Below are 144,179 nucleotides of genomic sequence, written 5' to 3' on the forward strand. Positions count from 1 at the left end.
CCTGTTTTTGGTTTTCTTTTTTTTCTTTTTCTTTTTTTATTTGGTTGTCTCCTACATACTTATTATACATACTTATTCTTTCCTACCTTGGAATAAAAATACTATCCTCATTTTCTTTTGTACCCTGACATCAATAACTCTTCTCCCACAAATCAACAAATTCTGCTTAATTCTTGTGTCTGAAAAACTCTCAAAATCCCTTTGCAGTTTTTTGCCCTGACTGTAAGGAATCATAGTGATATTCTCAGGTTTGTCATCCTGGCCATTGCAACAAGTTTCTAATAACCACTTTCCAATATTTCAGTCATCCTTTCAACTGTACAGGTTACTGTTACAAATAAAAAAGTCAGTTATGTCATCTGCTTAAACTCTGGAAAGTCTTCTCTGTATTCAACAGGATCAGCATGATTGAGTTTTTAATGTAACAGATAAAGATGGCCTGACTGCAAATATTGGTTTCTCCACTTAAGAGTGGGTGAATTTAGTCAATAACTTCAACCTCTCTGTGTCTCATCTTTTTTTTTTAATTTCTAAATGCTATTAGTACTGAGCTTCACATAGGCTTACTGAGAGAAAAAAAATGAATTGCTTTCTATAAATCTGTAGCAAAATAACCATTGGCACATGTTCAGTACTTAATAAATACTGCTTATAGTCATCTCAATTTTCTTCTTCAACTTCAATATTATTATCATAATAATCATAGGTACTATGGTCTAAATGTTCCCCCAGTATATTGAAACTTAATCATAAATGTGATATTAATAGGTAAGGCCTTTTAGGAGGTGATTAAGTCATGAGAGCAGAACCCTCCAGAATGGAAATAGGGACTCTATGAACTATGTTGAAGTGAGGATAATTTTGCCTTTTCCTCGTTATTATGGTTTGGATATGAGGTGTCCCCAAAAGCTCGTGAGACAATGCAAGAAAGTTTAGAGGACAAATGTTTGGGTTATGAGAGCCTTAACCCAGTAAGTGAATTAATCACCTTACTGGATTAACTGAAGGCAGGTAGGGTGTGGTTGGAGGAGGTGGGTCATTGGGGGTGTGCCTTTAGGGTATATATTTTATGTCTGGTGAGTGGAGACTCTCTGTGTGCTTCCTGATTATCATGTAGCTCCTTCCCAACACTACACTCTTATTCCATGATGTTCTGCCTCACCTGGAACCCTGAAGAATGGAGCCAGTTGTCCATGGCCTGAGACCTCTGAAACCTCGAATCCTGAATAAACTTTTCCTCTTCTAAAATTTTTCTTGTTGAATCTTTAAGTCACAGTAGTACAAAAGTTGACTAAAACACCCTTCTTGCCATGTGAGCATGCAGCAAAAGTCCTCAGTTTGGAAGCAGAGAAGAGCCCTCACTGGACATTGTATCTGCCAGTTCCTTGCCCTTGGACTTCCCTGCTTCCACAATAGGAGAAAATTAATTTCTGTACTTCATAAGTTTTACAGTCTCAGGTGTTTTGTTATAGCAGTATGCACAGACTGAGATGACAGAAAAAAATAGGAAATGTATGGCATTAAAAAACCTTTCATATCCACCATGTTTGACCTTCTAGATTTTTATCCTGCTATTCCTCCATAAATAAACCCTCCAATAGCTTGCTAATTCCCTCTAACCTATGAAGGCATTTTGCTGTTAACTGGGATGTCTCCTCTCCTGGAGCTCGCCTTATCACACCCTCTCTTTATCAGCCTATAAAAACTGCAGTCTGTGCTCAGACTCAGCTCTGGGAGACATTTTTTTTTTTCATGCACATAAGCAGTTAGGAACTCTCTTTTGTACTCTCACACTATTATATGCATATTTCTAATATTGCCCTCAACATACCATTTTGTTCTTATTTATTACCTTATTTATTCCTAGAAGGCTACAGAGCTTTTGGAAAGTAGGAATTGAACTGAATCTGCATCACCAGTGCTTTATACACAGTCTGGAATATTAGAACTACTTCCAATATTTTTTTAAGTTAAGTTCTACGTTTTGAATTGACTGTTTCAATGAGTATATTTTCACATGAGCAAAGAATCCAGATGGGCTTTGGAGAGAGTCTTGGTTCAATATATACCTTCTTCGATTTCCTCTTTCTTCTGTTATAGTCATGCTCTACCAATTTCTTTCTTTAAAACACACGTTCGTTCAATTATCAAATATGGATTCTGTCTCAAGAAGTGTTTTGAGAATCCAGCCTTTTTTCTCCATCTAAACTTACCAGTTTTATCTAGCTGCTCACATAATGTTTTTTAAAAGAAATCTGACACTGTCCCTTCCCTCCTTAAAGATTATTTAGCACAGGTAAAGAAAGAAAGAAAGAAAGAAAGAAAGAAAGAAAGAAAGAAAGAAAGAAAGAAAGAAAGAAAGAAAGAAAGAAAGAAACCATTTCTTAGATCTACATGCAAAGTTCTTTACAATTCATCTTTAGAAATTTTCTTCCGCTTTATTTTCAATGCTTACCCTAGCCTGTACTCAGCTCTGAATCTCACACTACTGGACAGAAACAGGGAAAACCTTTCATTCTTGTGCATCTTTGCATTCACTTTTACACTTACAAAATAAAATGCCTTTCACTGGTTTACCTGGAACACCAGTTGTGCCTAAATCTCTAGTTATGATAGCACATCTTTCCTTCTTTCATTCACTCACTCATTAAATTCATTCATTGAATGAGAACTGTCTTCAATTCCCTGTGTTCCTGTGCCTTTCTGTTTTTCAACATGTTTGTCGTCTCCATTGCAATACAAGGCTATTCCCACCTTCCTATCTAGGCCCAGTCTATCTAGTAAACCCATTCCTTATTTTCCATCCTTAATTCCTTCCTGTAATTGGTATTTTGGGGTTTATTCTCTCTGCTTCATCATTGACCCTGTTCATCAACTGTATATTTTCTTTCCCAAATTTTGCAGGGGTATTTTTTCCTATTGTATCCTTCTAGGCAGCATAAAGCATATATATATATATATATATATATATATATATATATATATATATATATATATATATATCCATCCCATATTAGGAACACCAAATCTTTCTGGGCTGTCCTATCAAATCACTGTGTCTTCCTGTTATAAACTCTTGGTTTCCTAGTAATGTCTCTATTTCCCTCATTGATCCCCTATTCTTGATTTAATTTTGAGGGCATCTTTTGACTAAAATAACTTTTTTTTTGGTACCATGTTATTAGGGACACTTAACCACTAAGCTACATTCCTGGTCCTTTTTATTTTTTATTTTGAGACAAGAGTCTTACCAGGTTGTTGAGGCTGGCTTTGAACTTGTGATCCCCCTGCCTCAGCTCCCAAGATCCTAGTATTACAGATGTGTACCATCACACCTGTCTGCAATAAATTTTTATGAGAATAACAAAGGCACCTTAACTATAAATAAAATGCTTACTTATTTATCCCTTTTCTTTAAAACCCATTTCTGCTAAACAAAAAACTATCAATTATTCCTTCCTTGAACCATTTTCTCATCTGTTTAACTTCCCAAACACAGGTTTATGACTGCATTTTCATATGCTTTTCTGCATCCTAACTTTTCTCATCTTAATTTACATACTTATCCCATTTCAACTCATCTACATATATAGCTATTTAAGATGATTTGTAAAATATTTTAAAACTTCATCTCCTGCCACAAATTTTTAAATTATCTATTGAAATTTTCTACTTATGTAAATCACATGACTCAGTTTAATATTACTAAAACACAACCCAATATCTTTTTTTCACCCAACCTTGTTCTGTTTCTTGTACTTACTTTGATGATTGACCTCATTTGTAATTCTTCCTCTTAAGAGACAACTTGTATTCACCCTGTGTTCCTTTCAACCTCTGTCCCCGTGTACTGCTAATTCTACTCTATGATATTGGTCATCTCTCCTCTTACCATTTTTGTCCTTTCACCTGAGATTTTGTTCTCATTTTCCTTTTTTGGATGATGCTCAAGGTGCTTTCTTTCATTTATCTGACTCCTGTTTTCTTGTTCTTCATCATTTCTCAGTCTAATGGACAATTCTCTTTCAAAAGCCACTTGATCACTCTTCTGCCAAAAGTTCTCCTACACTGTAGAGGTGTTAGTCAGCTTTTTATCTGTCACAGTGCCCAAAATACCTGATGAGAACAACTTAGAGGGTGAAAAGTTTATTTGGGGGTCTTGGTTTCAGAGATTCAGTCCATGGTAGGCTAGCTCCATTGCTTCCGGCCGGAAGTGAGGAAGAAAATCATGGCAGAAAGGCAAGCTGATCAGTTTATATAGCAGCTGAGAAGAAGAGAGAGAGCAAGGAGCCACTGACAAGATGTAATCCTCCAGGGCACACCCCCAGGGACCTACTTCCTCCAGCCATGACCATCTACCTATGATTACCACATAGTAAGCCATTCAATGATTAATCTACCAAATAGTTTAATCCATTGATGAGGTTACAACTCTGAATAATCTAATCATTTCATCTCTGAATATTACTGCATTGCCAAACACATGGACTTTCTGGGGGACATTAAAGACCCAACCAGAACAATAATCTTTGACTTTTATCTTCTAAAATCACTGCATTAATCTGTTTTCTGTTGTTATAACAAAATACATACGGCAAACTCTATTATAAAGAAAAGAGGTTTATTTTGACTAAAGTTTTGCTTTAGTGAAAGTTCTAGAGGTCTCATTTGGTGATGGTGTTCTGGCTGGTAGATAAGTGACACAGTGTATCCTATGACAAGAGACAAGAAGAGCAGGTTTATATGTGTGTCTGTTTGTTCTCTCTCCTTGTAAAACCACCTGGATTCAATCATGGGGACTCTACCCTAATGACCATAACACTACTAAACACTGCAGTTAGATTAGTGTTCCATCCTCTTTATACATCACAGTGAGAGTTAAATTTTAACACATGAAGCCTTAGGGAACATTCAAACCATGAAAATTATTTTGTCTTAATATTTAGGGGGACAAATGTTTGTCTCCTGCAGCTCTCTGAGTTATCCATTTATCCACTTTTTCTTTTATGTCAATTGCTTCTTTGTGATCTTCCCACAAATGTTCTGGCCCACTGCATCCCTTGGTTCCTCTTTTGTCCTTTTTACTATCAATGACGAGTTCTATGTAGTAGTAGGATAGACTCCAGAAGCGCTGACTCTATAATACCATAGATTGAAGTGAGATTCTTCTGGGTGACACTTGTGGACATTTTAAGAGTCCCTGTGTGTGAATTACTTTTGTTACTATGTTCATTCCTGAATTAGTGAGTGTGCTGGGCTGCTGGGATTATAGACCTGGATTGTATGCTCACTTCGGAAGCATCACTGTTGCTAGGAGAAAGTGACATTATGGGCTTTGCCTAAGGCATTATATCCACCTGCGAAATTCAGGATGGAACACTACTTGGATTGTGGATTGATAAGGCAGAAAAGGTAGTCCCCAAGAGAATGTTAAATCCTAAAACAGTCCTGTCCTTGACTGATCAGGCCCAATACACATTTTCAGCACTTCCCCTGATCGCTGACTCATAGTCTGGTTTAGGAGATCCAAATGTATGCCTCTGTAGCAGCTTACGTTCCTATATGTAACCGATCACTACTTGTTATAGACCATCAAATCCTTGTGGTAGAGAACTATTTATAGTTAGTTTAAAAAATCTCTTTCACATATCCTAGTGTCTGTCATAAATTCATCACTCAATAAATGCCTTGCCTATGGGACTGAATAATAAATGATACCATATTCTAGATCCTGGATGAAGCTTCAAATCAGAAGCCTTCTCTATCTGCTTCAGAGTGAGCTTTTCCATCCTTTATGGGGCTTATCTGTTTGCATATGTGTCACTGGATGGTGCCTTATTAATCTTTGAGCAAATATACTTTGCTCAATAATGTTTGGTGAACAAATGAATGTAAATGTTAATGAGTGAATAAATGCATGATGAATGGAGAATAATTTACTTCCTCAGTCCTCCTGTGCCTCATTAAACCCTATGGAGTCATACAGGAAAGATTAAGCAAAAATTCTATCAGTGTGTAATTGAGAAGCTAGGAGTCCTAGAAAGCCAAATTATATTTGCCATGAAACTTTCTTTGTGACCTTGGGGATGACAGAATAGAATTTAGGTCACCAATTCTTACATGCACAATTCCTTTTGCTGAGTTGCATTTGCCTGAATTCATTTTCAAAGATCTCAGTTTTCACTCAGACACTGGAAACTTTTGACCATTTTATATGAGTTAATCATGATACACAGTTGATATTTGTAAAGGACAGAACATTTAGCACCTAATAAAATTCCCTTTAACTTGACATTTTGTACCTTCACTTTAAAAGTAGAAAGATAATTATATTTTCCAGGTTCTAGGTGGGGCACATTTAAGTTTTAGTTATCAACGTTAAAGTCATATAAAACTTTTTTATATGTTTACTCTACTAGGAGAAAGTAAGCCAAGTGCAGAATTTTTCTTTAAGAAATAGGAAACATAACACAGAAATAACCAGCACTTGTTTCTGATGACATGTTAACACCCAAACCATCTCTCCCCCCCCCAGAAATTTGCACATAGGAAAGAACAATTATTGTTTGTAGTAGTTTACTGGAATGATTCCTGCCATTTAATATTTCTAGTCATTCTAAATTCAAAAGACAGGGCAGCAAATGCATTGACTTGCACATAACAGATACTAAATTTCTAGTCCTGCTTTTCTTTTAACCTCATTTATATCCTTGTCCTTTCAACTTCACTTTTTAACCTATTTTACAAAGCTAGCTTATGACCCTGGGCATGGCATTCAACTGATGAGTTTCAGATTTTCAACCGTTAAATGAAGAGTGTATAGACTGCATAATTCATTGTTTTGAGAATCAGGAATTAGCCATTGATGAGTTACATATCTATATATTGATCCATGGATAAATATGATTATATATTATATTTATTTATATGTTATCTATTTATCTAATCTTTCCCCAAGGAACTTACAAACTATTAAGAGAAACATTAATTATGTTATTCTTTAAATTTAATAAAGTTTAAAGTGAAGTTTTATGTAAATATTTTTTTATAAAGCACAATCTAACCTTTGGGTCAGCTTTTTCTGAGATGTTAGTGAAAGTAATTTACTTTTTCATTTCATCTGGAAATGAATATTATGTTACATTTTATATTGAAGTAGAAGATTCAAGGATTTTAGGTACCTACATGTGTCTGCATTAGATCAACAGAAGCCATTTTTAGCATTTTGTAAAATTAGAACCTGAGAGGTTTCTTTGTGTGTCTCTTCAATGTACATCTTATAACAATTTATATTTGAAATTTTATTCAGTTACCTTTATTGCTGATCTAAGACAGACAGTTGTACACATTACCTAATTTCTGTTAATTTACAATATAATTCCCTGGGAAATATATACTTTTACTTTTATTGAACATACAAAGAAACATCTGTTGCCCTCTCTTTCTTCCATAGGATTTTTACATTTTAATTTTACATAATATATATATATATATATATATATATATATATATATATATATATATATATATATTAAATCCTTGCTTTTGGGATAAACTGCTTTCACAAAATTGTTAAAGTTTTTAAAAATTTCTCTGAAATATTAGGGATGCCAATTCTTTTAATAGTTTTCAGGCTCTAAAATTAGCTGTTCTTTGCTGGGTATGGTGGTGCACAACTGGAATCCCAGCAACTCAGGAGGCGGAGGAAGGAGGATTAAAATTTCAATGCCAACCTCAGTAATTTAATGAGGACTTAAGCAATTTATTGAGACCCTGTTGTACAATTAAAATATAAATAAAAAGGCCAGGGATGTGGCTCAGATTTTTCATTTGTGGTTAAGCATCTCTGGATTCAATCCCTAATACCAAAACAAAATTTAAAAGCTACTTTTGAATTCTGATTCGTAGTCTTTAAAGGAATATATATATATATATATATATATATATATATATATATATATATATATATATATACAGTGTGCCACTGTACCCAGGCAGGATGGTGAACTTTTTAAATGATTTTCTGTGACAAACGTTAAGATCTGTTGATTTTTTACTGTTAAGCTTATTAATATGATGAACTATATGGATTAAAATTTGAATATTAAAGTAATTTTACTTTCCTGGAATATACTTTATTCTGTCATGCTATGTAATTGTTACATATTGCTGAATTTTGTTGGCTAGTACTTTTTTAGGGATATTTGAATCTACATTCATATGGAATATTGGTCTATGGGTTACTTCTCCTTTCTTTTTCATTACTACTTTTACTTTTTTTTTTTCCTGACTATGGTATCAGAACAATAATGACTTTACAAAATGAATTTAAAACGATTTCCTTTTCCATGTTAAGAGATTGAGTGAAATTGGTGTTAATTCTGCTTTCAATATTTCATATAATAATCATGTAGCCCTGGAGATTTTTTATATGATGTATTTTGCAGTACTAGTTTAAAATCACCTAAACTGTCAAATTGTGGGTAGTGTTATTCACAGTATTCTCTTATTTTTTATGCCTGCAGAATTTGTAGTATCTACAGAATCTTTCCAGATATTCTTATTTTGTGTCTTTTTAAATATATATTGTCAATCTTCCTAGAGGTCAAGCAAATTTGTAGATTATTTTTTTAAAGAGATAACTTTGCTTGATTTTTTCAATTATTTTTCTCCTTTTTAATATGCTGATTTCTGCTCTTATATTTATATTTTCATTTCTTTGCTTGATTTTAATTTACTTTGAATCTTCCAGGTTCTTGAGGTAGGAGCCTATATTATTGATTTGAGACATTTCTTCGATAATATAAGCACTTAGTGCTATAAAGTGCCCTCTACTTCTGCTTTAGTTACGTCCAACATATGATATGCTGTTTTCATTTTTGCTTTAGTTCAATGCATTTTGTTATTTATTTGAGAAATTCCTTTTTGACTCTTGGTTTAGTAACTGTTGAATAATTCAATTACAAGTATTTGAAGATTTTCCTCTTGTTTTTCTGTTATTGATTTCTAATTTTATTCACATTTTGTACTTAAGGTACAAAACAGAGGAATGATTCATTTATTTAAAGTATTGTTAAGGTTTACTTTTGGCTCATGATGGTTTATCTTGGTATTCAGGCATTCCATAGGCACCTGAAAAAGAATTATTTTCTGCTGATGTTGAGTGAAGTATTCCATGAATATCTAATAGATTCTGTTGCTTTATGGTGTGTGTGTGTGTGTGTGTGTGTGTGTGTGTGTGTGTGTGTGTAAATATAACTTTGTCAAAGTGTGTTGGTTCAAGTAAAGTATAGAAAACTTTCTATACCCTTTCTACATTTCCTCATTATAATACAATGTATTATCTGTTTATTCTACATATATGAATACTCACATCAGATAGTGTGATAATTCTTGCTTCCACCATTACATATAAATTAGAAAAATCAAGAGAATTAAATGTTTTTTCTTACATTTTTACTGAATTCACTTTTTCTTTTTCCTGATGTTCCATGATCACTTGTTTGATCATTTCTTTCTTTTTAGGAAATTTGCTTTATCTGTTCATTTAGGATTCATTCACTGACTTCAGATTCTCTTGGTTTATCTTTCATCTGAAAATGATTTGATTTCCAGTTTTTACTTGATGGATATTTTAGGTAGATGTATAATTTTGGATTTAACATTATTGTTCTTACAGCATTTGAAACATATTATGTCACTCCTGATCTCCATTATTTCTGGTGTAAAATTTTTTGGTATTTCTCTCTGTTTTCAAGATTTTTATTTTTCTCATTAGTTTTCACACGTTTGCCTACATTGCATTTTAGCATGGATTTTTCTCAATTTAATCTTGTCTAGTTTTCTCAGTTTAATCTTGTCTAATTTGAATGTGTATGGTAAAAATTTAGCCAGAGTCTATGTTCCAGTTTATTCTTTCCTTTGTCTCCTCCATTCTCCTATTGAATCTGTCCCTATGCTATAATTTTCAGTTCTTTTCAATTTTATTATTCTTTACATGTTGCATGCATTTCATTACTGAGAGTTTTTTCATTTGTTTCATGACACAATTGAAATAATATTTCATTCTCAAATAAATGCTTATCAGTATTTATTTAAGAATCTTATGATGTCTGCTTTAAAATACTTTCTAGAAAGTACTAAAATCTCTGAAATCTTGGTGCTGACATATATCGATTGCATTTTATCTTTAAAATTGATATTTTCCTTTTTGTCACTGTGATTTTTTAAAAAAAAAAAATTTAAACCTGAGCACTTGCTGTATTTTATTATGAGACTCTGGTACGTTCTTGTTTAAATTCTATGCTTCCATTGGCTTTCTCTGACTCTGGTCACCAAGAAAGGCATTATTCCACGTTTTTATTGTCAAGTTGGTATGGAAGTCAGCTTCCATTGACAACTGAAGAGAAAGGGTTCCTTGTTATTGCTGAGTGGGAGAATATGGGAGTCACATATTTGGTTTCCATTGGTACTACCATTAAACAACAAATTTATTATCTTGCAGTTCTCGGAGTTAAAAGTCTAGTTTCTAATGTTTCTGAGGATTTTTTTCTTCTGCAATTTTTATTCTTTTGTGTGTGTGTGTGTGTGTGTGTGTGTGTGTGTGTGTGCTGGGGATTGAACCTAAGGCCTTGGACATGCAAGCAAACACCCTACCAACTGAGCTATATCCCCAGCCCTGAGATTTCTATTCTTTACTTGTAGATGGCTTTCTTTTTTCTCTGTGTCCCACTGTGAATGTATACCTTGTCTCTCCCTCTGTGTCCTCGTCTCTTTTTATAAAGACAACAGTTATACTGAATTAGGACATACAATACTGATCTCATTTTAATATATGTTTTCAAATTCAGTAACATTCTGAGGTTTTCAAATGCAGTAACATTCTGAATTTCTGTACATTATAGTTTCAGCATATAATTTTTTGAAACTATAACTCAGCCCATATCCATCCTAGTGTATTTTATGGACTTCTCTTATGGACTCCTGTCTTAAATTTAGAATGTATTGTAAAGACAGAGTCCAGGTTCTCAATTTAGGTTTTGCTGGTGGCACTAGGGTTGGCTTTTTGGTGGTGTTTAACTAGAGTAGATTATTTATTCTTTGGTAGTTTTCTGTCTTGGTTGGCTGACTCCAGGCCCTTTCATTTGAAATCGCAAAGTTCTATGGAAGCACTTATTTTTTTCTATACCTGATGCTTTTGATCACCCAGTTTTCTACCACTAAATCTTGGACACATGTGGCTAACTGAAAACCCTGGAACTCATGGTTAAGTTGTGCCTAGGGTTCTGTAGTTCCCAGTCCCTCTTGCTTCTTCTCTCAAACTTTTAGTCTTCCTATGTTTAAAATATAAGGTCTAGGTGTTTTAGCTATACTTAGTTTGATAACATTGATGAGATTTGTACTCAATCTTTCTCATAGTAGAACTTCAAAATAATCAATTTATAGTGAGCTAAATGATTTTTGTCTATTTTCAAAGTTGTCTTTATTTGCAACTGAATATTCTGCTTTATTATATCTTGATATTGGAACAGCATAGTTATTTTTGTATGTTGATATTTTCTTACTATTTAAAATCAATGTAACTTTTATAAATTGTTTTACTTAATTTTATATTATTGAGTTCAATATTTATGATTATTGATTTTACATAAACCAAAACAACAAATTAAAATAACTATAAAAATTCCAAAAGGACTAATGGGATTTTTTAAAAGATTTACTCATTTATATTTTATATTGTAATTTATAATTTTATTACACAGTAAGTTATCATAAATTTAAGAAGAAAATTCATTGGAGAAATACTATTTGATGTTATGAGAGAAAAAGTAGGATGAAGAATATTTTGCCAGGGCCTAAGCTACATTTACAATGTTTGGCTCCAGTTAATATCTGTCATATCTCATGTTTAAATAGTTGGACTGCTTTTCATGACTATTTGTTTCATAATTATTTCCTGTCCCCACCTTGTACACACATTGCAACAAATACATATAGCATTATATTTTGCCACTGATGAAGCTGATAAAATACCAAACATTCCACTCGGGATAAATCAAAATGACATTAACAACTGTTATGAAGTCAATAATTTACTAAAGAAGGAGAATGAACCGGTCTTTCCTGGACTAAGAATTTTATATATATTATTAAATTCTCAACTCGAAAGTCAACAATGTCTATGTTAGAAACAGAGTATTTGCTTGTGACCTATTTCTGTATTTTTTAGATAGCTTTTGATACTAACCTGAAACCAAGTCTTTCCTACGTGTCTTCCGTCTGTTCGAATGATGGCAGTGTGTTTGTGTCCATGATCCCCTCTCTGATGCACAGCATTTGTACCTAATGTCACAGCTCCGCTTGATTGAGCTTGCAAGGCTGTCTTTGTACAGGTGCTTTTCCTGGATTCCTGGAATTTCTCCTTCCTATTCTTCTTCAAGGCCAAGTATTTTTAGTCATTCCCAATATTGTTAACCCCCGTTTCTTATCGGTTTCCCTTAAGCTTATTCACAACTTTCCATATAGCCCCTTTAATAATATGTTCTCATTACCATATTTGAAATGTCATCTACTTCTAGTTTTAGTTCACTGCAGACAGATTTATCCTATTTGAAATTTTCAGTTTCAATACCATATTACAATTTCAAAAGTGATTTACAATGATTTCTATATTTTATAACTCTATAATAAAATACCTATGAATTTTTTCCCCCCAAATGTTCTGGAAAACATTCTACTTTTCAATCATTGATATAAATAATGTAGTTTCCAAGTGTGGTTCCTACCTCAAACAGCTGCCTTGGCTTAATTTAGAGAATTGCACTTACTTTGAAAATCTGGAATCTAATATTTCCTTATAAATTCACCTTATCAGAGCCAAATCTAGCATGTTAAACTTAACAAAGGCTGATATTTAAATAAACAAAAAAGAACAAAGAATTTGAGCTATAATAATGTATTTTCTCTCTAGTTTAGCTGCTGGCTTTCTCTTCCTTTCTAATAATCAGCCTGTCTGCTTCTAGGAAGAAGGCTGTAATTAATTTATCCACCTGTGTAAAGAGTCTTCATGACATCTTCTGAGCCTTTGTTGTTTAGGCATGGATGGTGTACCCTGCTGCAGTGGTTTTAAGTTGATAACTTTCTGTGTTTGATACTTAGTTGTGTGTAACTTGGCTCGTGGAGACTTTGTGGTTATTATTCCAAAAGTTAATTTGTTTTGCTCTTTCTGTTTTCTAGAAATTCAGTTAGGTTGTAAATTGTGCTTCTGGGTATTCTTAGGGAAGATCTTCTGTTTTTTTGACCAGTTTTATTTCAGTTTCCTACATAGCCAGCTGCTCAAGTATAGTGCCATCATCCATCAACTCCACATGTCCAAACTAACAAAAGTGAATTGCTCTAGGCATTGCTTCCAAACTGGTAGCTGGCTGACATCCAGCTGCTCTTTGTTGGTGATTTTGTATGCTAATATCCCATAGGTAAATGCTGTTTAAACTGGTTAAGAAGAATCTTGTAGTGGAAAGTTGGAAAATTTTGACCTTAAATATTGTTATTTGAGAAATAATCCAAAAATATTTGTTGCTACTTAGAAATTTGATCTTATAGAGAAGAGCTTCAAATTTTCTGCCTGTGGATGAATGATGGAACGAATGACTATGTATTTGCTTTCTGTTGTCTATATGTTTAATGATATGGTTATGATGTCCAGCCTTCTCAGCCTCATAGGTAATCCTGTAGGAAACTCAGAACTTATTATTTCAAAGTTCTTTTCTTCCTGTAATTATTATAGAACTAAACAGGAAACATGATTAATACATTGATGCACAACTGAGAGAGAATATGTAGGTTTGAAATCTTATGAAAATGCAATTGCAATGTCAACTATTTTTTGAGCATGTACGTTTCTACTGAACATATGAAGTATATCCCATAATTTTCTATTTTTATTCATAAAGTAATTACATTTGAATAACCAATGGTTACAAACAGAATTTATCTATCTATCTATCTATCTATCTATATCTATCTATCCTTTAGTAAGAAAATCAACTATTCTTTATTCAGCTTTCAATGTACTAGACATTTTGCCCTTAATAGTAGTAAGTTTATAACCAGACTTAGTCCTAGTTTTAAGTCCAAAGAGATAACAGAGAACTAAGAAAGAATAAATAGTAAAAATATGTTATTGTGAGAAAGTCCTTTGTTGATAACATGGCATCATCACCATCAATTCCTCTTATCTTTCTTAATACTTTGTGGTACAATAATTCATCACAATTATAGAAACAGCTCCTAGAAATTCCTTGACCTTTAAGGTTAATTTCATTGCTCTTAATTGCTGGAAATTTGAGGAACAATTTTGATTCCTTTTGGTAATAAATAACACTCTATTTTGTGTAATAAAATTATAAGGGTTAATAACTTTTAAAACTAAGCTAAAGAAATATGATAATAGCATTGTTGAGATTTTAGCTGTATGCTATAAGAACACAAGTCTTTTCCAGAAACCTTTCTTGATAGGCCAGACGCAGAAACCATCGAGGACTACAGAGCAAGAGGTTTGTACATAAGGTAGAAAAAGTTTGGGTGAACTTCCAATACTTAGAGACTTTACTTTCTTATTTGAAGAGTACTGTATGAAAATGCGTATCATTTTAGTAAAAACTATATGCATCTTCTGATTTCATAACAGATGTTTGTAATTATTGTTCTTACACTTACAAAACCATGAAGAACAAAATTGTGCTGACAGCTAGGAATAGTGAAAAGACCAGTAATTAATTTCTCAATAGGTAAGAAAGGATTAGAAGGGAAATCCTGACTGGGAGTCATGGATAGATATATGGAGATGGATTTTCCATTGGTTTCAAAGTATAAAAGGAAGAACAATTTTTATTAATCATCTTCTATGTTTTAGTACATTGACCTTAGTGGTCATGTGGGCGAATATTAAGCACACTTGCTCCAAGGGAAAAAAGTGTACTTAAACATATTCATATGAATACCCCCATGTGTCTACTGAGATACACTTTCCCACAGAAACACAAATGGTTAGGAACACATGTATTATGTACCATTTGAGATGCTGGAGGAATTCACCTCCTTTTTCCTGAAATTTACAGTCCAGTAACTGAAATAGATAAAGAATCATTGATCAAAGAGACATAGATGTGTTGTTAGTGCTGAGTACCAGGAAGAAAACTAAACAAAGCAGAGGCAGAGAGAATAATTCAACTTTTATTTTATTTTTCAAATGAACAAGAGAAGAACCATCCCTGTGGGGAGGTGACATTGAACAGAACCCTAAATGAGAGAGTGGGTAATGTAGATATTTGGGTGAACAGTACTTCCTGTGAGAGGAGTAACAAGTTCAAAGTCATGGAGTGTGGTTGGTGACTCTGGGAAGAGCAAGAGAAGCAATGTTATGACATCTCAGTTAGCAATAACTGAAGCTGTTATGATGCCAGCATCTGGACCACTATAGGGTTATATAGGTCACACTGAGGACTTACATCCAAGTCAAGTAGGGAAACCAGCTGATGTTGACAGAGGTTTTACAAGAAGTGTTGGCCAGATATGGCAGTCACTCTTCCTGCTGGTGGACAGAGATCATAGAGAAGGAGGATTGAAGCACAGAATCAGTTATAAGGAAATTGCAATATTCTAACCAAGAAATCATCAGGTCTTGGGCTAAACAATCCCTGTGGATTATTGACAACAGAGGTAGCAGATTTTGACAATTCGTATAAAGAGAGGTGAGCATGTTAAAGTTTGTGCAAATCATTTTAAAAGCATTTGGAAAATCTTTATGTCAGTGCAGACTAGTTCTGCCTCTTGATATTAATGTCCTCTTGGGCAGAAAATTTTAACTTTCCTATAATGCAATTTCACAATTGAACTCTCAAGGTTTGAACTAAATTATTACTACGATAACCTTCATCCTTGACCTTCTGCGTTTCTCAGCGGACTAATGTAAAGGATGTATAATGTGACCCATATACCACTATCAGGACACCAACACTGTAAGATGATGTCATATGCTAACCTCTTATTAGGAAGACATTAAGAAACTCCTTTTATGGTATAGAAGAAGAAAGATAGAAGACATTTTTGATAATTTTTAAAAATGAATAATGGATATACAAAATAACTTAGAAAAAAAAATCTATTCCTAGGAGCTTTCTTCTTGATTTTTGTTTGATTGTCTGTAATTATGCAATCCAAAGTCTCCAACTGAATTAAACATCCCATAACCATTTCAATGATTCAGGAAAAAAAGAAAAAATCACAAAGTTTAAATTCTGTTTCAATATGATAACTCTTGAGAATTTTGTTGACCTTGGTGGACCTTTTAGAATTTGAGTTCATTTATAATCAAACTAGAAAAATGTTTTGAAATGCTATTTAGAAGCTCAAAAGAATTATTGGACTCTGAATAGCTTTCATTACATGACATTTTGATAAGGTCATTGTAAATGAGTCAGAAACATGGATTACATTTCTTTTAAAAACACACATCACTTCACAATAGATTTGGTCCAAATTCATCTTGGCTTTTGCTGAATCCCAAGTGTTTTTTCCTTCTATTTTTTTTTCTCTTAAATTCTCCAATAAACTGGCTAAACCCATAAGCTGGGTGAGCTCACCTGCCTCTTCCACTCACTTCCCTATTGAGTTTAGCCTTAGGCTTTTCTTTAATAGCAAGAATCCTTAGAGTAACAGTGTCTTATACAGAGAAGCAGGAGAAACACAGAGTCTAATAAAAGCTTTAGTTTTTTTTCTTAAAAAAAGTGCTCTAAGGGAATGATATTGTTCCAGAGTACTGACTCAAATCTGTTCTGTATTTGAACTCTGTGATTATGAAATTTCAATTAAAGCTATAAAAAGCAGAGCTAACAGACACCAGAGCATGCCAAAGAAAAACAGGATGTTCTTTTTTGATTGGGAAATAATTATCTAAGTTCAATGGCTGGGTCCAGGTAGCTGAGTTTACATTTGCCTCCCCTCATTACAGAAACAGTTGAATTATGGTAAAATTTCCCCAAGCAGCAAAGCTGTCATTCAAAAGGGTGATTTTATTGGGGGTACGAATCCCTTTAGTTATTGCTTCAGTCCATTTTTAAAATGGATTTGAAGCCAGAGGGTAAAGTACAAATTAAGACAGACTTTTCGCTTTCTGCAGTGCACCCAGCCCCTTCTGCCTGTTGCAGAGCCCTGAGTACCTCCAGGGCGCTCATCTACCAGCAGATACCTCTGTTATCTCATTTTTTACAGCAGTGAGATGTGAACACAGCTAGATCCCTTCTTTCTCAAAAATCATTACACTGATTGGATTATGTGCTCAGCACCAGAATGAATCTCCCCACACATTTATTACTTAGTGATTGAAACACGAGGTTCAGATTTTAGGGAAAGTGGAAGCACTCAAGTATTTTAGGAGTACAGATAAGTAGCAACATTGATAATGCCTTTCCACGCCTTCACCCTGAGGACAAAGAAAGGGTAAGGACTTTTTAAAATATGAGACATTAACTGTTTCTTTTTAATTTTTAGAATTAGTCCACTCTTCATAACTGCAGTGTATTGTGAACAATCCTGCTAAAGATATTTTAAGCATTCTTTTAAAATGAACTGAAGAATCGCACCATGATTAAAGTCTAAAATAACTCACAAGGAATATAACAGAATAAAAATATTTACATAAGTGCCATTTGAATTAGAAATACAATGGAAAGGAAAAGCAAAATCATATATGGTTAACCTCTTCTGGGGAGTCACTGTCAATTAATATAATCTCCTTAGGAGAAATGAGGATGGACCCCACACACACCCTGTCATCTTTTTCTCTCTCTCCTTTTTGTCATTAGAGCAATAATATCTGACAATTTATTGTAGAAGTAGATATCTTATTATCAAGAATTTAGGTTTAGTTTACAATTATAATATTCATTAATGAAAATGGAAAAGAATAATTCTAGGTTAAATATGAATTTCAGTAAGGAGACTATATATGCATGTATGTGTGAATGATATATTTATGAATACACATGCACACAAATGAATATCACTTTTAGAATTTCAATGACCTCAGAAGATCATTAATTCTATTTCATTGTTTCATGGTTGCATTAACATAAACAATTTTTAGATATTTAACTTCTTATTATCTTGTGAATATCAAAGAAAGACATTTCAGGATTAGTCTTCATCCCAAACACTGTCCTGAAAAATATTGTTAAAACTAGGTTGGAAGATTTAAATATTTAGGACAAAGGCTGTATTATATGACTTCTTATATATTTTAAAATTTTTATTAGATAATTAACACATAAGAAGCCCTGTAGTACTGAAATCTATTTAATTTTAATTCAAACTAATAAAAAACCCACAAACTTTTTATAAAATTTTGAATTAGTTGAATCAAATTATTTCTTGAACTCAGTTAAAGGGAGTTGAGAAGGTGGATAATTATGCAAAGAAGTAGTAGGTGAGCTTTACTAAACCTAGATCATTAGAATAAAAAAATATTTCTAACAATTTGGGGAAAAAAAAACCCTTCTAGTTTCAGGTTCTATAAAATCCAGAAATCTCAAATTTCAAGATATTAGGGGTTGAATGAATTGCAACCATACTAATTTGAACAAACATTTAAATCAGGTCACATCTATAGATAAAATTTCTTAGAATTTTCCAAAACTTTATCTCCATTTTCTTAATTTTTAAACTATCCCCAACTTTGAAACTTGTTCTGACTCCTTAACAGTCTCTTTCCTGATTTTTTTTTTTTATTAGATGGTTAGCTTTTAAACTTGTTTGTTTGTTGTTCTCATGGAGTTTCATGTTTTTATACCATCTTAATTTTTTTTCACCCTCTTAATTTGTTGTACCCTATTAATTGTTTAGCACCAAATCACTCCATTTTATTTTGACAATGCTTATAGACATTCAGTTCTCTTATAGGTACTCAATTCTCTTAGGGAAAACTATGGTTCTCTGTTCTTATAGCTTGCTTTTCCCAATGTGTGTGTGTGTGTGTGTGTGTGTGTGTGTGTGTGTGTGTGTGTGTGTTTTGGGGGTGGAACAAAGATTTATTTTCCTCAGAGTAATAATTTGGAATGGTATCCACAGTCTTCTACTTTCACAACAATGCTTGGGGCAGGAACAAAGATTTGTTTTCCTCAGAGTAATAGTTTGGAATGGGTATCCACAGTCTTTTACTTACAAATTTTTGGAAAATTTTGGGTCTATTTCTCTTATTGTTTTCTAATTTACTGGTTTTGTAATCATAAAGCATATTCTTCATATTAAAATTATTTAAATTAATAGAGGTTTTTTTTCCCATGGGCAAGAAAATGGCTAGTTTTGGTAAATTTTCTGTTCATAAGGAAAAAAAATTGTACATTTTGCTATTTTGGGGTGAATGTCATCTTAATATCAATGGAGTCAACTGACAGTATTTTTCTGGTATTTCATATCTTTATTAATTTTGTGTCTGTTTTATCAATTATGGAGAGACAAGTTGAAATTTTCAACTTCAATTTTGGATTTCTTTTTACTCATTGTTTGATTAATAATAGTTTAAAGCATACTTGTTAGAATTAAGTTTTCTCCATGAAGAATCAATAAACATTTATCAGAAATTTTCCGTTTCTACTTCCTAAAGCTATGACATTTTCTAAAAAGTAGTTTGTGTGATATTAGTATCAGTACTTTAGCTTTCTTTTGATTATTGTTTGCATATTATACTTTTTTATTTGTTTATTTGTTCTTTTTAGGTATATTTGCCAGTAGAATCTATTTTGATATATTTATACAAGCATGGAATATATCCTATTATAATTAGGATCCCAGTCTTGCCAATGTACATGATGTTGAGATTCACTGTGCTGTATTCATATGTGTACATGGGAACCATATATCAGAATCATTCAACTTTTTTTTCTATTCCTATCCCCCCTCTCTTCTCTTCAATCCCCTTTGTATAATCCATTGAACTTCTATTTTTCTCCATCTCCCCTTGTTGTGTGTTAGCATCCTTCTATCAGAGAGAATATTCAACCCTTGATTTTTTGGAATACTTTAATATATCTTTATCATGATATTTAAATTATGTTTTCTTTTCAGTGAATTTCAAACTTTATCATGCATTTTTATTCAATTTGTCAGTGTCTGCCTATTATCAGAGTATTTAGGCCATTTATATTTAATATATTTGTAATTTTTATACTTTTGGACTTAAAAGTAATATCTTTTTGTTTGTGTTCTATGTGCTATTATTTTATTCAATTCAATTTTTCTCTTTTACTGTGTTCTTTTGGCTTTATGGAGTATTTTAAAATTTCAATTGATTTATTGCATTGTTTTATTTTATTACTTCTGGCTTTACTGCATGGTTTAGGGTTTATAAGGTATATTTTTATATTATCACAATCCATTTTCAAAAGATACAATTTTTATAGATAGTATAATAAGCATGATAATACACTTCCATTTTTTGTTATTTGTTGTACTGTTTTTATATACTTAAGTTCTATGTATATTTTGAACTCCATAGTAACTAGGTGTCATATTTTGCTTTCAACAATTAATACTATTGTGATGAAAAAAGACTGATATATCTTTTATAATCATCCTATAAATAACATTTTTAACATACTTCATTATTTTGAGTGGATCAAAATTTCAATTGTTTTTATTCTTCTTGAAGGACTTTTTATATATTTCTAATATTCTGAAATGCTTAAATGAGTAATATGCATTGTTTTGTTGAAAAAAATTCCCTTTCTTTAAAAATAGTCTTTCATAGGGCATAGTATTCTAGAATAAACTAGTTTTGATTTATTTTGTTTTCCAGTGACATGAAAAGCTGCTCCATTTTCTTTTGAGTCCAAGATTCAGTCAAGAAATTTTCTATAATTATTTTCATTTTCTTGTGTATGTTATGTGTTATTTTCACCCATGTTATAATTTTTCTACTTGTTATTGTTTTAAGTAATAATATTATAATGTGCTTTGTGATCTCTTGTGCTTCTTGCAAATAAATATGTACAGAGAAATATCTGTAAATTAAATAATTAAAAATTTAATCATCAGTTTGTCAATAGTATTTGCATTCCTTTCTCCTCTCATCGCCCGCCCCTAGGAATCAAATTACATGTGTTTTTCACCATTATGTATTGTTCTTATCATCAAGGCTTTCATATTTCTTTTAATACTAATTTGTCTTTCCTCATTTTGGAAATTTTCTAATTCTAAATGCTCAATTTTGTTGATATCTTCTACTTCAGAATGTAATCTGTAATTTGTCTCATACAGTTTGTTTTTCCTTTAAGATATTCTAATCTTCATCTCTAGAAATTTGGTTGAGATCTATTTAGTATCTCCTGTTTTTCTCCTTGACATGATTTGTCCTTTCATGTTATAGAAAGTTAGAAAATTTATATGTTTACATATTATTTAAAATTAAATAGTTTATTCTTTAAATAATAATTTTTTAATTTATAAATTCAAAATTTACTGCCTATTCAAGAACATACAATAGACTAGTGATTCTCAAACTATATAAAAAATATTTTTAAAAACTTGTTATCTGTTGTATCTAATTCATTATTACTTAGTATTATGTAATTATTAGAAAATGAAATTACAAAAAGCAAAAATACCTAAATATATTTTTATCATTTAAAAAATATTAGATACAGTAATATTGCATTCATATTTAATTAGTCATAAAATCTTCTAAAAAGTTTCTACATATTTACTCTTAACTGATGTATGTATCTTATTGTGAAATGTTAGCACTTGATATAGGAACTCAGGTTGACAACTCACATTTTGGGTTGCTATGCTCTAGGTCTCATACATACAACATACACAAAATGAACCAGTGGTATTAAGAGGGTGGGTTGGTTTGTGTGGGAAATATGTTCTTAATTAATATGTAATAGTAATACAAGAATTAACTTAAGTAAATATCTGTCCTGTACACTCCTTTCTTGTGTTTAATTATTCACTTTCTCTCGGAAGATAAGAGAAAGTACATGAATGTTTTTATGAAGTAAAGTAACTAAACCACTTCAAGGTAATCTAATAGATGCTTTCCCTTTGAATCTTGTTTATCTATGGCCTTGACTCTGTCCTACTGATTAATGAGTCAAGTTTTCTAAAGACTTAAGTCATTGCCTGGTGAGCACTTACAACAACACAACAACAACAACTACAAAACAACCAACCAAACAAACAAACAATAAAACCCCAGTACTTTTTAGTTTTCACTTTCAGGCTATTGCAGTTTTTATTAAATAGAACAAAAACTGCTTGAAAATAATTACACTGTTATGATCTGCTTGTTCTTATATTTCACTTAAACTGTTTCACCTCATGAAGAATGAAAATTTTATGTGTTATATTAGTTCTTTTATTAGAAAGTGGATATTTTTCTGAAATCACATTATTGAAAGAGACAAGCATTTAAGCCACAAAATATATCCATTCTTGGCTTCTCTATTTGCCAATTGGTAGAAAATGTAATAGAGCAACATAATTTATAGTCTTTGGCTTATAAAACTGAACACAAAGTACAATTAGAAATGCTCATATTAGAAGAAGAGATAATAGCAGAACATTCTGGTGATATTTTTTACCATTTATATTATAATAAGATGAAAAAAGAATATACTGACATTACATTTTATTGGGCTTTTTGGTAGGATTTCCAGATAAAATACAGGATGCCATGTAAATGTATCAGAAAACTAAAAAACAAAAACAACAAAAAAAACCTTTTAATAAAAGTATGTTCCATAGTGTATTTTTATTTGCTAAATTGGTAAATTTGTTGTTTTTACCTCATTAATTTTTAGGGAATTTTTTACTGACAAAAATCTAATCCTTATGAGACCTATGTCATTGCTAAGAGAGGTATTAAATTTCTTACCAAATAAGGAGGTCATATAAATCTGTTGGAGACTTTATTAGCCTGAATTGACTATCCTTGACTTGCTGGGGGTATAGAGGACAATTGCCTTGTAGAGCAGACAAGAATCACAGTCAACTTTCCATAGGCAAGAAGTAAGCCTTTATTGTATTGAGTTCCTGCTGTTTGGGGATAACTATTACTACTGCATATCCTAGCCTATGCTATCAAAATGAAGCTACCTTGTACATTTTAAGTAGTATTATTGTTAGATAAACTAAAACATAAAAGAAAGACAGAAAGTTATTATTATTATTACTTTTTATTGCCCTACATTATGAGAAGGACAACTTTGACAATTTCTCAGCCTATTTAGTTGTATCACACTACGCTTAAGATATCCTGGAGGCTAGCCAGCCATGGAGAATGATGGCCATTGAATCAACTTTCTCATTGATCACACTTGAAAAATTTACTTTTCTTCTTTAATTTTATCATTTTTCTACTATATATCCAGGCTAACTTTTCTCTGTCACTCTGAAACAGCTTTATATACTAACAGTAATTTTGTATTTAATCCTTCCCCAAAAAGGAATTAACAGATTGACATATTTTGGATATCAAGTATTGCCTCTATGGGGAGACGAGTGGAAATTTGATTTTTCTTTCAAGAGCAGAGAGGTATAAGGATGATTTAAATAACTTTTGAGTTATGAGTGGTGCATGTATTTAAATATTGCCATTCCTTGAAATCATTGAAAAATCACTTATATAAGGGAAATTAATTGTGTGGAATATTTAAAATTTGCCACAGGAAATATTGTATTGAAGAGCAAATATCTTTCAATGAGTAATTCTGGCTAAGGTAAATATAGTGTTCATTGTCATTTCAAAGATGTGTTTATTTAGCATAACATTTTGACCCTAAGTTAAACAGAAGATCGCATATTACTTATTTAGGTATTTATATTCCTTATTTTAACAAACATTAATTTTTTGTATTAATATTATGATTAAACTACATTGATTCTGTTGAAAAAACATTTATATAAACATTAAAGTAATACAAATAGTAAATACTGTCTTCCCTTTTTATACCTTTTCAATATTTATAAGCAGGCTATCAGTGGCAATCTTCATAAATCAAAATCTACCCAAAATATTTAACTAGGGGGTCACCTTTATTTCTAATTGTCAGCAATTTTATATATTAATATACCTAACTCAAAACATTATTTCCCTCAAATAAATTCAACTGCATTACTTGCTATTTCCAGGGTTTGTTACTAAGCCTTTCTAAATTTCTCTTACAATTGTTCTAATTTTAAGACTATTTCATATGCAAAAATTGTCTACTTGTTACTAGAGCCACATGAATACTTGAATAAAATTTGTGCTTGAGGCAACGTTGAATCTGTAATATTTAAGATAAATTGGTTTTATATAATGGAATTCAATGATTTAGTAAATAACTTTTTTATGAATTATGTGTTTCTCATAAAAAAATAGAGTATTTTCCTCTCAGTCTCCACGACAAGACCATAGAAGTATCTAATTTGATTAAACATGTTCATAGTAAATCATTTTAATTTCTAGGTATTAAAAAAACAAAGTAATTTCAGAGTCTGTTTCTAAGCTAACAGCTTTTATACCTTTGCTGTTTCATTAAAATGGACTATTTCATCTTCTTAGCATTGAATAATATAATAGCTTATATGAGTAGTTCTTTGTATATTTACCACTAGTTTTCACTTTTAGTAAACTTGACTTTCAGTGGATAAAGGTAAGTAGAACAGCTTTATTTTATTGTGTTTCTCAAATTTTATTTCAAGTCTCTGAATGTTTTAATAAGATATTTTTAGATATGTTTGCAACATTCAATATTATTTTCATGTTAAGACTATTTTTGGTGATTCTTCAGAGTGTTAATTCATGTTGAGATGTTAATAGAAATGTTTTTTTTTTCTATTTGTCATACAGAATGATATGTCTCTGGTAGGATGGAAGCCCTTCACAGCTTATTTTTACTTCCCTATCTTCCTGGCTATCATACTTGGTAAGCTCCTCAGAAATAAGTATTATAATTTAGAGGTAATATAAATATTTAGTAATCCTTTAAGCCACAGTTAGCTAGACTGCACTTTTTACAAGCCAATTTGTGTTTATTCTAAGATAACATGCTTTACTTAAAAACATAATAAGTTTGCTAGTTATAAAATGTGTGTGTGTGTGTGTGTGTGTGTGTGTGTGTATACTAAATGTAACAAATGAATTTTATAGGTTTATGGAAATACAATAAAATAAATAGTAATCTGAAAGAAAGCTTTTATCTAGTATATATTTCAACCATTCAAGTTTCAATTTGTTAAATTTTTTATATGCACATTCTAATATTACATGTAATATTAGAAGCTATGATTAGAAACAAGCCCAGGGGACTGGATGAATCATGGAGTTGCTAATAGGTTATTAAGTCTTTTACATCTACATAGTCATTTGGTTGAAATCTAGCCAACATTAATAGGACACCATATTATAATCTGCCAAATGAAATGACTATGTTATGAGACCCAGTTCTATCGAATAGAGGGCTACAGAGTTCTTTATACTGACCAGTGCAATCACTGTGAGATAAAAGGTAGCTCATTTTATACCCATTCATGACTATCCATAATTGCTCTCTGAAAGATCGGTAAAGATCCTTAATTAGCAGCTAATGTGAAGAAGAATTATGTCATATTAATATCAGAATAGAAAAAAAATAGACATTTAAATATTCTTTATAATAAGTATATGGTTAGAGACACATTTCTTTAAACATTCTAACTGTAGTATGATAACATACAGTTAAGACTCAAGAAATTAAATGACAAAAAATGAAACTGAAGAGATTATCAACTAACTTGTATATCTGTTTATTTTAAGAATGTGAAAAAATAACAATTACTCAATCTAAAATTAATCGTATGATAAAAAAATAGAAATTTACAGGAGGGTAACAATTGTTGATGTTAGTAGCAATGAATGGCTGATGTTTAGAGATTCGACTTAATATTTCCCACATAATGTATAATTAGAATATTAAATTGATTATATTTCAGATTTTTAAATTTGTTATTTATTCATGTAATCTTGAAATGTAAGAGTTGTTTAACATGCTCCTGACATAAAATACAAAATACATGAAAGATAAACACTTTTGAATGTACATATAGACATTAAGAACACAAGTATTTCTTTGACTCATTAATTTGCTTGTAGTTTTCTTGTGGTGAAGAAATTTGCCAGTGCCTGTGATCTAGGATCATAAACATGGTAAGATGATGAATTTCTTTGAGGAATTCAAGGAAATTAGACTCATTGTTTCATGGTGGTTGTCTGCAAACTTGTTTTACTCCCCAAAACACCTAGAGAATTTCAGACCTCCATTGACAATAATTATCCAGTGGGCAGGGCTTCTCAAATGAGGGTGATAATGTGGCAAATATCAATGTTTCTTGAGAATGGGAGAGGGGTTCCCTCACAGGCTGTTTCACTTTTCTGTGTCATTATTTACATAACTATTTTGAATGTTCCCACTTAGGAATATTCTTGAAGTCATAGGTCTATAGCTTTCAGGAGTTACTCTATGTGGCTCTAATATTTATTTCACATTTCATTTAGAAAAAAAATGTAATATCAGGGCTGGGATTGTGGCTCAGCGGTAGAGCACTCGCCTAGTACGGGCGCGACCCGGGTTTGATTCTCAGCACCACATAAAAAATAAAGGCATTGTGTTGTGTCCATCTACAAAAAAAAAAAAAAAAAAAAAAAAAGATTCTCTCTCTCTCTCTCTTAAAAAAAATGTGTAATATCCGATGTTCTATCATACTGATGTGGGACACAAAAGTTCACTTGATACAAGCTGTACATTTGTAACTAGGAAAGTATACCTATCAGTGAATAGCTAATGATATTGTAATGGAGGAAAAAATATTTTCTCTCTACCCTTCTGAGTTTTTCACTGAGTTGGACCTCTGTAAAAAAAAAAAAAAAAAAAAAAAAGATAAATTAACATAGGGAAAATAAAAGTTTATTTAGATTTACATGTTTTTTATACATGAGAAATATCCAGGGCATAAGTAATTCAAAAAAGAAGTGGTAGGAATTATGGTTTCTATAGTATCTTCAGGAAAGAACAATTAATTTTTAAAGAAGTAATAAGACAAAGTAAAATGACTTTGAGAGTCTAGGGTCATCAAATTGTGGGAAGGCAAATATAAGGGAGTTGTATACAGAGTCTTCTCCAGTTGTCTCCAGGTTGCTAACAGACTAAAGAAGTCTTTAATGGCCAACCTTTGCCCTTGCTGGTGGAGAGGGGAATACTTTTGACTTTGTAAATCTATGTCCTGTTTTGAAGCCAACAGGAGGAAGACAAAGAGTTTACCTTGTATCCATTTCTTCTCTATTTACTCCAGCTCAAATGGTCCTTATACCAAGGTAGCATATTTTAGAGTGGCACATTCTGGTCTCTTACACTATATTTTGTTAAGTAGAGTCAAAGGTTTAGGGAGTGAGTGATGTTTTTTAGAGAAACTGACTTGCAAGTTAAGCTTGCAACAATGAGTGTCTTAACCAGACAAAAACAGGGTGACAGGCCTTCCCAAAAGATTGGGATGGGGTGGGGAGAGAAATACCAAGAAATGAGACAGTAAGTCAATTCATCACAATTTAGCTAATTCCATGTGACATGGTTTGGATGTGAGATACCCCCCGCCAAAAACCTCTTGTGTTAATTCCAGAATATTTAGAGAATAACTAGACTATGAGAGCTTTAACCTAATTAGTTCATACTAGTTTGAATGGCATAACTGGATGGTAACTATAGACACAGGGGAGTGGCTAGAGGAGGTATGGCCCTATACCTGGAAGGTTTCAAGTTCCCTTTGGCACTTTCTTCTTTCTCCCTGTTTCCTGGCCACCACGTCCTGAACTGCTTTCCTCTGCCACTCTTCTGCCATGATGTTCGGTGGTAACTACTTGGACCCAGAATAACTACTAAAGCCATGAGCCAAAACCTTTTTCTTCTTTAAGTTCTCCCCTCAACCTTGTCCCATGTATTTATAATGCCTGGTGAATGTGCTTATATAATACTAGAACGATTATTCAGGTCAAGAGCCTCCCTACCCATCCCGATTTGAATGCAATTGTTCTAGAATTCACTCAGAAGGCAGCTGGGAGATTGAGGATGATTTAAAATTTGGAATTTAGACCACTTTTGTGGATTTGGGGAGCACAGTGAATTCTAATTAATTAGAGAAGGGCCTGAGATAAGAGAAAGGCATAATTCTTACAAGTAAGAGCCTTATATGAAAACCCATTAAAATAAATGTAAGGAAGTATGCATGATGACAGTGGAAAGAGGAAGGGATTGAGTCTAATTTATTCTGTAGTAGAGGTGACAAAAATTTTCTGAGAGATGACATGGGACATGAGTTCAGTAGATTAGTAGGATTCGGTGTGACAGAAGCCATGGAAAGGATGGGAGTCATTCTAAGTAGAAATGATATGTAGAAAAAGTACCATACATTAGTTTTTTATTTGTTATAACAAATTAGCACAATTAAGTAACTTAAAACAACATAGATTTATTATTTCAGGGTTTCCCAAAGTCAGAAGTTTAGGCATAGTGCAGATAAGGCCTCTGCTTAGGGTGTCACAAGGTGTCAATTTAAGGGTTGAATGAGCTACATTCTTTTCTGGAAATCTTGTTCCTCTTCCAAGCTCATAAAAATTGTTGACAGAATTTATTTCTTTGTAGTAGTAGGACTGAAGTTGTTGCCTTCTTATTGATGGTCATCTGGGGCTCTTAACTCTTGGCAGCTCCTTATTCCTGGTCATATGGCCCTCTCACAGATCCTCTCTGACAACATGACACTTGGTTCTTCATCGCCTATAGGAAGATCTCTTGTTCCAGTCTGATAATCATGAGAATAACCATCTATAACCTTTGCCATATAGTGTACCCTAATGAATAGAATGGTATCTCTATAACTTGGTCATGTTTTGCTGGACAGTAGAAAGTGACAGCGCTGCCAACAGCCATGAGAGGGGATGATATAAGAATATATGATATATGACTTAGAATCCTGCCTACTACAGAGCATAGGGGCAAGAGACTACAATTTTTCATTTCAAGGATGAGTACATTATTTAGAATCAAATAAAAAATATGTCAGAAATATTCTAAGATATTTGATGCATAAAGGAAGAAATTTATGATATGTTTTCATAATATTTAGGCACAGAATATAGCCTACAGTATTCACTGGCATTCTGATTATGAAGCTGCTGGTAAATTTTGCCTCATTCCTCTATTCCAAAGAAGAACTGTGGCTTGTTATTTGGATTTTTTTTCCACCATACTCTAAAAATTATGAATTTTCTTTTTTTATATATCTTAAATCGTCAAAAATAAGTAATATCATTCATTCATTAAATATAGGTGTTCTCTACCATGCTTAGCATTATACTTAATCTGAACTTAACATATTGACATTTTTGTTTAGATGTAGTGTTAGCATTTAAATTTTCTAAATGGATACCAGAAACATATTTGTTGTTTGCAACAAAATCATTAATGCAATGTAACATAGATCAGAGGGGAACATTCAACAAGATGAATGTGAATAATTCAACATGAAGTTAATTAGGAAGAAGCACATTTTTATAACAAAAGTGTTTCATCAATGTTATAATAAATCTATAAATGGCAAAATCATCCAGCAAGAGGATGTGATTTTACTAAATAAGGAATATCACTTGGACAATGACCAAAATGCAAGATGAAAAAGTGATGACTTACCAGGTTAAAAATAGAGGGAAGTTCTCAAATCAAAAACTGTGATGTCTAACTGTATCTCAGATTTGTACCATCATTTAAATATAAACAAAGTAATTATGAAAATAACAAAATAGGACTGCAAACTTTGATTTCTAGTTTCCAGATGAATTCTTTCTCTTGAATATAAAAAATAATCACATGTATCTGCTAGGGTTTGATTCTGAAAAACTTCCCTGAATCATGTAAGACTTGGAGAAGCTAGAATCTGTACAACCTATATATCAAGCTTTAGTAAGTGTTTTAATTAATAATATTTGTAATTGTGAATATTTTATATTTACCCCCAAATTCATCTTCATTATTACTCTCTTATGGCCTGCTAGTTTGAATGTTGGCATGTCAAATTCCACACTTTTTAAAATTCCACACTTAAAAAAAAAGTTGGATTCTGTGGCACACATCTGTAACAACTCATGAGGCTGAGACATGAGGATCACAAGTTCAAGGCCAGCCTCAACAACTTATGAAGACCTTGAGAAACTTACTGAGATCCTATTGCAAAATAAAAACTAAGCTTATTTAGCTTAGTGGTAAAGTGACCCTGGGTTAAATTCCTAGTATGAAAATTATATTAATAAATAATAATAATAATCATTATAATAATAAAATTTTTAAAACTTTGTATTTATCCCTTTCTATAATATAAATTATTTGGGAATAGACATAAGGAACAAAGCATTAAAAAATATAAACCATACCAAACTTCTGTGATGTGAAGCATATTAATGTTCTCCCATATCATTGGTTATCTATCATAGCTTCTGATTAGTTAACTAATTTGGTCTCTTTCCTCTACTCCTGTGTTGTAGATATTCTCTTGTATTGACCAGGAACCTAAAGCACAGGATCTGCCATTTGTATATTACATCATAGCATCTTCAGTCTAAGTCCACGGGATTTGAGAACCTATAGCAGAAGCTTCCCAAACTCTGTTCTATGCCTGGATGATTTTGAATGAATTTTATGTGTGTCAAAACAATGACACTTTAACCCTTGGGCTGAGGAGGACTGGAAGTCCTTAAACTTGTCACTTCTTGGGCCAACCTCAAAGGCATAGCAGAAATATTATAATTTTCTAAGACATTAATCTTTCATCAAGCACTGTGCTCAGTTCAGAGAATACTACACTGAATTACAAGACATTGGCTCTTATGAAATTTAGGTTCTAGTAGAAAAATGTGTAGTTTTTTAAAAGTAAATAAAAATAGATCAGAAATATACCAAACAAGTAGATTGAAAAGACAAGGTCAAGAAAGACATTATTACCCTACATACATGTATGAGCACATGACTGTTGTAACTCTGTACCATGTAATAGCTAGAGGAAAGAGATAATGTGCTCCATTTGTGTACAATGTGTCAAAATGCACTCTACTGTCATGTATAACTAATTGGAACAATTTTAAAAAAGAAAAAACAAAAGGAAATAGAAGGTCAAATAAAGTTAATAAGTTAAGCATGAAATACAATAAAATTATGTGATTAATGGCGTGAATGTGCCTGGACCTACCTCATAGAGACTGGTTGCTGAAAGTTTAGTTAAAAGTGCTGTTTTAACTTGTAGTGGAATAGGATGTAATTGCTAGGTATTTGAAAATCTGGAGGACAAATATTCTAACTCAAGAGAATAGTCAGTGCAAAGAAAAACACTATGTTGTCTGAAATTCAGGAATTCTACTTTATGACGTGCAGAAAGGTAATATACCCTAAAAATGCCCATAAAAGTAAAACTACATGTTAAAGCTCTGAGAGTAAATGTACCCTTACTATATTATTTATGAAGTAATGAGGTATCAGAACTTTCCATCTTCAGTAAAGGACTTCAATATTCTTAATTTGTCTCTATTGGTGTATATACAATGGATAGATAACTTCTAAGTAAATACGAAATGCCTCATTTAAATTGGTTGATGGATAACAATGGATGACCCTGATATCAGTCCAGCTGTTGAAGCATTAAAATACTGTGTTTTAGCCAACTATATTATATACTAAGTTCCCCCTACTATCTGATACCAACCACAGTGGCATTTCTAAAGGTTTTGTTATGACTACATGGATTTTTTTCTGGTTCTATGTACTTGAACTCTGTTAATCAGAAATTATTTAGCTGACATAGTTAGGGTGTGAATCAAACCAGTGGACATTAAGTTTAATTTCAGATAAAAGGATAATTGTTTAATATCAACATGTAAATACGCTTAAAAATGTGTAAAATATTATTGTAACTTTATATCAATATAAATAAAATCACTGCTATGTTTTTATTTCAAATACCTGAATGATAAAAGTAAACTTTGATTATTCATGATCTGTTATAATCTTATTTGTAGAAGATGTTGTTATGGGAACAGTATAGCTGCTGTAGAGAACAAGGTCAAATGAGATTTTTCCCTTGTAAATTCAAAGTTTATCTATCTGGCTGAGAGTTAAAGTTTAAATTAAATTGCTTTTCAACAGTGTTTAGATCATTCCTGCATGTGGAATTGGATTAAAAATAATCACAACATATAGGACACTTTAGTGAAGTAGAAAGAAGAAACACACAACACAGTGCTTATTTAATTTGGGTCATTATAATTTCCTACATGCAAGTACAGCAAGACATGTGAATTAATTTTCTAGAGCTGCCAAACAAAGTACCACAATAAGTCGCTGAAAAACAATCATTTGTTTTCTCATAGTTTTGGAGGCTAGAAGACTAGAATAAAATGTCAGTAGGATTGATTCCTCCTGAGGCCATAAGAGACAAGCTTCCTCTCCCCTTTTTCTATCATCCTGCAGGCCACTTTGTGGCATTCCTTGACTTGCTGAAGGATCATCTCATCTGTGTTCCTCTTCTTGTGGTCTTCTTCCTGTGGACTTCTCTGGGTACAGATTTCCTTTTTTTATAAGGACACCAATTACATTGGATATCATCCTGTTCTAATATAACTTAAGTTTGACTAATTATATCTGCAATGTCCCATTTTTCCAAGTTAAGGGTTAGGACTAGAGCATAAATTTGGAAGGAGGGAATGAAAGGACTCTTTTCAACCCATAAGAAAGAAGTGGACACAAAAATTCCAAAACTGCCTGTTTCTTCACTGTTGTGTCTTTGGTACAATCCTTTAATTTCCCTGTCTCAGTTATCTAATCCATAAAATGGTTGACAATGTCAGCCTTGTTTACATAAGAAGGATTTTGTGATACTCAAAACAAATTGTGTTTTTATGTATTATCAAGTAAAATATGAAATCAATCCCTTAAAATAAACTTGTGAGTGAAAGAATCTGTAAATCAAAATACAACTAGTGAAAGCCCACCATTTATTGTGACTGAACTACATCCTAAAATATAATCCTGGAATCATTTCAACTATTCATGTGTATCATTGATTTATTCAGCAGAGGAAACTAAATATTGTCCATTCTTCTCTTTCTCTCTGTCAGTAAAGCTATTTGCTTACATTATTAAAATGAGCCTTCAACAGGCTTTTCAATCTCCATTCTCTATCTTTGTACCTTGTTCTTGTTTTTTTTTTTTCAATAAAATTTTATTAAAAGAAATATGTCAACTTGGCAATTTTGGTACAAAAAAGAAAGAAGTACAGACATTGTTTTTGATGTTACCACAATCTATTGTGGACACAGCAGAAAAACAGAAAAGAAATTATGGGAATCTTATTAATTCTAATAAATTCTCATATTCTGATTTTAAACAATGAATTAAGATATGAGGAGAAAAATTGAAAATCAGACACCAATATCACTTGAGAATAAGGTGCAATAGAAAAACACACTAGCATATCAATTTTCCAGATTAATCTTTTTTAGTTATAAATGGGTTTCTCCAAGAAATTTAAGAATGTTTTAATATTAAAAAATTATATATTTATTACATTAATGATTTAAAATAAAATTGCTAAGTGATTATATTGGCAAAATCAAAATATTATCAAATTTAGCATCATTTCTTACAGAAAAAAATCCTACAGTGAGCTAGAAATATAATGGAAATATTTTTATATAGAATGACATCCCTGAAACCATCAGCAAACACCATTCCTTATATAGTAATTTTGAAATTTGAAATTCAAACACATAGAAAGGGTATTATAATTTGTGTTCGATTTGTATTGGTCTAACAAAACACCTGAGATAATAAACTTATAAAAAGGAAAGGGTTTTTTGTTGTTGTTCACAGTTTGTGAGGTTTCAATCCATGATAAATTGGCTCTATTACTTTGGGCGTGTGGCTGTCCAGGACATCACGGTGTGGAGAGTACATGGTGGAGGAAGGCAAGTCACCTCTTATTGGGAACAAAAGAGAAAGAGGAAAAAGAAAGAGCTGGAGTCCCAGTATTTTTGAGGGTGATATACCCAATAACCAGAAGAACTCTAACTAAACCTAACCTCTTAAATGTTCTACCACTTCTCCATAGTGTCCATCTGGGTACAAAGCATTCAACATGTACATACTTGGGAAAAATTCTATACCAAACCATAGCATAATTGCAAGAATATTACAATAACATCCAGACACATTTTTAGATTCGTCACTATTAAACATTAATCACATTTGTTTCTCCTTTTTCAGCTATTTGGGAGAAATTTTACAGGTAGTATACGAATTTATTCCTAAATACTTCATCACATGTTGCCTAAGATAGAGCATTCTCATATATAACTACAGCATAATTTTCATACTTAGAAAATTTGTAAGTCAAAAAATAACTTACTGACTATTGTAGTTTGGATATAAGGTGTTTCTCAAAAGTTCTTGTTAGCATAGGAATATGCAGATATGAAATGATGAGATTATGAGAGCCATTGTAGAGTGAGTCCACCCTAGTTTGAATGGACTAACTGGTTGGTAACTTTAGGTAGGTGGGACATGACTGGAGAAGGCATATCACTGTGGGCATACTCTGGAAGAGTGCATCTTCCCTGCGGCCCCTTCCCCCCTCTTTCTTCATCATGACTCTGCAATGTGCTGAGCAGCTTTCCTCCAGGGCCCATGATGTGCTACCTCACCTTGGACCCAAAGCCATAGAGTTGGCTGTCTATGGACTAAGACCTCTGAAATCACAAAGCCCAGATAAACTTTTATTCTTCTAAATTGTTCTTGTCAGGTGTTTTGGTCACAGCAACAAAAAGCTAACTAAAACATTGACTGAAATTTAATTTACTCATTTATCTCAAAAATGTCTTTTTTAGAATTTTAGATCTTCAGTTGCATATTGCATATAACTGAGGTGCCATTGTTATCTCCTTTAAAATAGCACGTTTTCCCCATTACTGTTATTTATGACATTGACCTTTAAAAAAAACCAATCAGTTCTAGAGAATATCTCTCAATCTGAATTCATCTGGTTAGTTTTTCATCATAGGTGTAGTTTAAAACTTCTTTGGCAGAAATACTATTTAGGTGATGCTATGTATTGAATTCTCTTAGAAATTCACACTTGGAGATGTGGAATGTCATCTTGTCTCATTTGGGTCATACATTTCATCATAATATTAGTTTTCTATTTCTGAACAATAAATTAATACAAATTAATTATCTCATAGCTTCTGAGAGTCTGAATTAAGGCTCATTTTAGTTGGGTTGGCATCTCAGGATTTCAAAACAGCCTGATTCAAGTTAGTCAGCTGCATCTGGAGGCATAGGTGTGGAAAGAGCTGCTTGTAAGCTCTTATACTTGTGAGTAGAATCATTTTCTTATGACCCTATTACATGCTCTCCATGTTTTGGTTAAATTTTTTGGATCACACTTCTAGAGAATGCTCCTTTCCTTTCCACGTGGTTCCCAGGAGCAATTCAGAACATAGCCGTTGGTTCTTTTTCTCTCAGGCAAACAAGAACACTCTTCTCTGTCTCCTCTGTCACCAATAAGCCAGAGAAAACTATTTTAAAAACACTCACTTGATTGGATCTGACCAACCTAGGATGATCTCCTTTTGCTATACAACCTAAGAGCCAGGGGTGTATTTCCTCATATTTACAGGTTCTTCTCACATATCAGGCAAAATAAATCTTAGGAATTAATATCAGAATATGTCAAACATTTTTACCATATTTTTAATTTTTTAATAAAATTGTACATATTGTTGGAATTAATTGTTACATATTCATATAAGTACACAAAGTAACAATATAATTTGAACACTATCATTTCTTACTATTTCTCTTTTTCCTCTGGTCCTCATTCTCTCTGGGCATTAACCTCTATATTTTTCATTAGATTCCTCACCCACAATTTCTTTTTCTTTTTTCTGTCTAGCTTTTACATACTAGAGAGAACATGTAGCCCTCAATCTTCTGAGTTGGCTTATTTCACTTAACATTCTTGAGTACTATCCATTTGCCAGAAAATGACATCATTTAATATTTTTATGGCTGAATGAAACTCTGTTGTGTACATGTACTACATTTTCATTATTCATTCATGTTAATGGACACCCAGTTTAGCAATTGAGAATTTTATGTTTAATTGCTGTATACATGAGTATTCATGTAACACTATAATATGCCAACTTTAGGATGAATACTGAGGAGTGGTATGACTGAGTCATAAAGTGATTTTCTATTCCAACTCTTGAGGTAATCTCTGTACTGATTTTCACAGTGGTTGTCCTAATTTACAGTTTCTCCAACAGCATAAAATGTACCCTTTTTAAAAACATTTTTTCTAGAATTATTTATCTTTTTAAATTCTTTATATATTTATTTATTTATTTTAATTTATATATGATAGCAGAATGCATTACAATTCTTATTACACATAGAGATCATAATTTTCATATCTCTGGTTGTATACAAAGTATATTCACACCAATTCCTGCCTTCATACATGTACTTTGGATAATAATAATCATGAGGTTATCTTTCCAAATTCTAGATGGCTGCCATTCTAACTGGAATTAAATAAAATCTCAGTGTAGTTTTGATGTGCATTTCCTAATTGCTAAAGTTATCAATAATTTTTTTCATATACTTATTATTCCTTTATATTTTTTTTTCTTTTGAGACGTGTCTGTTTAGTCCTTTTGTCCATCAATTAATTGGAGTGGTTTTATTTGATGTTAAGGTTTTTTTATGACATTATATATTCTGGATATTTATTCTGTCAGAAGAGTGGTTAACAAAAGATTTTTTTAACCATTATATATGTTCTCTCTTCACATTCTTTGTGTTCTTTGCTATACAGTAGTGTTGTTTGTTTTTTTTAAATTTGATGTTATCCCTTTTATTATTTCTTGGCATTATTTCCTGAGTTTTAGGGGTCCTATTGAGAAAGTTGTTGCCTGTGCCTATATGTTAGAGTGATGACCCTAAATTTTCCTCAAGGAGTTGAACTATTTCTGATCTAATTCCTAAGTCTTTCATCCATTTTGAGTTGAATTTTGTGCAGCGTGAGAGATAAGGAGTAGTCTCATTCTTCTACATATGGGGAACTAGTTTTTGTAGCACCATGTGTTTAAAAAGCTGCTATTTCTCCAATATATGTTTTTGACATTTTTGTCAAGGAACAGGTGACTCTATCTGTGTAGGTTTGTCTCTGTGTCTTCTATCATGTACCATTGATCTATGTGCCTGTTTTTATGCCAGTACCATGCAGTTTTTGTTACTATAGCTCTGTAGTATGTTTTGAAATTAGGTATTGTGATGCCTCCAGCATTGCTTTTCTTGACTTAGAATTGCTCTGGCTATTCTGGGCCTTTTATTATTCCAAATGAAATTTTAACTGTTTTCTCTAGTTCGTGAAGAATACCATTATAGTATTTTGATGGGGACTTAATTGAATCTGTACATTGCTTTTGCTAGTATGAACATTTCAACAATATTAATTCTGCCTATTGATGAAAATGAGAAATTTCTGATCTTCTTGTGTCTTCAATTTGTTTACTCAGTGTTCTGTAATTTTCATTGTAGAGGTTTTTCATCTTCTTTGTTAGATATTTTCCTTAGTTTTTTTTTTTCTTTGAGTCTATTGTTAATGGAATTGTTGCCTGATGTCTTTCTTTATAGATTCAGTATTGCTATATAGAAAAGCTATTCATTTTTATATGTGGATTTTGTAGACTGCTACTTTGCTGAATTTGTTTATCAGCTCTAGAAGTCATCTGATGAAGTTTTTTGGGTTTTCTAGACATAGAGTCAGGTAATAGCAAATAGATATCTTGTCATCTTCTCTTGCTATTTGTAACCTTTTGTTTTCCTTCAATTATCTGATTGCTATGGCAAGAGTTTCAAGAACTATATTGATTAGAACTGGTGAGAATGAGCATTCTTGTCTAGTTCTGAGTTTTAAAGGAAATCCTTTCAGTTTTTCCCCATTTACTCTGATATTGGTTTGAGTTTGTCATAGATAGCATTTATGTTTCTGAGGTAAATTCCTTCTATACTTAGTTATTTCAGTGATTTTATCATAAGTGGAGGCTGAATTTTATTGAATTTCTCTTTATCTATTAAGATGATTATATGATGTTTGTACTTAATTCTATTCACATGGTGAATCACAATTGTTGATTTGCATATGTTAACAAATCCTCACAATCCTGGGATGAAACCATTTTGGTCATTATGTACAGTCTTCTTAATATGATGGCAAATATGATATGCTATTATTTTATTGAGAGTTTTTGCATATACATTCATTTGGGATATTGGTTGTAGTTTTCTTTACTTGATGTATACTTATCTAGTTTTGGCATGAGTGTGATACTGGCTTCATAGAACAAATTTGGGAATGGTGGATTCCTTTCTATTTCATGGAATAATTTGAGGAACATTGGCATTATAAGTTATTTTTTAAGGTTCTGATAGAATTCAGCTGAGAACTAGCCTGGCCCTGATTTGCTGGAAGGCTTTGTGTTACTGCTTCTATCCCATTGCTAGTTATTGGTTTGTTTGTGTTTTTTCTATCCCCTGGATTCAACTTTGGCATATATATGCACCTACAAATATATTCATTACTTCTAAGTTTTCTAATGTATTGAATGTAAATTTTCAAAATAGTCCCTAATGATCTTGCAGATTTCTGTGATGCCAGTGGTGATTTTTTCCTTTTTCATCTCTAATTATATGAATTTGGGTTTTATCTAATTTTTTTTTTATGTTATGTTTTGGATGTAAGGAGTCCACCAAAAACTTATGTGTGATACAATGCAAGAAGGTTCAGAGGAGAAATGATTGGGTTGTAAGAGTCTTATTACAATTAGTGAATTAATCCCCTGATAGGGGATTAGCTGAATGGTAATTGAAATGGTAGGGTGTGGCTGGAGGAGGTAGGAATTGGGCCATGGCTATGGGGTATATCTTGAAAACAGAGACTCTCTCTTTCTTTGCTTTCTTTTCTTTCTTTTTTTTAAAATTTCTTTTTTTGTCAGTTATTTTTTTATTATTAGTTGTTCAAAACATTACAAAGCTCTTGACATATCAATTTCATACATTTGATTCAAGCAGATTATGAACTCCCATTTTTACCCTGTACACATATTGCAGATTCACATCGGTTCCACATCCACTTTTTTACATACTGCCATACTAGTGTCTGTTGTATTCTGCTGCCCTTCCTATCCTCTACTATCCCCCCTCCCCTCCCCTCCCCTCTCCTCCCATCTTCTCTCTCTACCCCATCTACTGTAACTCATTTCTCTCTCTTGTTTTTTTCCCGTTCCCCTCACTTCCTCTTATATGTAATTTTGTATAACAATGAGGGTCTCCTTCCTTAAGCATGCAATTTCCCTTCTCTCTCTCTTTCCCTCCCCCCTGTGTTTAATGGTGATCTTCTTCTCATGCTCTTCCTCCCTATTCTGTTCTTAGTTGCTCTCCTTATATCAAAGATGACATTTGGCATTTGTTTTTTAGGGATTGGCTAGCTTCACTTAGCATAATCTGCTCTAATGCCATCCATTTCCCTCCAAATTCCATGATTTTGTCATTTTTTAGTGCAGAGTAATACTCCATTCTGTATAAATGCCACTTTTTTTATCCATTCATCTATTGAAGGGCATCTAGGTTGGTTCCACATTCTAGCTATTGTGAATTGTCCTTCTATGAACATCAATGTAGCAGCATCCCTATAGTACGCTCTTTTAAGGTCTTCAGGGAATAGTCCGAGAAGGGTAATAGCTGGGTCAAATGGTGGTTCCATTCCCAGCTTTCCCAGGAAGCTCCATACTGCTTTCCAAATTGGCTGCACCAATTTGCAGTCCCACAAGCAATGTACAAGTGTACCCTTTTCCCCACATCCTCACCAGCACTTGTTGTTGTTTGATTTCATAATGGCTGCCAATCTTACTGGAGTGAGATGGTATTTTAGGGTGGTTTTGATTTGCAGTTCTCTGACTGCTAGAGATGGTGATCATTTTTTCATGTACTTGTTGATTGATTGTATGTCCTCCTCTGAGAAGTGTCTGTTCAGGTCCTTGGCCCATTTGTTGATTGTGTTATTTGTTATCTTATTGTTTAATTTTTTGAGTTCTTTGTATACTCTGGATATTAGGGCTCTATCTGAAGTATGAGGAGTAAAAATTTGTTCCCAGGATGTAGGCTCCCTATTTACCTCTCTTATTGTTTCTCTTGCTGAGAAAAAAAAAAAAACTTTTTAGTTTAAGTCAGTCCCATTTGTTGATTCTTGTTATTAACTCTTGTGCTATGGGTGTCCTATTAAGGAATTTGGAGCCTGACCCCACAATATGTAGATCAGAGCCAACTTTTTCTTCTATCAGATGCAGAGTCTCTGATTTGGTATCAAGCTCCTTGATCCATTTTGAGTTAACTTTTGTGCATGGTGAGAGAAAGGGATTCAGTTTCATTTTGTTGCATATGGATTTCCAGTTTTCCCAGCACCATTTGTTGAAGATGCTATCCCTCCTCCATTGCATGCTTTTAGCCCCTTTATCAAATATAAGATAGTTTTAACTTTGTGAATTCGTCTCTGTGTCCTCTATTCTGTACCATTGGTCCACCTGCCTGTTTTGGTACCAGTACCATGCTGTTTTTGTTACTTTTGCTCTGTAGTATAGTTTGAAATCTGGTATCACTATGCTGCCTGATTCACACTTCCTGCTTATAGTTGCTTTTGCTATTCTGGCTCTTTTATTTTTCCATATGAATTTCATGATTGCTTTATCTATTTCTACAAGAAATGCCATTGGGATTTTGATTGGCATTGCATTAAACCTATAGAGAACTTTTGGTAATATTGCCATTTTGATGATGTTAGTTCTGCCTATTCATGAACAGGGTATATTTTTCCATCTTCTAAGATCTTCTTCTATTTCTCTCTTTAGGGTTCTGTAGTTTTCATTGTATAAATCTTTCACTTCTTTTGTTAGGTTAATTCCCATGTATTTTATTTTATTTTTTTTGAGGATATTCTGAATGGGGTGTTTTTCCTCATTTCCATTTCAGAAGTTTTGTTGCTGATATACAGAAATGCCTTTGATTTATGCGTCTTGATTTTATATCCTGCCACTTTGCTGAATTCATTTATTAGTTCTAGTAGTTTCTTTGTAGACCCTTTTGGGTCTTCTAGGTATAGAATCTTGTCTTCTGCAAATAGTGATAATTTAAGTTCTTCTTTTCCTATTTTTATGCCTTTAATTTCTTTCGTCTGTATAATTGCTCTGGCCAGTGTTTTGAGAACTATATTGAATAGAAGTGGTGATAGAGGGCATCCCTGTCTTGTTCCAGATTTCAGGAAATAGAAAAAGAGGGAGCTCTTCCAAATTCATTCTATGAGGCCAACATCACCCTGATTCTGAAACCAGACAAGTCACCTCAAAGAAAGAAAACTACAGACCAATATCTCTAATGAAGCTGAGATAGGAGAATTAAAGTTGGAGGTCCACAAGTGAGCAATGCTCTCAGCAAAAATCCTCAATAAAATTCTGGAAAATCAAATACAAAAACACATCAAAAAAATTGTGCACCATGATCAAGTAGGATTCATCCCTGGGATGCAAGGATGGTTCAATATACGGAAATCAATAAATGTTATTCACCACATCAATAGACTTAAAGATAAGAATCATATGATCATCTCGATAGACGCAGAAAAAGCATTCGACAAAGTACAACATCCCTTTATGTTCAAAACATTAGAAAAACTAGGGATAACAGGAACTTTCCTCGACATTGTAAAAGCTATCTATGTTAAGCCTTAGGCTAGCATCATTCTGAATGGAGAAAAATTGAAGGCATTCCCTCTAAAATCTTTCTTTGCTTTCTGATCACCATGTGAGCAGCTTCACTTCTCCATACCTTTCTGCTGTGATGTTTTGCCTCACCTGAGGAATGGACTAAGACCTCTGAAATTGTGAACCTCATATAAACTATTCCTCCTCTACAGTTGTTCTGGTTGGGTCTTTTAATCACAGCATCAAAAAAAAAAATCTGACTAAAATAGTTAGTTTTGCTAAGGATTTACCCATCTGATTTATCTTTTAAAAGAACCAACCCTTCATTTTCATTAATCCTTTGTCTTGTTCTATTATTCTTTGTTTCACTGATTTTGGCTGTGATGTCGATCATTTCTGTCCTTCTATTTGTTTTTCTCATGTAGGCACTTATATATAAACTTTTCTCTTTGAATCATTTTTATAGTGTCCCTGAAGTTCTGTTATATTGTATCAGTATTCTTGCTTGAGTCTAAGAATTGTTAAATATCTCCCCTGATCCATATATTTTCACTTACCTCACTCATCCTTGAAATACATATTGATCATAGAGGCTCAGTGGTGCATCCATATAATCCCAGCTACTAAGGAAGCTGAGATAGGAGGATTAAAGTTGGAGGTCCACAAGTGAGCAATGCTCTCAGCAACAGTGAAACTCTGTCTCAAAATAAAAATAAAAAGGGCTGGTATGTAACTCTGTGGTAAAGTACCCCTGAATTTGTTGTTCAATATCCATGTATTTACATGATTCCTGTAGTTTTTGTTTGTTTGTTTTTAGTTTAGTTTTGTTTTTGTTTTTTGGGTTTATTTTTTTTTTGTGTGTGTGTTGATTTCCAATTTCATGAGCAGATTCCATGGGCAACTGAGAGAAAAATGTATTCAGTTATTGTTGGATGAAATAGTTTATAGATATCTGTTAAGTCAATTTTATTTATGATACTTTTTTAAATCTGAAGAGCCTTTACTGAAATTGTGCCTGGATGATCTATTGGTGAGAGAATTATGGTTAAATCACCCAGTATTATTGTTCTGTGGTCTGAGTCTTTAATTTGAGTAGTTTATGTTTTATGCAATTAATTGTACCAACATTTGAAGCATAAAAGTTATAAAGTTATCATTATAGCTTCTAGTTAGAAGGTTCCCTTTTTCGGTATAAAGTAATCTTATTTTGTCACTTCTGATGAATTTTTGCTTGAACGCTGCCTTGTCAGACATGAGAGTAGATATTTCTGCTTTTTTGAGTGGCAGGTCCATTTCCCTGGTATTTCAATTTCCATTCTTTTACTTATAATCTATGAATGTCTGCCTGTGAATAGAGTCTCTTCCAAACAACATACAGTTGGGTCCTTTTTTGTGATCCATTCTGTCAGACTGTGTCTTTAAATTTTAGAGTTGAGAGCATTTACAATCAATATTATTATAGACAGATTTTTATCAATTCCTGCCATTTTTATTTATTCCTACTGTTTAATTTGGTCCTGTTTCTCATTTGCTTAGCTACTCTTCAAATGGTATTTGTCCATTTGTGAATTTTGAAATGTGTTTTTGAGTTCTTTTGTGTGTATTATTTCTTTAAATATTTTCTGTAGTTTTTTGGCTTAATTAGTCATGAATTCTCTTAGCTTTAGCTTATCTATGGAGGATTTTATTTCACCATAAATTCTGAATAATAACTTTGCTGGGTACAGCAATTTTGCCTCAGGGTTATGTTATTTCAGGCCTTGGATAACCATTCCAAGCCCTCCTGGATTTTAGAATTTGTGATGAGAATTTGTAATATTTCTAATTGACTTACCTCTGGCAATTTTTTCTTGAGATTTTAAAACTTCTATTCTTGATTTCTATGTTAGGCATTTTAAATAGAATGTGTCATGGAGAAACTCTTTTAGATCTTGTCTTCTTAGGGTTCTGAATGCCTCCTGTATCTGAATGCCATCTCATTCTCAAGGTTTGGAAATTTTTCTTGAAGAGGTTATCCATGTCATTAACCTTCATATCTCAATCTTCTTCAATGCCAATGATTCTTAAGCTTAGTATCAGTGTTATCCCAGAGTTCTTGTATATTCTGGTCATGGTTATTTATTTATTTATTTATTTATTTATTTATTTATTTATTTATTTATTTATTTATGCTGTTGGAAGGTTTGAGGTCAGCTAATTTGTCCTCCAGCTCTGGAATTTTCTCTTTAGCCTTTCGTTAGAGAAACTTTCAATTGAAGCTGTTTTTTAGATTTGTCTTTCATTTCCAAGATTTCTATTTTATTCATTTTCAATAACTCCATCTCCTTTGTGAATTTCTCATTCATGGTCTACACTGGCTTCTTTAATCCATTCAGCTGTTTTTTCCTATGTCCTCTTGGAATCAATTCATCATTTTTATAAACTTCTTTTGGGTTCTGTATCTGGAACTTCTTTCACTTTGATATCTTAGAGGAATCATTTTCTGGTGAGTTATATACTTTGGGAGGCATCATGTCCTCCCCGCCTTTATTTTATTTTATTTTATTTTGGTAGTTCTTGTAATCTGTTTTGGATTTTATACTTCTGTTGGAATGGATTTTTTTTCACTCTTCTATGTAAGCCTTTTTAGGGTACAGCCTTCTCTTGCTAAAGGATAAAGAGTGATCTACCTTGAGACCACTCATAGGTATGATATCACAGTCTTTGGGTTAATATTTTCTATTTTTTCTGTGAATTTTCCATTAGTGGAATATAAGGAGGAGGGCCCCTTATGGCCATTCCCATATGGGCCCTAATTTTTAGTTTGGGGTTTTGTCTTTTCTCTTCTTTGTATTAAAGTATTACTGAAGTTTGAGCATGATTAATCACGTGTGGAACAACGTGTATCATCCCTTGGCTGGATTTAGCTCAGAAGCAAAGTCTCCATTCCATAAACTTCTAATGTCTCAGTAGATTCCCAGCACACCATAGAAAAAGGAGAGACAAATAATAGCAACAACATAAACAAAGAATATATAGCATTAAAATAAATACCCAAGGCCAATTGACATCTGCAACATTAATTACCAGTAGTAATTGATGGGATCAGCAATGTCCAAAAGCAAAAATAATAAATAGCCATGAACTAGATCTGGCACTGAAGTAAATAGCAGGTGTCATCTAGACCATCCACAGTGCAAATAACAGCAACAACATGAATGGTAGGGGCAGGATTTATGTAAACCAAGTAGTTCTAAAAGATCGTGGAAAACAGCTCATTAAGAGAAAGAAAATGTGATAGAAAGGTAAGAGAAAGTTTAAAATGTTCAAATAGTGAACAGTTAGAAAGAAGAAGTGATTTAGTAAGTGATAGCTATAAAGAAGGAGGAGACAAATAATTTTTAAAAACCAAGGTGAGTAACAGGAGAGAGAAAAAGAAAACAAAAGAATTTCTGAATGAAAAAATGAAAAGAATTGTCTCCACCGAAGGGTCAAAACTGTTGATATGACTATGCGTGACTATTTTTATTTCTGTTTCTTATACTATGGAGAGAGAGAGAGAGAGAGAGAGAGAGAGAGAGAGAGAGAGAGAGAGAGAGAGAGAAGAGAAGAGAAGAGAGATGCACATGAGCACTAGGACTGAAGTTTTTTATACCCTTCCTCATTCCATGTGGCTCACCAAGATGCCAGCTGGAGTGGCCTAATACAAGTTGTTTAAAGAAACTTCCAACATCCCTTCTCAGCAGTGTAAAGTAGACTAGAATGGGACAGTACTGTTGATTGGAATTTTGTCTACACTGACCACTCCATACACTCTTAGGCTGGGGCTGATGCCTAATTCTAGAGGGGACAATATGAAAATATTTGCTATGATCTCCCAGGCTCCTGAGGCAGTAAGCACAGTGGGATTTTGTTGTTGTTGTTGTTTTTAAGATGATTTCCTGCCTCAAATCTCCATTGCCAGTTGAAAAACACAGACCACTTTGCAAACATCAGTTCACTGTGCAGCGTCTGGATTCATGAACTGATTTTTGGTTCAACATGTTTTTCTGTGCCAAATTTGTCCATTGTGTTTCTTTCAGTTTGTGTAACTCCTTTCCTCTGTGGTGAGCAGAGAAACAGATTGGCTTCAATGTAATTTTTTTTGTTCTTTGTCCAATGCACTCAAATTTCTAAGTCTCTAAGAGACTTGACTGTCTAATATTGAATTTCAATGAATTTCCTCTTTTATCTACCTCTCTGAGAAGTCATGCTCCCACTGCTTGAATCCTGACTCATTGAGCAACTGCAAATGCAGCTTTCACTAATCCACCATCTTGAATCCTCTCAGAAAGTATGAATCTTGAAACCATTTTGAATTCTGTCTACCACAAATTTTGTATTGTTAAAAAGAAAAGGAGAAGACCATTGGAATTATTTGGTCTTTGAAGGTTTAAATAATTTACATATAAATCTATTTGAATATTATCTTTTATGTGGATAGTTCTTTGATACATTTCTCTATTACCATGGAAACAGATCCCTTTAAACATACTACCTCAACTGGAGTCACTGATATATCATAAATATTTTCTAGAAATGTATACATTCATAGAGGTTTTAAATGTGTCTGAAATTTTGCAAAAGTCTTCTTATAATATTTCTTACTGTTTTTTTCTAGCAACCCACCTTTGTCATTTCTGATTTTGTGTATTTATGTTTAGTAGTTTTTTAAATGTTACAACTTAGTTTTTTTTAAAAAAAATAGCATTTTTTAAATTTAGTAGTTAATTCCACTATTATTTTTGTTTTTAACTTCTTTAATTGGTGATCTTATCTTTATCATTTTCTTCCTGGTTCTTAATTTGAGCTTCCTTTATTATACGTTTTCTCATTACTTGAGTTAAGTATTTAGTTCACTTAATATTATTTCTCCATGCTCATTGATATAAATAGTTAAAATTATGAATTCTTCTCTGATCATGTTTTAAAATGTATTCACAGTAGCCCATAGAATATTATCTTTAGTGCTCCAAAATTTGTTTTCAGAAATTTTTTTAATTTGTCCTTTTTCTTAAATATGTTAAATACAGATTTTTTTAGTTAATAGTTTGTGTAAGTGGGGTACAGTGTCACATGCCTATAAGCTCAGTGACATGGCAAGATAAGGCAGGAGGATTGCAAATTTGCAACCAGCAAAACCCTATCTCAAAATCAAAAATGAAAATGGAAAAGGTCAGGCAATGTGGCTCAGTGATACAGTGATCCTAGTTTCAAGCCCTAGAACCATAAAAAATATTCTATACACCACAAATGTTTAAAAATAAAAGGCATCCTTTGTTTTCTTCCCCTCCCTCTCCTCTCTCTCTCTCTCTCTCTCTCTCTCTCTCTCTCTCTCTCTCTCTCTCTCTCTCTCTCTCTCTCTTCCACATTCCCACCCCCATATTTCTTTCTTTTTTTTTGTCAAACAACCATTAGGTAGTGTCAAGGAAGGAAGCATAACACCTGGGAATAGGAAGGGAGGTGTAATAGTAACCTGGCTCTGGAAGGCTGGGCCTCAATGAGGAAAAATGATGTTCATGCAAGGTAGTAATGGGAGGATACTGTTGTGGCAAATAGAAGCCCTGATTAGATGAGTACATCTACAAGGAGAGATAGATATATGATACTAGATTAAGTACTCAAAGAGGATATGATTCAATAAATAAATATAAGGAGGATTATCTTTGCCAGATTTCTTACTTTCAGAGAGGGAAAAGGAGAAAAGTGGAATGAAATCTGTCATACTAAGTTGAAATAGGAGTTATCAGTGGAAAGTTTTCAACAGATGTAGCTGAACAACAACAACAAGAAATTTAATTTAGATTTCTGCCTACACATTGACTCTCCAGAGCTAGGATTTCTTTGAGAGTGACATTCAAGAAACTTACAGTCCAGATATTCAACATATACGTCAAGATCAATGAATGAGATATACAATATAGAGATAAGATACAGGAATGCTAGATGATGAGAATGGTATTTTAAAAAAATGTGTCTTCTGACCTGGGAATATAAGACCAATGAAAACAATATGAAACATATTTGAAAGTACATTTATGGAGACAGTATCACAAGTTTCATTTTTTATTCTAGATCCTTCAGATACAGGACTCCAGGTAAGGGCATAACCTTCCTGCCTTGAGTTCACATCTATAAAATGTAAATGATGATGATGATGATGATGATGATGATGATGATGGAGGAGGAGGAGGAGGAGGAGAAAAACTTTATATTCCCAAGATTTATCAGACAGTATATTTTGAGCATATAAAATACATTAATGGTGTTTGTGATTTTATTCTGTGAGTCCATTTATTTTCATGACAGTTTGCTTTTTAATTTGGTTACTTAAAAATCACTTTTATCTTCATTATACAGTCATCTTAAAATATGTATGTATTATTTAAATTTAAAATATTAATGCATCATTTTTCTTAAACCCTGAGGACAGGGGTTTTTCTCTTATTGTTATAAATCTAATAATTCATTTTTAATATTAATGCTATTAATAATTTTCTTTCATCTTTGTTTTGTTTTTTTTTTAATAAAAAGCTATATACTAAATTTTCCTTCTAAAACCATTTTCCCTTTTCTTTGAATTCATATTTTCTCCTTCATGAATTTTTTTGCTATATTTCTAGGGACAATCTAAAATATGCAAAGTTTCTGATAAGTAAAGAGATTTATAATAATGATCATTATTAATAATTATACGAACACAGTGGTGATATCATAATAATAATGACGGCAGCAGTAGGAGCTCCACCAAGGCAGTCTGAGTGATGTGGAATGGCTTAGAGAAAAAGGGACAGAGCAAGGAAAATAAGGAAATGCAGGTAAGGCAGCCAGAGCTGTAGGTGAGATATTACTTCTAACACTAAAAGCAAGTCATATCCTTGAAGTGTATAAAATCTTAATAATATTTTCCATGAGAGTCTAACATGCAGCCTAATGGAAAAGATGGTCTGCTGTTCAATATCTAATCAGTACACACACACACACACACACACACACACACACACACACACACAATTTCAATTTAGGTGCCTGTGGGAGGTAGGGCTTTCAGAGGTTTTAGTTGATGTTGTCATCATGGTCCTGCACCAGGAGATTGTATTTTTTGTTCAGTTCAGAACCTTCCATTCAAACAAATTAATAGGCACACAAAAATAACTGTACAAAGACCTCTGTATGGAGATATCAGCATAAAAACCAATGTGTGAAAAAATAAGCCAATATCCAACTATAGTTCAATGAATGGAATAAAAGACAAAGGATGAAGACCTCTAAATACACACTTTGTCCTTATGAGAAACATGAAATCATACATGTAATATACTTTTTCTAAAATATCCTTCCACCAAAAAGTCAAGGAATTGGCAAGTTAGCACTTTTGTGTGCTGTAGAGAAATGATCTTTGTAACCCCTTCATTTTCATCCCTCCTGTTTTATTCTTATTCTGTTTTCCAATTGATTTTTTTTAAGTTGGCATTCCCTGAAAACCAATGTTGTTACCATTGGTTATGATTTTCTATTTTAACTTTATTTCTTCCTTGACATTTACCTTTCCTTCCATGATCTGTTTTTCCCTAGCAGCAGGACCTTCCTCTCCTTCAGCACCACATAATAATAAGATCAAAAGGACAGATGTGGGATGCTCACAGCCTGGTCTCTTCTACTGCAGTTCAATCTGCAAGGTTAGAACTATTATTATTTTATGTTTACCTTCTTTTGAGTTGTGCCTGTGGGACGAGTAATGAATGTTTTCTAAGCTCTCATATTTTACTTCCCTCTTCAGTTTTCTGCAGCATTAATGGCCAGAAAACAAATATTGTTTTGACAAGCAGGTTCCGAGTAAAATACACAGACTTGGTTTTGTATATGAAAGTCATTCTTCAGTTAGCCAATTTTAAAGAAGAGTTAATAGAGAAAATCACACAGATGTGAAAGATGAGGTAGTTCAATCTTTTGTTTTCCTGGTCTCTCTTCTTGTTGTCAGTAAGCACTTACAAATGCTGAAGAAAGAAATTTCCTTTTGGTTTGAATGCTATGGCTGTACATCTAAGAAAGACTGCTGCAGTATTTTCTATCAGATCGAAAAATGAATTTTGTTTCACTTGAAATTTTCCCGAAACCACACGTTTCACCTCAGAGAAACAATTATTGCAGAGAAAGCCAGAAATTGTTAACTTACTTTGACAAATGTAACTTGTTCCCCTCAGTTACCTGTTTCATTGAACTACAGTGTTTTGAGATAAGAGATACTCAAAATTCTTACTTCCTCTTATACTAAGTAGGACGCCATGTGGGCAGCTGTGTTAGTCAGCAGAATTACCAGTACATGGTGATGAGTAATACCTCCTAACATTTCCACAAATCTATGTACATATGAATCACCTTTAAATTCTCTTGGATACTTTATGAAGAAATGGGGGAGATGTGAAAACATGAAGGATATTTAAATAAATGTTCATTCCAAACAGTTCTAAAGTAATAAACTTCATGAGGACTTCAATCTAGAAAAATATAATAGTTGAGAAATTTATCTATCTCAGAGTTTCAACAGTTTTGCATTATAGCAATAATAGCCGAGGACTAATTTGAGATGATTGTAGAGCTAACTGAGATGGTTATGAGGATATTTTCTATTTTTGTTTTTCATAGAATCAAGGGCTTTATTTTAAAATAATATGCTCAAGAATTATTTTCATTACAATCTATTTTACAAAACCAATCTTGAAGTACATTTAAACTTCAATTTAGTGTCGAAGCATTATGATTAGACCTCATATACTGTTCCAGAAGATGAGAGCTCATAATAAAATAAAAGTTATTAAGAAAAAGAGAAATTTGATTTTGTTTCTTTGAAGTACTTCTCTGAATTTATTGGCTCCTTTGGGAAAAAATTCCTTATCTTTTATCTGTATTTGATTGACTTATTGGCTCAATAACCTCAGGCACACCTGCAACCATATCCTTACTATACCTTCATAATGGATGGAACATGTTTCTTACCCTTAACTTTGAAATTGATTATGTGACTTGCTTTAACAAAGGGAGTCAAGAGTAACTGTATACTATTTCCAGTCAAGGATTTAAGAGGTTTCCATTGTTTTACTTCTGCTTCCATTATAAGAAGAACCCACACTGGTGAATCTGCTAGTAAAAAGTGGATGAGAGGCATCTGAAGCACAGCCACTCAATGCTACCCACAGACTTTTAGTTAGATATGATCAGGTTTAGCATCTAAGTGTGAAACAGATCTATCCAGTAGATCTGGTTTAAATCACCTGAACCTCACAAAGTTGGATTCTGTGAAAATAAATGATTATTTTATTAAACCATTAGGATTTCATCTAGTAGCTTTAATGGGCACTCTTGTATTAAAATAAATGGGACATATTTAAATTGCACAATTTTAAGAGTTGGATTACTATATTCCTATAAAGCTATCATCACAACATTACCACCACAAGATAATGAACATGAGGGCTGGGGTTATAGCTCAGCAGTAGAATGTTTGCCTTGCACCTTGCACTGGATTCGAACCTCAGCACCACCACATAAATATAAAGATATTGTGTCTATCTTTAAAAAAAAAAAAAGATAATGAGCATGGCAAGCACTCTCAGAATTATAAGATGTTTTGCTGCAGTCCGCCTGCAGCAAAATAACCGGGGGGGGGGGTGACGAGCAACTTGTGTACATTGATACAGCAGGAGTGGGAGCTGTTTATTGTAGGACAGGAGGGGTATATATACATTATACACAGCTTATCTTAATTAACATAAACTAGATACAGCAGTCAACCAATAAGGAATCTCCACACTTAATGGCTCGCTGGCGTTACTTCACAAACCACTCCCTCTGCAAAATGCCAGGCGCCATCTTGACTTGTTTACAGACTCTAACAATGTTTTGCTTTATTGTGTTCATTTTCCTTCACAAGGGCCATGATCCATCCAATCTAGAGTCAACAACACCTCCGTTTTGGGGCACTGCAGATTAGTTTGTAATTTCTAGAATTTTATCTAAATGAGATTGCCTTGTTTTTGTTCTGCTTTCTCCCATCAAAATCATATTGGGGATCATCTACATAGGAGTATGGATTGATAGTTTATTGTTTTTTTCTGGATAAATTTTATTCCACAGATATATCACAGTTGTCTTATTCATTAATATTTTGATTGCTGTTTGGATTTTTCCAGTTTGAAGATTATTTTTCACTTAAAACACTTTGTATAAAAATGCACTTTCCTTTCTCCTGAATAAATGCCTTGGAGTGGAATAACTGAGACATATGGTAAGTGTATATTAAATTATTAAAAACTGCCAGAGTGCTTGCCAAATTGGTTATAATATGTTACATTGCCAGGAATAGTTTATGAGTTTATATTGATCCATACCCTGGACAGTTATGGATCAGGTAAAAACTTGATACCACAAGTTTTTAATTTTAAATACTTCTGATATATACTGATATGTCCTTGCAATTCTAATTTGTATTTCTCCAATGAATGTTGATGTGGAGTATCTTTTTAATTCATAATTTGTTAACCATATATTTTGTATGATGAATTATACAAATCTTTGAGCATTTTAAATTATAGATTTATTTTAACTGATACATAAAAACATAAATGTATTTATGAGGTACAAGTTGATGTTTTGAAACATCATCTAATATTTAAATCAGGATAAACATTCTATCTCCCCAAATATATCATATGTTTGTGTTGAAAACATCCAAAATCATTTCTTCTAGCTTTTTGTGTTATATAGTGCATTCTTTCTATCCATAGCCAAATCTTTGTCTATTTTTAAATGAGATTGATTATTTTCTTTTTAGTGAGTTTTGTAAATACTTTGTATATTCTGGATAGAAGTCTGTTATTGGATATGAAATTTGCATGTATTTTCTTCCAGGCTATGAGGTGTTCTTATTCTTTTAGAGGTATTTTTTACCTCTAATTTGATTAAGTACAATTTTTCAATTTGGTATTCAAATTTTCAATTTGGTATGAATTTCGTGTTATTGTTTCTAATGTAAGAAATTGCTGTGAAATCCAAGGTTACGTGGATTTCTCATTATGTTTTCTATTAGAAGTTTTGTAGTGGTAGGTTTTAAATTAGTGCTAAGGTCTGTCTGCAGATATTTTTATGTATATGAATGTCAAATTTTTTATTTGTGTTTGTTTTCCATGTAATTTAATAATTCTAGCACTACTTGTTGGAGAATTATTCTTTACCATTTAATTCTTACAGTATGTAATAAATAATAAAATTATCCTTTGCTGAGTATTTATCTACCTTAAATCTAAAACCATACTTTTTTTTTTACTCTAGCTTTAAAAATAAACAAGGAGAGATATGAATTACAGTAGATGGGGTAGAGAGAGAAGATGTGAGGGAAGGGGAGGGGGGATAGTAGGGGATAGGAAAGGTAGCAGAATACAACAATTACTCATAGGGCATTATGTAAAATTGTGGATGTGTAACCAACGTGATTCTGCAATCTGCATTTGGGGTAAAATTGGGAGTTCATAACACACTTCAATCTAATGTATGAAATATGATATGTCAATAGCTTTGTAATGTTGTGAACAACCAATAAAAAAAATTAAAAAAAGAAATTCTATGTGAAAAAAATGAAGTGGACCTGACAAAAAATATATTTTTATGAACTCTGGCTCTAGCAATCAGTAGAAATTTTGCATGGGAGTACTAGATGGTTGAATTGATTTGTCATCCAAAGGGGGAAAATCATGTGTTATATATAATTTGTCAGTGAGAGTAAAATATACAGCGCTAAGTGAAAAGATGAATATTTTGGAAACAACCTTTTGGATATCAACAAGGTTAGATATTTGTGATAATTCATTTTATGGGGCCCTGAGCTACCCATCGCTAGGGCATTATTTTAGATATGTCTGAAGAAGTGTTTCTTTGATAAAATTAATATTAATATTAGATTGAATGCATTAATAAAAAATAAATAAAATAAAACTTGAAATATGGTGCTTTTGTGCTGCTGTTGTTTTCCTTTCCAAAGATTCTGTTTTTAATATTTTCTATTTTCTTGCATATTTTTTCAAATCTTAGCATCATGAGTCTGTCAATTACCGAAAAAAAAAAAAGTTTACTGAAATTATGATTGGTAACACATTGATTCCCTAGATCAATTTGGGTGACTCAACCTGTGTAATTTATAATTTTCTTGATATGATGATTGTTATTGCTTATTAATTCAATTCCATTATGGTCATACCACATATTCTATCATTAGAATTACTTTAAAATATCTGAGACTTATGTATTAGCATTGTTCTCTACTTTTTTTTTTTTTTTAAAGAGAGAGTGATAGAGGGAGAGAGAGAGAGACAGAGAGAATTTTTCAATATTTATTTTTTAGTTCTCGGCGGACACAACATCGTTGTTTGTATGTGGTGCTGAGGATCGAACCCGGGCCGCACGCATGCCAGACGAGCGCGCTACCGCTTGAGTTTTAAAGTGTCCCATTCACACATGTGAAGAAAGACCATTCTACTCTTGTTGGTGACATGTCCTACACATATAATTTAGTTGAATATGTTTGATAATAATGTGAAAGTGTTATATATCCTTACTGACTTTCTGCCTACATATTTTACCAACTATTGAGAAATATTTGATTAAAAAATGTATTACTATTGTTGGTTTGTATATTTCTTCTTGTAGTTATGCTATTTTTTTTTTTTTTTTTTGCTTAATGTATATGGAAGTTCTGTTATTAGATAGATAAACATTTAGGGTTATTAACATTTAGGATTATTTTGAAGCTCTGAATTGGGTAGATAAACATGAATATTATTTTGTCTTCTTGATGTTTTAACTCCTTTATTATTATGAAATGACCACCAATAACATGTGTAATATTCTTTATCCTGAACTTTACTGCCTGATTTTAATGTCACCTTTTTCAATTACTATTTGCCTGACACATTTTTCCATTCTCTTACTATTGACATAATTATTTATTTATATTAACGTTGAGTATGTAGGGCTATATTTTTGGTTCTTGGTTTTGTATGTTTGTTTGTTTTTATTCAATCTGACATATTTTGGGTACTTTAAATTATATTTGATGTATTATTGGTAAGGTTATATTCTAGTAACCATTTTGCTATTTCATTTCATCATTGTTCTACTTTTTCTTTTTTTCTGCTCTATTTTAGATTAAATGCTATTTAAAAAAACAATTTTCTGGTTTATTACCTTATTATCTATAACTCTTTGTTTAGTTATTTTAGTGGCTACATAGATTATTTCACTTATTATCATCCCACTTATATCTTAAAATTTCCCATGTAATAAAAAGAAACATAAGAAGAAATTTTACATTTACTGATACATTTACATTTTAATGACTTTTCTTTGGTGATGATATACCCTTCCTTTGGAAATAACTCCTCTCCTGTTTGAATAATCTTTCTTTAATATTAATTGTTAAAAAATATGCTAGTAATTAATTCTTTCATTTTTTTGTATCTGAAAATGTTTACATTGCCTGTATTTCTTAAAAAAAAAAACTGGGTATAGAAATGTGTTTTTCTAGAATTTTCTTTGAACCTCAAATATACTGTTTTCTGTCTTTTAATTTGTATTATATCTTTTAATTTGTGTATATAGGTTTTTATATCTGGTTTTAAATATAATTATTTGTGCTTTTTGTACTTGGGACTTATTGTAACCATTTTGAATAAGTGGATTTTTAGTCTTATCAAATTTGGAAATTCTAGCCAATAGACTGAAAAATATTTTATAAATTTTCTTGTATCTCAAAGACTTCAATAATTAATTTACTGCTCATGGTAGACTCTTCATTTTTTAAAATTTCTTTTTGGTCTTTTTATTTCATTTTGCATAGTTTCTATTTCTACATTTTATAGTTTACTAATGTTTTCTGTTTCAGTTTCTAAACTGCTGTTTCTCTCACAGTTTTTTTGTTTTGTTTTGTTTTTCCAAAGTTGTACTTTTTAGCAATTCTATGTGAACCTTATCTAGATGTTCCAGGTGTCTATTTTAAATGCCTCAATTTTTCTTCTACCTTATAGATTACAAAACCCAGGAGTTCCAGGGCTTGTTTATTTATCTCTTCTTGGAGATAACTGTGTTACCTTTTGCCAACTGTCAGTAAGCCATTTTTCATGGATTTTTAAAAATTTGAATTATTTTAGGAATGGGGGTTCATATAGTCCCTTATGCTCAATTTTGGATATAAGTGAAATTCTAGTGTACTAATTCTTGATATAAACATCAAAATAATTAAATAGTTGATATTCTTTTCCACATGTGGTGCTGGTATAGCAAAGCAAGCCTTCATCAGTAGAAGAATAAATATATATGTTTTCTTATCATAGACTAATACTTGCCAATAAAAAGAAAATAAATTATAGATCTTAAGAACAATATAAACATGTTGAGTAGAAGTGAGATACAAAATTATAGGCAATGAGTAATTTAATTAGTAATATTTTTAAAATAGTAAAACCAATCCTTACTGATGGAAATAAAAGATTTTTAGATGGCAGTCACTAGAAAGAGACCTGAGTTAATTTTCTGTTGTGAAGAAATTGTTCTATGTCCTGATTTATATGGTAGTTGCATAGATTGCATATTTACTAAAATCCATTCAAGAATACACTAAAAATTGTGCATTTCATACCATATAAATTGTACTTGGATATAAATAAAACAAAATTGATGCAAATAAAAGAATGGCACCGTTGAAATTATGGCATGTTATGACAATAATCGTGTTTTAAGTATGTTTGAAGAGTTGTGTATGTTTTGAAATATATTGGATGGTAGTTTCATGCTCCAAATAAAAGCACTTAAAACTAAGTATCTTTATCAATGAAGAACATTTTGGCCAAAACACTTTAGAAAAAAGTCACTTTAAAAAGCATTCAGTGCACTTATCAGTCTTTGAACCTTTACAGGAAGGGCACTAGATTGATAAAAGAAACTTATGATGGTGCATAATGCAGGCAAATAGAACAACCTTTGCTCAGGACTTGGGAACTTATGAATGCTTCTACATCTGTGATTTTCTTAAATTAAAAATTGATTTAAAAAATCAAAGAAAGGAAGTATATATTTCCAATTCAATTTTCTAAGTATTAACCTTAGCTTTGTTTACACAGAAGCATATTGCATTAGAGTTCTCTAGAGAAACTGAATCAATAGGGGATATATAGATGTGTGTGTGTGTGTGTGTGTGTGTGTGTGTGTGTGTGTGTGTGTGTGTTTTGCTCTATATGTACCTACTATTTAAAGGAATTGGCTTTTGAAAAGTCCCAGAATCTGCAGTCAGCCAGCTAGAAACTCAGGACAGCTGATGACATAGTTCTACTCTGAGTCCAATGGCAGATAAAGATAAATATTCCAACCTGAGGAATCAGGTAAAGAGAGTGAATTTTCCCTAACTGAGCCATTTTTCCTCAATTAGGGTCTTTATTGAATTGCATGTGGTACATTTGCATAGAAAAGGGCAATCTGCTTTAACCAATCTGTCAAGTGAATTGTTAATTTTACTCAGAAACACCTTCTCAGATACCCAGATTTTTAGCTAAGTACCTAGGCACCCTATGACCACTTCAATTTGATACATAAAATTGAATAGCATAAGTAAACAACCAGATGTGTTTCTCAGAGTTCTGCTTGCTGTCAATACTTCCTTCACTACTGCTCTTTAGAAATGTTCCAGAAAGGGGATGCAATGCTGCCTTTGTCTGCTTATGGGTGATGTACACATATCATGCAGAACCATCTATAAATGATGCCAGATTCTCCTCTTTATCTGCCCACTGATCACTGGAAATCCCCATGAGGTTGTAGCTGCAGACTAGAGGAGGAAGGTAATGCAGCAGAAATGGGGACCACAGCCAATTTGACCACTCCTTGCAACTTACTTTCATCTTCATGGCCTGTTGGAACCTTCTCGGAAAAGTATTATTTACATTTGATGATGAAACTTTGTAGCTCATGATAGGCAACTCAGTTGTATGGTAAATTGGTAGCTAATGGTTAGAAGTTCAGTCTCCATCAATGCTGAGTAGCAAGCCACGAGCTGTTTTCTCAAAAGAATGTTTATCTGCAGGCCTTTACTCTTCAATCTAAGGGGTTGAGACTCCTGTGTGGGCTTTCCAGAGGCTCCAGACAACAATCCTGTCTATCACTAACACTCCAAGCATCATTGGATCTGCTAGGTCATATGGGCCAAGTGGCAGAAAAGCTTACACTGCAGTTTGGACCTGCTGTGGACCTTCCTGTTGTTCTAGGTCTCGTTCTAATCTAGCAGCTTTTCAGGATGCTTGGTGGATAGTTGAGCAACATACTTAGATGAATAGAACACTGCTCCCAAATCCACAGAAGCCCATTATGTGTTGTTCTATTTTGGTAAGAGGAGGGACCAGATGCAACAACTTATCATACATTTTGGAAGGGATATTTTGACAGCCTCCCCACCACTTGACTTCTAGAAATTTCATGGAGGTGAAATTGCCAATTTTTTTTTGTTTGTTTCTTTCATATTTTCTTCTGTTTGCTCCTACAGTATGTTCAAGTACTGGTATATAGCATTTTTCCATCTTGGTACGTTTGCCACAGGAAGAGATAAGGAGATTATACAAAACTTGTTGATTAAAAATATGTAAACTATTTTCTGACTTTTTAAAAAGTCAATATCCTATACTATAGAATAGAAATAAAATTTTCAACTTATTGAATCTTTTTTTGTAGTAAGCAGTCCTAATTCCTAACATTTTTATTTGTTCACAGGATATAATTTTCATAATAAATACTGAATATAAATAAAAACTGTTTGTGTTGTGGGTGTGAAAACAAATATTCTAGTTTAATAACTATTTCATGATGTGTTTACTTTTTACTCACAAATCCATCTGGTAAATGACCATTACTAAAATCTTTTGTGCCTCATCACACCAACAAATGTGTTAGGCACATGAAAGAATTAAGCAAATGGATACCAAGTGACTGCCTATTTTGTACATGTATATATGCCTAGAAAATCTATATTGGTTTTATCTTCAAGGCATTGATTCACCTGACTTCAGGTTAAACTTCACTGTTTATTTCATTTAGGTATTTTCTTTTCATATTATTAAACTTAGTATTCATTATTGTGAATATATTATATGGTAACTTATGTCTTACATTTAATGCAAACCATTGAATATCATAAAACTCATATCTTTTTTCTTTATTTTATAAATTTATTTATTTATTTTAATTTGGTATACATGAGAACAGAATGCATTTCAATTCATACTATACATATAGAGCATGATTTTTCATGTCTCTGGTTGCACACAAAGTATTTTCACACCATTTGTGTCTTCATACATGTACTTAGGGTTACGATATTCATACATGTACTTAGGGTAATGATGTCCATCTCATTCCACCATCTTTCCTACTCCCATGTTCCCTTCCTTCTTCTTCCTCCTCTTTGACCTATCTGAATTTCCTCTATACTTCCCATGCTCCCCCACCCCAGCCCCCATTATAGATCAGCATCCATATCAGAGAAAACATTTGACCTTTGGTTTGGGGGTTTGGCTTACTTCACTTAGCATGGTATTCTCCCACTCCATCCATTTAACTGCAAATGTCATGATCTTTTTCTTGTTTAATGCTGAGTAATATTTCATTGTGTATATATACCACAGTTTCATTATCCATTCATCTATTTCAGGGCATCTAGGTTGGTTCCATAATTTGGCTATTGTGAACTGTGCTGCTTTAAACATTGATGTGGCTGCATCATTGGAGTATGCTGTTTTTAAGTCCTTAGGTTGTAAACTGAGGAGTGGGATAGCTGGGTCAAATCGTGGTTCCATTCCAAGTTTTCCAAGAAATCTCCATATTGCTTTCCAGATTGAATGTCCTAATTTGTAGTCCCACCAGAAATGTATGAATGTGCATTTTTCCTCACATCCTCACCAACACTTATTGTTTATATTTTTAATAGCTGCCACTCTGACTGTAGTGAGATGAAATCTTAGCATAGTTTTTTTTTTTAATTTTAAAATGACTTTTCTTTTAATTGAGTAAACTAGTCAAATTAACTGGAGATTTTCAAATAATAAAGACATGTTTGTATTTGACAGTCTCGGGCTGAATACATCCCCCTTTCTTTTGGTCTCTCTTACTTCCTTTTACTTACTCACTTTTCTTTCTTCTCTCTCATTTACCAAGTAATCAGAAATAAACCGATATTAATATAATTTGCCATTTATCTCCACGATCCGTCTGTTTTGATTTGCATTTCTCTAATTGCTAGAGATGTTGGACATTTTTCATATATTTATTAATTGTATATCATCTTCTGAGAAGTGTCTGTTCAATTCCTTGGCCTATTTATTGATTGGGTTATTTGATTTTGTGTATGTGTGTGTGTGTGTGTGTGTTAATATTTTTTAATTCTTTATATATCCTAGAGATTAGTGCTCTATCTGATGTATGTGTGGTAAAAAATTGCTCCCATTTTGTAGGCTCTCTCTTTGCCTCACTGATTGTTTCTTTTGCTGAGAAGAAGCTTTAGAGTTTGAATCCATCCCGTTTATTGATTCTTGATTTTATTTCTTGCGTTATAGTAGTCTTATTAAGGAATTTGGGGCCTAATCTGACATGATGAATATCTGGGCCTACTTTTTTCTCTATTAGGTTCAGAGTCTCTGGTCTAATTCCTAGGTCTTTGATCCAATTTGAGTTGTTCATTGTGAGAGATAGGGGCTTAATTTCATTTTGCTGCATATGGATTTCCAGTTTTCCCAGCACCATTTGTTGAAGAGGCTATATTTTCTCCACTATATGTTTTTGGCACCTTTGTCTGGTATGAGAGAACTGTATTTCTGTGGGTTTGTCTCTGTTCTCTATTCTGTACCATTGAAACATATTTATTATTACACAAATCAGAAGTCTATTTTGGTGCCAATACCATGCTGGTTTTTGTTATATTGCTCTGTAGTATAGTTTAAGGTCTGTTATGGTGATGCCACTTTGTTTCACACTCTGCTTGCTAAGGATTGCTTTAGCTATTCTGGGTCTCTTATTTTTCCAGATGAATTTCATGACTTTTTTTTTTCCTATGATGAATGCCATTGGGATTTTGATTGGAATTGCATTTAATCTGTATAGTGCTTTTGGAAGTATGGTCATTTTGACAATATTAATTCTGCCTATCCAAGAAAAAGGGAAATCTTTCCATCTTCTAAGGTCTTCTTTAATTTCTTTCTTTAGTGTTCTGTAGTTTTCATAGTAGAAGTCTTTGATGTGATGATTTGCATTTATTGATTTCCACATGTTGCATCCCTGGGGTGAGCTCACTTGACGATGCACTATTTTTTTGATATGTTTTTGTGTTTAATTTGCCAGAATTTTATTGAGAATTTTTGCATCTATGTTCATTAGAAATATTAGTCTAAAGTTTTCTGTCTTTGATGTGTCTGTCTGGTTTTGGAATCAGGCTGATATTGGCCTCATGGAAAGATATTGTTATTAGTTATTCTTTGAAAATCTTGTAGAACTCAACTGTGTATCAATCTGGTCCATGCTGGTTCCCGATGGGACATTGCACCCCAAGGATATCCTTTGGGACTTGCTCATGTGATGTGTGCACCTGATCTTATCTCCTTATATTTCTGTAGACCTCACAATTCCTGGTCTCTAATTTAGTCTCTAAACTGTATTTCACTCACTCCCTCCATTTCTATTTCCCAATCAGAAACCTCTCTCCCTGGAGGTCTTGTGGGCTACACTCAAGGGGATGCACACCTGTTGCAGAGAGCTGTTTTGTCCTGTTTCATAGAGCTGTTTTGTATGGGATCAGGACCAGGCTTTGCAACTATGGACTAGCTGCATACCCACAAGCACTGATCCAGGTTAGTGGCTGTGGGGGAGAGGGGAGAGTTGGGGACTATAGGTATTTTAATATTGCTTCTGTGGCCCAGCCAGTATCCCAACTAAAGATGGCAGCAAAGGTGTCCCAAGATCGAGGCTGTTGTTTTCACAGATGGGGTATCAGGTCGGGTTCTACAAGATGGTGGCGTTGGGCAGCATGTTCAGAGATGCAGCTCTTGGTGTGCAGTGTTGTGGCTGGCAGCTGTCTCCAGACCCTGTCTTATGTTGCCAGGTGCAGGCTACCAGGTGTAGGGGACTATGGCAGTGGTTGCAGTGTCCCAAGATGGAAGTGACCTGGGGAGCCCCATGTAGGTGGATGGAGGTACACACAAGAGTGGCTGCCACAGGTCCTGTGTGGGAGCAGTGGCCAGGGATTCTGCTGAACTACTTTTGCTGGTGGTCCTGTGTGGGTGAGCAACTGGGGCTTCAAATCATTTTTTTTCTAATTTCAGGTTGCTTTTATTCTAAAAATATATCAGTCTACTCTTCACATTCATGAATATGCCAAAGCCTGTGGAGAAACATATTTATTATTACACAAATCAGAATGTCGTAGGTTTAGAAATCTGCATACTAGAATACTTGTACATTTAAGCTTTATTAGCAATATTTTTACATTATAAGAAAGTCTAAAAGACATGATATATGAAATGCACTGAAATATATTTACATAAATTGGGGAAGCTTAGAATTTTATATTTTGTTATTTAACTAGAACAGAATAAGAGAGTCTCATTTTGTGGTATCTGATTGTCACACTCTTAGTGTTAATGTTTGTGGCCTGCTTACATTGTCAGCCTATTCAGTTCTCAATTTGATATTGACTGTGATCTTTTGATATTGTCTTCCTGTCCTAGAAGAATACATAAAGTCAGTAAATTCCATTCTCTCTGTCAATACACTATACAAGTTTTAGGAAAAGCAGAAATAGGAAGGTTGATTTATTGTATCAGACATGTAATTATTCATACGGAAAAAAAAATGATTCCCATCTCTCTGAACAGCAAATATGACTTTAAAACAAAACACTGACAAGTTGTCTAAATTCTAAAGAGAATCTTCAGAATTTTCTGGACCAGAAAATATTTGTTGATAGTGAATGAATTTTACTCATAGAAACAAATGGCATAGTATTGTTTTAGCTAGCTTTCTTTGTAATAGCTTTATTTTGCATCTTTCCTCATTGTAACAATACCCCATAAGACACAAAAGTGCATCTGTGTACTCAATCTTTTGATTTCACCTGAAATGAAGTTCCTCTGCCCCTGAATCAATATCTCAGTATTGAGTTGATTACATGTTTGATGTTTGTATAGGGATGAAAAAAGTCCAAGGTATTGCTCTCAGGATAAGTGGGAATGTGCAGGAACAACTCAAGCTATAACTACAGAGTTATTATTTTTCTTTCCTTGTCAGACCACACTACACACTGGTTTGGGAATCTGACTCCTGTTGTAAACGGTAATTGATGAATACTCCTGTTGAATTGAGAGGATCTGGTTAGGTCAGAGAGTAAGAGTCAAGGTTGTTTTCTCAAGAAGAATACTAATCAATGCACAAAAGTAAACTACTAACCTAATGCACTCACCTATCTAGACAATGTCAAACCCTGCTCCCTGAAGAGAAAAGTTATTCTTATATTATTCTGAAGTATGTTTGATAGGGGCAAAAGTAACAATGTGCTAGCATTTAAAAGTTAGTGCTCAATGTATTTGACATGAGAAAAACTGTCCTTCTTGAGGTTGAAAGGGGGAGAGAAAGTCACAGGTGCCATCTCAGTGACATTGGCAAGATAAAAACCTGTGCTGTCTTTTGATACTGTAGAACATGGATCTTCACAGTCAAGGAATCATCAAGTTAGGAGAATCAGAAATGCATTCTGAAGCCTGCCTCTCACCCTGTTCCATTCAGCAAAAGAACAGCCATAAATGAAAGGATGTTGAACAGGAACTTCCCAGAACTTGTTTATGAGGCTGTCCTCAAAATCTCTCCTATTATTCTACCTTTTCCAGCTTTCATTATATAAGTGTCAATAAGCATGAGGCTGATTTACCTAGAGGGGCACTGTTAATTACCCTTTTGTGACTGAGAGCAGGGCACTTAAAATTTTCTATTAGTTGCATATTCATTTTGAGATTTTATAGCTGAGTAATTTTTAGAACAGTTTTAGGTTCACAGCAAAATTGAAAGGAAGGTACCGAAATAGTTCATAAACACTGCTCCTGTATAAGCATAGCCTTCTCCGTGATCAACCTTCTCCACCAAAGTGGTGCATTTGTTACAAGTGATGAACCTATATCAATTTCATCCAAAGTTCATAGTTTATATTAAATTTCAGTCTTGATGTTTTATATTTTATGGGTTTGGATAATCATATAGTGACATCATTATAGTATTATACAAAGTAGATCATTACCTAAAAATCCTTTATGCTCCCGTATTTGCCCTTATCACTTAATCTCTGGCAACCACTGATTTCTTTACTATTTGCATACTTTTGATTTTTCCAGAATGTCGTATAGTCAGAATAATACAAAATGCAGCCTTTTCAGACTGGTCTCTTTCACTTAGAAATATGAATTTAAGTTTTCTCTGTTTCTTTTCATGGCTTCCCAATTCATTTCCTTTTAGCACTGAATAATATTCCATCATTTAAATGTACCACACTTCATCCATTCACCTAGTGAAGAACATCTTGGTTGCTTCTGAGTTTTGACAATTACAAATAAAGCTGATAAAAATATCTGTGTGCAGAATTTTATGTGGATGTGTTTTCAGCTTCACTGGATAAATACCATGGAGCATGATTGCTGTGTCAAGTATGGTTGTGCATGTTCAGACTTTTAAGAACCTGACAAACTGTCTTCCAAAGTGGCTGTGCCATTTTGCAATTCTACCAGCTAGGAGTGAGCATTCCTATTTCTATGCATCCTTGCCAGCGTTTGATATTGTCTGTCTTCTGGATTTTGCCATTTCTAATAAGTTTATTGTGGTATTTTCCTTTTGTTTTAATTCATATTTCTCAGATATTTGTGATATTGAACATCTTTCCATGTGCTTTTTGATCTCTGTATACCTTCTTTAGCAAGGTATCTGGAGTCTTTAGCCCAATTTTTAACCTGTTTTTCTTCTTATTATTATCGTGATCTAAGCATTCTTTGTATATTTTGAATAACAATTTTCTATCAGATATTTTTTTTGTGAATACATATCTCCCAGGCTCTGGTTTGTGTTTTCATTATCTGAACTGAATGATTTCACACCAGTTCCACAGAATTCCAGAGGGAGCACTGGGACAACCATTGTGGGAAAGAGAGAAACCAGTTTTGGGTCTTGGACATCTTATCTATTTCATTAGCACTTGTTGCATTTATTTTTCCATTTTGTGTTTTCCCATAACATTTTCTTTTAAGAATAGTTACTGCTAAAAGTGTGATATGATATAGGTCAGGCATGAGGGGAATGTTGGGAATTAGATATAATTGCTCCCTTGTTCTTTTTATACTCAACAAATATTTATCAAGCACCTTTGTAACTAAAGAGAGCAGCAAGCCACAGGGGAGGAAGTGTTGTCCTTTTTTTTTTTTTTGAGTAGGAACAAGGTAAAGAGAAAAGAGGCAGTGTAGCTGCTCTGGTGATCTAGGTAGGGCAGCAAGGGATGCAAAAGGGAAGAGAAGCCATAAGCACAGATACATGAATTGAAGCTAGCTTCCTCCTTGACTAGAGAGATATTAATGACTTTCAGTTGATGGAATTGAGATATAAAACAGTTTGGTTGAGTTTTGAGTTCATTTTTGGTATAGTTTATGCTGTAAATATTTGTAAGTAAAAATAATTTTGTGAAACCTCAAAAATTTGTCATTCCACCCTGAATCATATGATGGTATTAAAAGAAATCAGTATCAAGTAGAACTATTTTACTTAAGACCTTTTGATGTGGACCTTTTACAAAAGAAATCTAGAAAAAAGCGCTCATAATTAGCAATCTATATTATTTATTTATGATAATTAATATATTATAATTACTAATTAATAATTAATAATACTTACCAATCCCCAAACTCTCTTTAAGGCACATTAATGGCTAATAAATAAAAATACTTTATTTGTAACATAGATGTTTGTTATGAGACTAAAATGTTGCATTAGCTATCATGTAAGCATTTTCTGTTATAGGAGTTTGCTTGCATTTTTAATAGAACTTCACAGTTTTTGAAAAAATACCCTAAATGCATTAGTAATAATTAAAAATTTCAAAGTAAGTATTTGATTTTAAGATATAATTAATATGCTTTCAGTTTTCCTTTAAAGGTTCTTTTAGATTAAGCATTCAAAGTGATGTGTAAATTAACTTAAATTGAACATGTTCTTACAATACTGATGAAATTAATCATTCTGATTGCTGTGTAAGTAACCCTTTTTCAAAGTCTCAAATTAAACATGCCTACAGTTGAAAATTAAAGACTCTAGATATTAAACCATTTAATTTAGGAAAAATATACCAATAGGTTTGATATTTTAATATTTTTGACTCTCCAAATCCTACTAATTTAGACAAAATATTGTGTAATAAGTCACTGACTCAGGTTCACAAGTCCTGAATTCTGTCTCCAAAATCTACTTCATGACATTGAGAAGATGGCTTGTATCCTCTTAGTCTCAGATTGTGCAAATTTATAATAATAGGGTTATTTTGATCCCTTTCAACTCTATGAATATAAATGCATTTTTGTCCGGAGAGCTATTGAATTTTTTGACTTTGTTGGCATGAAACAAACATTAGTGGTTATATAAAATATGCTTAGCTAAAGTTATTTATCTTATAGCTGCGTCTGAAATATATGTATCCTGTTGAGCATGACTTCAAGATTATGTTTCACTTGCTATATTACTGATAATGATTCAGAGGATTTGAAAAGTTCTACCCTTATTTGTGAAGGAGATCAGGGTTACAGAAAGCATTCATTCACTTCCTTTGGACCACATATGTTCTCTTCTAGTGGGAGTGGCCAATACAATTCATTACTGCATATGGATTTACATATATTTTCCACTCTTAGACAAATTCTCAATAGACAAACATACAGATTTGCTGTTAGACAAGTGAAAGTTTCTTCATGAATAATGTAATGTCATATACAAAATAATCATTGCTTGTGGTTACAAAATGCTCAAAATGCCTACGCTGATCAACATAGTACATAATACATCCACAAAAAACACTCTTTAATAATTGTAATGCTCATCACCAAAGGAAATGGCATAGCTCTGACCACTATGCAAGGAAATTACTGAAACAAAACATCTCTAGTATAATGAGGATCTACAAAAAAATAGAAGCGGCGGATAAATTGGTCTGCTCCTGTAATACTGAAATGTGTGTCCGCCTAAAGCCTCAGCAAACATGGTGAGGCAGATCCATTCTATACCATCTCAGCAGTGCTTCCCATTCAAATGAAGTCTGACATGAAATAAAGTTGAAAATCAATTAAAATATTTCTTCAAATTTCTGAAAGGATGAAATGATATTACATGTCATGATACATCTGATATTTAAGTGGAGACTCCCGTAGACCTGTTAATGTTCAGTCTCCAGTAGGACGACATGGCATGTGTCCTTGACTGTCTTTTTATTTTCTCTCTCTCTATGCTTAAACTATTCTACCCACATGGGTCTCATTGCTTTTTCTATACTTATTTTTATAGTTCTCCCTCTGCTCTTTGATGAAAATTGGTCTAGACTTTCTAATATGCTTCTAATTCTTCTCTTTACTCATAACTCAAAGTACTATTACAAAGTGGGATGTAAATTCTCACACACTAAACACAGTTTTTGTCTTTCTTACACTAGCAAGTACAAGAGTGTGAGACAAAATTCAGAAACTCAATGTGAACAGATGCCAATATCCTAGAGTTTCAATGGGAAGGGAAATTGGAAACTCAACTTCCAAATAAAAGAATCCTGATTGACTGCAGATGTTACCATAGGCAGTACTGGCTGTGACCAGGAGATCTAAAACAGATATTCAGAGTCAACTGACATGAACTTTATACTCAGGCCCAGTAGAGAGCTGGAGATAGTCTAAAGATAGGATTCCTGGATGTTAACTCCAGAGATCCTATGATGAACAAGCAATAAAGGTTAGGGGCAGACAAAAAATTCTGGTATAAAGAATCTAGGATGAAGACTTCACTAAAAAAAAATTAAGAACACAACAAGAAAATCTGAAAACAAAGTGGACTCAGGGCATTCTCATCTATGCCTGCGTCTCTGATTATTTTCAACACTTAGCCATTGACTTCAAGGAAAGATGGGTTCTCATAGAATTTAAAAATGGTATTGTGTGGGCTTGGGGCTTGAATGCTGTTGATGGTGACTGTAACTATTTTGGTGGCAATGGAGGAGGAAAGGCCTAGCAGTTATTATTATAATTAATAATGATACTCAACTGCCGACTTATTGTGTCAAACTATCTGAGATCTTTTGGTATTTCAGCATTGCCGGGATAATCAAAAGACAAATTTTACATTATACACATATACACATATTTTATGAACTGAACCTTTATGCCTCCCAATGCATATTCAAATACTATTCCAAAGAGATGCTATTAGGACCTGGAAATTTTTGGAGGTGATTAGGCCCCAGAGTGAAATCTTCATGAATAGGATTGGTGCCCTCATAAAATAAACCCCAGTGAATTCCCCATCCCTTTTGCTCCATCAGCTCATAGCATGAACAGAGTTGCCTGTGGACTAGGAATCAGTTCTTTTTCAGATACTGAGTCTACTCGTGTCTTAATCTTGAACTCCTCAGTCTAAAAAACTGTAAGATATGAGTAGTTGTAATTTGAATCACTGATCTATGGTATTTTGGATATAGCAGTCTGAATCAACTTGGCAGGTAATTAGTACTCACCAAAACCTTCTATGGTCATCCCTGAACTGCACTCATATGTGTTTTGGAACAGAGACAAGACATAGACATGTTTCTGTGGCCAATAATTTCCCTGAGAGACTTCCATGTTGACCCTGTACAGTAACTGTAACAATTGCTGACTAATTCCTTAAAAGGTTGGTTCTGGGCAGCAATAGCAAGTTTCTGACTATATGAGCCATAGCTAGAGTTATATATTTAAAAATAAAAAGAAACCTCTCCAGCATCAGCTTTTCTGCCTTTCCATTGGATTTGTAAAGATCTGATTCACTATATTAAGTTGACCTGAGTTTTATATATTTGGGGTAATACCTTTTTTTCTGATAAAATACAGAATGATAACACAGTGAAAAACCATTATAATTTTGCTGAGAATTTATCACTAAAATTTGAGCATTCCAATACAAAATTCCGAAGTTTAAAATGCTCCAAAATGTGAAACCCTTTTGGTGCTGACATGAAGCCATACATAGATAAATTTACACTTGAACTTATATGATAGGTCACAGTTGAAACACAGAGACATTAAAAATATTGCAAAAAAAGATATTCAGATAATGTACTTAAAGTATATAGGAAACAAATGGATTTCACATCTAAACTTGGATCTCACACCTAAGATAGCTTACTGTGTATATTTATTTATATATCTCCTATGAACACATATCAAATAAAAATATCCCCAAGCCCAAGTGTGTTGGCCCTCAACATTTCTGATAAAGGTTACTCAATCTGTATTTAGGCAATAACCATTGATGATAGAAAGACAATAAAATCACTCCTTATTCCTAGAAGTTATAAAAAAAATTAAGTATATTTACAACTAGCTAAAATAATAAGCAAAGTATTGGGTTTGTGCTAAGGACAATTCTACTTTTTCTGTGTATATTTTCTAATGCTTACAGTGGTCCATACATTGTGTTATCCCATTTTAAAGATGAGGAAACTGAGAAATGGAGAGTTTGTGGGACTGGCTCAAGGCTGCACAGCTCATCAGAGTTAGGGTTGTGAATCACCATCCAGTCACCTGATTCTATAGCCAGCGGTCTTACTCAGTGTGTCATAGTGTCTCCTCAAAGAGAAGAGGATGTAAAGTGCCATCCGATGAAGATGTAAATGAGATAAGAGTTTCTGAGTAGGTGGAAGGAAATGTATCATAGATGGTTGCTTTAGATTGGAGACATAATGTGTTGGCTTAGTTTAATGAGACATTGGCCTGGTGTAGAACTGAGGGCAGTAAAGCATATTTTAGACAGTGAGATATATGCAATTTAAGGTAGAGAGGCATTAAATAGATGGGGTAATTAGGAACTGTTGACAAGTGAAAAGCCATGTATTCAGACTTTACAGCATGAGAGGAGAATGACATAGGAGTCTGGGATGGTAGAATGGGGCCCAAATGTCAGCTGCTTAAAAAGACTTGCAAAATATATGTATTATTTTAAAAATTCTGACATCTTTAAATTAAATCACTAAAAAGAATCATGTGTTTGAGTGCAACTAGGAAAAATAAAAGCATTACATTATGGACAAGAGATAAAGTAGGCTCCTCCCCAGAATCAGACAAAGTATGGTGTGGAGTTACTTCCAAGTGGCCAGACTAGCATTTGTGCTCAGTGTCTTTGTGAGTATAGGAACTAAGGCCTATGATAGTGTCTACACTGAATTCATAGGTACTTTTGAACTAGCAGAGGTTTTTTGTAGGATGGGAAGGGAAAGTGACAGGGATAAGTTAAAGAAGGGAGGGCTGACAGGTTATAAATCCTACACTTGGCCAGGGATGAAGATTTCCAATATAGGACTTGGAGGGAAGTCACTGAGAACATTTGTGTGGGGTGATCACATTCAGAATGTCCCTTTGATTGTCTGGTGTAGAAAACTTTAGAATCTATATTTAAAGCATTGGCATGTACTTCTTTACAGATTTATTATACAAACAGGTATCACTAGATTGGATAGTTTTGCTGTTCCCTTTCATTTTAAATTTTAAAAAGTTCTTTAAGTGTGTTTTAATGTACAGGTCCCCTAACATCTAGTTCTTTTCTTTACAACATATGTCATACTTATTACCATAAACCTTGGAAGGTTTCCTACTTTTCTTAAATGTTTACTGGCCCATATCATCCAGCATACATATCTACATATAATGAGCAGCATATTTTTCTAATAAAGATTTAAATGTGGTAAGCAGGATTAGCTATTTGTAGATGAGAACAAAGTTATTGGTATAAATTATTTAGGGGAATTTGTCGCACAAATTGAAGAAGTATTATTAGCACACATTTATATCAGTCAAATTAATTTCATGCACTTTTAGCTATTAAAAAAAGACATGTTCAATTTCTCTTTTATTTCTAAGCCTTAAAATTACCATACATCTTTTATATGTTTTAGAATAAATAAAGACTCTAAATTGTTTTTAAAACACTGAGGTCACAGCAAAGATAATGATCCTGAAGGTATTAAAAAGAAGTAGGCATTTCTGTTAAACAGTCTTTTTTTTAATGTGACCTGCTAATTACTTAGCAGAAAAAGAATAGTGCAATAACTGAATAAATTAGCCAACAAGCAAAAAAAAAAAAAAAAAGGGGGGGGGGAGAAATGCTAAAAAGACTAGGTATAATTTCCCTTCCCTTTTTAGTTTTAACTAATTATAATTCAATTTCTGATGTTTATTATTTTGGTGAGCTAGAGTCTGCAGGATATCTGAAAATTTTGATTCTTGAGTTGTAAGTATTTAAGTTTATATAGTAATCACCCTGAATCAGCTTTTACTTGCTAGTTTCAGTTACCCGTGATCAACCTTGGTCCAAAATATTAATAAAAAATTCTGGAAATAAAAGATTCCATAATTTTAAAAAATTATGATATGGAAGATTGAACTCAGAGTGCTTTACTACTGAGCTACACCCCTAGTCATTTTCATTTTTTATTTTGAGACAGGGTCCTGCTAAGATGCCATACCGGCTTCACCCTTCAATTCTCCTGCCTCAGCTTCTGGGATTACAGGCATGTACCATTGCACCCAGCTTTAAGAAAAATCCACAACTTTAAATTTGCTTATGTTCTAAGTAGCAGGATGAAATTTTGTGCCCCTGTGCCATCAAGCCTGAGGTGTGAATCATCACTTTGTCCTGTGTATCCATGCTGGGTATGTTATTCACCCATTAGTCACCTAGTAGGTATCTTTGTCATCAAATCCACTAATGCACTGTGGCAGTACAGGTATTCAGGTAACATTTGTTTTACTTAACACTGGCCCCAAAGCACAATAGTAGTTATGTGGATAAATCTTGCATGCCAAAGAGAAGACTTAAAGTGCTTTTTAAAGTGAATAAAATGAAAGTTAACTGCTTCATAAGGAGAGAAAAAAAATCATTTGCTGAATTTGCTAAAATATAATTAGTTGTTTTGAAAGAGGGAGAAAGACAATATTTTTTTTCATTATAATTTATTATTTTAATTGTTGTTAATCTTACACTATGCCTAATTCATAGATTAAACTTTATCATAGGTATACATTTATAGAAAAATCGATATTGTGTATACATTTAGTACCATCTTACTTTAATTTCTGAAATTATAAAGAAATATTCAAAGTAATTAAAATATAAAGGGAAACATATATTTTGGCTCATGGTGTTGGAGGTTCCACTTGATGAGCAAGTAGCTCTGTTACTCTGAGACATCATAGCAGGAACATGTGGCAGAACAAAACTGCTCAGTTCACAAGACAGGAAGACTAGAGAGAAGGGGGAGCATGGGGGTCCCACAAGTCCCTAAGAACTTCCAATAGACTCTGCCTCCTAAAGGTTTCCCTGTTTCCCCAGTGTGTCACTCTGGGGAGCTAGCCTTTTACCCATGGGCTTTGGGAGACACTATCCAAACTGTAGCCTCTATATCTGAGATTTACATATTAATCTGTTATCCAGTGAGAATTAATTTTGGTAAAAGTAGCAAAGATTAAGCCATATTTTTTGTCAGTAAATTACTTCTCATATTTATTGATATTCCAGTTTTGCATTTATTTGTATGCCATATAGACTTGTAGACCATAGCTATAAGTCTTAAATTCAAAAACTGAGTCTTTGTTCTTATGTTTCAAAAATGTTTTTGTTTTTCTAGTTCCTTTGTTTTCCGTGTAAATTTTAGAATAATGTTGCCTAAATCTATAAACAATTTTAAGTCACTAAGGTTTGTATTAAATTTACATATCAATTTGAGGGATATTGACATCTTTATTATGTTGATTCTTCCATCCTATGAATATAGTCTTCCACTTATTCAAGTTTTTCTTTGATTTCTTTCATCATATTCTGTATTTATCAGCAAATAAATCCTATGTTAATGTTTTATTTTTCTTGTATAATTTTAAATGTTTTATACATTTAATTTCATGTGGTATTTTCATTGCTAGTATATAGAAATTCAATGATTTCATATTTTTATCTTGTATTATGTTACCTTATTGAACTCACATTTTTGTTTCTGTAAATTCCTTTTATTCCTATATGAACTACATGCCATTTGAATATAGAAAGAGTTCTAGTTCTTACTTTTTATCTGCAGACCTTTTTCTTGTGTTATTGGGGTCACTAGGACTTCTAGTAGTATGTAAAATACAAGTAAAGAGACCAGAAATTCTTGCCTTTTTCCAATTTTCAAGGAAGCATTCAGTCTTTTCATAGTTACTCTTAAGAAAATTGAGGTAATTCTCTTCTATCCCAATCTGTCTATGAAAACTTTAATCAGAAGTAGTTACTGGATTTTTCTGAAATCATTTTTTGTATCAATTGATATGATCACATGATTTTTCTTTTTTTGATTATTGACATACTAGATTGTATTGATTGATTTTTCAAGTATCAAACCAGACTTAACTAAGGTCTGCATATTTGTGTGCCCTTTAAATTTACATGTTGAAATTTGAAATCCTAAGGTAACAGTTTTAAGAGGATTTGTTGTTGTTGTTGTTGTTGTTGAGGTCATTACATCCACCCTCCTGAACAGTTTTAGTGCCCTTGCAAAAGAAACCCAGAGAACTGCTTTGCCTTTTCCTTCAGGGAAGCATACAGTGAGAAGGTACCATTGATAAATTACAAAACAGACACCAAACCTGCCTTGATCTGAGACTTCCTGGGCTGCAGATCTTTAAGAAATAAAATTTCTGTTGCCTAAATTAAGATGCCCATTCTGTTTTTGTTTCTTGTACCAGGGGTTGAACTCAAGGGCACTTTACCACTAAATTATTTCTCTAACCCTTTTTATTTCGTATTTTGAGGCAGGGTCTTACTAAGTTGCTGAGGCTGGCCTTAAACTTGTGATCCTCCTGCTTTAGGCTCCGAAATTGCTGGGATTATAGGAGTAAGCTGCTGCGCCAGACTTCAATAGTTTTTTTAAAGTAGAATTCCAAGCAAAGATAGACTTCTATCTTTGTAATAAAATCTACTTAATTATTGGGTATAATATTTTTATATATTGCTGAATTCTACTAAATAATATTTTATTAAATATTTTGGTCTATTTCTATAAAATATATTAATGTGTAATTTTTTTAAACTTCCTTGGTCTTAGTTTGTATTAAGGTAATATTGTTTTTATAAATGTTTCAAGAAATGTCTCTTTAAGAGTCTGGAAAAGTTGATTCAGCTGGTGTTAATTCTTTTTTAAAATGTTAGTATTCTCTAGTTAAATCATCTGGAACTGGAGATTTATTGGAGGGGTGAGTATTTAATTATGATTTAAATTACTTAATTATAATAAGGTTATTCATATTATTTATTTCATGTTGGGTAAGTTGTGGTAGTGTCTTATGAAGTAAGTGGAATATTTCATGTAACTTTTCAAATTTATGTGTGTAAGGATTATACTATTTGTACTATTCTTTTTCATCCTTTTGATTTTGAAGGGTTTTTATAGTTATCTCCTGTTTCATTCCTGATATTTGCAATTTGTGTCTTCACTTTCTTTTTAACTATTTATCTTGTTTACTCATATTTGCACAAAGACTTCAAGTTCTCAGAAACACTTTTTTAAAAATAATATTTTTCTCAATGAATTGCCCTGGCACTTTTTGTTGAAATCAATGTATCATATATATGTGCATTTATTTCTGGACTCTATGGACCTATTTGCCTAGTATTATGCCCGTAGCCCACTATTTTGATTCTTCTGGCTTTGTAACTCTTTAGTATTGAAATCATGGAAGAATTAAATGTAAGATGTATGTCATGATTTGAATGTGGGGTATCCCCCCCACCAAAGCTCCTGTGTTAACATAGGGATGTTTAGACATAAAAAGATTGGATTGGATGAAGTGTAACCTCATCAGTACATCATAAATTGAATGGACTGATAGGATAATAACTGTAGGCAGGTGGGACATGACTGGAATAGGTGGGTCACTGGGGCATGCCCTGGAAGAGTACATCTTCTCTGTGACATCTTCTACTACTCTGCCATGAACTGAGCAGCTTTCCTTACTGGCCCTTCCCCCGTGATGTGCAGACTCCTACTGGGCCCAGGGCAATGTACTAAGACCTGTGAAACTGTGAGCCCCATATAAGCTTTTCCTCCTCTAAATTGTTCTTGTTGGGTATTTTGGTTACTGTGACAAAAAGCTAACTAAGAGAGAATTTGTTACCAGGAGTGGGGTTATTGTTGTGACTAATCTGACTAGAAGCTAGTTAGAATGAGGAATGCAGAAAAGTTTAGAGATACAAGCTGGAAAAGCTTTAGAGTATTGTAAGTGGAGCTTAAAGGGTGGTTCTGGTGGGAACTCAGAAGATGAGCTAAGTATTGCTGATAGGACCATGGACATTAAGATCAGGATGAGTCTCAATGAGTTTTTAGTGGAGAAGGAGGCCTTTATTGAATCTTGGACTAGGAACTATTCATTTTGTCTTCCAGCAAAGTTGTCTACTTTTTCCCATGTCCTGAGACTTTCTGTGAGGCTTCATTTAAAAGTAATGGACTAATTACTCTGCAAGAGGAAATTTCAAGAAAATATAGCATTTAGTCAGTGGCATGGATATTGCTGGAAAATTTTAGGCAGATTTACTGGGAGAATCAAGAGCAGAAAATAGAGCTAAAGTATTTTAAATACTTGCAGTTTGAACAGAAAAATGCATGTAAAGCTGGAGCCAAGAAAGGTATGGTTGTTAAAAAATTATAGCCCCTAAAAATATGCTAAGTACTTTGCTCAGAGACAAAATGAAAAAGGGCACATCAGGAATTTGCAAGAGTGTATCAACTACAGGATTAAGGGTGTAAAACAGAAAATTGATTCAAGTGAGAGGATCCTGCCCATGTGGGGTGAGTGGTCAGGAAGGAGTTTCACCATGCTGAGCCATGCAGCCATTCAGAGGCCACTGCAGCTATGATTACAAGTGATCCAGATATTGTATGAACTGACAGCAGACTCTGGTGTCATCCATGGATGCTAGTTCTACTGGAAGGCAGGATGCTTAAATCAAAGGGTCATGGAGGCTTCCACCAAGATTTCAAAGGAAGGCCTGGGAGGCCAGGCAAACTGGAGAAGGGTCAGAATCCCTGCAGGCTGACCCTGAGAGGGTAATGCATAATGCTATGAAGGTGATGCCCAGGCTAGAATGGAGACCACAGGAATTTAGGGATGCCAATAATTTAGATTATCTATTAAAAAACTCGTCACTGTAGAGATAGCCAAGCTCCAAGAGAGTCATGTACATTTTAACAGATAAGGGAAATGGTGTAGGTATGCCCATACACTTTGGAAAGTACACCTCAGTCATGGGTTCTAGATGTTCTATGCAAAGTTATGGGACCTGTTTCTCTGGCTGAGTTTCAATCTTGTTTTGGTTCTGTCCCTCTTCTTCCTCCTCCTCCTCCTCCTCCTCCTCCTCTTCCTCCTCCTCATCTTCCTCCTCCTCCTCCTCCTTTTTGTCATATTATTTTTTTATTTTGTTAAGTTATTTATTTATACATGATGGAAGGGTGCAATTCATTGCATATTACACATATAGAGTACAATTTCTTAAGTCACTGATTGTACACAAAGTATTTTCACACAATTTGTGTCTTCATACAAGTACTTAGGGTAATGATGTCTAATTCATTCCACCTTTACTCCTACCCCCCTGCTCTCTCCTTTCTCCTTCCTCTCCTTTGCCCTATCTAAAATTCCTCCATTCCTCCCATGCTTCCCCTCCTCTCCAGCACCTTTATGAGTCAGCATCTTCACATCAAATAAAACATTCAGCCTTTGGTTTTGGGGGATTGGTTTGCTTCACTTAGCATTACATTCTCCAGCTTTATCCATTTATCTGCAAATGCCATGATTTTATTCTCTTTTAATGCTGAGTAATGTTCCATTGTGTGTATATATGCCAAAGTTTCCCTATTCATTCATCTACTGAAGGGCATCTAGGTTGGTACCATAATTTAGCTATTGTGAATTGTGCTGCTATAAACATCGACATCACTATATCCCTGTAGTATGCTGTTTTTAAGTCCTTTGGGTAAAAAATGAGGAGTTGGATAGCTGGGTCAAATGGTGATTTCATTCCAAGTTTTCCAAGGAATCTTAATACTGCTTTCCAGATTGGCTGCATCAATTTGCAGTCCCACCAGCAATGTATGAATGTGCCTTTTCCACCACATCCTCGCCAACACTTATGTGGATTGTTGTTTGATTATTGATAGCTGCCAATCTGAATGGTGTGAGATGAAATCTTAGAGTTTTGATTTGCACTTCTCTAATAGCTAGAGATGTTGGACATTTTTTCATGTATTTGTTGATTGATCATATATTACTTTCTGAGAAGTGTCTGTTCTTTTCCTTGGCCCATTTATTGATTGGGTTGTTGTTGTTGTTGTTGTTGTTGTTATTATTATTATTGTTAAGGTTTTTGAATGCTTTAAATATCCTAGAGATTAGTGTTCTAATAGTGGTAAAGATTTTCTCCCATTTTGTAAGCTCTGTATTCACCTCACTGATTGTTTCTTTTGCTGAGAAGAAGCTTTCTAGTTTGAATCCATCCCTTTTATTGATTCTTGGTTTTAATTTTTGTGCTATAGGAGTCCTATTAAGAAAGTCAAGGCCTAATTCCACATGATGAAGATTTGGGCCCAGTTTTTCTTCCATTAAGTACAAGGTCTCTAGTTTACTTCTTAGGTCCTTGATCCACTTTGAGTTGAGTTTTGTGCATGGTGAGAGATAGATGTTTTAATTTCATTTTTTTACATGTGGATTTCCAGTTTTCCCAGAACCATTTGTTGAAGAGGCTATCTTTTCTACAACGCATGTTTTTTGGCACCTTTGTCTGATATAAAATAACTATAGTTATGTAGGTTAGACTCTGTGTCCTCTATTCTGTACCATTGATCTACAGTTCTATTTTGATGCCAGTAGCATGCTGTTTTTGTTACTATTGCTCTGTAGTATAGTTTAAGGTCTGGAATAGTAATACCATCAACTTCACTCTTCCTGCTAAGGATTGCATTGGCTATTCTGGGTCTCTTATTCCTACCTTTTGGAAAGGATATGAAGCTTCAGACTTGGACTTCTGGGTAATGATGAAACTGTTAAGACAATGGGACTCTTAGAGATAAGCTAAATGCATTTTGCATAGTAAAATGTACAATGAGCTTTTGGGAGCCAGGGTGGAATATTATGGTTTGGTTGTGAGGTGTCCCCCAAAAGCTTTTGTGTTAATTAAGGAATGCTCATAATTAAAATGATCATGAGAAGTAGATTGTGAGAAATAGAGTGATTATGAGAGTTTTAACCTAATAACTCCATCATAGTTTGAATGACTGGGTAATAAATGTAGTGGGGTGGGGAATGGCTGGAGGAGGGATCATTGAAAGCATGCCCTAGATAGGTGTATCTTCCATGACTCCTTCCCTGCTCCTCACTCTGCTTCCTAACCCCACTATGAGCTGAGAAGCTTTCCGTCACTGGGTCTATCCACAGTGATCTGGTGTCTCACCATAGACCCAGGGCAATGGAGTTGGCTGTCAATGGACTGAAACTGTGAGCTCCAAACAAAATTTTCCCCTTTAGGTTTTTCTTGTCAGGTATTTTGGTTACAAAAATAAAAGCTTTCTAAACAATGTGACTATAAACTATTTTGAAGGAAATATGTAATTGAAGTATGTGTTGTATTCATTAAAAATAAAAAGAGAAAACTCCTCTTCCTCCAAAAAATGTTGTCCAAAGAAATCTAATAATATTAAAAGGACATATTATAATCACATTTATTTTGTTCCAGAAACTGAAAACTCTTTTAACATTGAAAAACTAATTAATTGTATAACTCATCACATTAATAAAAAATAACATAATTATCATCATAAAATTCAGACCAATTATTTAATGAAGTTCAATATCCACTAATGATAATAATTCCTAACCAACTAAACAAAGGAAGGGATTTCTTTAATTTGATAAAAAATATTTTTAAATGTTCTTTTGCATGCATCATATAACTTAATTTTCAAATTCCTTTGAGAATAAAAATATGTCGATAATACTTGGTATAATCACTTCTATTAGACATTTTTATTCTAGGTTCTATATAGTTCTATAAAACAATAGAAAGCAAAAATGTAAAAGTATTTAACAGAAGAAGCAAAGCTCTTCTCATTCACAGAGTTTGTGATTTTAACATAGAAAAATCTGAAAGAACTAACATGTTTAGAAGTGAAATGATGGATTATGAGAGCCTTAACCGAATGAATGCATTAATCCCCAATGGGGACTAACTGGTTGGTAAATGGAGGCAGGTACAGTGTGACTGTAGAAGATGGTCCTCTGTATGTGTGTCTTTGGGCTATATATTTTGTCCTAATTAAGCAGAGCTCGCTCTCTCTCTCCCCCCCCCCCCCCACTTCCTGGTTGTCATGTCCTGAGCCACTTCTCTCTGCCACAATTCCACAATGATGTTTTGCCTCATCTTGGACTCTTGGACCCTGAGGAATGAAGCCATCTCTCTATGGACTGAGACCTTTAAAACTGTGAGCCCCACAATAAACTTTTCCTCTTAAACTATTCTTTTGGGATCTTTAGGTCACAACAGAGGAAAATCTGACTAAAATAACACATATAATTAAAATGAATCAACCTATTTAGCAAATTCACTGGCTATGAGGCCAATCTGAAGAGTCATCTCTATATACCACCAAGAAGGGTCAGAGAAAAAGTATTTAAATTTATATACCTAAAATGTTACCAGGTATATCAAATGCATATTATAAATCTAAAAAAGTTGTCCAAGAACTTGTAGGTAAGCTCACAAAATATTAACAGAATAAATTAAAGGGTATGATTTTATAAATTTAAGAACAAGAAATAAAAATGCCATTTTAATAAGATTCTAGAGATATTTGTGTCTGGTGTGTGTGTATGTGTGTGTTTGTGTGCGTGTGTGTGTGTGTGTGTGTGTGAGAGAGAGAGAGAGAGAGAGAGAGAGAGAGAGAGATACAAAGTGCCAAGTGTAGCTAACCTGATCTTTAAATAAAACATGGAAAGCCTATTTTTTTATGGATATTAGGGGAAATATAGATCTCTTCTGCCCAGAATCCTATTTGAAATGCTTCTTATACAGCAGGCATTGCTTCACGTTACTCAGATTTATAGTTACTGACAGAATTCTAATGCTCTGGCACATTAGGATAAATATTTTTTTCTCTTCTTCCTCTCTCTTTTTTTATTTCAACCTTGGAGGTTTTTTTGAATTTCCATAATTATCTAAAATGTAACTTTGTAATGTATTCCAAGAAATCACACCCATCTTCCTAACTTTTTCATTAATATTTTAATTACCTTTATCTTCATTTTCATTAGCTTTTTAAATAAATACAGAATTAATATATCATAATTTTGTTACTACAGAAATCAGAACAATGTAGAGGTATTAGCATAGAGATGAAAATATAAATAAAAACCCAGAATGATCATCCAGAAACAGAGCTATACTAACATGGACAATTGATTTACAAAAAAAATTTCATCAGAAGAGAAAGAGAATACTCTTTTCAATAAAATGATGTTGTATTAATTGGATATACCTATTAGCAATATACCTTGACTTATATCTTACCTTCTATTTAAATTTCCTCAATGAATATTTGTAGTCATAAAAAGATAACATTAAGAGAATATAATTTTGAGCAATATACTAGGCAAAAATTTTGTAATTGTTATAACTAGCAAACTAGTAGTCTTTAGAATGTAAAATTCATCCTACAAATTAATAAAATGGGAGAAAGACAATTGACCAGATAAATCAGCAATTTAATTATTAAATGATCAAAAGATAAAAGTAACATTTTTTTTCAAAAGAAAATATCCAAATAGCCAAATTGCAAATTGAACACTTAAAAATACTTCAAAACAACTTCAAGAATGGTTTAAATTAAAAAGAATAATGATGTCATTTGTGGGCAGACATGTGCAGAAAATCAATTCTAGCATACTCCTGTTGGAAGAATAAATTGAAATAGTGCTGAAAAAGAACATAGTCTAGTGGTATCTATTAATGGTGGATATGCCATATTATTTGTTGCAGCAATTTGACTCTGAGGTTTATAACCAACAAAACCGTGTACATATATATGTGCAACAAAACACAATTACAAATAGATTAATATCAGTATTTATAATGTCTCTTAACTGTGAACAAGACTGAATATCTAGAGTGGGATTCATACAATAAATAAGAAAGAGTAATGCAAAGGGATTGACTATTTTTACCCATTTTAGCCATAATTTAATGTATTGGAATCAAAGGAAACCAGCTATAAGTGAATTGATTGCAAATTTATATCCACATACATTTTTTATTTTTGGGATAGCAGGGATTGAACTCCAGGACACTCCGACCCCTGAGCCCATCCCCATTCCTATTTTGTATTTTATTTAGAGAGAGGGTCTCACTGAGTTGCTTAGTATCTCACTTTTGCTGAGGCTGGTTTTGAACTTGTGATCCTTCTGTCTCAGCCTCCTGAGCCACAGGGATTACAGGTGTGTGCCACCACACCAGTCTATTCACATACATTTTTTAAAAAGAAGAATCTAATGTGACATTTGAAATCAGAATAAGAATAATATTTGTGGTGTTAAGTAGGGTAATAAATTCTCTTTTTTATTAACCTATACAAACTATACATTTTTAATTTGTATGCTTGCCATTTTGCAATAAGATTTTACTTAAAAATTTTCATAGTCAAATTAATTTAAAAAACACATTTGGGAAATGTGTTCAAATTTAATAAGTTCCATTACTCCATAATTTTTGTAAGCCATTAATATACTAATCTGTATTTTCTCTCAAAAGCTGTAACATATTATATATCATTTTTCAAGTGAGAATGCATAATGGGAAATAGTTCTTTATTCAGAGTTATTTTGCACAGCATATAAAGATCTTTATGATCTCATTCCCACTAACTTTCTTAACCTCTGTTTTCTATATTTCCAGGTTATTTCCTGTATGTAAACAGCACTAGATTACATGTATTCTTCAAGTAAACAGCTATTTATTTCCTCCCTACCTAACAATACAATGATTCCTCTGCCTGAAATATTTTTCTATCTAAAACAGAGTTAAGTTCTAAGTAATTTCATGGCTCAAATTATAGTTATCCCCTTCAGAAAGACTATCATAATTCCCCTAGTCTGTAGTGAGCCGTTTCTGCGAACTGCGGTCGCCATTACAAGATGGCGCTGGCTCGACTGTGGTTTGTGACAAACAACTCCTTAATTGGGAGAGTTGGTGCGTGGTTTTCTAACACCCTATGAGAAAGCTCCACGTGGCAGCTTCGCATTGGGGCTTGAGATGCTTTATTAAGGCTGGTAGGAGCATTCGGGAAGGAAGATGAAGAGGAAGATGAAGAAGAGAGTAGAGTGTAAGAGATCTCGAGAACCTGAATAAACGACTGGAAGAAGATTCCCGGTGTTGCGTCTTCCTTGCGGGCAAGGGGGACGCGACAAATGGTGCCGAGACCCGGGAAAATCGGAGCTTTCAGTCGTCAGGAGTGGTGCACCCCTCGTCCCGTGAGTGGACCCCTCGTCCCGTGAGTGGACCCCTCGTCCCGTGAGCGGACCCCTCGTCCCTGAGCGGACCCCTCGTCCGTGAGCGGACCCCTCGTCCCTGAGCGGACCCCTCGTCCGTGAGCGGACCCCTCGTCCCTGAGCGGACCCCTCGTCCGTGAGCGGACCCCTCGTCCCTGAGTGGACCCCTCGTCCGTGAGCGGACCCCTCGTCCCTGAGTGGACCCCTCGTCCGTGAGCGGACCCCTCGTCCCTGAGCGGACCCCTCGTCCCTGAGCGGACCCCTCGTCCCTGAGCGGACCCCTCGTCCCTGAGCGGAGCGGACTCCTCGTCCCCGAGAGCGGGACCCCGTAGGCCTCATATTTTATTGCAGCTGCTATGTGTACTTTCACTTTTGTTTTCTGTGTTTTTTTTTTGTCGTCTGTGTCTTTCGTTTTCTGTGTTCCTTCTGTTGCTGTGCCATGGGTGCCGCAGCAGCAGATTAATTATGACCCTGGGATCTATGCCCAGGGACGCCCACTGCAGCCGGGAAAAGGGAACAGGAGCCCGCCCCGGCCCGGAAGCCGGAGTGTGCGGGGATGGTCCAGAAACAGAGCAGGCTGCTGCCACAGTAAGAGCTTGGCCAGGCGGGGAAAAATGCAAACAAAATCAGGCAAGGTGCGGTCGGCTAGGAAATCTTGGGGAACTTTTGCCCCGAGGGTGAGCGGCGGACTCCGTGTTGCTTGCATCACTATGGTAACCATGGGCTGCCTGGCGGAAGAGCGGCTTCCTGGTCCCACCTCCCACACTCTTGGGGGCTACCGATTGGTTCTTCCACAGTCACTCAGACAGGACTTCTAGTCCCGCCTTCCAGCCACTAACCTGTACTGCTGCATTTCAGATTTCTACCGGAGCTACTCAGAAACTGTATTTTTAAAAATGCCTACCTGTAAATGCTAACGGAAGATATCTTTTTCAGACAAAATTTGATTCCACAGGTTTCTATGTTAAACTCATAAGATGATAAATTGAAGACCCTGGCGGAGTCTCTGCGCACTTATGGAGTGGATGCCGCCTTCACACTAACTCAGGTGGAAAGCATTTTTAATCAATCTCAAGTTAATCTCACAGGAGTTTCTTGTTTTGGCTTCGGGAACGCTCATTGTATTAGCCTTAAGACCAAGAATTTGATTAACTGGAAGGACCCATTGCGGTCCAGTCAGGTCTCAGGGAAGCATTCTCAGTGCTGTATTGAGCTAAGTAGCCTCAGGGGAACAATCAGGCTCAGGAACCCCCGTAAATAGCTCTGCTTTAAACATAACTACCTTGGCTATTATCTCCGAAGTACTAATCCCAGTGCCTCCTTCTTCTAATAGTCTTTATAATGCCACTCATTTTAAGGCCTCTCCTTACTGTACCCCTAATCTTGGTTTCCCCCCAACATTTACGCCTTGTCAGGATCATTCTTGGGAGAAACGTCAAGTTGCTAAAGGTTTCTTCCTTTCCCCCTCTCTTAAGAGGTATGTTTATAACTTTGACAACAGTGCCAACTCCTCTCTTTCCAGGAATTTAAGCCTCTGTATGATCTCCTCCAAGGAGACCCTTCCCCCAGCTCAGCCAGGAATCCCACACCTGAGGCTCTACAATCATTAAGACTGATAGAGAAGGCCCTACAAGAGAATCCCACACCTGAGGCTCTACAATCATTAAGACTGATAGAGAAGGCCCTACAAGATATGCAGGTTACCCAGATAAACTATTCTATGCCCCTATCATTTATAATCCTGCCATCAAAATTAACTCCTACTACAGTGTTTTGACAAATAGGTCCCATCTATTGGGTCCATTTACCTGCTTCTAACTCTCGGGTAATAACTCCCTTTTATGAACTGGTGATGAATCTGATCTGGAAGGCCAAATATTTGGGTGATGCACTGTTTGGAAAGACTTTTGACATTCTCATTCAACCTTATACCCAGGATATGATTTTAAATTTCCAACAAGAACATGATCTTTGGTGTCTCTTCCCTTGTAATTTCAAAGGTCAAATTGATAATCACTCTCCCCGACATAAACTTCTAGAAGACCTCAAAAAATGTCCTATTATTTCTCCTAAAATTATTAAAGGGAAATCTATCCCGGGAGCTCAGACTGTTTATACGGACGGAGCAAGAGGGGGGTTTGCTGTTGTTTTTGATGGGTCTCAAGTAATTCGACACCCTGTGCCTAGGCTGTCTGCCCAAGGATCAGAAGTTGAGGCTCTAATTGTGGCCCTTGGGCTATGCAATTCCATCCCACTTGGTGTATGTACTGATAGTCTCTATGTTGCTAAATTAGCCTCAGTTGTTGAAACAGCCCCTTATATTGGCAGACAATCTACTATCATGGAACAATTACAAACGGATCAACTCCTTAGCTCCATGCTAAATTCCATCTAAATGCACAATCCTTACGCTTCTGTGCGGGGTGCTTACGTGATCAGACTCTACAAATTGTTTTCTTATGCCCAGTGTGTGCTCCATTCATTCATTCCCCTAGTCTAAGTGTTAATCCTAGAGGCTTACACACCAATGATGTCTGGCAAACTGATGTTACCCACTTCTGGCAAACAATAGAGGGAGAATCAGATATTACTATTCAGTTTACTTCCAATGGAAAACAGCAGCCAGATTGGACTTAAGGATATCTCTGGGGGCTGCGTATTTACACCCCCGGACAGTACAATCTTGGCCTGCTTTTTCGGCTTAAATTGACCACAGAACAGCCTACTGGAAGTTTAATAGGACCCAATCAGGTGCTCGGAGATCAAAAGGCCCCATCTGGACCCAAACAGCCTATAGCCCCAGCAGTAATATCTTCCCCCAGCGGTCAAACAATAACTGTGGGCTATCAAACCTTTGATTGTGCCCCTGGGCCCATACACCCTGGAACTGGAGATCGTCTTTTTGATTTGATCCAAGGAGCCTTTTTCGCTCTCAATGCCACTAGTCCTAACAGGACCCAAGATTGCTGGCTATGCTTGACCTCCAGGCCGCCCTATTATGAAGGGGTAGTAATACTGTCTAAATTATCCTCTAATACCACTGTAGATCTTAAATGTTATTCTCTACCCAGCTATAAGATTTAACAGCCATGGCCAAGTCAATTACTGCTTTGGAAAAGTCCCTCACCTCCCTATCAGAAGTTGTGTTACAAAATAGGAGGGGACTAGATTTATTATTCCTAAGGGAAGGAGGACTATGTGTAGCCTTAAAGGAACAGTGTTGTTTTTATGCAGATCATACTGGGGTAATCCGTGAAACTATGGAAAAGGTCACGGAAAGATTGGCTAAAAGACAAAAGGAGTTTGAAGCACAACAAGGATGGTTTGAACAGTGGTTTAAAAATACCCCATGGTTAACTCCTTTGATATCCACTGTAATGGGACCGCTTTTCGGTCTCCTCCTTATAGCTGCTGTAGGCCCCTGCCTAGGTAAGAGAATGACACAATTTATTAAAGACCAAATTAACATTCTGACTTCTAAGCCAATACAGATCCATTATCAACGCCTGCAGACCAAGGATGATCTTGCTGAAGTTTGTCTCCGACCAATTCGAAGATGATTTTTCTACAATGATCCCTGCTTCATGCCTTCCTCCTTTTGCCCCCTTTTTCTTCTTTATTTTTACTCTATGCCTTGTTGAACCGGAACCAATTAAAGACCCAATAATGACTGGCTGAATAGATACCACTGAACGCCTTGGCAACAACAAGCTGATCTTGTAGTACCCAGAGACGGGCAACTTTCACGCTTGCACTGCAACCTAAGACAGGGGAATGGGGCCTCCCCAAAGACGGGTAAGCAGTGTAGGGGCAGTGAACGACCTAAGACAGGGGCTACTTGATTCCCTTTGACGTGCAACAAACAAAAAGGGGGGAACTGCTGGCATGGATTCCCCCCGGCCCCCAGGGCTTGGATCCAGCCCTGATTTTTGTGCATGTCAAAGAGGCCAGCTCACAGGGCCTTGAAAGATTTGTGGTGTCTGTTTTCGTATTCAGCCAATAACGGTCATGTGGGAACGTCCTGACCTGTTTGGGTCTGATAAGGTTCCTGGTTGAAGGCTTAGTATGAGTAACGGCAATTCACCTCAAGTCTGGCTTGCGCAGATTATCGCCTTAAGATCCGTGCCTTTCTTGTAGGGTGTTACCAACTTGTTTGTCGTTGTATTTCTAAACAGCCACAGTTCAGCCTCGGCTATCCCCCTCCGTCCATCACGATACAGGATGCGAGGCAAGGCACTGCACTTGAGTGATCCTTGAAGTGGACCTCAAGGAGAGCATGTCCTATTGCATGCGGGTTAGACGCGTCCACGCCCCGTCCCACGAGAAAAGCGTCGGCTGATATGGTCTCAGATCTGGGGAAGGCGCCTCCTTGGGGCTGAGCCATACTATGCAGCCACTTCTGCACAGTGGGATAGGACCTCTACTCTCGCCTGTATTGTTTTTAGAAAACAAAAGGGGGAACTGTAGTGAGCCGTTTCTGCGAACTGCGGTCGCCATTACAAGATGGCGCTGGCTCGACTGTGGTTTGTGACAAACAACTCCTTAATTGGGAGAGTTGGTGCGTGGTTTTCTAACACCCTATGAGAAAGCTCCACGTGGCAGCTTCGCATTGGGGCTTGAGATGCTTTATTAAGGCTGGTAGGAGCATTCGGGAAGGAAGATGAAGAAGAGGAAGATGAAGAAGAGAGTAGAGTGTAAGAGATCTCGAGAACCTGAATAAACGACTGGAAGAAGATTCCCGGTGTTGCGTCTTCCTTGCGGGCAAGGGGGACGCGACACTAGTCTGGTTTAAATGAAATCCTTTTGCTTCTCACAGCAAACTGGCCTGTCTCTGCCATAGCATTTATCATTGAGTTTAAATTTAGGATATGACTACTACATGGGACTGGCTTATTTCATTTAGCAAAAGTCCTCAAAGTTCATCCATGATACTTTATATGGTAGGTTTGCCTTTTTTATAGGGATAATAATATTACATTTTGTGTACGTAGCCCACCTGCTTTATCCATTAGTCCATCAATGGACATTTGATTGCATGCATATTTTGGCTATTATAAATAATACTGCCACAAACATGAAGGCAGATCCTAATTATATATATATATATATATATATATATATATATATATATATATATATATATATGCATTTCTGGAGCAAGTTAGATAAATACTTTTAATTTTTTGAAGAACTTCTATATTTTTTCCTATAGTAGTTCCACCATTTACTTTCCTACTAATAGGGTACAAGTATTCCAATTTCTCCACACTCTGCCATGACTTATCTTGTATTGTACGTCAGATCTCTACAACTTATTCATCTTACATAACAAACTCCAAACATATTGAAAAATTGTAGCCATTCTGACAAGTGTGAGGTGAATATCATTGTGGTTTTGATTTTCAGTTTCCTGATTATTAGCAATGTTAAGTATCTCTTTTTTTGGTATAACTATTAAACATTGGCATGTTTTTTTGGGGAAATATCTCTTAAACTTATTTTTACTCTTTTAAAATTAGGTTACTAACTAATCTACTATTGAGTTGCAGGATTTCCTTTTATATTTTGGACATTAACCCTCTATCAAACATATGGTTTGCAAATGTTTTCTTCCACACCATTGGTTGCTTCTTCATTCTGTTGACTCAGTCTTAGAGGACAATCATTACATGATTCCACTAACACACAGTATCTAAAATAGTCTTGTAGGACAATCACTACATGATTCCACTAACACACAGTATCTAAAATAGAAACAGAGAGAAGTTGCCAGGGGTAGAGAAGAGGGGGAAATGGGGAGTTATTCAATATGTATGAATTTTGCTATGTAAGACAAATAAGCTATAGTGATCTGACATACAACATAACCAGTTATAATTAACAGCACCACATTATTCACTTAAAACATTTTTAAGTGAATAAATTTCATATTGTTTTATTTCTACAAGAACAATGGGCATGAGGAAGCTTTCAGAGATGATGGATCTGTTTATACCTTGATTGTATTGATGATTTGATGTGTGCATGTTAGAGGGGAGACACATTTTCACTTTTTAAGGTTTCTGTTTGGGCATGCAAATTAATTTTGCATAAAGTGGATTAAGGGCTGTAGCTCAGTTGTGGAGAACTTGCTTAGCATACGAGGGCTCTGGGTTCAATCCCCAGAAATGTATGTACACACACACATGCACACACACACACACCCAACCAATATAATCATGAACAGATTAACAAGAGAAAAGCATATTAATTTATTTAATGCAAGTTTATGTGACCCAAAGTACTGGCAAAACCTAATTGTTTTAATACTGGGTTGAACAGAGAGGCAATTAAAATAAGAATTATTTTAATAAATTCTGTTCATACCGAATTCTCCTGGCCTCAGTTGCCCATCTGTGATGAAAAAAACCCAAAAAAACAAAAACATTTATTTGTTCTCAGGAGGGGGAGGGCAGCATTCACACAAGAGATTTCATCTCCTGTTATGAAGAAAAAGAGGGATTAAATGTTTTTCTTACCTGTGTTATTTTTCAAGTGCCTTTAATTCAAAATAGTCAAAATGCTAGGGAAGCATATTTTGGGGTGGTTTTTCCTGAAACCCTTAAATGCTTTTGTCCAAATTCATTAAATTATATATATTAAATATGTGAGAAATGGAGTATACCACTTATAACCCACTAAGATTTTTTAATAAAATGTCTACCCTGAAAATATCTCATTTATCATTGTATTTCAAGCATCTGTAATAGTTACTACATATCAAATGTCAAATGAATGAATGTTTTTCATTTAGAAAAAAAAGAAATTATAACCTTCTTCTTCATTTGTAAAGTGGGAAAACAGAGGTCTATCCAAGGTATTGTTGCTATAACTTTACGTTTATTTACAATTAGAGAGATGTACAGCCAAGGTCAAAATTTAGGTTTTTATATTTCCAACACATTACTGTCACCTTCACTGTTCATGTAGCAAGAAGCCCAGTGCATATGAACATATTCAGACTCTCACTTCATTTCTGCATTGATGCAACATTTCTTTGGCAATGGAGAAAACATTTCCAGCTGCAGATTTCCTTACAGATAAGGAATTATATATTTCCTATGTGTCTGTGTTTTTGTCTGAGTTGCTCTGTCAGCACATGAATGACTATGAAATTTGCTAAGGAAACACACCAATGACAGATCAGATCTGTATCTGTATGTTCTCAGAGTTAGTATGAATATTAATTGATTTAATACACATAAAGAGTTTAGAACAGTGCCTGGCTCATCATAAAGCCCAGATGAATGTTAATTATGTCATCATTTTCTTTATTATATAGTTAGAGGTTTTTTTTTTTCTTTTCTATTATGTAAACAGCTTTAAAGAAGCATAAAAAAACACATGGTGTGTTTGTGTTACTGCAAGCAGATGCTATATTGAAATGAAGGTTAGGTAATAAATTGAGTTTCAGTACTAAAATGATCTAAATGAAGAATGAACAAAGAACCTTAAATTAACTTCCAATCCCTGCTTGTCATTGTGCTTATGTGTGCAAGGGCTTATGTGTGCCTGACAAGCTGGAACGCCATGTCCGTAATAGCACCCCAACTTCCTTTTATATCTCCTGGTATGGTTGAAATGAAACTTTGTTACAATGCTTAAGTACCATTGATTGCTTCTAAATATAAGAGAGAATGAGGACTCCGAAGGTTGAAATAGCTGCATTTTTAAAATAAATTAAAAAGTGCCAATATCTCTAAAACCTTTGAACTATGCGGCTTTCATCATAGTCTCAGGGGCATTCAGAAAACTGCACATGATTTGGGAAGTATTGTATGCATGCAAACAATTTCTTATGTTAAAATAAGGAATTTGATATTATCTAGATCAAAGAACTCTTATGAAGGGTCCTTTTTATTCTTTTATAAATGATTTGTAGTCCCTTTTAACATGGTGTACATTAAGAATCTTTGGTTCAAAAGACGTGGTTATGAATTGTACAAACCAGTTGCAAAACAAATTAAGCATGATATTGTGGCTCTATCTCCAAAGAAGAACTAGTAATATTCATTCAGCTTCTAATTTGATATAAATGATATTTACCTTACAAAATAAAAATGGATGAATTTAATGACATACAAATATCTATTATTAGTTGCAAAATGTTTGTAATAAAAAATGTTATTAATTGACCTGCACTTATTAGTACTCTCCTCAAATAATTGTTTTTCTTTTCATTTTTAAGGAAATCTAGTTATTATATGCCACATACTGCTATTATTTATCAATGTATCTTTCCCAGTGGTTAATTTATTTTTTGTTATTAGTAGAATCATATTCTGAAAGATATGCTATAATTTTATATTACATACTATTTTATAACATAGTTGTTTAGCTTCTGTGGGCTTCCATAACAAAATACCGCAAATCTAATGGCTTATTACAATAGAAATTTAGAATTTCAAAAGTTGTAGGATAAGCCCTTTTAATCTATTGACTCAAATTTATATACATTTCACACAGAAGTCATTTGTTGCACAGGCACGTATCCTCAAACTCTGGAAGGAATATTGAGTATTAGAAGATAAAATAGTCCAAGAAGGTTGCTGTAAGAAAATACCATGAACTGAGTCACTTAAATACTAGAAATTTATTTTCTCATGGTAAGGGAAGCTGAAAACCCGAGATCAGTTCAGTACCATATTTGGCTCTTCCTGAAGCCTGTCTTCCTGTACAGCAGATGGCTGCCTTCTAACGGGGTGCTCCTATAGGTTTGAGAGTGACAGATAAAGAAAGAGAGAGAGAGAGAGAGAGAGAGAGAGAGAGAGAGAGAGAGAGGTTGTTAAGGGCTCAACATATGAATTTCAGAAGGCACAAATATTCATCTCATAATAGAAGGCATTGAACAAGTCCTTTCAGAGCAACAGCTCTGTTAAAAGATTTTTAAATAACCTTTAACAAACATGTTTTTGATTTTTCATTGTTGTTATTGTCTACAAAATTTAATTAGCTTCACTCTATTTTATAGGCACAAAAAGGATCACTTATTACTAGGTAGGCATCTCATAAAAGCATGTATCATTGAGGTAAGACTGAATTAAAGAGGATTGTATGCAAGCATTTGAGTATCTATGGATAAAAGGACACAATTTCATTTCCTAGAGAGAGGGACTGTAGTTTTACAAGATTCTCAAAAAAGTATGTGAATGTAGAAGAAGAAAGAGGAGGGAGAGAATGTAGATGAGAAGAAAGAAAGAAGGAAAATAAGAAAATGATGAAAGAAGGAGTTACCATGGTATAAAGTTTCTTAGGTATTAATGAAGAATCTCTTTTGAAACGAACAAAAACAATGATTATAATTTTGTATCCATCAGGGGTGTTAAAATTCTTTCCTGTGGATTATTGTATGTTTACTGAGGGGTTGTACTGATTTCCTTTGAATTTTGCTTTGCATATTTATTTTTAACAATCTTAAAAACTCAAATAATACATAATTGATACACAGATGTTGCATGCCAAAGTTTAATAATTTGCATCAATCAACTCAGTATCTTGTGGAACTGAATAGTAAAATTTCTAAAGCTATCACTCACTGGGAATTATTCTAAAGTTGTAATATAAGATGCCACTGCACCTTGTGCTACAAGGCATTTTCTTAGGTAATACCTATCTGAGTCAGGTATTTTGGATATTATACCTACCTCCCATCCCCAAACAAGAAAATTCCTTTAAATAAGACTTTACTATAAACTCTCAGTTTCTATAAGTCTGAAGTGAGAGCTTATTTAATTGAAGGGCTACACATAGTTCAAAGTGTACCGAATCAGAACACAGTTTATTTACTTCATTCATCATTATGTTACCCATAGTATGAGCCTTGTCTCTTTTGCTGCAGAAAGAATATACCAGTTTCATGGACTGGGGAAGGAATATAGAATGCACAGTGTTAGGAGTCAAATTGTTTTCCCACAAAATCCATCTGTTGAAATCATAAACCCAGTATCTCAGGATGTTGCTGTGTTTGGAGATAGGTCTTTATGAGGTCAAAATGAGGTCACTAGGGTGACCCTTAATCCAGTATTATTTTGTGTCTTTATAAAAAAAGAAAATTTGGAGACAGACATGCAGACAAGGAGAACACCACTTGGAGATGAAGGTTGAGATGATAGTGATAGATCCATAAGCCATGGAATAGCAAAGATTGCTGGTGGGCAGCTGTAGGCAGGCAGCACCACATAAAAAATAAATAAACAAACAAACAAATAAATAAATAAAGATTAAAAAAAGAAAGCAAGTGCATGTTTTTTCATCTTTACAGCCTTCAATCATATCACTTTTGAGCCCCCACTGCACCAAACATAAAACGTAAACCGTTGTTGCCAATTTCTCAGCTTTGGGAGGTTTATGATTAAACTGAGTTTCTTCTTGATTTCTCCAACATTGACTGTGCTGTTGCAGGTCTGATAATTTGGTATAATTTTTTTTTTAACTTAATGTTTTCTACTTCCAAATTTTCTTCTTTTCTTTTCCCCAATCTGTTTAAGCTTGTAGATTGAGGTCTTCAGAAAATTTTCCTGGGTTTTATGGAAGGAAAAGGCCTAGATTTCTATATTATGTCCTCTATTTTTGAAGTTTTCTTTAAATGACTTAGAAAATGAAAGCATTATAATTTATTCATATGAAATGAACTTATCCAATACTATATTTATTTTATTTATACTCTATTTTATTGAAAAGAGGATTTCTTTGCCAAAATGTTCAAAATCAACTAAACTATGGATTCTGTGCAAAAACTTCTTTGACCCTAATAATATTAAAAAAAATAACCCTGGTTTTCAGTTTTGATTTTTATTACATTGTGCATTTATCTTAAAGAATTTTTCATTCATTCTTAACCTTAAGTGTAGGAATTTTCAACCACATATAAAAGTAGAATTATGTGATGACATTAACTCCAGTGGTCCATCACCCAACTTCAATTGTTAGCAGAAGTTTGTCAATATTTTTTTTCACCTATTTCTCGATAACTCTCAATGCTATAATCAAAGTTTTATCTTCTTTGTATTTTTTTAATTTTTTAAATTGACATATAAAATTGTATGTGGTTGTGGGATACCAGGTGATGCTTCAAAACATATGTAAGTTGTGTAATGTTCAAATAAGAACAACCATATCTATTGACTCAAATATTTCTTCCATAATCTTTTTGTACATATTCATGACTCAAAGTAGTCAAGTGTGTTGAATTTCCAAACACAACAGAGCCTTCAGGCTTAACTAGCTCCTCATCTTTAGCTGTTAACATTAACTTCTATCATTCATGACAATAACTGTTAGAATTAAATAAAAAATGGAATAAACCTGAGGATAACAAGTACAATACAGAAAAATAATGGATATTTTTGCCTCTCTCAAGTACCTATGGCTTTACATTGACAGAACTTTATATTACTAGATGACATATAAGTTATTAGATATTTAATTTTATCTGAATGATATTTTGATTTTATATGGTTTTGTCAATTAAATAAAAGAAGTAATGAAAGCATCACTCATTCATTTATTTATCTTTCATAATTGGGAGAATCACTACTCATGATGGTTTTGTGGGATGATCTACAAAGATGATCACTTGAGAAATAGCTAACTGGATTGAAAGTTTTATATTCTACAGTAATTGAACACTTTTTCTGTTCATTCAGATTACCTATCAGACATATTGATCTGATCATACTATCAGATAACTAACCAAGATACTAAAATAGACAATCATCAACTTATTACCAAATCAACATGCACCTGTTTCAAATTTGTTGAAAATTCTCAAAATATAATTCCCTCACTGCTAAGCTCCCTTAATCATGTGGGGAGACTATTTTTCCCTTATAAACTCTTCCATTTCCTGAGGCATATTTGATGAAACTAAGAATCCAATAAAACTATTATTCTTCCTTGAGTGATTCTCTTATTGTATTAGACTATGCGATTTCTGGGCATGATGCTTTCAAAGTCAACTATTTGTTTTTTCTTTAAATATCTCAAAAATGCAATGTTTGTGTCAATCTTGGGTCAGACTAGGGTAAACCAAAATACTGTTTTCAAAGGATATTTTCATTCCAGCATTTCTTTTGTGGTTATCAAATTGGATACAGACTTCATTTCCCTACTTAGCCACATGTGTGTTTGGTGAATGTCTTTAAATGGTTGCTGAGATTGTCATAAGCACAGTTGTAATGATCCTATTCTAAAAGAATTATGCATAATTAGGTCATAACAAGAGCTAAGTATATGGCATAGGAAAATTACTCAATGGCAGGAGAACCTCTAAGCTAAGGCCAAACCCTTTATTAGTTCTCTTTGTTTATAAAATGTGGTCACTGTGGCTTTATGTGAACCTTATAGAGGCTGCTTAAATCTTATGAACTGAGAGCTGCATTGTAATCTACCTACCCATGTTTCTGTATATCTGTGTCTACCAGTCAACTTGCTCTATTTATCATCTATCTTATCTATCAATTGATGCATTGACAGTGGGCTCATTTTTCCTTATCATCATATTTTCTAGAATTTCAGTATAGCTATTATCAGTAGATCATATTTAACATATCTTATAAAGATACCTATAACCTGTGATTTATTTTATTTTATTTTTCCAGTTTATTGACATCATGACAAATGATAATTTTACATATTGAAGATGTATGAATGTTTTAATATATGTACACATTATGAAATAATTACTGCAGGTAAGTAAATTCACATATCATTCTCTCACCACATAACACATTTAAATTTTGTGGGGAGGTGAGTTAGAGCACTTTAAATCTATTTCTTTGCAAATTTTGAGTATGTAATACAACATTATTATTATATATTTACCACACTGTATATTGGATCTCTAGAACTTTCTTATGTCATGATTGAAAATGTATACCCTTTGACAAATATCTCACCTTTCCCCACTTCCAAACATCTGGTGTCCACTGTTTTATTCTGTTTCTATGAGTTGAACTGTTTTAGATTCCACATAAAAGTGAGATACTGCATGTGGGAGACCAACCTTGCACTTGACTGAGTCACACTCCCCAGCTGGGTGCTGAAGTGCTCAGTCACAGAAATGTGGCAGAGCTTTCCCCACCATTCTTGGGTTTGAGGATCAATGTCTCCTCCATGGGTGTGTCTTGCTACAGCCCCATGGGTGAAGCTATGCTCACCTGTTCCTTTGTAATATAACCCCTTGCCCTGTTTAGGATAGAATCTTCCATGGAAGTGCCTCGTGCATGTCCCCTTCTCTTACTGTGCCCTTGGGTGTGGCCTACCGAGGTGTCAGTCAATCTGCTGACAGTGGACATCATGAAGATAGATTCAGCTCCCTGAAACCTGACCCCTTGCCCCATTTGAATAGCTTTTCCTCAATAAAAGGGATCAGCGCGTGCTCTCCTTCTCTCTCTTCCTAGGAACCCTTAAGGTCAGAGGAGCCATCACAGCTACCCCAAAGTAAAAGGTATCTGTGCCTCTTGTGTGGTTATTTTGCGCAGCCCAGTTAGCCCAGTTCAACTGGAGTAACCCCTGAGCCTTTTAGTAGCGAGAACAGAAACTCGGCAACTGCAATATTGTCTTCCTCCATTAAAAATGTGTTTTCTTTTGAGTTTTAGAAGTTTGAATTTCACTGTTGCATACTGTTACCTTGATTTTATGAAATTTACTTATTTTTTTAATCTTTTTCTGTAGATGGACACAACACAATGCCTTTATTTTTATGTGGTACTGAGAATTGAACCCGGGTATATGATGATTATTGATTTTAAGAATTACCCACTAGGTCATAAGCTACTGGCAGACAGTGACACCATTTTAATGACCTTTTATTTATATTATACATGGAATAGTGCCCAGAAATAATGAACCTTAAAAAATGTTTGCTGATTATTGTTTCTATATGTATGCTTTATTTATCTAGTTTTATTTGTAAAAGAAAGTAATGAAAACTGTATCTTCCCTCTGTTGTTTAACAAGGAGTTCTCTGACTACTGGTTAGATTTTTATGAGATGAGAAAAAGAAAGCTAATTCAATTCTGTAAATATCTTGATGCTTACATGCATTTTAAGTGGGCAAAAAAATCATCATATATTGAAACAATGCTATCATCTAAGTCTCATTCAATATTTCCTAGAAAATAACATTTTATATAATGTCTTCTTAATAATATATATCTATTCATAAAAGTATGGATATTATGTATTTCCTTCTTCTATGATTACATCCAGTTTATTAACATTTGTACTAACTTAATCACTCTAAGTTGGGTTCATATATCTTCTTTAGAAAGACTTATTCAAAGTTTATTAAATTTTATAGCTTTGCTTATATAATATTGGTTTAATCAAGGTCCTACTAAGACACTATATATATTATATATGTATATAATATATATTTATTTATATATTTTATGTATATGTTTTATATATGTGTATATTTAATGACAGAGGATATTTATTAGTAATTTGCCTTTACGAAATTGTTGTGCAGAATTATGGTGATGAGAAAATCTCATGAAGTCTTCCTGAAAACTGGAACCTTGGGATGCCATTAGTGTAGGCTCTCCAAATCTGAAGCCCCAGAACCAAAGAAGCTGGATAATGTAATTTCCAGTCCAAGGTGGAGTACCTGAGAACCTGTGAGACTGTTGATGAAGTGTTGGAACATCATGCCTGAAAATCCTAGGGTTCTGATATCTACGACCAGAAGGGGGAGAGTCTCCAAATTCCAGAGAGGGAGAGAGAGGAAATTTTCCTTCTGTTTTTTTGTTCTACCCAGGTCCCCAGCCTCTTGGATGGTGTCCGCTCACATTGAGGGTTGATCTTCCTCACTCAATCCACAAATGATCTTATTTCCTCATTCCAAATCATCATAAAATTAAACACTCCTCAATTTCTATGACTTTTCTAATCATCTGTTTCACCCTTTTTCATATTAAAATCTGTCCTATATTTTATAATGTCTCATAAACTGATATTTTCAAATAACCGATTTAGATAGGTGGGTATGTGGACATATTAAATTTATTCATTCCTGTTTTTATTTGATACATTCTAGTTTTCATGGATTTTTTAATATGATAACACAAATAAGCAAAACACTCTGAGTTGTTATTTCAGTCATACTATCAAATCATCCCAAAGTATGGCAAAATTGGCCCTTCACCCACATATTTTAAGAAGCTTAAGAAAGTCTTTCCTAAAAATTCACTCTTTGCTTCCACGTTGAATATTAATAGGTTGATAATGTAGGTCAAATATATAACTATTTTAAATTTAAGAAGGGTACATAGTTGAGGTATTTTGAATAAATAAAAAATGTATCAGAGATACTTGTAAAAAAAGAATCTGCAGGCCCACTCCAAACTGACCATATTGTTATCTCTGTTTGGAATATCTCACACCTTCTACAGCAGAGTCTATTTTTGGAATTGAAAACCAGTTTGGTCACAGCACAAGTGGGATGACTGAAGGCCTGGGTAATGGGGTATAAAATCTTTCCTATCTAGGTCACTGATTGATTTGAGACTGTCACCAAGGTAGGTAGAAAAACAGTGATTGCTGCCACATAAGAACTGTCAAATCATATGAAATGAGAATATGGTCTCAATTCTAACAGATGTATTTCCCCATCTATTTACCTAATGCATGCTTACTCTTTCTTTTACACACACACACACACACACACACACACACACACACACTCACACACACACACACTGACTTCTTAGGCTAGGCCATTTTAGAGCAGAATAAAATTATTCTGAGGGTGATTCTTTTCTGCTCTGAAATTGTAGTGCCATATAGAAAAGTATTATGTTAAATTTGTCCTAACAGCATCATCAGGCAATTTCTGTTCTGGAATTAAATTGATCCACTTTGCCAAGGGAAACTTCTAAGCTCTGATTTTTATACCATTAGATTCTAGTAAGATGAAATAAGTTTTTGTGCTTTAACTATATGGCCCTCCAATACTATTTAATATTTGAAGGAAGCAACATTTTGTCTGAATGATTCTACTAAATAAAAACGGGACAGGAATTTAGTTTGATCAGCAAAGAGTGTAGAAATTTACTTAAGTAGTAAAGAATGTGACTGTCTGACTTTGGTATTATGTTACACCTCATGGTTCAGGCATCTCGTTTGCCTTAAATGGTTTCACAAGCAGGAGGGTGACCCAGAGCAGAATTGCAGTGGCTGCACAGAGTGCAGCTAAACAGCAGATTTAATGAGGTCGGAATTTCACACAATGCCTCATTCAAAGAACTCAGACAGCAGGGAGAGCAGTTGTGGTGAATTGCTGTTGCCTGTGGCTTTGCATGAAGAAGCAAAACCTTTCTCCACAAATAGTTTATAAAAGTTCAAAAATAGATGACAATTACATTCAGCTTTAAGATTCAAACATTTGTCAGGGAGGAGGTCTTGTGTGTTTCCATTGCTAGAATTAAGGAAGTTGGCTCATGAACTAAAAATACAGAACTCTATTTACTTCTTTAAAGTCAAGAAGGATCAAATGTATTTCCAGAGAGATTCTGACATACTTGAAGATTATTCTTTGTTTTCCCACTTTACATCTTTGCAGCACCTAGCACCTTATATTACATTTCTTTGCTTGTCTGTCTCTTCTACTTAACTTTAAACTTCTTGAAGACAAGCATTAGGGTACTTCAAATAGTTAATACATGATGGCACACTTAGTGTTGAGTGAATTCATTCTGTAATTCATTCCTATACTCTATACTAAATGGAAGAATGAAAAGCTCTGGCATTTTTTCTCTTATTCCCTTAAGTATGAAGGTAGGAATTCAATAGACAGCCTATCACTTTTATGAGGCTAATTACCAGATTTAATTTTGCAAATTCAATATTGAGTTTCTATGAAATATCTTTTCTTTTTTCCTCCATTTAAAAAAAAATGGTTCCAGTTTGGCCATTTTTATTACCCATCATTTCAGATTCAGGAATAAACCCACCATTGCAAAAACACAACTTTAGTAGGTGTGTGGGCTGTTGATATTAAGCTTAAGAACATCTTCTTCTTATGTTAGAACTCTGTTTCTCTCGGCATTTCTATGTAATTGTCATTCAACCTTGAACCGTACTATCTAAAAAAAAAGTCATATTGAACTGAGGGATTAGGCTAGGTTGATCCTAAAATCTATTATCTAAATTTGGATGTTTTTGTTTAAAAAAAAATAGAAAGAAAGAAAAACTGCCAGAATACTGGGAGCTTACATAATAGACTACTGAGGAAACAAACAGGAGATTCAGGTCACCTTGAGTGCAAGCACTCTGTCCCAGAGCACAGCATGAACCATTCCAGATAATATCTATTTTTGTTTTCTAGCCTCTGCCTTTATGATGTTTATTGCAAAATCTTGATTTAGGTTTGAAAGGAAGTATGAAATGTCATTTCATTTTTTCTAGAAATAAGTAAGATGCTTTTTTACCTTGGTGGTGTCATTAAGTAGTGGTCTTCATATTGGGGTTCTTTCTAAGAACATCAGTGTAGATGGTTATCATGGAGTTAATTTATTTATTCTAATGTTACTCTTTCCTAGCATGACATTGATTGTCTTTTTTACTTAAATACCTTTTCCTAGTTTAATTAATACTCATATAAAAAATATCTACTCATTCATTTCATCAGACATTTCAAATTACTATTCATATCATGGATAGCTTCATTAAGATCTTAATTCACTCTAGTAGTTCTTATGTTTCCCTATCTTATAACTATTTCTGTTTTTTTAAATGACAAATTAAGAACAATACATTTGTTCTTTGTAGAATATTATCAAATCAGATATACAAGAGATTGATAGATTTAATGGCAATTTTCATGTCTTTATCTCTGCCAAATCTTTACTATCTTCAAAGAATGCATTGGTCTTGAGAAACTATATAAAGTGAGTTTCAGTAAGAAATAATAAACGTTTAAAAAGGACTTTTATTCACATATTTAATGTAGGCAATACTTGAAAGTTATTTTCAATACCCATCCTTAATATGCATCATTAGGAGGAAAGAAAAGAATCTAAACTATCCAACAAAATAAGATTACTTACTCTAACATTTTTAAACATAGTTAAAATGTTATTCTGGACACCACATTTTTCAAAGTTAGGATGGAAAAATCTTGCAGGGAAGAACTATTTATTTTAGATGTGATATGTCTTGTTCAATATTGTAGTAAAGGCTTATTTTGTCAAATACTGTCTTGAAAAATGTACTAATTATGGGAAATCATCATCTTACTTCATTTTAATTATTATTTGCTAAAATATAGTCTACTTCCTCTTAACAAATTAAATTTTAATAGTAGATGTTAGGATGATTATTTTTCAGTAGCATGTCTCTTTTCTTCCAGTAAATACACAGAAAAATGTTGATCATGATGTCTAATTAAAATAATGAGGTTATTCTTATCTAATTTTTTCCTGAAGCTTAATGCCAGAGCTGAACACATAAACATAAAGATATTTCCTGCAAGATTATACTTATCATTTGCTTTGATTCTTAAATAATGTATATTTGTAGGTTTTCATTACATTAAATTGTTGCAAATTAAGAATGAGATATGATATAAAATTCACCCAACTTAATTATGTTAAATTAATATCACTTTAATTTTATTTAACTATTTTACATAATTTTAATAATATGAATTCTGGGATTTATTTGTCTCCTTTTTTTGTATTCCTCAAGTGCAGGTTAACAGGTACATGTGAATTAAAGAATAAAGTGGAATTTTTTTTCAAACTTATGATTTGACTAGTTGGTCCACTAATAAGGACAAACATTAATTCTGAAGTAATGATTTCTGACAAGTCTCTAAAAATAGTAAACTTAGGAAGCTCTCAAGTTTGGCGGAAAAAGTTTAAAGTGAATGAGAAAAAATTTCATCAAATGTGTTGTACTATCAAAGGTGTAACAGCATTTTAGTGTGAACAATGAAATGACCCTGATAATATTAGGTTAATCCAAGTGCCAAAAATATTTTTAAAAATTCTGAATTAAATTACTGTTGATTTGGTAAGTCTTGGAAAAGTTGGGGGTTTAACTTTGTGAAACTAAGAAGTTGGGCAGTGCCTATTTCCTTAAATATTCATATGCTCTATTACTCTGAAATATGTACCCAGGAGAAACTCTTGCATATGTCATATGAGGACCTGTCAAGAAATGTCTAAAAGCAAAACCTGGAAATAACCTGCACGCCCACCAGGGCACAATGGGTAAATGAACCACAGGCTACTCTCTGCCTGGTATCTACTACAGCAAACTCAATGAACTATAACAATGTGTCATAATGTAGATGAATCATAGCAGTAAAATCACAGTAAAACTTTTTCAACAGCTTTACAGAAACTGAGAGCCAATGAATGACTCAAGAGCCTGTGTCACCAAAGACACAAAAGCCTGAAAAGCCAATCTGTAGGCAAGTTGCTGGTGTCAAGTTCTTGGCTTTCAAGACAAATGAAAGAATAGCTAATTTTGAAATATGTTGAAATATGTAATTAAAAATAATATTTGATGATAGAATACTATAAAATTTTCAGAGTGGATGCTTTTGAAAACTTCCCTAAGTAACAAACCACATTAAACTTAAATCTGCCCTTTTTCAGTGTTGAGTCTATCACAACCCTATCAGCTGATTCAAATCAATGTGCAAAATCCAGTAATATTATAATGTGTTCACTGAACACAGGTATAATATTTTAGAATTTTGTCCAGACTCTAATATTTTATTTTAATGTATTTGTATACTATAAACAGTTCACAAATGATATTCTTCAAAAAACAGAGTAGTGATTTGAAAATATTTCTTAATAAGAAAATTTTAAATATATGTATAAAACTAGCAGATCCTTTCCCAAGTCTCAGGGAGTAAAGATTTTTTTTTAAATCAAAAAAATATATCTATTAATACCCAGAGTTCTCTATTAGGAGCAAAAATGTTTTATCCTATTAAATAAAATTGGAACTTAGCTACTGGATCTGAAACCCCCATTTGGAAATTAGTGAAAAAAAATCAGAATGAATTTTGGTTAATGAGCATTTATTTCACACATAGTGAATGTACAGAAATGTGTGTGTTACAACAAACACATAATTTAGTTTCTCTTCCATTTTTTTTCCTAACAAAGAAGCCTAGAATTTCTTTATTTTTACCACGGTGTAAAATAAAATGCTACAGTACTACGAATATGCCATACAGATGTCATTATCTCTTTAGTCTTGGCAGAACCAGCCCTAGGCAAGATTGTGATGGAGAGGATTGACACTGACAACCCTAGACCTACTTTAGGTGGTTTTTCTCCCCTCTTCAGAGTACTTTTTTTTAAATTTTATTTTTTTGCATCCTTAAGGAACTCTATATTATTGTGAAATTCTCTGACCCCTGCCAATTAAATCTGCTTTCAACAAAGGGTTCAGGCTCTCTTGTTCACCCCTCACTGTCAATTTAAGGAAAAGTATTACTTTACCAGGATTCTTGACATTTTAAGCCATCTTTCTAATTGTGGAATTGGTGGCTTTTGTTGTCTGGAAAGCCAAATCAACTATTTAAGCAGATTTATCTTCTAAAGTAAAAATCATAGCTTCTTTGGCTTTGTGAGGAGAAAAAAAAAACTTACCAAAGAGTCATTTCTATAAGTAAACATGACTGATTCAAAGATTAATGCCCAATTAGTAATTCCTAGGTCACCAATTAAACCCCTGACCACTCTGTCAATAATGATGGCAGCTACTGTATTCAGGGCTTATCATTGTTTGCAGATTTGTCTCTTAGCTTTATGACCAGTACAACACACTGCTCAAACTGAGCCCTGTCAACCTTGATTATTTCATGCTACAGTACCTCTGCTGCTACTGTCATTTCCTGAGTATTAATATTGACTCAAATCTACTATGTTGTCCCTCCTTAGAGCCTTTTTTTTCTCCCCACATTTGATAGCATTATTTGCACTCATTCACATTGTCAAAAGGCAACTAATTTTACACTCAACAGTCTTCTGTGTCCTTCATATAATCACAATCACATCTGAGAATCCAACTTCATTGTTCTGGTTTATTAACACTGGCTACTCTAACATCTAACTTAAATCCTTTCCTAATTTGTCTATATTATAAACTTTTAAAGGGAAGATATACAGAAGGTCTGTGTGACCCATTCATTCTCTAAGCAACCAAGGGGTATTCAGTAGTAGATTTTTCAGAAAATGAAGGCAAAGAGAGTATATTCCTTTTTATTGATATCTCCTTTTAAATTAAGATGCAGGGTCTGGAGAAAAACAAAATCCTCTTGTTAAACCATAAACACACCCTAGACAAAAGTGAAGGTAGCATCTTGGGATTGCAAAGATTGTAGGGAAGCATATTTGCCATGAGGAGGGATATTAAGTAAGCCTGAGAGGGGTATACAGTAGGAAAATAGCACTAAGAGGATTCCCCCCCCCCCCCGCTTTTATATCTATATTATCCTCAGGGGAAAGTGTGTGCAAGTTTATACTATATGAGTATTCCTACTTAGAAGTAGATCTGAACTATATAATAATTAAATAATACGTTCCCTGCCCCCCCTCTGCCCCAGGAAGTTCAGATAATAGGCTTCCTCCTTTTAGGGAAATTTTTCAAAGACTTGAGAAGCATTCCTTCTTATTTTAGCTAATACTTTTAATAGATACATACAAACAAAATTATTAGCTCACAACATCAAGTTTAATTTCCACAACATTTTGTTGGTTTAGAAGTTGTGACCTGAAAGTGGAAAATTTAAAAATTCTCTCTCTCTCTCTCTCTCTCTCTCTCTCTCAAAAAAAAAAAAATATGAAAATAAGCCTCATTTAAATTATTTATTTTAATATGATTTCAAAAATGAAATTGAATATTAAATGTTCTAGTACATGACCTCCAGATGTACTCAATATAAAATTGATAAAGACGGAATATAATCAAATATTCATTCATTAAGAAAATTACAGAGGGCAGCAGCAATGTAAAGAAATGTGTTAAGTAAGGTTACATTAGTTTGTTTTTTTTTTAAAGGCCTCTAGTGCAATTATGATTATAAACACTGGACGTGGAACAAATTTTTTAAACATGTCTGCAGAAATTCATTTTAAGGTTAAAACGTTGATGGATAATTATGCTCAACTCTTCAGTCATTGCTTCCCTTAGGCCTGGCTCCAAGTTGGAGAATTATGACTGATGTGTTTAAACTTGTCAGTTTAAAAAAGACTACTACTTCTTCTTCCTTTTTTTTTTTTTTTTTTTTTTTTTGTCTGAGTGATCTTAAAAGGTTTGGTAATTATATAGCAATCTAAGACCAGAATATGATTTAGTGCTATTTTAATTGTAGTGAGTTTTGACTTTCATATTTGTGCAACATATATTTCATCTCATCAAACAATAGACCTTCTTTTTTTTTTTTTTTTTTTTTTTTTTTTTTTTTTTTTTTAGATTCACTACCATATCCAACAGCCAGTCACCAATCAAAGAATATAGCTGGCCACTGTCTGCTTTAAAGTCCCTACACATAGCTGAGTTGAAGAAGCCCTCTTTCCTTTAGGAAACTGCATGTCTAGGGAGCTCAACTTGCATCAACGTGGGGAACACACCACCATCTTTCCTGTTGCAATCCCCTTCCTCTCCATTTCCACATTCCTTTTTAAAGAGGATTTGGCAATGTTTGTGGAATCCTAAGCATGTGGAAGAGCTGATCTCTACAAAGAAGATGTAAAGTGAGACACCAAGTGAGACATGTTTACCTAGTTGAATATTAATATCAGAGTAACAATTAAAAGAGTATTTAAAATCTTAGGTAATGTACAAATGCAAAGTTTTGGGCGAAACAACACATATAAACCTTGTGAAAATCTTTCTAAGGAAATTTTTATGATATTACAGAGCCAACCTACTCAAATGTATTAATGCTAATAAAAAAGATATAAAAGATACTTAATTAAATAGCTTTCTTTTCATCCTTTATGCATGCATAAATATTTAAGTTCTATACCCTTAATTGAGTGATTGCATTATAAAAGTAATTATTTCTATTTTTAAATTGTGGGAAAAAAATATTTAATAATATGTTATTTAAACATCAGGTGTATCAATTTGCTAGGGATGCTGAACACTGAGTGGCTTCAACAACAGAAATTTATTGCCCTATAATCCTGGAGGCCAGAAGTAGGTAGCACCAGTCTTTCTGGGAGTTGAAGAAAGAGTCTCTTTCTGTCTTCTCTCCTTGGCTATAGATGGCCTTCTTTTCCCCATGTCCCTTCACATTCTTTTCCTTCTATGTATGTCTTTATGTACAGATTTTCATGTTTTATTACAATACAATTAAAACAATTAATTATTAAATATCAATAAATATTAAATATTATTATTTTAAAGATCTTATTGAATTAGGGCCTGCTATAAATATCTCATTTTAACTTTCTCTCTGGAAAACAACAACAACAACAAAAAATCTATCTCTAAATAAAATCACAGTTTGAGGTATCCAAGGTTAGGATTTCCACATAGGAGTTCAGGAGATTGCAACATAATTCAATCCATATCAGGCTTACTGACATAAAATTAATTCTCTTAATTATAAACAAATGTAATCATTATCACAATCAAGATATAGAATAGTTCCATCACTCCAAAATATTCTCTTGAGCCTCTTAGAAGTCATCCATCACCATAATGCCAGAGTCTGGTAACCATTGATTTGTTTTCTGGCCTATGGGTTTTGTCTTTTGAGCATGAAATCAAATATGCATAGCTTACCAGAGTCTGGCCTTTTTCATGAAGCCACATAGCTTCATGAATCAGTAGGTCATTCCTTTTTGAAACTGAGCAGTATTATGAATTTCCAACAGTACTGAATGAATGTAACACAATTTGTTTATCCATACATTTATTTGAATTATTTTCAGTATTTTGGCGATCCAGCCACAAGAAAATTGCACATTTAATTTTATAAGAAACTACTACTTTATTTTCCAAAATTGTGGTACAATTCGGCATACTAACTAGCAAGTTATGAATGTCATAATGACTTTTCATATTCACTAAGGACTTGTATTTTCTCTTTGGTTTGATTGTTAAAATTGGGTATTCTAGCAGGCTCTTTCTGATGTTTTATTGTGGGTTTAGTTTAAATCTTTCCTTGTTGAACATTCATTTTGTGCTTATTTGATTAAATGTATTTTTATTTTCTGAAGTACCTGAAAAATTTTCCCATTTTTATTGTCTTGCTTGTCTTCTTTTTTTTTTAAATTTTTTTTTATTGGTTGTTCAAAACATTACATAGTTCTTGATATATCATATTTCACACTTTGATTCAAGTGGGTTATGAACTCCCATTTTTACCCCGTATACAGATTGCAGAATCACATCAGTTACACTTCCACTGATTTACATATTGACATACTCATGTCTGTTGTATTCTGCTGCCTTTCCTATCCTCTACTATCCCCCCTCCCCTCCCCTCCCCTCTTCTCTCTCTACCCCCTCTACTGTAATTCATTTCTCCCCCTTGTATTATTTTTCCCTTTCCCCTCACGTACTCTTGTATGTAATTTTGTATAACCCTGAGGGTCTCCTTCCATTTCCAAGCAATTTCCCTTCTCTCTCCCTTTCCCTCCCACCTCTCATCCCTGTTTAATGTTAGTCATCTTCTCATGCTCTTCTTCCCTACTCTGTTCTTAGTTACTCTCCTTATATCAAAGAAGACATTTGGCATTTGTTTTTTAGGGATTGGCTAGCTTCACTTAGCATAATCTGCTCTAATGCCATCCATTTCCCTCCAAATTCTATAATTTTGTCATTTTTTAATGCAGAGTAATACTCCATTGTGTATAAATGCCACATTTTTTTTATCCATTCGTCTATTGAAGGGCATCTAGGTTGCTTCCACAGTCTTGCTATTGTGAATTGTGCTGCTATGAACATCAATGTAGCAGTGTCCCTGTAGCATGCTGTTTTTAGGTCTTTAGGGAATAGACCCAGAAGGGGAATAGCTGGGTCAAATGGTGGTTCCATTCCCAGCTTTCCAAGAAATCTCCATTCTGCTTTCCAAATTGGCTGCACAAATTTGCAGTCCCACCAACAATGTACAAGTGTACCCTTTTCCCCACATCCTCGCCAGCACTTATTGTTACTTGACTTCATAATGGCTGCCAATCTTACTGGAGTGAGATGATATCTTAGGGTGGTTTTGATTTGCATTTCTCTGACTGCTAGAGATGGTGAGCATTTTTTCATGTACTTGTTGATTGATTGTATGTCCTCCTCTGAGAAGTGTCTGTTCAGGTCCTTGGCCCATTTGTTGATTGGGTTATTTGTTATCTTATTGTCTAATTTTTTGAGTTCTTTATATACTCTGGATATTAGGGCTCTATCTGAAGTGTGAGGGGTAAAGATTTGTTCCCATGATGTAGGCTCCCTATTTACCTCTCTTATTGTTTCTTTTGCTGAGAAAAAACTTTTTAGTTTGAGCAAGTCCCATTTGTTGATTCTAGATATTAATTCTTGTGCTATGGGTGTCCTATTGAGGAATTTGGAGCCCGACCCCACAGTATGTAGGTCGTAGCCAACTTTTTCTTCTATCAGATGCCTTGTCTCTAATTTGATATCAAGCTCCTTGATCCATTTTGAGTTAACTTTTGTGCATGGCGAGAGAAAGGGATTCAGTTTCATTTTGTTGCATATGGATTTCCAGTTTTCCCAGCACCATTTGTTGAAGATGCTATCCTTCCTCCATTGCATGCTTTTAGCCCCTTCATCAAATATAAGAAAGTTGTAGTTTTGAGGGTTGGTTTCTGTGTCCTCTATTCTGTACCATTGGTCCACACGCCTGTTTTGGTACCAATACCATGCTGTTTTTGTTACTATTGCTCTGTAGTATAGTTTGAAGTCTGGTATCGCTGTACCACCTGATTCACACTTCCTGATTAGCATTGTTTTTGCTATTCTGGGTCTTTTATTTTTCCATATGAATTTCATGATTGCTTTCTCTATTTCTAAAAGAAATGCCATTGGGATTTTGATTGGCATTGCATTAAACCTATAGAGAACTTTTGGTAATATCGCCATTTTGATGATGTTAGTTCTGCCTATCCATGAACAGGGTATATTTTTCCATCTTCTAAGATCTTCTTCAATTTCTCTCTTTAGGGTTCTGTAGTTTTCATTGTATAAATCTTTTACCTCTTTTGTTAGGTTGATTCCCAAGTATTTTATTATTTTTGAGGATATTGTGAATGGAGTGGTTGTCCTCATTTCCATTTCAGAGGATTTGTCGCTGATATACGGGAATGCCTTTGATTTATGCATGTTGATTTTATATCCTGCCACTTTTCTGAATTCATTTATTAGCTCTAATAGTTTCTTTGTAGACCCTTTTGGGTCTGCTAGGTATAGAATCATGTCATCTGCAAATAGTGATAATTTAAGTTCTTCTTTTCCTATTTTTATGCCTTTAATTTCATTCATCTGTCTAATTGCTCTGGCCAGTGTTTCGAGAACTATGTTGAACAGTAGTGGTGAGAGAGGGCATCCCTGTCTTGTTCCAGATTTTAGAGGGAATGCCTTCAATTTTTCTCCATTCAGAATGATGCTAGCCTGAGGCTTAGCATAGATTGCTTTTGCAATGTTGAGGTATGTTCCTGTTATCCCTATTTTTTCAAGAGTTTTGAACATAAAGGGATGCTGTACTTTGTCGAATGCTTTTTCCGCATCTATCGAGATGATCGTATGGTTCTTATTTTTAAGTCTATTGATGTGGTGAATAACATTTATTGATTTCCGTATATTGAACCAGCCTTGCATCCCAGGGATGAATCCTACTTGATCATGGTGTACAATTTTTTTGATATGATTTTGTATCCGATTTGCCAGAATTTTATTGAGGATTTTTGTGTCTAGGTTCATTAGAGATATAGGTCTGTAGTTTTCTTTCTTTGAAGTGTCTTTGTCTGGTTTAGGAATCAGGGTGATGTTGGCCTCGTAGAATGAATTTGGAAGTTCTCCCTCTTTTTCTATTTCCTGAAATAGCTTGAAAAGTATTGGTATTAGTTCCTCTTTAAAGGTTTTGTAAAACTCTGCTGTATACCCATCTGGTCCTGGGCTTTTCTTAGTTGGTAATCTTTTGATGGTTTCTTCTATTTCCTCAATTGATATTGGTCTGTTTAGGTTGTCTATATCCTCCTGTCTCAATCTGGGCAGATCATATGACTTAAGAAATTTATCGATGCCTTCACTGTCTTCTATTTTATTGGAGTATAAGGATTCAAAATAATTTCTGATTATCTTCTGTATTTCTGAAGTGTCTGTTGTGATATTGCCTTTTTAGTCCTGTATGCTAGTAATTTGAGTTCTCTCTCTTCTTCTCTTCATTAGCATGGCTAAGGGTCTATCGATCTTATTTATTTTTTCAAAGAACCAACTTTTAGTTTTATCAATTTTTTCAATTGTTTCTTTTGTTTTGATTTCATTAATTTCAGCTCTGATTTTAATTATTTCTTGCCTTCTACTTCTTTTGCTGTTGTTTTGCTCTTCTTTTTCTAGGATTTTGAGATGAAGTATGAGATCATTTATTTGTTGTTTTTTTCTTTTTTTAAGGAATGAACTCCATGCAATGAATTTTCCTCTTAGAACTGCTTTCAATGTGTCCTATAGATTCCGATATGTTGTGTCTGTGTTTTCATTTATCTCTAAGAAGTTTTTAATTTCCTCCTTAATGTCTTCTGTAACCTATTGATCATTCAGTAACCTATTTTTCATTCTCCACGTGATGCATGATTTTTCCTTCCTTCTTTTATCGTTGATTTTCAGTTTCATTCCATTATGGTCAGATAAGATGCATGGTATTATCTCTACTCCTTTATATTATCTAAGAGTTTCCCTGTGACATAATATATGATCTATTTTTGAGAAGGATCCATGTGCTGCTGAGAAAAAAGTGTAACTGCTTGATGTTGGGTGGTATATTCTATATATGTGAATTAAGTCTAGGTTGTTAATTGTGTTATTGAGTTCTATAGTTTCCTTATTCAACTTTTGTTTGGAAGATCTGTCCAGTGGTGAGAGAGGTGTGTTGAAGTCTCCCATGATTATTGTATGGTGGTCTATTAGACTCTTGAACTTGAGAAGAGTTTGTTTGATGAACATAGCTGCACCATTGTTTGGTGCATATATATTTATGATTGTTATGTCTTGTTGGTGTATGGTTCTCTTGAGCAGTATGTAGTGTCCCTCTTTATCCCTTTTGATTAACTTTGGCTTGAAATCTATTTTATTTGATATGAGTATGGACACTCCTGCTTGTTTCCGAAGTCCATATGAGTGATATGATTTTTCGCAACCTTTCACCTTCAGTCTATGTATGTCTTTTCCTATCAAATGTGTCTCCTGTAGGCAGCATATTGTTGGGTCATGTTTTGTGATCCATTCTGCTAGCCTGTGTCTCTTAATTGGTGAGTTTAAGCCATTAACATTTAGGGTTATTATTGAGATATGGGTTATCCTTCCAGCCATATTTGTTTATTTATGTTACTGAATATGGTTTGTTTTCCTCTTTGATTATTTTCCCCCCTTTACTGTCCTACCTCCCACTGTTGGTTTTCATTGTTATTTTCCATTTCCTCTTCCTGTAATGTTTTGTCGAGGATTTTTTGGACAGATGGTTTTCTAGCTGCAAATTCTTTTAACTTTTGTTTATCGTGGAAGGTTTTAATTTCATCTTCCATCTTGAAGCTTAATTTTGCTGGATACACAATTCTTGGTTGGAACCCATTTTCTTTCAGTGTTTGAAATATGTTATTCCAGGATCTTCTAGCTTTCAAAGTCTGTGTTGAGAGATCAGCTGTTATCCTGATTGGTTTACCCCTAAATGTCATTTGCTTCCTTTCTCTTGTAGCTTTTAAAATTCTCTCCTTATTCTGTATGTTGGGCATCTTCATTATAATGTGTCTAGGTGTGGATCTCTTATGATTTTGCACATTCGGCGTCCTGTAGGCTTCTAGGATTTGGGATTCTCTCTCGTTCTTCAAGTCTGGGAATTTTTCTCGAATTATTTCGTTGCATAGATTGCTCATTCCTTTGGTTTGGAGCTCTGTGCCTTCCTGTATCCCAATGACTCTTAAGTTTGGTCTTATAATGTTATCCCATATTTCTTGGATGTTCTGCTCATGGTTTCTTAGCAGTCTTGCTGAGCTGTCTATGTTCTTTTCAAGTTGAAATACTTTGTCTTCATTGTCTGATGTTCTATCTTCTAAGTGTTCTACTCTGCTGGTAGTATTCTCAATTGAGTTTTTAAGTTGGTTTATTGCTTCCTGCATTTCTAGGATTTCTGTTTGTTTGTTTTTTATAACCTCTATCTCCCTGTATAGTTGATCTTTTGCTTCCTGGATTTGTTTATGTAATTCATTGTTGAAGAGATCTTTCATTGTCTGATTTTGCTGTCTAATGTCTTCCTTGAGACTCCAGATCATCTGAAGCATGTATCTCCTGAATTCTTTATCTGACATTCCATCTTGTCTTCTTAATACTGAGTTGTAAGAGTTTTTTTTATATTATTTTCAATCAGATATCACATACGTGTTATTTATTTATTTAAATTCATTTTTAATATAAAAACTAAAAATCATATGTTTATGGGGTATTATGTGATATTTTAATACATGAGAAGTCATGTAATGTTTAAATTTTCCCAAAATTTTATCATTTTTTACAGTGAAAATTAAAAAAAAAATTATGTAGTTTTTTTGATGTGTATAGTACATTATTTTAATCTAAAATCCCCTTGTTTTGCAGTGGCATACCAGAACTTCTTGCTCCTGTGTTTTGTGAATATATTTCCAAGTTATTGGTTGTTTTGCAATTCATTTGCAGTTTTCTTAAAATGCTTTAATTTTAGTGATATTAAAGTATCATTATTAATGATTAATGCTTTTTGTGTCCAACCTGAAAAAAAAATGTCAAGACTTTTTTTTTCTTTTAAATATATTTTAGTTGTAGATGGACACAATACCTTTATTTTATTTATTTAATGTGATGATGAGGATCGAATCCAGTGCCTCACATGTGCTAGGCAAGTGCTCTACCACTGAGCTACAACCCCAGCCCCAGACTTTTTTTTCTTTTGCTAGAATTTTTGATATTTTAGGTTTTGCCTCATGATCTTAAACCAGTTTAGAATTATTTATTATATAGTATGGTATAAGGATAAGGCAGACTTATTGTTTATTCATTTATCAACTTATTACCTATTTTTTTTACAAATATCCAAATGTTCTAGTAATATCTGTGAAGTTTATTCTTTTTCAATAAATTAACTTGCTAACTTGTTTCATCTTTTGGCACTAGGAATTGATCCAAGGGCCTTGTGCATGCCTGGCAAGCATACTACCACTGAGCTACAACTCTAGTCCCAATATTGTTTTACTTTGTTGAGCATAAATCAAGTATATATTTGTAAGTCTCTTTCCAGAAGAACCATTTTCTTCCATTGTTTGATATTATTATTGCTGCATAATACCATGCTGTTCTAATTAATGCCCTATAAAGTGTCTTAAAATAAGGTAGCATGTGTTCTCCATCATTTAAAAAATTGAGATATAACTTACATTCTAAGAAAAATCACATTTTTAGATGTTACAATTCCATTAACAAAGCTCTCAACCATCATCATTATCTAATTATAGAAACTTTTAATCACTCCCCAAAGAAATCTTGCACTCATTAGTAGCTACTCTTTATGTTCCCTCCTCCAAATTCTGATCTAAGAGGTATATGTTGATGGGACCCCTGTTCAGGTCCAGATGGATGGGGCCCCTCCTATTTGACTTTGAAGACACATTATTCTCAGGTTTTGAAATCTAATATAATATGCTTTGCTGGTTTTCAGATTTTCTTCTCTCCTCTCTGTCCCCTTTCATTCCCGTCCTTCCCCTCTCCTCTCCTGACCTTTCTGTTTCTTACTTTTGGAATAGAAATGTCTTCTTATGCATGCTGTACAATCCCACCATTGCATTTTTCAGGCAGATCAACTATTTTCTAGGTTTCAAGATTCACAGATGGAGAATTTTGTCCCAGGATGGACCAAACAATCCTTTATTTCAGTGATATACAATATGATATCTGGCACTTTTAAAAGGAACTATACTTAGATGTTATTTGGGACTTGATATGCACAACTGATTCTAGAATGTTTTAACACATTTGTGATTTATCAATGAGATGAATATGTTCTGAGAAGCACATGGATATTGGGGAGTGGAGGCAGAGAGCTTACTCTTTAGGGTAGAATTTTTTTCCCAACAAAATATTTATTGAAGTCTTTCCAAGTAAAATCTGTGACATCATTTGGAAATATGGTCGTTGCAAATGTAATTAAGCTTAGATGAGGTTATACTGAATTAGGATGGCCTAATTCCAGTATCTGGGTTCCTTATAAGAGGAGGGGGATTTGTTTACAAACACATTTCCACATGAATACAGAGATAGAGATTGGAGTGGTGCACATACAAGACAAAGAACTGCAAGAATTTCTGGCAACCATTAGAACCCAGAGGAGACAAGGAAGGATTCTCTAGAATCTTGCAGGGTAGCATGGCTCTACCAAAACTTCTGACATTTAGTTTCCATGTATATGAGAACACAAAGCCCTGTGTTTTTTAAAATGTATTTTTAGTTATAAATGGACACAATATCTTTATTTTATGTATTTTTATGTGGTGCTGAGGATTGAACCCAGTGCTTCACATGTGCAAGGCAAGCACTCTGCCACTGAGTCACAACCCCAGTCCAATTCCCTGTGATTTCAAGTCATTGAGTTTATGGTAATTTGTTAGTGCAGTCTGGGGAAACTAACACAGACAATTATATTTAAAGGTAATTTAAATTAGGAAAATTAAAATTCACATTTATCCCTATATTTGCACATTCCAGTATTATCTGTTCATTTTTAGAAGTGCATATTTCCATTTTATGTATTTCTTATTTTGGAAAAACTTCCTTAAATACACCTAGTAGTTTAAGTGTGTTGGAAATAAATTCCCTCCGCTTATTTTATTTTGAATATCTGAAAATGTTTTTTTTAACATTATATATTCACACATTTATTTTTGCAAGATATTATTTCTGGAAATAGAATATTCAGTATATAAATGTCAGTTAATAGTTTCTTCTTCTTTCAATGTTTTAAAAGTATTGCTCTGTGGACATCTAATTGTCTCCATTTCTATTGGAAATTCTGTGTTTTTGTTTTTGTGTCTTTTGAGTAGCCATAGGATTTTTGTTATCTTTGGCACTCAATGACATAAATGTTATATTTAAGTGACTTTCTTTGATTTGCCTCTGTCTCATTATGCTGTCTTACAGCATTTCTGTTTTTTTTTTTTTTTTCTTTTGTATATCTTGCTTGTTGTTCTATGACATCATGGGTCTGTGGTTTGAGGCCATTTGTTAATATTGGAAAATATCTTGATCATTGATTTTTCTGCACCATTATATTTTTTGAAACTCTAATTATACATATGTTGAATATTCTGTTCTCTAATTTCTTACTGAATTGTTCCTTCTTTGTGTTTCAAGTTGTAAATTAAAAAAAATCTTTATCTTACATTTACTTTACAGAGGTGCTGAGGATCAAACCCAGTCCCTCATGTATGCTAGGCAAGCACTCTACCTGAGCCACAACCCCAGCCAATTGTAAATTTTTTTGTTTGCTTGACTTCAGGTCCTTTCTCTGATTCTTTCCTTAACTCTCTCTCTAGATTCTTATAATTCATCACAGAAATCCTTGTTCTCTGGCATCATATATTTTCATTTCTAGTATTTCCAGTTGACTTTATATAGTTTCCATTATGCTCTTGTAAGTCCAAATCTATTTAGGAACATTATCTACCTTTTGAATATATTAACATGCTGATTATTTGTATTCTCAAAACCCAATTTAATAAATTCTATATTTAAGGTTTAATAGAGTCTGGTTATATTGATTGCTTTATTTCTTGATTAAGTATTATGGTTTTATTTTCTTGACATATCCGTACATTTTAAAATTGTGTTTCTGGTCATCAAAAATAGAAGGGTAATAGAAACTGAGGTCAAGAATATTTGTGTTCAATATAGATTATCCTTTGCTTTTATCAAGCTATTATTGTGATTAGCAGGGGGAGTGTTGGCAGTAGTAAGTAGCTAAGTAGCTTGGAATTTTGATAGAAACTTTTAACTTGGTATGCCTCAAATTTGTCCTGTGGCTGATGGATCCCAACTTTGTGTCCAGTGGAAGGACCTCTGATCAAAAGCATATTTAATTGTGATACTAAAACCTTGGCTTTTATTAGTTATTATTCATTGATGTCATAGACTGTTTTTCCTGCTCTTGTGCTCTTTATAATGCTTTTTATTCATGCTAAGCTCATGGTGGGACCTAAAATAGTCTCAGTTATCTTTCCCCAGCCTCATCTTAGGCCTTTTTACATTGCTGTTCTTTCCCACCATGACATCCAAACTCATTTCTGCAAAAGATACTTCTCTCACTCTTCCCCAGGGTTTGCAGACCATATTTTGCACTGGGGATAAAAAAAAATGCATCAAGAAGTTCTTCCTACTCATTTTCCGTGGCAGGTAGATGTTACTTCCAATTCTTCCCCAGACACAGTACAACTTTGTCTGAACTCAAGAACGAGGAATATTTTTATATTTTTTGAAACTCTAATTACACATATGTTGAAACTCTATTTTTGCTATGAATCTGCTAGTGGGTTGATTAACTTTTCTTCTTTTTATTTTCTTTTAAATTTTTAGTAACATATTTTGTTTATACAAAATAATGAGTTTTGTTATGGCATATTTATACATGCATATAACATACTTTGACAAATATCAAAAGGGTCCAAAGAGCAGTTGATATATTTTGCATGTACTCTGGTGATAGGTAGTCACTTTCTGCATACCTGTACCTTTTATAGGCACTCTTACCCATGTCCATCCCATCCCAAGTCTTTCTCATTCACTGGAGGAAGCCTGTTGAAAGGAGTTTGAATGCACTGTAAAATCTCTTTTTGTTTTATTATAAATTAATATATTAGTCCACAGTCAATATTATTTAGTTAAAATTTTATTGGTTTCATTTTACCCATCTTTGTGATATCATTTCCTTTTTCCATGTATGTCTAAAATGAAAGAGCTAATATACATTATTCATTTTAGGAGAGATATGTCACATTTTGGAACTCAGTGTTTTGGTGGCCTTGTAACCTCAGCTTTCAGAAGGTTTCAAAAAAATTATATTTTTGCAAATTATCTTTTTCATTGTTAGACAAGAATTTAATTCTCCTGTATCTTTCTACATCTTAATAGAAAGTCTAGTAATTTCATAATTACTATGTATTTCTTATAACCCGAACATAAAAAATTCACCTCAAATATTAACCAACTAATTAAAAAGCTATTTACTTGATCTTTGAATAGTATTTTATTCACAGATGAAGATATTCAAACTAGAAAATACTTCACCTGAAAAGAAATAAAAAGCAATGGAAATAACTGTTATAGACAAAAAAGAAATTATAGGGGTACTGTGACATATAAGTGTTCTTGTACATTGCTACTGATTACATATAATTCTACTTCCTATGAGCCACTAGGGTGATGTTTCTAAAATAATTATGAGATTATTTTGTGTCATTTACTTGCTTCTAACCTTGAGTTGTTTCCTATTCTTAGAAAAAAGATAATCATCCTTTTTCTTGTCATGATTTTTAAAGGCCCTAAAGAGTCCCTGGCCTTGCTTATCTCACCCATGTTATCTCCATTCCTCCCACTTTACCTCCCACTCCTGTCATACTGACTTCATTTCAGTTTCTAGAATGCACATTGCTCCTTCTTTTCACTGCACTTTCATAAGTGCTTCATCCTCTTTCTAGATTAATGCTTCTTCTGAAAGCCACCACACTACCTTAACTGGCCAGCTCCTTTTGTACAATTCATGACTTAGCATAGATGCTACTATTTCTAAGCAAATTTTCTTGACCCTTAGAAGATACATTAGGTCTCCTGCCATATGATTCCATACCACGCTGCATTGCACATCATAGCTCTGTGTTGTTATTGCCTACTTATTTATTCACAGTATCATAAAAAGTGAAGGTCAAGGATGACGTCAATTCACTGTATTCTTGACTTCTCCTGGCACGAGGACAAAGTAGCAGGTACATAGCATACACTCATTGAATACAAATTAATGAATGAATAAACTTGCTATTTGCTGATACAATAACTGTCTTCCATTATCTATGAAATATTGGGCAACTTTCCCTGATGTTCTTACTTTCCAGATGAAATCCTTTAATTCCAAAGTACATTATTGGTTTCTCTTTGAAAATTTTACTCATTTCTTTCTTAATCTAAGGATTGATGAGCAATGGTAGTAGGCAGGATGCATACAAAGAAAAACTAGGACTTAAATAAAGGATGACATCAAAACTGTCGAATTCCTTTTAAATTTTCAGTTCTATTACAGTGAATATAATGACTCATTTCCATCAAATTGTGCTACAGAAATAAAAATGAGCAAGTTAAACTTCATGGTTGAATGCAGCTGAACAAAATGATGATTTTAGTTCAAAAGTCTTACCATTCTCTGTTTACTAGGTACATGTTTGTACTCCATAATGATTTTCAATAAAGTGAAGTAATTCTATCAAAATTTTTTCTTCAGCCATGGGAGATATCAGTAGATAATGTAAGTTTTGATTTTGAGTAGATAAAATTTAAAATGCCAATTACGCCACTATGAATGCCATAACAGTCACTCATATTCATGAGGGATTTACTGTATTTAGTGATTATGAGGGAGTTACCATTTGGCAGGCAAGGTACCACATTCTTTCCAAGACTTAATCTTGCCTAACGTTTTTAAAGACCATTAAAGATTCTGTAAAATACTGTAAATAAATCTGAAATAAATAAAATAAAATTTAGAAATAAAACAAATTATTTGCTTATTTTTAAAAAGAGCAAACTTTTAAAATAAAAAATAGAGATGAAATGAGATGATTAAATTAAATTGAGATGTATATCCAAGATTAAATTAAATTGAGATGTATATCCACCTGTTGAAATGCATGGATCTTACTTATATCCTGATCAAGCAAGCTGTTAAAAAAATTCATACAATTTGGAAAAATTGAACAGAAATTAGTTGATGAATTTCAATTAATCTGGAAATAGTTAAGTTTTTTTTAAATATTTTTTTTTGTTTCATGAAATTATATACTGAAATATCTACAGATATGCTCTGATGGCTGGAAATTGCTTCATAATAGTTGTGCTTAGAAAGTTATAGATGCAGACAATTAACCATGACTCCATAGTTTTAAATATTGAATAACGACTATGTCGAGTTTCATTATATCTTTTATTTTAACTTTTGGATAATTATATAATTTTCACAACAAAAAGTGAAAATGTCTATAAAATAATATACAAAAATCATATTTTTTATGAAACCATTTTCTTTAGCCAAAAAAGGAGTATTAAAACCTGTCACAATTATATTATGCTTTACAAGATAAGACGTTTTAAAATACATTAACTGATGTTTGAAGGGAAAGCAAGGAATGAGAGACCGGTAAGCGAGAAATGAAAAAATTGAGACCAGGCAGACATACACACAAGAGTGTATTCCTCAGAGCTGACAAATAAAGGTCATCTCTCTATAGGAGAGAGAGGCAAAACAGGCTTGAGTTCTAGGACTTTTATGGGGGAGGCTCAGGATCAGAGAAGGGAGGGTCCTAATGCTGGCAGTTAAGGATTGGTATGAGGGAAGGGTGAGCCTTTCTCAGAAAGGCCCTTAGGCAGGAAAGTGAAACTTTTTCCTTAAAATGGCTGCTGTCATTTAAGATGACCATCCAGATGGTAAGCAAGGACCTTATAATGCTATATTAAATTCACCTAAGAACACAGAGGATTAGTGGTACCATCTTGATTTTTTTCCCAAAGGAAATAAAAGCCAAGTAATTTCTTTTTACCAGCTATAAAATCAAGTTCAAGTTCAAGTTCAAATTCTATACTGAAATATTCAAGTTCAAATTATATACTGAATATCTAAAGGACCAGTAACTTAAAATTATCTTTCTAGTGTCTCAGCCTTCATTATTTTCCCTTTAATTTCAAATAAATTTATACTTTTAGTATGTGTGTGTATGTATGTGTATGAGGAGGAGGGATTGGAATTATCAGAAAGCAAATGGGTAACTGGCTTATATGGAACACTCATTAAGACTTTCTCATATTTGAATATTCTTTTGACATATAGAAGGGATGCTATCTCAAGAATATTTTAAAACAAAACAAGTTAAGAGAAAAAAGTTGACTAGATTTTATGGAAAGAGTAATTTATGGGGAAGAAAATATGTGAGCTAGTATTAGTTGCTAAGAATTTGAGAGCAGTGAATTTAAGAACTATGAAGAAAAGAACAGATAAAAGTAAGTGAAGGTTCTGAGAAATGAATAAGGCCAGGATCAGGGTCAGGGTCATAGCCCTAGGAAAGGAATGGAGTGGACCAGGTTAGCCCAAAACTTCAGCTTCTTAGCCAGTTCAGCAGACATATATAAAGGGAAAAGTATTTTTTTCAGGTTATCAAAAATATTACAGTACTTTAATTTCTTAGAAAGCAGCATGAAGGAGTACATATTAAAGAAGAATTTGCATATGATATGTGTTGCCATCTGGAATATTCCTACAGAGAAATCTGTAAGCTTGTTTTCACAAATATTACCTCCTCCAAAAACGGTTGATATTTCAAGGCTAAGAAAGGTAATATGAATGAGGTTTGTTTTATACTAAAAGTGCTGGTTTTTAAGACCAAATACTTTGGAGAAACAAAATGTACCTCTATTTTAGTAAATAACAATAAAAATATCTTCAAACATAAAATAGTAGAAAATCTTTCATTTGCCTTGGCAAGGATTAAAATTCAAAACCATTTAAAAGTAATAGATCTCAGTGGAAATTCTCTAATAAATGTTTTTGACATTAGAGATCAAAATAAGCAAGATGCTGTGGTCTGATATTCTTCATAGAAAAGAATTATACATCAAAGAAGAGAAATGGTCATGAGTTACAGTACACAAAAGATTTATGAGAATTTTGTCAATTACTTCCTTGTCTTGGAAGAATTCAGGAAAGGCCGCACATTTGGTGACTAAATAGACTTTTTATATAGAAGAGCCAAGATATCCTGCCATGCAAAGCCACTGAAGAGTACCCTTCTGTTTTGTTAGGGGAAAATAAAAGAAGAATGAAAAAAAAGTTTTGCTTTCATGAAAAAATTTTAATGTATATAACTGGACCTATCAAATATATAAGAAAAAAAACTGATAAACATTGTAGTATAATGATTAAGATTTCAGGAGTTGTAATAACATCACTTGTCTACAAATTCCACCTTTGTTCTTATCCACATGTATCTCCAAGACTTGATCTTCTTTTTTTCTGAAATGGAATTGAAATGCATTGTGAAGAGATTGAGATGTAAGAATGCATGTAAGTATTTAGGATGTTAGCTCACTTGTAGCAATTGTTCAACAAATGATAGTATCAATTGTAGTTGTACCCCGTCCTCCACACACACAAAAAAATATTAACTAAGCTTCTCCAGAAATCTTCACCATAATTGATTTTAAGAAAATAAGCAAAAAAGTCTCTACAAAAAAAAAAAAAAAAGTTCAATGTAGTTAAACTTCCTATTTTCCTGTTTCTCTATTTTACTTGGCCTCTGGCCAGGAAGAAATCTGCACTCCAGGTGCTGAAAGCCCCTTTACTTGTTTTTCACAAACATGTATCCAGTATAGTAGGTTGTAGAAGAGTGTTTGCAAATTCAAAATGAAATTAAAAAAAAAAAAAAGACAAATCCTTTAAACAAGGCCATTGGCCTTGAGCTGGGGCTTCACAGAGATGTCTGCATTTCTAAGATAAAAGTTACCAATTGGGCTCCATGGTAACAGCTGTCAGTGGGAGGAAAGGAAGAGAAGAAGCCCTCCCCTTCTCAGGTGTTGTCCTTGAATGGTAAACTTGCCTGAAGCAGTGAAAGAAAAAGCCGTTTTTATGTGAACTTCTGTAAACTGTGAACTTCAGAGCCCCTCCCCTTACATGCTGGGTATAAAATTCTGAAACTACCTGAACTCTGGATTCAGGGGATTAATTGATTACAGCAAAAGCTGTGCCCTCTGGACCTGGCTACAGCCAATTAAAACTGTTTCCTACTATCTTTGATGCCTAGTCTGTCCCTACAATACTACCATCATCATTATCTTTCTGTTACTCATACTGTCATTATTAGCAGGAGTTAATTCGACAATAAAATGAATAATTATTTCATGGTAAAATATTTCATGACCAGCTTAGAATATCTCTTGGATTTCAGTTTTGCTTTCATGAAAAATTTTAATGTATATTTTAATATATATCAGTTGAATTATCTAATTTAATTGAAGTATTTATCAAATTTATCACCAGTATATACCTGCAGTTTTTACTATTCAAGCATATCTTGTGACATATTACCACTTGTAAGAACAAACATGCCCTATCTTCTCCATATCAGAGCTAAGGTGCCCATAAACACAAAGTTTTGCATGTTTATCACACAGATCCAAACAGAAGGATAGATTTAGAGCTCCCTAATTCTCAAGGGTGGATGAAAAATTAAGATGTGTAGTCAGAATATCTGACTATTTCTTCTTATTAAGGATTGCAAATCTCAATTGTCTGCAAACATCTGATTGAAGAAAGGCTGGAATGATGATTGAAGAAAATAATTTTTGTATGTGAAATACGAGTGGTTTCTATATGCCCTTTTCTAGAAGAATCATGTTACTACTTTTTACTTTGTTCAGACCTTCACTATTCCAAGTTCACTTAAGGATATGAAGTTGGTGAGAAACACAGTGACACCTTCAAGACTAATAATTGGTATCACTGGTATACAAAAATCCTGAAAGGGATAAAGTAAAATTCAGATCAGTCAACATGAGTTATTCCATTGATTCTTCTGTTAATTCAACATTTGTGCTAATTGAAGAATGTAGTGTGAAACCTCATAGGTGCTATAAAACCAGTGTAATTTTTCCAAGTAACAACAACATCAGCTCCTAACTGGCTAAACCAAGAAATACTTGCTGGATTCAGGACTCAGTACAAACCTCAAGAGACCCACAAGAAATTTAATTGTGTTTCTATAGATGTCCAATGTGTTTGATAATTTACTCAACATGATTGCAAGTGTTGTCAGAGGCCTCTCAGGATCCATAAAATCCATATTTGCATAGACTTCTCCTTTGCAAATAAAATGGTTGGTGGAGGTCTCTGTGAATCTTTGCAAACAATTCCAAATAGAGAGGCAGTATAGATGAGTAGGTATTTCAGTTGTCCTAAGAACAATTAATTTTTCTTCTTGTGTGTAAATATATAAATAGATATATCACTCACTTTGAATAATATGCTAAAAATTAAAAATATGATAAACGTGTGACTTGGAATATTCTATGGTTTCACTGAGGGAAAACCCAAGAGATATCACTGGGATCAAAATAAAGTAAAAAGTCAAGGTACTCTTCAAAAGATGCAACATTATCAATTCATATTTTTTTAAAAAAATCTTTGAAGTGATCTCATTAAAAATTAATGTTTTTAATTTTTAACATACAATATCTGTTGAATTTTAAAGCTACTTTATGAAGGTAATTAATTTTTAAATTTTACCTTTTTTTTTTGAGGTACCAGGAATTGAACTCAGAGGCACTTGACCACTGAGCCACATCCCCAGCCCTATTCTGTATTTTATTTAGAGACAGGGTCTCACTGAGTTGCTTAGTGCTTCACTTTCACTGAGACTGGCTTTGAACTTGAGATCCTCTTGCCTCAGCATTCTGAGCCTTTGGGATTACAGGCATGCACCACCAGGCCTTGCTAATTTTACCTTTGAAGTCAACACTGTTTATCATACTTGAAATGAAATCATCAATTGAGTCATAAATGTCCAAAATTTAAAAAAATTCAATGTAAATGTATTCACAAATTATACATAGGTAAATATTACATAATTGTAGTTGTGTTTCTATCCAAACTTAAGGGAATTTTGAATCTGAAGTAGAATTTAATCATTAAAACTTCTAATGGAAGTATGAAAATACTAAATATCATGTACCTTCAATTCTTTTCTGATTAGAGCAATAGCAGTAGCAAATTGTTTTCTTGGGCTAGAACCCTTCATGTGGGAAATATCTACAATATTATATTTGAAGATGAACTATACAACTGTTTCCTGTCCAGAGGAATTACAAATATTTGGTCTTACATGTAAAATCCATATATTAAATCCTATTAATGATATATAAAAATCTCACAATAAAATGTTTCATCATATTAATGACACATCACATCACACCATAGTTTTCTTGTCATTAGTATTATGTTTATGCCTTTAGCTAGTGTTAAAAGTGGAATAATTAATAACCTGTAGCAAGAACTTTTTGATTGTCATGTTGCTCTCCATGGTCTTTTTAGATACTAACATGTTAGCCCTAAAAAGAAGAGAGGATGGGCTGGGGATGTGGCTCAAGCGGTAGCGCGCTTGCCTGTCATGTGTGTGGCCCGGGTTCGATCCTCAGCACCACATACAAAAACAAAGATGTTGTAACTAAAAAAAATAAATATTAAAAAATTCTCTCTCTCTCTCTCTCTCTCTCTCTCTCTCTCTCTCTCTCTCTCTCAAAAAAAAAAAGAAGAGAGGAATAAAAAAACAAAGACACCAAAATAAATTTATGAAGCATAATATGCATGACTCACTCTTCTGGATGGCCAAAGGAGAGCTGCAAAATCAGAATAAAAAGCAAAATAAAGATTTCTGACCTCATACTTACAGGCTGAGTGTACATTGGGGATTAAATTATATTTTATTTTCATTCTGAGGAATGAATTTTTATAATCAAAAATATAATATTTACAATTTCTTTCCTTATCTCCACTCCTCTTTCTAGATTCTTTCCTCTGTTGAGTCTCTGCCCCACTTTTTGTTTTTCAATTCCCTGCTCCATTGGTTCTTAGTTTTAGTTCAATATTAATCTTATAATATTGTACATATGGAGTTGATTTTATATGTCCTTTAATTACCTTCCTTAATCCTATAATCCTGATTTCACTCATCTTAGTGGTTGTGACCCGACTCACTGAATGTAGTGGGGACCCTCTCATTCCCGTTTATGACAAATGCATGGTCTACCTGTGGAGATGCTAGGGACATTCTGATTTTCTATACTCAGAAGTGGACAAATCCATGTCTTATGGTTGACCAAGTATTTAAGGATGACATCTGTATTTTCATTACATTTTAGTTAGAATGTTTTTCATTCTGTGTTAATTTTTGAATTAAAAAAATCTAAGCTCCCCATATGACTTAAAGTTATGATAGTACTCAAGACATTTATAAAAATAAAATGTATGTGTCAATTTACCCTCATAACATATGTTCATTTTCAGACACTTCTCTTCATATTCACTCACTTATATACCAAGCAGAATTTTATATAGGACTATTTAAAAACATTTACCAAAATAAAAAACAACCAGGCTCAATGAAAATATATTTCTCTTTTCTTAAGCTATTTAGTCAATTTATTGGGCTGTTTGTTAATAAAGATATGTGGATCAATAAAAAGAAATAAGTTCTAATTTTGTTCTGCATGTAAAAATACAATCAGCTTATAAACTCTCCTTGCTACCTTAAGGCAGCATGGCAGAGAGATTAGGAAGACTGGCTCTGATATGAGAACACTGTACTGTACTCTTTCAGTAATACCTACAAGTTTCATACACCCCTTATCTCCTCTAGGGGGTAAATAAAAAAAGAAAAACCAGTTATCTATTAGATAGAGGTTTTGTAGTGATTAAATCAGTTAATGTATAAATGTCTATAAAAAGTAACTGGCTTATAATATATACATACTTACTAGCAATAATACATTTAGTAATGTTCATGTGAATGAATACATGCATTTATTTTATTTGTATTCAGGCTACTTCAAAAAAATTGGGGGTTGACATAGAGATTAACGTGCCATACAAGAGAAAAATATGTATATATTGCAAAACAAAAAGTAACTGAATCGACCCCTCTAAATGAGGTTGAGAGGGCATGCATAATGAATCTACACTGAAATGATTGTAATTAAAATCTCCTTTGTAAAAATACCTCCTGATAGCAAATTCAAAAATAACTCATTGCATTATATTGTTTTCTTTCCTTCTGTAATTAAATTCAGACATTTCTCTTGTGGCCGGACCAAAAAAAAAAAAAAAAAAAAAAAAAAAAAAAAAACAACAACAATGAGTGATATTTTCAACTTTATTTTATTCTTGGCTGTCATGAAAACATTGTCTGGGATTCTAGTTTCTATTCTGTCATCTGTGTTCTGTTATATTATATCCTGTTAGCATTGAGACCCAGAAGAGAATAGCCACCTATGCCATGTGAGCCCACCATTGATAGAAGTTGAATGCTATGAGGGAGACAATTGTCACATGGGCCCTTTAAAAAGCAGGAGGCATAATGGTAAGGAATCACTCACATCTTATTTACTTTATTGGGTTTTTAATAATTGTCCGTACTTCATCTGTATCCCTGCTGATATTATTTATTTAAAAAATTCAATTCCAGGGCTGGGGATGTGGCTCAAGTGGTAGCGCGCTCACCTGGCATGCGTGCGGCCTCAGCACCACATACAAACAAAGATGTTGTGTCCGCCAAGAGCTAAAAAAAAAAAAAAAAAAAAAAATTAAAATCCTCTCTCTTTCTCTCTCTCTCTCTCTCCCTCTCCCTCTCTCTCTCTGTCTTTAAAAAGAAATTAAAAAAAAATTCAATTCCGACTTGCGTTCATTAGGACTGATATTTATTGATAACTAGTATTACCTTAATATTTGTGATTTTTTTAGTGGCTTTGAGTTATTAATTAGATTATCATATTAGAATCAATTTAGTTATCATAGATATTATTATAAAATAAGGAAGTCACTTAGAGTCCACGTGGGAGTAGGTGTAAAAGCAGTATATAATTGAGTGTATAGAGAAGCAGTTGGGCATGAAGTTTATCATATTAACTTATAAACAAAACAGGAAATGCCCTTTGATCATTCTGCTTTTCTTCAGGGAGCCAGTGTTGCTGAATTAATTTAAGTAACCACCTCTGATGCAACTTCATAAGCAAATAGATATTCATGTGTGCTGGCCATGTATGACATCTGAATATGTTGGCAAGTAATAAGACAATGAATAGATAATAATGGTATTCCTATTATTTTATCACTAGCTGGTGTGTGTGTGTGTGTGTGTGTGTGTGTGTGTGTGTGTAGGTGGGCACACAGAGAAGTCATGATTTATTATAACATGTAATTTGCTAATATTTTTATAAAAGAGAATACTAGAATGAATCATTGTTCTGTGGAAACCAGATTCTCCCTGGTGTCTTTCTCACTATCGGGTAAGTTAGTTAGTTGCATGTTAACCATTTCACAGCTCTGATGACTCATACCTATAAATAACACACTGCATCCAAGTCAAGCTTTCAAACACATTGGGAACACTATGAAACATTTAAAAGAAGCCTTAAAAAAAGGTACTGCAATCTACATATTTTAAATGATTGTTTAAAAAATATCTCTCAAACTAGCCTCAGTACATAATTTTCATGTCCATGAGTCACAGTGTCTAAAAATAAATCTGCTATGTCTCTCCAATCACAGCAAACTAGAGGAATTTGTGCTTTTTATACATGACAACAACCTTCTGCAATTACTGCGTGGCTTTTCTTGACCGTTGTTCTGAGAATCTTTGTATTAGATCCTATCCAGGACACAAAACTGACTGCTCTTGGTAGAAATAAAATAATAGTTTGGTGAGGTTTGGCCTGGGTGAGTCTAGGTGCTAGATTGTAGAATGACACAGCACTTTAGAATAAGAAAAAACATATTAATGTCTCTCTACTTATTTAAAGCTTTAGCTTAGATATACAGTAAATATCTCTTGCTTGGATACAGTCAGAAGCTTTCTACATGCCCTTTAAAGTACTCATAAACCCTTCTCGTTACTCATTTTCTGATCATTATTTCTTTCCATTTCTAAAAGTAACTGATGAGTGTCTTGGAAAATCATCATGGGTGGAAGATCTGCTGAAGTTTTCCTCCTCCAAAATACTCAGCACACAATATTCCCTTGTTGGTGATAGGCAGACAAATCTATGCAACTGTCAGAAGCCACTGTGAGGATTCCAGTTCAAAAATGTCATGTCTATTTTGCAGGACTTCTTGCTTGTCTCACAGCCACTGCCCTGACCCATTGCTGAAAGACCTAATGGGATCATGTCATTCTATGTTCTCTGTTGCATTTGCTGAAAGGAAAGAGGATTGGCTCCTTTTGTAATGTTTGCTTGGTAACAAGTAACATCAATATCATTATAATAGTATTTGCTATGAGATAGATATATATGTCTATAATAGATAGGCAGACTTACAAACCATGTCAGAGCCAGTAAGTTCATTCAGGAAAGATAGTAGCAACATCATACATAAGAAGCCTGGACCACGATAAGAGAGTGGGGATCTGGATGCAATGGAAACAGATTGCTCATGAGGAGGCAGGTGCCAAGATGAAAATATGTTTGTCAAATAAATGCTTTTTTAATCCATCTGAGAGCATTATTAGGTACTTTTTTTGTTAGTTATAAAATTACGGACTACAAGTATTATTGGGTATATTTTGTGTTAGTTATAAAATGATGGCCTTTATGTATGTATACAAATATAGATGGACATTCATATACAAAGTCAATGTATACATATAATAGTATGTAAAAATCGTGACTACTTTAATTTTTTAAACAATAATAACAATGATGATAAATCGACCTAACTTTAACTTTCATCATTTTATCATATTGATTATAAAACTTATAGCTACTTTCTAGTATTGTTTCAGGAATTATAGTCCCAACTATTTCTGGAGACCAGAAACCTCACAAAAATGAGACATATTAACCAGGTGTAAAATTACAATCCTTGGTAGAGGAAAGTAGCAAAGATCTGATACATCGAAATAGAGATGCTTCCTGCAAACCATCTAAATTTCTGGTTTGTTTGTTTTTTTTATTTCCATATTGGAAAGTGGACCACAGCCACATAGCCCAAATTTTCAAGGAAAGTCAGATCTTGAGTCATCCTGAAAGGATATGCAAGTATAAAGTAATATAAATTACAGATTAGGTTCATAAACTTCCAATTGAGCATTTTGTTGCCTAATTTCTCTGTAGGCAAAATTAAATAAAACATTAATGTTTAATTCATTCCATTTTCCTGAAGATTCTGTAAATCAGTTGAAGTAGTGTCTGGCATTTAATAAGTGCTCAAGAAACATTAGCTATTGTTATTCTGCCTAACATATCTATTTTTTTCAAATTGCAGCATTTATTCAATAATCACTGTTCAAGTCTGATTTGTTAGGTATTATGTACATTTCTGAATAAAAAGAAGAAAACCTGAACCACTTTCTTTTCTATGGTATTAAATAGTATCCCAATAAGTGTCTTTTATTTATTTATTATTTATACTTTTGCAGGCTTTTCAGGTTACATTTTAATGGAAATATGTTGGCAAATCTTTAACTGAATTTCCATAAAGGGAAAGAAAAGGTAAGTGCATAAGAAGAGCATGAGAATGAGAGTGATAAGTTGAGAAAGTCATGCATTTTGTACAATCTGCCAGTTTCTATGGTGTAAATTCCTCAATTGTAGATAATTGAAACTATTGAGGTGAGGCCACTGAACCCAAGAGTTGGGAAGAAATCACCTCTTACCAACCAATGTGAGATGGTTTTAGTATACTCCTGAATATAAAGTTTGTGAGTGATGCAGTATGGTAATTTGAAAGAGTACTTTTTATGTTCATGATAAGGTTTGCACACAAACAGAAATATCTGTGATGAAAATCAAATATAACTTTAACAGAAGACAAAAGTAACATCAAGTGTAAGTTAAAACTCTCTCATATAGAAAGTAAAAATAAATGAAAAGAGGGTTTTTTTAAAACTGGAAAAAAAAGCAAAACGTAAGTAGAAAGATGACATACATATATATTTTTAACATCGCTTTTTATATAACACTTCCTCTGTGCCAGGCATGGTTCTAAGAACTTTATAAAAGCTAAATGGTGTGAATAATAACTCATTTGAAAAAGTAACTCATTAAAATAAATATTCTTGGAATATAAGCTGCTTTGATAAAAATAGTCATGTTCCACAAAAGACTCGAAGCGATTTCGATATGTTGTGGGAGCTAGAGACCAAAAGATCTGGAAGATAGAAGCTATAAATTTTTCCCAGGAAGAATAAGAGCAAAAAGTAAGGAGAATGATGAACAGTGCAGTAAAATAAAATATTTAATTGTAAGTAATGCCTGTATAATAGTACAATAACAAAAATAGCTATGAGTTATAAAGCACATTCACCCAAGATGCTTTGCAAGTATTTTTTTTTTAAGTTCTTCATATTTGCATTCATATTTTGAGTGTCCTACTATGGGCCATTTCTCAATATTCATAGCAATTTCATAGTTGATGAAATGATTACATATATAATACAGATGAAAAAAATTGAAGCTCAGGAAAAGATTACTTTCTTTCCTGAGTAAATATACTGAATTTATGTCAACAGAGGTTTTATTTGTCATCCTGCTAATATTTTTTTGTCTTGTTTTGTATTTAAACTTTTGGGGAAAAATAATTTAGGTGATTTGAATTCCATTTTTTTAAAAGAAAACAAGTTTCCCAACATTTAGAATAAAACCCAATTCCATGATATCAGCAAGAACAAATTACAGAGAAAATTTTAGCACATCCTTTGTTTTCCAATTTAGAGATCATAATTTTTTTTTATAAAATCTCAGGAACATGCTCTATATAGAATACAGAAAATATATCTCTAAATGGAATATCATTTTAGCACATCCTTTGTTTTCCAATTTAGAGATCATAATTTTTTTTTAATAAAATCTCAGGAACATGCTCTATATAGAATACAGAAAATATATCTCTAAATGGAATATCATTTTAACATTGCATTAGTAAAAATAAAGTGTTGCCCAGATGAAGCCATAAACCTTGATGCAGAATGCTGAATGATTGCTTTTATTACAGCTTAGAGAGGTATTTGAAATATCATTTTGGTATCTTTAGAAACTAATAAAATACATATTGAAACAAAGGTAAATAACTGCAGAATTTTAAGTTCATATGTCAAATTCCACCAATGCTCGCCAATATGAAAGTCACTAATTTGCTTTAAGTCTATGTAGTAAAGCTCCATATGTCTGAGTTGTCATTTAGTCTTCTATGGTAGATTCTTAAAAAATTTTCCTCATGCATGCAGAACTTGATGAAATACAATTAAAATACTTTAAGCAGTTAGTAGAAGTTGTCAAGACTACTGTGAAAATATCTATTTTATTTATCTACTTATTTTATAAGCAAATATTAATTAGAAATAGGTATATTCACATAGACCACACAATAAAAAATAGTAGAGTAATTTACACTGTAATCATTGGATACTTTTATTAAGATCTTGTACTTAATGCAAATGTATTTTCTTGGTACTTTGATCAGATGGCAATAAATCCCAGATCAATAAATAGAAACACTTATTTTATATGGGAGAAATGAAGATTTTTTTATTGTTTTAAAATTCTTTTTGCTATGCCATGTGGACTCATTTTCTAATTTATTTATATTTCCAGTACTGGGGATAGAACCAAGTTCTCACATATGTGAGGCCTACCTCTAAAGGACATCTCTAGCAACATAGACATATTTTAATGCATTTTTGTCAGCCATAATATTTTGTTTTAGACTGAAATGCAATGCGTTTCTCTTTTGAGAAAACTATTCCTCTTAAATAGGAAAAAGAATTTTAAAATTGCAAGATAGCTTTATCTCATTTTTTCAATTCAGCATACCACTAGAAAGAGATACATATCTTGCTAAGAAATTCTACAGCTAATGTTTCCTACAAAGACAACTAACTAGCTAACTAAAGATGATATCCTAGGTGTCTGGAGTTCAGCACCGAGAAGAAGATAAACAATACTAAAGTGTTTATGGTGTATATATCTATTTAGAGAATTTCCAACCCCATAACCCTACTCTATTGTCAGGAAAGCAATGGAAAATCCAGTTACAGCTATCTAGTAGGTCTATCATTATTCAGGATGAAACACTGCTTAGTCATTCAGTAACTCAGAATTCTCTCATTTTAGCAACTTAATGCAGTATCATGAAACAACTGCCCCAGACGGTTTATAACATGACTCTCTGCCAAAAATACATCAACTGTAAGGAAAACAGGAAATGCAGCAACGAGAAAGTCAACCTTAACAGGTTTTCTGAGTCATCTTTTCCTGTGGACTTGTCTTGTCACAAAATGCCATTAAAGTAGAAGAGATCTCAGTGTGTAAAATAGAGGAAACATTCAGTGCCTGTTACCACTATGAATGGCCCAAGCCACTAGTTTTTTATAAGGGCTAATTTTAGACCAAATTATAAAGTGACAAATTCCAACTTGACACCTTCTCTTCTCCCCTTTTGTGTTCAATTCCTTCCCATTTTTTTTTTTTTCTTTTGGTACCAGGGACTGAACCCAAGGGTGCTTAACCACTGACGCCCATCCCCAGCCCTTTTTATTACTTTATTTTGAGACAGGATCTCTTTCTGTTGCTTAGTGTCTCACTTCAGTTCCTCCCTTTTAGATAACCAAGTCTTTCATATCTAATCTGGCTTCCTAGGGCCTAATCTTTTTTATAGTAAAACCTAGGCAGTTAGTTGACATAAGAATCTAATAAATTCACATACTGAACTAGCACCAACTACGGATACAACTGGAGATTTTATAGATAATTTGTTGGGGGTATAAAAACTGTTGAAATTCCTTCAATTCATAATAGTAACCAAAAATGACAATCAAATTTATTCAGCATTTATTATGTTAAGTCACTGAACTAATAGCCTTAGATCTCTTGTTCTTAAAACACGACACACACACACAAAAATAACCAAAAGTTTTAGTTGACAAAATATTTGAGGTTGAAAGTTTAAGTAGTATTTCAGAAGATACATAACTGATAACTAGTGATACTCAGGGAGCAGGAAGTCCATGGATGGCCAATAGCATTCACGGCCTCTCATTATGCTAATTTGCTTAGAGGTGAAATAGGGGCATCCTACTAGAAATTCTACAGTATGTTCTCAAAGTCACCTACTTGATTGAGAATCTCTTGACTCCTATCATCCATGTGACAGTCATATAAGTTATAAAAATGTTTCAAATGATTGGAATACATACTCCATTTGAAGATACACATTAATATTGGGTAATTGATATGTTATGGCTTCAGTGAACAAAAGTCATTTGATGGAATCTGGAACTCACAAGCAGAAGAGTGACTGGAAAACTTGTCCAAGTAGTGGTCAGGCCTCTCTGCAGGACCTCACACAGGTAAGAGCCCATCTGCAGGGTGGTGCTGCATATCCCTTATGTTTCAGGTGAAGTAGGAGAGAGTCCTTTAAGGAGATTATTTTGATGGACTTTTGAGCAAGAACAAAAGCCTTTGTACTGGAGAGATTGGTGCCTGTCTTCCCATTTCCAGACCCCACTTTCCCTTCGTTGTTCTTTCTAACAGCCCCCATCAGCTACATTGGTCTTGGAAAGATTTCCAAAAAGGGGGATTTATTTCCTTGAACAAGGTCCTTCTCGGCTGCTCTTCCACCTTTCTTTCTGCTCTCGTCCTCTTTTTATTTGAAGGACACTTGAGGCTTTAGAGTTCTAGTCAGGCAGACAGTTCCAAGCAGCTACAGCTATGGTCCCAGAATATGCTCTAACCTGGGCCTTTAGGAAGTTCTCTTTGCTCATGACTCTAGTCCCTGGTTACCTAATTCAGAACTGCATTTTTAAAAATAACTTTCTAGATAACTTGTCACTGGATTTTTTTTTTTTTTTAGAAAAAGGGGAAAAGAAGTTTTATTGCTTTGCTAGCAAAGACAAAACACAGAGGACTCCTGTCCCAAAGGCTGTGAATTTTACCCATTAGCAGAAACAGGGAACATTCAAAGAGGTGACTCAAAGACTACATTCCACTTGTTCTCTGTTGGAGTTCTAATTCACTTGTTAATTTGGGAGATGGTCACTTCTCAGACCTTCTGGTGTCATCCCCAAAGTCAGGATTACTTTGTTCCTATGATAGCTTTGTACTCAAGGGCACATAACTCTGCTTTACATGGGGAAGAAAGGTAATCCTGCTTCCCCTCAGATTAGGGAGGGGGAAGAGGTTAGGGAGGAGCACGGAGAGAGGAAGAGAAAGAAACATGTCCATTTTAAAAATAAGTTGCAGCTGTCACTGAAATTTTGATTCCCTCTCTGACATCAACTGAAACCTATTAGCCCTCTTACATGTGTGATGCTTTATTTGTTCACTGGATACCATAAGAGTGAGCAGTGCCAAGAGTAATAGGAAGTGCCATGAATTCCTGTGCTCTGGGCTAGCTAAGGATCTGCAGAAACGCCTCAGTCCCAGAACTGACTTTTGCTCCAGAGAAGGCCTTCCCACCCACTTGTATCCATAGGGACTCCATACCTCATGGAGTGCAGAAGGACCTAGCCCATATCTTCATATCCTCCTATGTGGCTTATGCACACTGAAATGCTACTTCTGACTGCTTAGACTTTTTGATGGGTCCCCCAGGAGAAGGAAAAATTAATGTATTCAAATTGTTAAAATATTCAGTTTTGAGGAATATTTTGAATTCAGCCACAACACTTGATTGAGTTTCTAGAAATAATAGCAATTTAAAACATCCGCCCAAATTGTTTTACTCTCTTCTCTTCTCCTAATTGATTCCTTTTGCTTTGCTTATGCAGGTGGGAAGGGACTGAGAGGTGAAGATGCAACAGATGTTGAAGCACTTATTCCCCCCTGCACTGGTAGAATGAGAGGACTTATTAAGAATTGGCTGTGTTTCTCATTACTCAGCACTTTGGGGAGAGGCAAATATTTCCAAACACCTGAGAAAAATAGTTACACATAGTAAAAAGACTTTTGGATCAAAAAATAAGAATAATTTCTAAACTGACCACCCAGTATCAGATGATAGAATGAAAAATTCAAATGATGACGACATGGCCACATGGGGACCTTGTGTCCTTCCTTTGCACTATATATTTTCATAAAAGTAAAGCCAGGTAAGTGATGAAAAGTTTTCAACAACCTGTGAAATGAAATTCATTTAAAAAATTAAGTTAAATATAGAAAGTTATGTTTCCTGCACACCTTTGTTTTCAGACAACTTGTTAAGAGACTCTCCTGCTGATTAAATTAACATCATTCAATTTTAAACTCAGAGCCGTGTACTGTAAAGCTGCGTAGATGGGAGTGATGAGCTTGAGGCATATATAAATTATCATCAAATAAACTCTTCTGGGCTTGGGAATAAGTTGAATTTTAGCCAAAAGCTACTAGCTGTTTTGCTATAGAGCACATTTGCATTAAAATGAAATAATCCAGTTTTTATGTATGCATTTAACATATTTTAATATACCATATTTTCATTGTTCTAGGCTGAAATTATTTTAAAATAATTATTTCATGTATTTTTGTGTCAAACAATAATTCAATTTCTAATATTCATGCCTAAGGTACGTGCAAACAGGAAGAAAAAAGGATTACTATCTTTAATTAATGAAAGACAAAGCATTATATATGCCTAAAATGCAAAAATACACTACAGAGAATAAACACAAATGAGAAATTAAGTAACTTGGAAGATGGTCACATAACTACAAAATGAATTCTTTGTTACAGAAAATTTTGTTTAATAATTTAAGAAGTCGGTCACAATTCTATTTCCTATTGTGACATTATTTTTCATAATGGGCTGAATGATTTTCGTTCAGGTATGTTTTTTTTCAAATTATTATGTGCAGTTGGCTTTAATTAACTTCATAAAGTACATTGCATAACTTCAGATATATTAGATTCCTAGTTAATTGAATATGTAGAATATGAATTGGCTAGCAATGTAAACATCTCTCTTCATTTTTCAAAAAAAATTTTGTTGATATTGTAAATATTTTCCCTTAATTTTTTAAAATCATCACTATCTTGGTATTGTAGCTGTCCAAATGAAATAAAACAGAATACTATAGTGATGTGAACAGGGTAACAAAAGGAAGTTATCTACAAATTTCTGATTGGGTTTTCAGGGTACTCTATTACATTGTTTTCATTTTCTAATGCTTCTAACCATATTCCATTAACAAGTGAATTGTCCAGAATATGGAATTGACCTAAATTACATTGGAATCACGAACATTTATTAGAGTGCTTAAAACACTGGGAATATGCACTAATTAGACCACTGTTTTCTGAGTCTCAATGTCATTTCTTTCTTTTTCTTATTTTCTTTTACAATGGAATATATATATATATATATATATATATATATATATATATATATATGTACACATACATACGTATATGTATATACATATATACACACACATATATAGTGATAATGTATAGAGAGAATGATTTTAAAGAAGTAGTGATTATATATAGTGATTGTTATTTATTTATTTATATATATTAAATAAAGTGTCATGTACATTAAAACATTTTAACTATAAAAATGTGAATCACATCAGATTTTATTAGGAAGATTCTACTCATTCTTTAAGACTCAGCTTAAATAATTTACCTTCCTCAAGGTGTTCTGGTTACTTCATCGTATATTTATTTAGTTCTTTCCCACATTCCAATTTTTCTGTTTAGGTAATACATAAATTAAAATAAGATAATGAAATTTTATAAAAATTGTGTGCATTATGTGGAGGAAAACTCATTGGCCCAGTGAAGCCTTTGATCTTGAGTAACTGATCCTCTTCTGACTGTGATGAGGAACTGCTGGCCAGTTTAAGATCATTTCCATCTATTTATCTCTAAAATCAATAGACATTGAGGGAACTTTTCTGTTTTAGGACTGATCACAATATATATGCCAGGTTGATTCTGCAACATAATTGTTGATTCCCAAATGTGTTACAAATAAATTACACAACAGAGGAAAGTGCCTTTTGAAAAATGCCTCTATATTAGCAGATGGCATTCTTGGCATTTTGTAAGGAAAAATGAAGCCATCCAGCATGACCAGCCTCAACTCGACTCCCTCAAGAAAATGAACATCAGCAGTCTTTCCAATGTTCTTTCCAGACTGTTAATAGAAAGGTGATGGGGGAAAGCATGCATATGTTTGATGAAGGCAGATTTCTCAGTCTGAGCTTTTAATCAAATCCTCTTCTGTCTTCTCTGAAACTTTCTTCCAAAAATTATTCCCACTTTCCAATAATTTTTCACCTTCTTGCTATCTCTTTCCAGATTTCCTAGAAGCATGTTTGCTGCAGCCCTTATTTAAATGAGTTGTCTTGCCTCGATGACCCCCTAAAGCTATTCTCATCCCTCCCTTTTCCCCCCTCTTCTTTAAAAAAGTTTTCACAATCTAGCATTTCATTCATTTATTTTTCTAATTTGATTCCTCCTGCCTAAGCCTCTTCGATCAAGCATGAATCCAGGATTGCAGAGCCTGAAATTTACTTGCAAAAGAGGGACTTTGATTAAGCTTCAATGGTTTCAAGATAGATCTGTCCTTACCTGAAAACTTATTTTCTTCTCACAAACTACCAAGAGTGCTCTTGTTAGAATTGTCAACTACTTGATAAACTCTAAGAAAGACCCCTGCTTTGGGCAGTTGTTCCAATGAATTTGTACTTTTATGTTTGAAATTTGTATTCACATGGCTTGATAATTGTTGGTTCTTTTTCATCTAGAACACAGTAATGCAGTGTAAGAGCTGTGTGATTTTTATTCCTCGGTGAGTAACCATTTTTCTGCTCACCCCGCCCCCTCCCGCCCATAGTTTTAGGTTCTGCTTATGTTTGTTGCTCTGAAATTGGTCTCAGGATGATCTCAGGTGGGCCTTTTTACAGACACTGAGTCTTGCTCGCTTAAGTTTCACAAAATAGAGATTCATCAGTATATTGAATTTTGGAGAAATTACTTTCCATTGGTTATTTCTTAAAACTGAAATAATACAAAGTATTATGTAATTTATATAAAATATTTTATGTGTGTGTATATAAAATATATATGTAAATTCACTAAGATACAGGTAAATTCATTAAGATACAGGTAAGACTTAATCATGTTTATCCTTGGAAAGATTTTGTTTGAGGAAAGGGAACATTTTCTTTTAGGCTTGTCATGTAATTAATGAAAAGCATAGGGAACATATTTAAAATGTACACTTAGAAAATTTTGACATGAACATGCACCAACGAATAAGTCACCACAAATAACATGGTGAATACGGTTGGCCCTCTGTATCCATGGGTTCCACATTGATAGATTTAAGCCACTGCTGATAAAATTTAAAAAAGAAAATAGTTGTGTCTGTACTGTACATATACAGGTGTTTTCTCTGGTCATTATTTCCTAAACAATATAACAACTATTTACTGCATTAGCTATTATAAGTATCTAGGATGTTTCAAAGTGTGTAGGCCATATGAACATATGACACCATTTTATATATGGAACTTGAGCAGCCACAGAGCTTAGTACCTTGAGTCAACCCACCATGGATAACATTATCTCTAAAGTTTTTTTTTCCCTCACTTTCAAATCCCCTCGCCAACCAACACTGTTTCCTCTCCACCCATTCTCAGCCCAAGTTACTACTGATTTTTTTTTTGGGGGGGGATCATGAACAATTGTTTATATTTTGTAAAATTCATAGAAATGAAATCACACAAGTATGGATTCTTTTTTATCTGGCTCCATGAATTCCATTTAATTATTTTGAAATTGCAACAATAGTTTTATCCATAGTTTATTCCCCAACTCTACTAGAATTTTGAATAGTATTGCCTGTTACACATCTTATAACCAATGGATAAATGATTTCTTCACAACACAGAGACTTCTGAACAATTTACATATTCAGGCCCTTAAATTCAATTCTAATAGCAGGTATATGAGGTCTTAAATAGTAGTGTATAGGTTCTGTACATCTTTTGTCAGATTTATTTCTAAATGCCTAAATTTTTGCTACTTAAGGAAACTTATGTTTGAATTTCTCTTTCTGATTATTTTTTGACACTAAATAGATAAACTCTAAGAAAGACCAACTTACTTATTACATTAGTCTTCAATCCTACAACATTGCTAAACTTTCTTATTGTTTACAATAATTTTTGGTAGATTTCATTGCATTTTCTACATATAGAAACATGTAGTCAGCACATAAATATGATTTCTTTTTTTCTTTATGTCTAGATAAATTTTGTTTCTTTGTCTGCTTTACTGCACTGGCTACAACCTTGCATTCAATATTGTAAAGAACCCAGGTCTAACTCAGGATTTTGTTTTTCTGATCTTAGAGTAAAAATATTTTTAATAGGTACTGAAAAACTGATTCTATAATTAAGATGGAAATTCTCAGAACCTAGCAAAAAGACACAAGCTTAAGAAGAACGAAGTTGGAAGCTTTTCTGTAGCTGATTTCTAGAATTTCTGCAACTCTACACTGGACAAGACAATGTGGCACCGATCAAAGAATAGAGGCATAGATAAATGGAACAAAACTGAGCTTCTGCCACAGAAGCACACAGTATGGTCAACTGATTTTTGACAAAAGTCCTAAAAGCAATTTAGTGAAGAAAGGATCGTCAAAAAATACTGACAGAACAAATGAGGTCCAACTACAAAAGAAAAAATCCAGTCACAGATTTTACATCTTTCACAAAATTAACTTGGATATAACTACATTAAAAGCATAGTCTCGGCGGGGGGGGGGGGGCATGATAGGATGAACTTCAGTATGGGTTAACTATAGTGAATTTTTGGTAAATGTATACTGGAAATTTGGCCCATAGAGAAATTAATATGGAATGTTGTGAACCAGCTTTCTCACTGTAACAGTGGACATTTACAGATAATCAAGGCAGGAAGCTTACAGTGAGCCACGTGCTTGTCTATCAACTTCAGTGTGGAAGTAGAAGTGGGAATTCCTGCTGAGCTTAAAAGTTGAAATGGATAAATGCAGAAACAATTCTGTGTGTGGATACATGTTAGCATTCATACACGTAACTCCTAGCTGTCCTCACTGAGAGCACCTAGAAGCAACAGAGTATCAAACAATATACCTTGCACTCCATGTTTGTTTCTAATATTAATTTTCATTAAAAGCTACAAGTTTTTTTTTTCCTGAGAAATTGTCAATTCTAGGACTGGGTGAAGGAATATAAAAAATGAACCTAGGTGTATCTCAAAAAGTCAGTAAGTGAGGACATTCCCAAACGATCAAAACAACTCGGGTATTTCAAAGGGACACAGAAGTCAACAGAAGCCAGCTGTAAGGGATTTCAGTGGCCAAAATGGAAACATTAAGTCAAATAAGCAAGTGATGTATTATTGACTTATGATAAAAAATGCAAAATGAATATATATGTTTACATTAATATCACTGATTTAATAAATCAGTACCTGAAGAGGCAAATACAATTTTTTCTAAAAAAGAAATTCCAAATAATTTATGTAAATATCCCCCCTTGTTAAGGAGGTGGATTTATAGTATATTCTTAGTGATTTGTGTGTGTGTTTGTGTGTGTCTGAAGAATACAGCATGAAAATAAAGAAAATAAAGACAAGTAACTTTGCAACGCAGAAACTCGTTAAATACTACATTAGCCAGTTCTGAGCATCATCAATGTTGGCATCGTTTGTAATAGGTCAAGTTGATTACACATTCCCTTGATATATTGTGTTGAGAATTGTTCTTTACATCTTTAGACTTCCACTTCAAACCTATAACTGCTGTCTTATTGAAAATAAATCAAAGACTCCAATTAAAAAAAAAAAATCTACAGAGTACCTGACCAACATGCCTTAAAACTGTCAACATCATCAAACGCAAGAAAAGTTTGAGAAATTACACAGATTAAGGGAGCTTCGGCCTTCTCACTGAGACATGTAAAGTGGTATTCTTGATAAGATCCTGAAAAAATAAAGGCACAGTAGAGAAAAACTAACAAAACTAGAATAAAATTTGAAGTTTAGTTAATTATGGCAATTATAATAATAGTTAACTAGCTAACTAGATATATTCATATAGTTATAGTTAGTAGTTAGTAGTGACATAGATATCAACTTGTGCCGCAGTCTGGCTGGGCACAAATCACGAGCCACTTGAAGATTCAAGCAGGAATGAACTTTATTTTTAGAACCTATGAAGCACGCCGCCCACGTGAACTCTCTGGAATCCAAATCGGCTGGGGTTCTCCCTGTGGAAACACACAAACAGACCCTGACTCCAGACAATCACTGGGTCAGAACCTTTCCATTGTCCTGTTAGAATATCCTTCCAAAGTACCTTGGGCTTATGTACATTTTTTGGACACATGTGCCTTTCCGCAGCACTAAGCCCTGATGAATCCAAATTTTAAAAGTTTAGAGTAAAAAGGGTTATTTTAAGTTTATCTTTGGGGGATATATACCCCTTCCCAAACTTAATTCATTAATTGTACACCTTTATATATTATTGTAGTCACATATGTTACTAATATAAATCAATATTGATTCATTAATATTTATCATTTATCATTCATTTGTTGTGATAAATTTACCATAGTAATTAAAGATGTAAACAGTAGGAAAAACTCATAGTGATGTATACAGGAACTAACTTCATGTACTGTCTTTGAAACTTTTCTATGAATGTGAAAGTCTTCTAAAATAAACATTCATTAAAAATATATACAACACATTAAGTTTGCATGCAATTAAAAAATTTAATTTATGCTACAAAGTCTGTTGTAATGGATCTGACTGCCAAATACTAATAACAATGAATGTTAAAATCATTTTGGATGAATAAACTCTCATGGATCTCTAGTGGGTATAACAATTCCCACATTTGTATATGGTTGAAAGTACTTCATTTTTTTTCAGATAAAGAACTGGAAGGAAGTATAGTTGCCTTTCTAATACATATGATACCTGAAAAAATAAATATTGCGAATAAGACCTATTATCAACAGATTTTTTTACTTCAAACTTCCCCCTGGGTCTATTCTTGTTAAAATGCTTTAGTTTAATTGGCAATTCTTCCTTTTTTTTTTTTTTTTTTTCTTTTTGGTAATGGAGATTTAGCCCAGGGGCACTTAACCCAATAAGCTAAATCACTGACCTTTTTCATTTTGGGATAGGACCTTGCTAAATTGCAGAGGCTGGCATCTTACATGTAATCCTCTTGCCTCAGCCTCTAGTGCCACTGGGATTATAGGCATGTCATAGCACTGTGATTTTTTTTTTTCTTTTTTGGTTGCTGCATTTATTGATAGCTCTAGTTTATTCCCTCAGGAAAGAGCAAATGCAACCAAACAAAGTGAACATAACCTCAAAATTCTGTCTTCATAACAGAACAAAGAATAATTTTGAAACTGAATCCTGGCCCTTCTTTTTATCATCTCTTCCCAGTACAAAATGAAACATCTACATTTCTGAATAGCATCTTACACCTGCAGTTGGACTCAATATACTCACGTCATAGTACACGGTTCTTTGTAGCTTTAGCAGTTTTCCAGAAAACCAGCTTGCTCTTCCTGTATGAGGTCACCCTGTGGGGTCAGGGTTTGCCACACTTCTTTACAGGAAGCCTGGGGGAGTTTGAGGAAACTTCACCCTGCAGGAACAAAACAGAAACAGGCTAGGTGGGAAACTGAAGTCTATGTTTTAAAAAATTCCAGTTACATCTTTTCCATTAAAAATCTTAATGTCTTGAAGAGTTACCAAACTAATTATATGATTAGTATCTAACAGTAGTGCCTCAGTAAATTTCTATAAGCACATATGCAACTGGGATTATCAAACACTCTTTCAACATCCCAGAAATCTCCAATTGAGGAAAATTTGCATTCTATAAAATATAAAGTTTTGTGTGTGTCAGGGGAAGAATTCTGGAATCTTCATGATAGAGGAGTCAGGTGAACCATCCAGAATCATCTCCTTTCAAGGATAAGGATATTATGTTAATTTCCCTTGTAGAACACTTTATAGTTTAAACATATAAATACTTTCACATATATTATCTAATTTAAGGTTAAGCCTCAAGAATTAAAAATAATTTGCCTAAGAATATAAATACACCTTCAGGAAACAGGTTTCATGGTGTTGAGGTCAATAAAATAAGAGAAATATTTGCTTATGGATTCTTGCAAACTATAACTGAAAACTTTGTCAGTATATATTTTGCATGTTGATATATTCTTTATAAGTGCTATTTGTGCATTATTACTTGACTGTTACCTGTACTTCCTATTCTTTTTAAAATGAACAATGCTTTATTTCATAATTTCAGTTTTTTTAAGTAGAAGTAAAACAATATTTCTCTATTATAGTACAATCAAAACATTATGACATCCCAATAACATATTTTTTCAATTGACTCTCTAAATATTTATAAGACAACAAACTATTCAATTTCATTCAAAACTTAGACCTGATAAATTTTATAATATGTTATGTCAAAAAGTGACATAATTTATGTGAATACACACACACCCATATAGATATATATATAGATAAGTGTGTGTGTGTGTGTGTGTGTGTGCATGCACCTGTGTACGTGTGTGTATGTGCATTTGTATGTGTATGCCTCTGCACTAAAAAGTAGTTTTGTGTATACCAACATCAGGGAGTTCATATCAACAAAGTTTTGAAATATTTTTACATTCTAACTCTCTTGAGTTTTAGTGGCAAGTGTGCATCAATGGTCTAGCATGTTGATTTTTTTTTTCTGAAATTGACATTCATATTCATGTTTAATAGTACAGTGTTAGTCTTTATATTGTTATATGCTGAGCTAATTTTGACAGATTTGGCAAAGACGTTATTTTCCACATGCTGGTAATTAGATTTAGTGACAGCCAATATAACAAAATGAATCTTTAACCAAATAATGCAATGCACAGTGTGTTAATTCTAAAGATTTCTTTTGAATGTTAATTTGCTTCTATTTACATTATTGTTACGGATTTGGACTGTTGAGTTTTTTTTTTTTTTTT

The sequence above is a fragment of the Spermophilus citellus genome (assembly GCF_964194105.1).
Source record: "Spermophilus citellus genome assembly, chromosome: 5".
Lineage (NCBI taxonomy): Eukaryota > Metazoa > Chordata > Mammalia > Rodentia > Sciuridae > Spermophilus > Spermophilus citellus.